Source organism: Taudactylus pleione, unplaced genomic scaffold (assembly GCF_031769625.1).
Source record: "Taudactylus pleione unplaced genomic scaffold, aTauple2 ptg000632l, whole genome shotgun sequence".
NCBI lineage: Eukaryota > Metazoa > Chordata > Amphibia > Anura > Myobatrachidae > Taudactylus > Taudactylus pleione.
Window position 1 is genome coordinate 1,473,689 of NW_028285034.1, and position 144,179 is coordinate 1,617,867.

General features: G+C 46.9%; 1 protein-coding gene across 1 annotated transcript; it reads left to right on the forward strand.

Annotated features, from left to right (window-relative positions):
• The first annotated feature begins 9,951 nt into the window (after nucleotides 1–9,951).
• Nucleotides 9,952–76,660, forward strand: KCNJ8 (potassium inwardly rectifying channel subfamily J member 8). Its single transcript, XM_088454796.1, has 2 exons — nucleotides 9,952–10,304; nucleotides 75,753–76,660. Exons 1-2 carry the CDS (start codon nucleotides 9,952–9,954, stop codon nucleotides 76,651–76,653), a joined length of 1,254 nt encoding a protein of 417 aa, XP_088310922.1. The 3' UTR covers nucleotides 76,654–76,660.
• The last annotated feature ends 67,519 nt before the right edge of the window (nucleotides 76,661–144,179 follow it).

Below are 144,179 nucleotides of genomic sequence, written 5' to 3' on the forward strand. Positions count from 1 at the left end.
GGCTACTGACACATCAAGGACCAATACAGAGGGCATCTGACTGCAGGGACTGGCTACTGATACATCAAGGACCAATACAGAGGGCATCTGACTGCAGGGACTGGCTACTGATACATCAAGGACCAAGACAGAGGACATCTGACTGCAGGGACTGGCTACTGATACAGTACATCAAGGACCAAGACAGAGGGCAATTGACTGCAGGGACTGGCTACTGATACATCAAGGACCAATACAGAGGGCATCTGACTGCAGGGACTGGCTACTGACACATCAAGGTCCAATACAGAGGGTATCTGACTGCAGGGACTGGCTACTGACACATCAAGGACCAATACAGAGGGTATCTGACTGCAGGGACTGGCTACTGACACATCAAGGACCAATACAGAGGGTATCTGACTGCAGGGACTGGCTACTGACACATCAAGGACCAATACAGAGGGCATCTGACTGCAGGGACTGGCTACTGACACATCAAGGACCAATACAGAGGGTATCTGACTGCAGGGACTGGCTACTGATACATTAAGGACCAAGACAGAGGACATCTGACTGCAGGGACTAGCTACTGATACATCAAGGACCAAGGCAGAGGGCATCTCAGGGTTGGGACTGACTGTTTTAAAATCAGGGACCAGATCTACGGACATCTGACTGCAATCAGAGATCTGAAGGACTTATTTCGGTCCTCCTCAGTGGTGGGACCCCAGAATCCCTACAATGTGGCCTTACAGTAAGTTACATCTGTTTCAGAAACTGTTACATTGTGTTACTGCTGTGACTGAGGCTGAGAGCCAGCAATGTGCAGAGAGGGATTTGTCCTGTTACTGTATAATACATATATTAAGCAAAATAAATACTCCTGAAGGCACAGGACAAGGAACAGACACATATTACACTAGTTGTAAATGTATTTCTGACTCTTAAACTAATCTCAGTTATTCATACACTGCAGCATTTATTATAAACTGCATATATTCCAGCCTCTGACCAGTTACACTGCAGCCTCCATCCAGACACTGGTCAGTTACACTGCAGCCTCCACCCAGACACTGGTCAGTTACACCGCAGCCTCCACCCAGACACTGGTCAGTTATACTGCAGCCTCCACCCAGACGCTGATCAGACACCCTACAGCCTCCACAAAGATAATGGTCACTTACACTGCAGCCTCCACAAAGATAATGGTCACTTACACTGCAGCCTCCACCCAGACACTGGTCAGTCACTGCAGCCTCCACAGAGATAATGGTCACTTACACTGCAGCCTCCACCCAGACACTGGTCAGTTACACTGCAGCCTCCACAGAGATAATGGTCACTTACACTGCAGCCTCCACCCAGACACTGGTCAGTTACACTGCAGCCTCCACCCAGACACTGGTCAGTTACACTGCAGCCTCCACACAGACACTGGTCAGTTACACTGCAGCCTCCACCCAGACACTGGTCAATTACAGTGCAGCCTCCGAATAGGCCACTTACCACATACTCTTTAGCTGGCCTTCTAAATACCATACAGCCTCCAGCAGATGCTACTCACCTTGTGGCCTACCCCAAACAATGACCACTTACTGTGCCTTGGTTGGAAAGATGAACTGACATGGCCCAATCTCTGCAGGAAGGGCCAGTGAGCTCTTAGTATTCAGCTGTCTGAGTACTGAGAGGAAGACCCCCCCCAGCTTCCACGTAATGCACATTTGTGATGGGTGATCGATGTCTATATTCCATACATCAGTATAATACCTGAGCCTGCCCAGTGTCTGCCCACCCCAGAATCCATGCTGCTTCTGTACAGTACATAATTGTCATTGTTCTGTCCATTCATACTGCCCCTCAGGGTGACAAGTAACCACATATAGAAAATGCATTAACAAAGGTGGCATAGGGAACACACATCCCTACTGAGAAGTGATAACATTGCCGGATTTGTATTATTACTATTTATTATTATTATTATTATTATTATTATTATTTTTATTATTATTTATTATTATTATTTATTATTATTATTATTATTATTGTTATTATTTATAATTATTATTATTATTGTTATTATTTATTATTATTATTATTATTATTATTATTATTATTATTATATTATTATTATTATTGTTATATTGTTATTATTTATTATTATTATTATTATTATTATTATTAATATATTATTATTATTGTTATTATTTATAATTATTATTATTGTTATTATTATTATTATTATTATTATTATTATTATTATTATCGCAGTTAGCTCTACTTTCTCCCATTTATGGTGTGTGAGGCGCCATGTTGTAGTGCATGCACAATGTATGTGATCACTCCTTTCTACCTACACCCTAATCTACCAAACCACACCCATTTTCTGTCAAAGTCCCACCTATTTCCCTGTAGGTCCCTCCCCTTTCAGAGTTGGAATTGAGAATTGTTACCTGGTAGGTTTGTGTTTGGAAGCTGAAGGTGTCTGCACAGTAACACACAGACTTCAGCTCTCCTGAATGCAATACTAGCTACAGCCAACATAGCACCGGTCTACCAGCCGGGAATTCCCCCCAGACAGTCCGGAAATCATGAGATCTGTCCGGAGGCTGCCTAATCCCGGACGGGTGATGTCCAGAATCCACGGGCTTCTCTGCCACTGAGCCTCCGCTCGCCCCACGGCCCAGCTTTATCCGCCTCCTCTTCTGTATGACTGCGTCTACACTGAGAAAACAGCTCAGATTAAGGGCCTCATTTATCAACAAGTGTTATCATTCAGCCAATCAGCTCCCAGCCATCATCTGTGTGAAAAATGCCAGTTGGCAGCTGGTTGGCTGGAGCACAATGGGAGGTGATTGGCTGGAGCACCATGGGAGCTGATTTGCTGGAGCACCATGAGAGCTGATTGGCTGGAGCACCATGTAACATACGTAGAGAGTTTTATCACTTGTTGTGAATGATAAAACTTGTTGATAAATAAGACCCTTAGACCCCAATAGAGCGCAGACCTGCTCCTCCTGTCATACATGCGCATTGGCGTGCTCCGGCTCTCTGCTCCCTCCGGCAGATTTGTACTTCTCGATGGTAGCGGCACTCCGGGCACTGGCAACCATCTTCATCCAGAGCTTTGTGTCGCAGCTGCTGATTGGCCATAGGGTCCAGCATATAAATATCTTTGCTCTTCATTGTCCCCTTATGTATGTGGGCATAGCCTCCGTTAGTTGGGCTGTTGCATAGTAGAGTCTGTGCAGTAGACGGCCTGAGTACCCGGGCGCCCTGCGGATGCTCTCTTATAGCACAGGTGCAGGACAGTATAGTACTGTATTCATGTATTGTTACTTCTCTCCGCATTACCTGAGCAAAGGAAGAATCACTTCTACATGTTACAGTCATAGACCTGAGTGTTTAGAACCAATTATATACAAATAATAACCCATTCATCTATTTTTCAGGGACATCACATACAGTATGCAAACTAGGCTGTTAAAAATGTGCTGTATATTCTGGTATAATGTCATTCGGGAGGGGTGGTCTGCACGTCCTTCCAGGGCCAGAGGGCTTCTCACCAGCAACAGGTCCTAGGGGCCCATTTATCAAAGTTCCTGTGATATTAGTGCCCATGATCGCATTACAGTATGCGATCATAGCGTCCGGAGCACTTGCAGGGACAGGGACTCCGAAAGTAGCCTGTCCCTGCGATGGGCTCTGAGTGAAGAGACCTATTTTTGTTCCTACAGTATTATTAACCTCAATAACATTAATTTCCATTTATTTATTTATTTTGGCCAATTCACCGCTCACAATATTGTTTTCACCCATATTGGCTATAGGCTGCGGCGAGCTGACTGGCTAAACTAAGCGACAGAGCAGCGGCACAAACACACGGCAGTTTAAAAGAATATAGCAGAACTAGGAAACAGAGTGGCACTGCAGTGGCAGACAGGATGGCAGTTTAATATAAGCTATATGACCAAATAGAATGTTTTCATTAATCTAGACAGCTTAGAGGCCCAAGGGCAGAACAAGGAAATGGAGGTGGAGTATGTAGTGGAAGACAGGTAAAAAAAAACAATGATTGATTGATTGAATAATTAAGAAAATTAAAATAGAGAGACATTAAGCCCAGGTCACTATATTTATATTTAGGCAGGCCCAAGGCAGGAGACCATTGATGAAGTGACTTTCGGCATTAGGCCCGGGTCACTTGGTTTGTGCGGCAAGTAGGCAGGCGCTAGGCCTGAGCCCCCTGTTAGTGACCCTGGGCGTTAGGCCCATGTCACTTGTTAAAGCTAGGCAGGCCCTAAGAATGAGGCCATTAAATAAAGTGACTCTGGCCAGCATACCCAGTTCATGGTGTAATTGGTTAGGTGGGCACAAGACCCATGGCCACTGGTAATAGCAAGGGTATTACAATGAAAATACTTTAGGTTTAAATAATCCGAGCGCTTCACAACTTAGAGGAAAATGTTGCAATGGGTTAATATGGTGTACACCCACAGTACACCACAAAAGTAGACAAGTAAAGACAAAAGTAAACCTTGTGCAAAAACCTCAGTGGGGAATTATTTTCCAACAATGGTCTATTGGAGTAACCATAAAGTCATAAAAACTCCATAAAGTGTTACTGTATCAGTTTCTCCAGGTTTAAATCAGTACCTGCATGTGTCCACTCGCTATCTTCTTTACCAACACTGCAGTACCTCTTGTTCCTCAGAGAAAATAAGGGATACAAGAGAAAGCCTCAAATAGTGTGATAAAGTTTTATCCACCCGCTCAGCTTGGGTCTGGAACAGCTATTCCTCAGATCTCCAGACCCAAGCTGAGCGGGTGGATTATTGAGCCCAGGAGGTACCCTGTAATCACCAATTAATTATGCTTGATGGTGTCTTTATACACCTGGATGTTTGGTACGCAGCCTCAGTATTACTTTAACACATTGTCACTATAATAAAACCTTATTACACTATTTGCAGCTAATTATAGTTTGCAAGGGGGGTGCACCGAACACCCTAACACCGGCCCTGCTCATGGCCACGTCCCTTGCTATGTGATACCACAAATAGTTGAAGTGGGGAGCGGATCTTAGATAACTCCCATTAGGGGAGGGAGGGATATAAATTAGGTAAATATGATGCAGCAATATACATGCACTTGCAGGGCTTACATCATGTGCTGTGCACCAAAGGGGCTGATTCTGAGTGGGGGGCTATTTTCATGTCGGTCATTTTTCTTTGCAACTTTTACTGGTTATGTTGCTTTTTCTTTGTCTCATCTATTACGTTCAGTCCTGTCTTTATATCATCAGCTGTTTATGTTGCCTAGGATACAACATATAGCTGCTGCCTAGGATACGACATATAGCTGCTGCCTGGGATACGACATATAGCTGCTGCCTGGGATATGACATATAGCTGCTGCCTGGGATACGACATATAGCTGCTGCCTGGGATATGACATATAGCTGCTGCCTGGGATATGACATATAGCTGCTGCCTGGGATATGACATATAGCTGCTGCCTGGGATATGACATATACTGTAGCTGCTGCCTGGGATACGACACACAGCTGCTGCCTAGGACACGACATATAGCTGCTGCCTGGGAAATGACATATAGCTGCTGCTTAGGATACGACATATAGCTGCAGCCTGGGATATGACATATAGCTGCTGCCTGGGATATGACATATAGCTGCTGCCTGGGATATGACATATACTGTAGCTGCTGCCTGGGATACGACACACAGCTGCTGCCTAGGACACGACATATAGCTGCTGCCTGGGAAATTACATATAGCTGCTGCCTGGGATACGACACACAGCTGCTGCCTGGGATACGACACACAGCTGCGGCCTGGGATACGACATATAGCTGCAGCCTGGGATACGACATATAGCTGCTGCCTCGGATACGACATATAGCTGCTGCCTGGGATACGACATATAGCTGCTGCCTAGGACACGACATATAGCTGCTGCCTGGGAAATGACATATAGCTGCTGCCAGGGATACGACACACAGCTGCTGCCTGGGATACGACACACAGCTGCTGCCTAGGACACGACATATAGCTGCTGCCTGGGAAATGACATATAGCTGCTGCCTGGGATACGACACACAGCTGCTGCCTGGGATACGACACACAGCTGCGGCCTGGGATACGACATATAGCTGCAGCCTGGGATACGACATATAGCTGCTGCCTCGGATACGACATATAGCTGCTGCCTGGGATACGACACACAGCTGCTGCTTGGGATACGACACACAGCTGCGGCCTGGGATACGACACATAGCTGCTGCCTGGGATACGACATATAGCTGCTGCCTGGGATACGACATAAAGCTGCTGCCTGGGATACGACATATAGCTGCTGCCTGGGATATGACATATAGCTGCTGCCTGGGATATGACATATAGCTGCTGCCTAGGAAACGACACATAGCTGCTGCCTAGGATACAACACATAGCTGCTGCCTAGGATACGACACATAGCTGCTGCGTGGGATACGACATATAGCTGCTGCCTGGGATACGACATATAGTTGCTGCCTAGGATACGACATATAGCTGCTGCCTAGGATATGACATATAGCTGCCTGGGATACGAACATATAGCTGCTGCCTAGGATACGACACATAGCTGCTGCCTAGGATACGACACATAGCTGCTGCCTAGGATACGACATATAGATGCTGCCTGGGATACGACATATGGCTTCTGCCTGGGATACGACACATAGTTGCTGCCTGGGATACGACATATAGCTGCTGCCTGGGATATGACATATAGCTGCTGCCTGGGATATGACATATAGCTGCTGCCTGGGATACGACACACAGCTGCTGCCTAGGATACGACATATAGCTGCTGCCTGGGATATGACAAATAGCTGCTGCCTGGGATATGACATATACTGTAGCTGCTGCCTGGGATACGACACACAGCTGCTGCCTAGGACACGACATATAGCTGCTGCCTGGGAAATGACATATAGCTGCTGCCTGGGATACGACACACAGCTGCTGCCTGGGATACGACACACAGCTGCGGCCTGGGATACGACATATAGCTGCAGCCTGGGATACGACATATAGCTGCTGCCTCGGATACGACATATAGCTGCTGCCTGGGATACGACACACAGCTGCTGCTTGGGATACGACACACAGCTGCGGCCTGGGATACGACATATAGCTGCTGCCTGGGATACGACATATAGCTGCTGCCTGGGATATGACATATAGCTGCTGCCTGGGATATGACATATAGCTGCTGCCTAGGAAACGACACATAGCTGCTGCCTAGGATACAACACATAGCTGCTGCCTAGGATACGACACATAGCTGCTGCCTGGGATACGACATATAGCTGCTGCCTGGGATACGACATATAGTTGCTGCCTAGGATACGACATATAGCTGCTGCCTAGGATATGACATATAGCTGCCTGGGATACGAACATATAGCTGCTGCCTAGGATACGACACATAGCTGCTGCCTAGGATACGACACATAGCTGCTGCCTAGGATACGACATATAGATGCTGCCTGGGATACGACATATGGCTTCTGCCTGGGATACGACACATAGTTGCTGCCTGGGATACGACACACAGCTGCTGCCTAGGATACGACATATAGCTGCTGTCTGGGATACGACATATAGCTGCTGCCTGGGATACGACACACAGCTGCTGCCTAGGATACGACATATAGCTGCTGCCTAGGATACGACACACAGCTGCTGCCTAGGATACGACATATAGACACATAGCGGCTGCCTGGGATACGACATATAGCTGCTGCCTGGGATACGACATATAGCTGCTGCCTGGGATATGACATATAGCTGCTGCCTAGGATACGACACATAGCTGCTGCCTAGGATACGACACATAGCTGCTGCCTAGGATACGACACATAGCTGCTGCCTGGGATACGACATATAGCTGCTGCCTGGGATACGACATATAGTTGCTGCCTGGGATACGACACACAGCTGCTGCCTAGGATACGACATATAGCTGCTGCCTGGGATACGACACACAGCTGCTGCCTGGGATACGACATATAGCTGCTGCCTAGGATACGACACATAGTTGCTGCCTGGGATACGACACACAGCTGCTGCCTATGATACAACATATAGACACATAGCTGCTGCCTGGGATACGACATATAGCTGCTGCCTGGGATACGACATATAGCTGCTGCCTGGGATACGACATATAGCTGCTGCCTGGGATATGACATATAGCTGCTACCTGGGATACGACATATAGCTGCTGCCTAGGATACGACACACAGCTGCTGCCTAGGATACGACACATAGCTGCTGCCTAGGATACGACACATAGCTGCTGCCTGGGATACGACATATAGCTGCTGCCTGGGATACGACATATAGTTGCTGCCTGGGATACGACATATAGCTGCTGCCTGGGATACGACATATAGCTGCTGTCTGGGATACGACATATAGCTGCTGCCTAGGATACGACATATAGCTGCTGCCTAGGATATGACATATAGCTGCCTGGGATACGACACATAGCTGCTGCCTAGGATACGACACATAGCTGCTGCCTAGGATACGACACATAGCTGCTGCCTAGGATACGACACATAGCTGCTGCCTGGGATACGACATATAGCTGCTGCCTGGGATACGACATATAGTTGCTGCCTGGGATACGACACACAGCTGCTGCCTAGGATACGACATATAGCTGCTGCCTGGGATACGACATATAGCTGCTGCCTGGGATACGACACACAGCTGCTGCCTAGGATATGACACACAGCTGCTGCCTGGGATACGACACACAGCTGCTGCCTAGGATACGACATATAGCTGCTGCCTAGGATACGACACACAGCTGCTGCCTAGGATACGACATATAGCTGCTACCTAGGATACGACATATAGCTGCTGCCTAGGATATGACACACAGCTGCTGCCTAGGATACGACATATAGCTGCTGCCTAGGATACGACATATACCTGCTGCCTGTGATATGACATATAGCTGCTGCCTGGGATACGACATATAGCTGCTGCCTGGATACCGTTGTAGAGACCATTGCAGACAGCTGAGCTGTACGGGCGGTATCCTAGAGCAGTGAGGATGAATAACTCTGCCTGATGATGTAGTGTCTGTATACATACAGTATATAATAATGACTCTCTATCAAGCATTCACCCTGTTTGACATTTTACACGCACAGTATTATTCTCCTATATGATGCTATCAGAATGGATATATCCTGGAATTCTTATCACTGATCAACACAAAACACTGCGACTCCACAGCATCAAATGAAAATAAAAACAAACAAAATAAAAAACTTTGGAGCAGTTTATTACATAAGTATTCACCCCAGTTTGCTAACATACGCCTGCAGCCAATTGTCACATATCCTGAGGTCACAGCTCTGTGCGATGTACGTGGGTTTTACTTTTTTATTGGTTTCAAAACATATAACTCCGTCTGTGAGATTTCCCTCATATGGAAAGTGCATTTCATTAAAATAGCTTCATCATGGGGATCAAAGAACAGTCAAAGCAAATGTAAGAAAAAGTAATTGAAAAACAGTAATGATATGAAAGCAGTTTTAAGTCCATCATTCTGTAACTCGGGGACTTGCAGTGGTCATATACCAATAACACGTGTATCATGTATGATGATGGGGAGATTTATCAAAGTTTGGAGAGAGATAAAGTACCATCCGATCAGCTCCTAACTGTCATGATACAGGCTGTGTTTGAAAAATGACAGTTAGGAGCTGATTGGTTGGTACTTTATCTCTATCCAAGATTTGATAAACCTCCTGTATAATCTATACAGGACTGAATGTCACTCTTCTGCTCTCTCTCTCTCTGGTTCCTCAGGTTCGAGTCTCAGATGATAGCGGATCTCATCATAGCCCCTTACTCGCTGGTTATCGGAGTATGAAAGCGGGAACATGCTGGCCAGAAAGAGCATCATACCCGAGGAATATGTCCTGGCCAGGATTGCCGCTGAGAATCTGCGCAAACCAAGGGTCCGTGACCGTCTGCGGAAAGCTCGTTTCGTGGCCAAGAACGGAGCCTGCAATGTGGCGCACAAAAATATCCGGGAACAAGGTCGTTTCCTGCAGGACGTGTTCACCACCCTGGTGGACCTGAAGTGGCGGCACACGCTAGTCATCTTCACCATGTCCTTCCTGTGCAGCTGGCTGCTCTTTGCCATGATGTGGTGGCTGGTGGCATTCGCCCACGGGGACATGGACATCAGGGAGAACTCAAAGAATCAGGAGCCGTGTGTGGCCAACGTCAAGTAAGTTGAGAGGGTGTGTGGGGCACAGTCATGGGTAAATGACTCCAGGCAGTGTGCTCACATGTGTTATATACAGGGGTATAACGCGCACTAACCCATTGTTTTGGCGCAAAGTGCAGAATAAGTGGGTTTCCCCTGCGCGTTAGCCTCGATGTAATATTACATTACCGCTGTTTGCTAAATACAGAAAGGATGATATAACCCCTTTAGTGAGTGCAATGGGTTTATGCATCATTGATAAATGGGGGCCTGACTTATGAATATTACATATGTACATGTCTTCATTTAAAGGGAAATATGATTGGAGCAGTGGTCAGAATTCAGGGGTTGGATTAAGGGGCTAAAATGATCAACGGCCTATTGTGAAAAGTGGTGGACATGTGACCAGTGCCACCTGGGTGTTATCACTGCTGTGGGGGTGTGACCAATGATGCGTGGGTGTGGCCAGTACTGTCTGGGTGTGGTCAGTGCCATGTGAGAGTGATCAGTGCTGTGTTGGTGTGGCCAGTGCCATGTGGGTGTGGTCAGTGCTGTGTGGGTTTAATCAGTGCTGTGTGGGTGTGGCCAGTGCCATGTGGGTGTGGTCAGTGCAGTATGGGTGTGGTCAGTGCCATGTTTGTGTGATCAGTGCTGTGTGGGCATGGCCAGTGCAGTGTGGGTGTGATCAGTGCTGTGTTGGCGTGGCCAGTGAAGTGGGTGTGATTAGTGCTGTGTGGGCATGGCCAGTGCTGTGTGGGTGTGATCAGTGTTGTCTGGGTGTGGCCAGTGCAGTGTGGGCGTGGCCAGTGCTGTGTGGGCGTGGCAAGTGATGTGTGGGCGTGGTCAGTGCAGTGTGGGTGTGATCAGTGTTGTGTGGGTGTGGCCAGTGTAGTGTGGGTGTGATCAGTGTTGTGTGGGTGTGGCCAGTGCAGTGTGGGCTTAATAGCGGGAGGCGAGGCCACACCCCTTAGAAGAAAAAACTTTTTTGCTACGCTGCGCGCTGGTGAGGGATGTGCTGATCGTGCCCCCCATAGGCAGGGGAGACTGCTGCTGCTGCAGCAAATAGTCTCCCACTGCAGTTCAGCGCAACCCAGTGAGGTAAGAGGGAGGGAAGACGGGATCAGACCGGGCCATAGCTGGGCCCCTCCAGGAATTAGTACCCGCTAACCTCCCCTCTCAGCGCCCCTGATTGTGCTGTAGATCCATCCGTCTTATTGTTAGTCTGTCCTAGCCAGCATTACTGTCTCGCAGCACTGAGGTCTTGGGCTCGATTCTCACAAATACCCTATCTCTCTGGAGTTTGCATTTTCTCCCTGTGATTGCAGGGATTTCCAACCACAATCCGTTTACCCAGGTGTTTTTCCTATCTCTTACCCAGAGGCTCCTCCTATCTCTTTATCTTTTACCCAGGGGCTTCTCCTATCTCTTACACAGTGGCTTCTCCTATCTCTTACCCAGGAGCTTCTCCTATCTCTTACCCAGGTGCTTTTCCTATCTCTTACCCAGAGGCTTCTCCTATCTCTTACCCAGAGGATCCTCCTATCTCTTTATCTCTTACCCAGGGGCTTCTCCTATCTCTTACCCAGAGGCTTCTCCTATCTCTTACCCAGGGGCTTCTCCTATCTCTTACCCAGAGGCTTCTCCTATCTCTTATCCAGCGGCTTCTCCTATCTCTTACCCAGAGGATCCTCCTATCTCTTTATCTCTTACCCAGGGGCTACTCCTATCTCTTACACAGAGGCTTGTCCTATCTCTTACCCAGGGGCTTCTCCTATCTCTTACCCAGAGGCTTCTCCTATATCTTACCCAGAGGCTTCTCCTATCTCTTACCCAAAGGCTTCTCCTGTCTCTTACCCAGGAGCTTCTCCTATCTCTTACCCAGGACCTTCTCCTCTCTCTTACCCAGGGACTTCTCCTATCTTTTACCCAGAAGCTTCTCCAATCTCTTACCCAGAGTCTTCTCCTATCTCTAACCCAGAGGCTTCTCCTATCTCTTACCCAGAGGCTTCTCCTATCTTTTATCCAAGAGTTTCTCCTATCTCTTTCCCAGGGGCTCCTCCTATCTCTTACCCAGATGCTTCTCCTATCTCTTACCCAGAGGCGTCTCCTATCTCTTACCCAGGAGCTTCTGCTATCTCTTACCCAGGTGTTTTTCCTATCTCTTACCCAGAGGCTCCTCCTATCTCTTACCCAGGGTCTCCATCTATCTCTTACCCAGAGGCTTCTCCTATCTCTTAACCAGAGACTTCTCCTATCTCTTACCCAGAGGCTCCTCCAATCTCTTACCCAGAGGCTCCATCAATTTCTTACCCAGAGGCATCTCCTATCTCTTCCCCAGAGGCTTCTCCTATCTCTTACCCAGAGGCTTCTCCTATCTCTTACACAGGGTCTCCTCCTATCTCTTCCCCAGATGCTTCTCCTATCTCTTACCCAGAGGCTTCTCCTATCTCTTACCCAGGAGCTTCTCCAATCTATTACCCAGGTGCTTTTCCTATCTCTTACCCAGGGGCTTCTCCTATCTCTTACCCAGGGTCTCCTTCTATTTCTTACCCAGTGGCTTCTCCTATCTCTTAACCAGAGGCGTCTCCTATCTCTTACCCAGTGGCTCCTCCAATCTCTTACCCAGAGGCTCCATCAATCTCTTACCCAGAGGCTTCTCCTATCTCTTACCCAGAGGCTTCTCCTATCTCTTACCCAGAGGCTTCTCCTATCTCTTACCCAGGGGCTCCTTCTATCTCTTACCCAGAGGCTTCTCCTATCTCTTACCCAGGAGCTTATCCTATCTCTTACCCAGGGGCTTCTCCTATCTCTTACCCAGAGGCTACTCCTATCTCTTACCCAGGAGCTTCTCCTATCTCTTACCCAGAGACTTCTCCTGTCTCTTACACAGAGGCTCCTCCTATCTATTACCCAGAGGCTTCTCCTATCTCTTACCCAGAGACTTCTCATATCTCTTACCCACAGGCTCCTCCTATCTCTTACCCACAGGCTCCTCCTATCTCTTACCCCAGAGGCTCCTCCTATCTCTTACCCAGAGGCTCCTCCTATCTCTTACCCAGAGGCTCCTCCTATCTCTTACCCAGAGGCTTCTACTATCTCTTACCCAGGGGCTTCTACTATCTCTTACCCAGAGGCTTCTCCTATCTCTTACCCAGAGGTTTCTCCTATCTCTTACCTAGAGGCTTCTCCTATCTCTTACCCAGGAGCTTCTCCTATCTCTTACCCAGAGGCTTCTCCTATCTCTTAGCCAGAGGTTTCTCCTATCTCTTACCTGGAGGCTTCTCCTATCTCTTACCCAGAGGTTTCTCCTATCTCTTACCCAGAGGATCCTCCTATCTCTTACCCAGAAGTTTCTTCTATCTCTTACCTAGAGGCTTCTCCTATCTCTTACCCAGGGGCTTCTCCTATCTCTTACCTAGAGGCTTCTCCTATCTCTAACCCAGAGGCTTTTCCTATCTCTTACCAGAGGCTTCTCGTATCTCCTACCAGAGGCTTCTCCTATCTCTTACCCAGAGGCTTCTCCTATCTCTTACCCAGAGGCTTCTCCTATCTCTTACCCAGGGGCTTCTACTATCTCTTACCCAGAGGCTCCTCCTATCTCTTACCCAGAGGCTTCTCCAATCTATTACCGAGGGGCTTCAATCTCTTACCCTGGAGATTCTCCTGTCTCTTACCCAGAGGCTTATCCTATCTCTTACCCAAGGGCTTCTCCTATCTCTTACCTAGAGGCTTTTCTTATCTCTTACCCAGAGGCTTTACCTATCTCTTACCCAGAGGCACCTCCTATCTCTTACCCAGGGGCTTCTCCTATCTCTTACCGAGGGGCTTCTATCTCTTACCAAGAGGCTTCTCCTATCTCTTACCCAGGGGCTTCTCCTATCTCTTACCAAACGGCTTCTCCTGTCTCTTACCTTAAGGCTTTTCTTATCTCTTACACAGAGGCTTTTCCTATCTCTTACCCAGATGCTCCTCCTATCTCTTACCCAGGGGCTTCTCCTATCTCTTACCCAGGGGCTTCTACTATCTCTTACCCGGAGGCTCCCCCTATCCCTTACCCAGAGGCTTCTACTATCTCTTACCCAGAGGCTTCTCCTATCTCTTACCAAAGGGCTCCTCCTATCACTTACCCAGAGGCTTCTCCTATCCCTTAACCAGAGGCTTCTCCTATCTCTTACCCAGAGGCTCCTCCTATCTCTTACCTAGAGGCTTCTCCTATCTCTTACCCAGGGGCTTCTCCTATCTCTTACCCAAGGGCTTCTCCTATCTCTTACCCAGAGACTTCTCCTGTCTCTTACCCAGAGACTTCTCCTGTCTCTTACCCAGGGGCTCCTCCTATCTATTACCCAGAGGCTTCTCCTATCTCTTACCCAGAGATTTCTCCTATCTCTTACCCAGAGACTTCTCCTATCTATTACCCAGAGGCATCTCCAATCTCTTACCCAGGAGCTTACCCTATCTCTTACCCAGATGCTTTTCCTATCTCTTACCTAGAGGCTTCTCCTATCTCTTACCCAGAGGCAACTCCTATCTCTTTATCTCTTACCCAGGGGCTTCTCCTATCTCTTACCCAGAGGCTTCTCCTATCTCTTACCATGGGGCTTCTCCTATCTCTTACCCAGAGGCTTCTACTATCTCTTACCCAGAGGCTTCTTCTATCTCTTACCCAGAGGCTTCAATCTCTTACTCAGGAGCTTCTACTATCTCTTACCCAGGGACTTCTCCTATCTCTTACCTAGAAGCTTCTCCTTTCTCTTACCCAGATTCTTCTCCTATCTGTAACCCAGAGGCTTCTCCTATCTCTTACCCAGAGGCTTCTCCTCGCTCTTATCCAAGAGTTTCTCTAAGCTCTTAGCCAGGGGCTCCTCCTATCTCTTACCCAGATGCTTCTCCTATCTCTTACCCAGAGGCTTCTACTATCTCTTACCCAGATGCTTCTCCTATCTCTTACCCAGCGGCTTTCCTATCTCTTACCCAGGGGCTCCTCCTATCTCTTACCCAGAGGCTTCTCCTATCTCTTACCCAGGAGCTTATCTTATCTCTTACCCTGGGGCTTCTCCTATCTCTTACCCATGGTCTCCTTCTATCTCTTACCCAGAGGCTTCTCCTATCTCTTACCCAGAGGCTTCTCCTATCTCTTACCCAGGGGCTCCTTCTATCTCTTACCCAGAGGCTGCTCCTATCTCTTACCCAGGAGCTTATCCTATCTCTTACCCAGGGGCTTCTTCTATTTCTTACCCAGTGGCTTCTCCTATCTCTTAACCAGAGGCGTCTCCTATCTCTTACCCAGAGGCTCCTCCAATCTCTTACCCAGAGGCTCCATCAATCTCTTACCCAGAGGCTTCTCCTATCTCTTACCCAGAGGCTTCTCCTATCTCTTACCCAGAGGCTTCTCCTATCTCTTACCCAGAGGCTTCTCCTATCTCTTACCCAGGGGCTCCTTCTATCTCTTACCCAGAGGCTGCTCCTATCTCTTACCCAGGAGCTTATCCTATCTCTTACCCAGGGGCTTCTCCTATCTCTTACCCAGAGGCAACTCCTATTTCTTACCCAGGGGCTTCTCCTATCTCTTACCCAGAGACTTCTCATATCTCTTACCCACAGGCTCCTCCTATCTCTTACCCACAGGCTCCTCCTATCTCTTACCCCAGAGGCTCCTCCTATCTCTTACCCAGAGGCTCCACCTATCTCTTACCCAGAGGCTTCTCCTATCTCTTACCCAAAGGCTTCTCCTGTCTCTTACCCAGGACCTTCTCCTCTCTCTTACCCAGGGACTTCTCCTATCTCTTACCCTGAAGCTTCTCCAATCTCTTACCCAGAGTCTTCTCCTATCTCTAACCCAGAGGCTTCTCCTATCTCTTACCAAGAGGCTTCTCCTATCTTTTATCCAAGAGTTTCTCCTATCTCTTTCCCAGGGGCTCCTCCTATCTCTTACCCAGATGCTTCTCCTATCTCTTACCCAGAGGAGTCTCCTATCTCTTACCCAGGAGCTTCTGCTATCTCTTACCCAGGTGTTTTTCCTATCTCTTACCCAGAGGCTCCTCCTATCTCTTACCCAGGGTCTCCATCTATCTCTTACCCAGAGGCTTCTCCTATCTATTAACCAGAGACTTCTCCTATCTCTTACCAAGAGGCTCCTCCAATCTCTTACCCAGAGGCTCCATCAATCTCTTACCCAGAGGTATCTCCTATCTCTTCCCCAGAGGCTTCTCCTTTCTCTTACCCAGAGGCTTCTCCTATCTCTTACCCAGGGTCTCCTCCTATCTCTTACCCAGATGCTTCTCCTATCTCTTACCCAGAGGCTTCTCCTATCTCTTACCCAGGAGCTTCTCCAATCTATTACCCAGGTGCTTTTCCTATCTCTTACCCAGAAGCTTCTCCTATCTCTTACCCAGGGTCTCCTTCTATTTCTTACCCAGTGGCTTCTCCTATCTCTTAACCAGAGGCGTCTCCTATCTCTTACCCAGAGGCTCCTCCAATCTCTTACCGAGAGGCTCCATCAATCTCTTACCCAGAGGCTTCTCCTATCTCTTACCCAGAGGCTTCTCCTATCTCTTACCCAGAGGCTTCTCCTATCTCTTACCCAGAGACTTCACCTATCTCTTACCCAAAGGCTTCTCCTGTCTCTTACCCAGGAGCTTCTCCTATCTCTTATCCAGGACCTTCTCCTCTCTCTTACCCAGGGACTTCTCCTATCTCTTACCCTGAAGCTTCTCCAATCTCTTACCCAGAGTCTTCTCCTATCTCTAACCCAGAGGCTTCTCCTATCTCTTACCCAGAGGCTTCTCCTATCTTTTATCCAAGAGTTTCTCCTATCTCTTTCCCAGGGGCTCCTTCTATCTCTTACCCAGAGGCTTCTCCTATCTCTTACCCAGGAGCTTATCCTATCTCTTACCCAGGGGCTTCTCCTATCCCTTACCCAGAGGCTACTCCTATCTCTTACCCAGGAGCTTCTACTATCTCTTACCCAGAGACTTCTCCTGTCTCTTACACAGAGGCTCCTCCTATCTATTACCCAGAGGCTTCTCCTATCTCTTACCCAGAGACTTCTCATATCTCTTACTCACAGGCTCCTCCTATCTCTTACCCACAGGCTCCTCCTATCTCTTACCCCAGAGGCTCCTCCTATCTCTTACCCAGAGGCTCCTCCTATCTCTTACCCAGAGGCTCCTCCTATCTCTTACCCAGAGGCTTCTACTATCTCTTACCCAGGGGCTTCTACTATCTCTTACCCAGAAGCTTCTCCTATCTCTTACCCAGAGGTTTCTCCTATCTCTTACCTAGAGGCTTCTCCTATCTCTTACCCAGGAGCTTCTCCTATCTCTTACCCAGAGGCTTCTCCTATCTCTTACCCAGAGGTTTCTCCTATCTCTTACCTGGAGGCTTCTCCTATCTCTTACCCAGAGGTTTCTCCTATCTCTTACCCAGAGGATCCTCCTATCTCTTACCCAGAAGTTTCTTCTATCTCTTACCTAGAGGCTTCTCCTATCTCTTACCCAGGGGCTTCTCCTATCTCTTACCTAGAGGCTTCTCCTATCTCTAACCCAGAGGCTTTTCCTATCTCTTACCAGAGGCATCTCGTATCTCCTACCAGAGGCTTCTCCTATCTCTTACCCAGAGGCTTCTCCTATCTCTTACCCAGAGGCTTCTCCTATCTCTTACCCAGGGGCTTCTACTATCTCTTACCCAGAGGCTCCTCCAATCTCTTACCCAGAGGCTTCTCCTATCTATTACCCAGGGGCTTCAATCTCTTACCCAGGGGATTCTCCTGTCTCTTACCCAGAGTCTTATCCTATCTCTTACCCAAGGGCTTCTCCTATCTCTTACCTAGAGGCTTTTCTTATCTCTTACCCAGAGGCTTTACCTATCTCTTACCCAGAGGCACCTCCTATCTCTTACCCAGGGGCTTCTCCTATCTCTTACCGAGGGGCTTCTATCTCTTACCCAGAGGCTTCTCCTATCTCTTACCCAGGGGCTTCTCCTATCTCTTACCAAACGGCTACTCCTGTCTCTTACCTAAAGGCTTTTCTTATCTCTTACACAGAGGCTTTTCCTATCTCTTACCCAGAGGCTCCTCCTATCTCTTACCCAGGGGCTTCTCCTATCTCTTACCCAGGGGCTTCTACTATCTTTTACCCGGAGGCTTCCCCTATCCCTTACCCAGAGGCTCCTACTATCTCTTACCCAGAGGCTTCTCCTATCTCTTACCAAAGGGCTCCTCCTATCACTTACCCAGAGGCTTCTCCTATCCCTTAACCAGAGGCTTCTCCTATCTCTTACCCAGAGGCTCCTACTATCTCTTACCTAGAGGCTTCTCCTATCTCTTACCCAGGGGCTTCTCCTATCTCTTACCCAAGGGCTTCTCCTATCTCTTACCCAGAGACTTCTCCTGTCTCTTACCCAGAGACTTCTCCTGTCTCTTACCCAGAGGCTCCTCCTATCTATTACCCAGAGGCTTCTCCTATCTCTTACCCAGAGATTTCTCCTATCTCTTACCCAGAGACTTCTCCTATCTATTACCCAGAGGCTTCTCCTATCTCTTACCCAGGAGCTTACCCTATCTCTTACCCAGATGCTTTTCCTATCTCTTACCTAGAGGCTTCTCCTATCTCTTACCCAGAGACAACTCTTATCTCTTTATCTCTTACCCAGGGGCTTCTACTATCTCTTACCCAGAGGCTTCTCCTATCTCTTACCATGGGGCTTCTCCTATCTCTTACCCAGAGGCTTCTACTATCTCTTACTCAGAGGCTTCTTCTATCTCTTACCCAGAGGCTTCAATCTCTTACTCAGGAGCTTCTACTATCTCTTACCCAGGGACTTCTCCTATCTCTTACCTAGAAGCTTCTCCTTTCTCTTACCCAGATTCTTCTCCTATCTGTAACCCAGAGGCTTCTCCTATCTCTTACCCAGAGGCTTCTCCTCGCTCTTATCCAAGAGTTTCTCCAAGCTCTTAGCCAGGGGCTCCTCCTATCTCTTACCCAGATGCTTCTCCTATCTCTTACCCAGAGGCTTCTACTATCTCTTACCCAGAGACTACTCCTATCTCTTACCCAGAGGCATCTCCTATCTCTTACCCAGAGGCATCTCCTATCTCTTACCCAGGAGCTTCTGCTATCTCTTACCCAGGTGTTTTTCCTATCTCTTACCCAGAGGCTCCTCCTATCTCTTACCCAGGGTCTCCATCTATCTCTTACCCAGAGGCTTCTCCTATCTCTTAACCAGAGACTTCTCCTATCTCTTACCCAGAGGCTCCTCCAATCTCTTACCAAGAGGCTCCATCAATCTCTTACCCAGAGGCTTCTCCTATCTCTTCCCCAGAGGCTTCTCCTATCTCTTACCCAGAGGCTTCTCCTATCTCTTACACAGGGTCTCCTCCTATCTCTTACCCAGATGCTTCTCCTATCTCTTACCCAGAGGCTTCTCCTATCTCTTACCCAGGAGCTTCTCCAATCAATTACCCAGGTGCTTTTCCAATCTCTTACCCAGAGGCTTCTCCTATCTCTTACCCAGGGTCTTCTTCTATTTCTTACCCAGTGGCTTCTCCTATCTCTTAACCAGAGGCGTCTCCTATCTCTTACCCAGAGGCTCCTCCAATCTTTTACCCAGAGGCTCCATCAATCTCTTACCCAGAGGCTTCTCCTATCTCTTACCCAGAGGCTTCTCCTATCTCTTACCCAGAGGCTTCAATCTCTTACTCAGGAGCTTCTACTATCTCTTACCCAGGGACTTCTCCTATCTCTTACCTAGAAGCTTCTCCTTTCTCTTACCCAGATTCTTCTCCTATCTGTAACCCAGAGGCTTCTCCTATCTCTTACCCAGAGGCTTCTCCTCGCTCTTATCCAAGAGTTTCTCCAAGCTCTTAGCCAGGGGCTCCTCCTATCTCTTACCCAGATGCTTCTCCTATCTCTTACCCAGAGGCTTCTACTATCTCTTACCCAGATGCTTCTCCTATCTCTTACCCAGCGGCTTTCCTATCTCTTACCCAGGGGCTCCTCCTATCTCTTACCAAGAGGCTTCTCCTATCTCTTACCCAGGAGCTTATCTTATCTCTTACCCTGGGGCTTCTCCTGTCTCTTACCCATGGTCTCCTTCTATCTCTTACCCAGAGGCTTCTCCTATCTCTTAACCAGAGGATTCTCCTATCTCTTACCCAGAGGCTCCTCCAATCTCTTACCAGAGGCTCCTTCAATCTCTTACCCAGATGCTTCTCCTATCTCTTACCCAGCGGCTTTCCTATCTCTTACCCAGGGGCTCCTCCTATCTCTTACCCAGGTGCTTCTCCTATCTCTTACCCAGGAGCTTATCTTATCTCTTACCCTGGGGCTTCTCCTATCTCTTACCCAGAGACTACTCCTATCTCTTACCCAGAGGCGTCTCCTATCTCTTACCCAGGAGCTTCTGCTATCTCTTACCCAGGTGTTTTTCCTATCTCTTACCCAGAGGCTCCTCCTATCTCTTACCCAGGGTCTCCATCTATCTCTTACCCAGAGGCTTCTCCTATCTCTTAACCAGAGAATTCTCCTATCTCTTACCCAGAGGCTCCTCCAATCTCTTACCAAGAGGCTCCATCAATCTCTTACCCAGAGGCATCTCCTATCTCTTCTCCAGAGGCTTCTCCTATCTCTTACCCAGAGGCTTCTCCTATCTCTTACCCAGGGTCTCCTCCTATCTCTTACCCAGATGCTTCTCCTATCTCTTACCCAGAGGCTTCTCCTATCTCTTACCCAGGGTCTTCTTCTATTTCTTACCCAGTGGCTTCTCCTATCTCTTAACCAGAGGCGTCTCCTATCTCTTACCCAGAGGCTCCTCCAATCTTTTACCCAGAGGCTCCATCAATCTCTTACCCAGAGGCTTCTCCTATCTCTTACCCAGAGGCTTCTCCTATCTCTTTCCCAGAGGCTTCTCCTATCTCTTACCCAGAGGCTTCTCCTATCTCTTACCCAGGGGCTCCTTCTATCTCTTACCCAGAGGCTGCTCCTATCTCTTACCCAGGAGCTTATCCTATCTCTTACCCAGGGGCTTCTCCTATCTCTTACCCAGAGGCAACTCCTATTTCTTACCCAGGGGCTTCTCCTATCTCTTACCCAGGGGCTTCTCCTATCTCTAACCCAGAGGCTTCTCCTATCTCTTACCCAGGGGCTTCTCCTAACTCTTACCCAGAGGCTTCTCCTATCTCTTACCCAGGAGCTTCTCCTATCTCTTACCCAGAGACTTCTCCTGTCTCTCACACAGAGGCTCCTCCTATCTATTACCCAGAGGCTTCTCCTATCTCTTACCCAGAGACTTCTCATATCTCTTACCCACAGGCTCCTCCTATCTCTTACCCACAGGCTCCTCCTATCTCTTACCCCAGAGGCTCCTCCTATCTCTTACCCAGAGGCTCCTCCTATCTCTTACCCAGAGGCTCCTCCTATCTCTTACCCAGAGGCTTCTACTATCTCTTACCCAGGGGCTTCTACTATCTCTTACCCAGAGGCTTCTCCTATCTCTTACCCAGAGGTTTCTCCTATCTCTTACCTAGAGGCTTCTCCTATCTCTTACCCAGGAGCTTCTCCGATCTCTTACCCAGAGGCTTCTCCTTTCTCTTACCCAGAGGTTTGTCCTATCTCTTACCTGGAGGCTTCTCCTATCTCTTACCCAGAGGTTTCTCCTATCTCTTACCCAGAGGATCCTCCTATCTCTTACCCAGAAGTTTCTTCTATCTCTTACCTAGAGTCTTCTCGTATCTCTTACCCAGGGGCTTCTCCTATCTCTTACCTAGAGGCTTCTCCTATCTCTAACCCAGAGGCTTTTCCTATCTCTTACCAGAGGCATCTCGTATCTCCTACCAGAGGCTTCTCCTATCTTTTACCCAGAGGCTTCTCCTATCTCTTACCCAGAGGCTTCTCCTATCTCTTACCCAGGGGCTTCTACTATCTCTTACCCAGAGGCTCCTCCTATCTCTTACCCAGAGGCTTCTCCTATCTATTACCCTGGGGCTTCTATCTCTTACCCAGGGGATTCTCCTGTCTCTTACCCAGAGGCTTCTCCTATCTCTTACCCAAGGGCTTCTCCTATCTCTTACCTAGAGGCTTTTCTTATCTCTTACCCAGAGGCTTTACCTATCTCTTACCCAGAGGCACCTCCTATCTCTTACCAAGGGGCTTCTCCTATCTCTTACCAAGGGGCTTCTATCTCTTACCCAGAGGCTTCTCCTATCTCTTGCCCAGGGGCTTCTCCTATCTCTTACCAAACGGCTTCTCCTGTCTCTTACCTAAAGGCTTTTCTTATCTCTTACACAGAGGCTTTTCCTATCTCTTACCCAGAGGCTCCTCCTATCTCTTACCCAGGGGCTTCTCCTATCTCTTACCCAGGGACTTCTACTATCTCTTACCCAGAGGCTCCCCCTATCCCTTACCCAGATTTTTCTACTATCTCTTACCCAGAGGCTTCTCCTATCTCTTACCAAAGGGCTCCTCCTATCACTTACCAAGAGGCTTCTCCTATCCCTTATCCAGAAGCTTCTCCTATCTCTTACCCAGAGGCTCCTCCTATCTCTTACCCAGAGGCTTCTCCTATCTCTTACCCATGGGCTTCTCCTATCTCTTACCCAAGGGCTTCTCCTATCTCTTACCCAGAGACTTCTCCTGTCTCTTACCCAGAGACTTCTCCTGTCTCTTACCCAGAGGCTCCTCCTATCTATTACCCAGAGGCTTCTCCTATCTCTTACCCAGAGATTTCTCCTATCTCTTACCCAGAGACTTCTCCTATCTATTACCCTGAGGCTTCTCCTATCTCTTACCCAGGAGCTTACCCTATCTCTTACCCAGATGCTTTTCCTATCTCTTACCTAGAGGCATCTCCTATCTCTTACCCAGAGGCAACTCCTATCTCTTTATCTCTTTCCCAGGGGCTTCTCCTATATCTTACCCAGAGGCTTCTCCTATCTCTTACCATGGGGCTTCTCCTATCTCTTACCAAGAGGCTTCTCCTATCTCTTACCCAGAGGCTTCTTCTATCTCTTACCCAGAGGCTTCAATCTCTTACTCAGGAGCTTCTACTATCTCTTACCCAGGGACTTCTCCTATCTCTTACCTAGAAGCTTCTCCTTTCTCTTACCCAGATTCTTCTCCTATCTGTAACCCAGAGGCTTCTCCTATCTCTTACCCAGAGGCTTCTCCTCGCTCTTATCCAAGAGTTTCTCCAAGCTCTTAGCCAGGGGCTCCTCCTATCTCTTACCCAGATGCTTCTCCTATCTCTTACCCAGAGGCTTCTACTATCTCTTACCCAGATGCTTCTCCTATCTCTTACCCAGCGGCTTTCCTATCTCTTACCCAGGGGCTCCTCCTATCTCTTACCCAGAGGCTTCTCCTATCTCTTACCCAGGAGCTTATCTTATCTCTTACCCTGGGGCTTCTCCTGTCTCTTACCCATGGTCTCCTTCTATCTCTTACCCAGAGGCTTCTCCTATCTCTTAACCAGAGGCTTCTCCTATCTCTTACCCAGAGGCTCCTCCAATCTCTTACCAGAGGCTCCTTTAATCTCTTACCCAGATGCTTCTCCTATCTCTTACCCAGCGGCTTTCCTATCTCTTACCCAGGGGCTCCTCCTATCTCTTACCCAGGGGCTTCTCCTATCTCTTACCCAGGAGCTTATCTTATCTCTTACCCTGGGGCTTCTCCTATCTCTTACCCAGAGACTACTCCTATCTCTTACCCAGGAGCTTCTGCTATCTCTTACCCAGGTGTTTTTCCTATCTCTTACCCAGAGGCTCCTCCTATCTCTTACCCAGGGTCTCCATCTATCTCTTACCCAGAGGCTTCTCCTATCTCTTAACCAGAGACTTCTCCTATCTCTTACCCAGAGGCTCCTCCAATCTCTTTCCAAGAGGCTCCATCAATCTCTTACCCAGAGGCATCTCCTATCTCTTCCCCAGAGGCTTCTCCTATCTCTTACCCAGAGGCTTCTCCTATCTCTTACCCAGGGTCTCCTCCTATCTCTTACCCAGATGCTTCTCCTATCTCTTACCCAGAGGCTTCTCCTATCTCTTAACCAGGAGCTTCTCCAATCAATTACCCAGGTGCTTTTCCAATCTCTTACCCAGAGGCTTCTCCTATCTCTTACCCAGGGTCTTCTTCTATTTCTTACCCAGTGGCTTCTCCTATCTCTTAACCAGAGGCGTCTCCTATCTCTTACCCAGAGGCTCCTCCAATCTTTTACCCAGAGGCTCCATCAATCTCTTACCCAGAGGCTTCTCCTATCTCTTACCCAGAGGCTTCTCCTATCTCTTACCCAGAGGCTTCTCCTATCTCTTACCCAGAGGCTTCTCCTATCTCTTACCCAGGGGCTCCTTCTATCTCTTACCCAGAGGCTGCTCCTATCTCTTACCCAGGAGCTTATCCTATCTCTTACCCAGGGGCTTCTCCTTTCTCTTACCCAGAGGCAACTCCTATTTCTTACCCAGGGGCTTCTCCTATCTCTTACCCAGGGGCTTCTCCTATCTCTAACCCAGAGGCTTCTCCTATCTCTTACCCAGGGGCTTCTCCTAACTCTTACCCAGAGGCTTCTCCTATCTCTTACCCAGGAGCATCTCCTATCTCTTACCCAGAGACTTCTCCTGTCTCTTACACAGAGGCTCCTCCTATCTATTACCCAGAGGCTTCTCCTATCTCTTACCCAGAGACTTCTCATATCTCTTACCCACAGGCTCCTCCTATCTCTTACCCACAGGCTCCTCCTATCTCTTACCCAAGAGGCTCCTCCTATCTCTTACCCAGAGGCTCCTCCTATCTCTTACCCAGAGGCTCCTCCTATCTCTTACCCAGAGGCTTCTACTATCTCTTACCCAGGGGCTTCTACTATCTCTTACCCAGAGGCTTCTCCTAACTCTTACCCAGAGGTTTCTCCTATCTCTTACCTAGAGGCTTCTCCTATCTCTTACCCAGGAGCTTCTCCTATCTCTTACCGAGAGGCTTCTCCTTTCTCTTACCCAGAGGTTTGTCCTATCTCTTACCTGGAGGATTCTCCTATCTCTTACCCAGAGGTTTCTCCTATCTCTTACCCAGAGGATCCTCCTATCTCTTACCCAGAAGTTTCTTCTATCTCTTACCTAGAGGCTTCTCGTATCTCTTACCCAGGGGCTTCTCCTATCTCTTACCTAGAGGCTTCTCCTATCTCTAACCCAGAGGCTTTTCCTATCTCTTACCAGAGGCATCTCGTATCTCCTACCAGAGGCTTCTCCTATCTTTTACCCAGAGGCTTCTCCTATCTCTTACCCAGAGGCTTCTCCTATCTCTTACCCAGAGACTACTCCTATCTCTTACCCAGAGGCGTCTCCTATCTCTTACCCAGGAGCTTCTGCTATCTCTTACCCAGGTGTTTTTCCTATCTCTTACCCAGAGGCTCCTCCTATCTCTTACCCAGGGTCTCCATCTATCTCTTACCCAGAGGCTTCTCCTATCTCTTAACCAGAGAATTCTCCTATCTCTTACCCAGAGGCTCCTCCAATCTCTTACCAAGAGGCTCCATCAATCTCTTACCCAGAGGCATCTCCTATCTCTTCTCCAGAGGCTTCTCCTATCTCTTACCCAGAGGCTTCTCCTATCTCTTACCCAGGGTCTCCTCCTATCTCTTACCCAGATGCTTCTCCTATCTCTTACCCAGAGGCTTCTCCTATCTCTTACCCAGGGTCTTCTTCTATTTCTTACCCAGTGGCTTCTCCTATCTCTTAACCAGAGGCGTCTCCTATCTCTTACCCAGAGGCTCCTCCAATCTTTTACCCAGAGGCTCCATCAATCTCTTACCCAGAGGCTTCTCCTATCTCTTACCCAGAGGCTTCTCCTATCTCTTTCCCAGAGGCTTCTCCTATCTCTTACCCAGAGGCTTCTCCTATCTCTTACCCAGGGGCTCCTTCTATCTCTTACCCAGAGGCTGCTCCTATCTCTTACCCAGGAGCTTATCCTATCTCTTACCCAGGGGCTTCTCCTATCTCTTACCCAGAGGCAACTCCTATTTCTTACCCAGGGGCTTCTCCTATCTCTTACCCAGGGGCTTCTCCTATCTCTAACCCAGAGGCTTCTCCTATCTCTTACCCAGGGGCTTCTCCTAACTCTTACCCAGAGGCTTCTCCTATCTCTTACCCAGAGACTTCTCCTGTCTCTTACACAGAGGCTCCTCCTATCTATTACCCAGAGGCTTCTCCTATCTCTTACCCAGAGACTTCTCATATCTCTTACCCACAGGCTCCTCCTATCTCTTACCCACAGGCTCCTCCTATCTCTTACCCCAGAGGCTCCTCCTATCTCTTACCCAGAGGCTCCTCCTATCTCTTACCCAGAGGCTCCTCCTATCTCTTACCCAGAGGCTTCTACTATCTCTTACCCAGGGGCTTCTACTATCTCTTACCCAGAGGCTTCTCCTATCTCTTACCCAGAGGTTTCTCCTATCTCTTACCTAGAGGCTTCTCCTATCTCTTACCCAGGAGCTTCTCCGATCTCTTACCCAGAGGCTTCTCCTATCTCTTACCCAGAGGCTTCTCCTATCTCTTACCCAGAGGCTTCTCCTATCTCTTACCCAGGGGCTTCTACTATCTCTAACCCAGAGGCTCCTCCTATCTCTTACCCAGAGGCTTCTCCTATCTATTACCCTGGGGCTTCTATCTCTTACCCAGGGGATTCTCCTGTCTCTTACCCAGAGGCTTCTCCTATCTCTTACCCAAGGGCTTCTCCTATCTCTTACCTAGAGGCTTTTCTTATCTCTTACCCAGAGGCTTTACCTATCTCTTACCCAGAGGCACCTCCTATCTCTTACCAAGGGGCTTCTCCTATCTCTTACCGTGGGGCTTCTATCTCTTACCCAGAGGCTTCTCCTATCTCTTGCCCAGGGGCTTCTCCTATCTCTTACCAAACGGCTTCTCCTGTCTCTTACATAAAGGCTTTTCTTATCTCTTACACAGAGGCTTTTCCTATCTCTTACCCAGAGGCTCCTCCTATCTCTTACCCAGGGGCTTCTCCTATCTCTTACCCAGGGACTTCTACTATCTCTTACCCAGAGGCTCCCCCTATCCCTTACCCAGATTCTTCTACTATCTCTTACCCAGAGGCTTCTCCTATCTCTTACCAAAGGGCTCCTCCTATCACTTACCAAGAGGCTTCTCCTATCCCTTATCCAGAGGCTTCTCCTATCTCTTACCCAGAGGCTCCTCCTATCTCTTACCCAGAGGCTTCTCCTATCTCTTACCCATGGGCTTCTCCTATCTCTTACCCAAGGGCTTCTCCTATCTCTTACCCAGAGACTTCTCCTGTCTCTTACCCAGAGACTTCTCCTGTCTCTTACCCAGAGGCTCCTCCTATCTATTACCCAGAGGCTTCTCCTATCTCTTACCCAGAGATTTCTCCTATCTCTTACCCAGAGACTTCTCCTATCTATTACCCTGAGGCTTCTCCTATCTCTTACCCAGGAGCTTACCCTATCTCTTACCCAGATGCTTTTCCTATCTCTTACCTAGAGGCATCTCCTATCTCTTACCCAGAGGCAACTCCTATCTCTTTATCTCTTTCCCAGGGGCTTCTCCTATATCTTACCCAGAGGCTTCTCCTATCTCTTACCATGGGGCTTCTCCTATCTCTTACCAAGAGGCTTCTCCTATCTCTTACCCAGAGGCTTCTTCTATCTCTTACCCAGAGGCTTCAATCTCTTACTCAGGAGCTTCTACTATCTCTTACCCAGGGACTTCTCCTATCTCTTACCTAGAAGCTTCTCCTTTCTCTTACCCAGATTCTTCTCCTATCTGTAACCCAGAGGCTTCTCCTATCTCTTACCCAGAGGCTTCTCCTCGCTCTTATCCAAGAGTTTCTCCAAGCTCTTAGCCAGGGGCTCCTCCTATCTCTTACCCAGAGGCTTCTACTATCTCTTACCCAGATGCTTCTCCTATCTCTTACCCAGCGGCTTTCCTATCTCTTACCCAGGGGCTCCTCCTATCTCTTACCCAGAGGCTTCTCCTATCTCTTACCCAGGAGCTTATCTTATCTCTTACCCTGGGGCTTCTCCTGTCTCTTACCCATGGTCTCCTTCTATCTCTTACCCAGAGGCTTCTCCTATCTCTTAACCAGAGGCTTCTCCTATCTCTTACCCAGAGGCTCCTCCAATCTCTTACCAGAGGCTCCTTCAATCTCTTACCCAGATGCTTCTCCTATCTCTTACCCAGCGGCTTTCCTATCTCTTACCCAGGGGCTCCTCCTATCTCTTACCCAGGGGCTTCTCCTATCTCTTACCCAGGAGCTTATCTTATCTCTTACCCTGGGGCTTCTCCTATCTCTTACCCAGAGACTACTCCTATCTCTTACCCAGGAGCTTCTGCTATCTCTTACCCAGGTGTTTTTCCTATCTCTTACCCAGAGGCTCCTCCTATCTCTTACCCAGGGTCTCCATCTATCTCTTACCCAGAGGCTTCTCCTATCTCTTAACCAGAGACTTCTCCTATCTCTTACCCAGAGGCTCCTCCAATCTCTTTCCAAGAGGCTCCATCAATCTCTTACCCAGAGGCATCTCCTATCTCTTCCCCAGAGGCTTCTCCTATCTCTTACCCAGAGGCTTCTCCTATCTCTTACCCAGGGTCTCCTCCTATCTCTTACCCAGATGCTTCTCCTATCTCTTACCCAGAGGCTTCTCCTATCTCTTAACCAGGAGCTTCTCCAATCAATTACCCAGGTGCTTTTCCAATCTCTTACCCAGAGGCTTCTCCTATCTCTTACCCAGGGTCTTCTTCTATTTCTTACCCAGTGGCTTCTCCTATCTCTTAACCAGAGGCGTCTCCTATCTCTTACCCAGAGGCTCCTCCAATCTTTTACCCAGAGGCTCCATCAATCTCTTACCCAGAGGCTTCTCCTATCTCTTACCCAGAGGCTTCTCCTATCTCTTACCCAGAGGCTTCTCCTATCTCTTACCCAGAGGCTTCTCCTATCTCTTACCCAGGGGCTCCTTCTATCTCTTACCCAGAGGCTGCTCCTATCTCTTACCCAGGAGCTTATCCTATCTCTTACCCAGGGGCTTCTCCTTTCTCTTACCCAGAGGCAACTCCTATTTCTTACCCAGGGGCTTCTCCTATCTCTTACCCAGGGGCTTCTCCTATCTCTAACCCAGAGGCTTCTCCTATCTCTTACCCAGGGGCTTCTCCTAACTCTTACCCAGAGGCTTCTCCTATCTCTTACCCAGGAGCTTCTCCTATCTCTTACCCAGAGACTTCTCCTGTCTCTTACACAGAGGCTCCTCCTATCTATTACCCAGAGGCTTCTCCTATCTCTTACCCAGAGACTTCTCATATCTCTTACCCACAGGCTCCTCCTATCTCTTACCCACAGGCTCCTCCTATCTCTTACCCCAGAGGCTCCTCCTATCTCTTACCCAGAGGCTCCTCCTATCTCTTACCCAGAGGCTCCTCCTATCTCTTACCCAGAGGCTTCTACTATCTCTTACCCAGGGGCTTCTACTATCTCTTACCCAGAGGCTTCTCCTAACTCTTACCCAGAGGTATCTCCTATCTCTTACCTAGAGGCTTCTCCTATCTCTTACCCAGGGGCTTCTACTATCTCTTACCCAGAGGCTCCTCCTATCTCTTACCCAGAGGCTTCTCCTATCTATTACCCTGGGGCTTCTATCTCTTACCCAGGGGATTCTCCTGTCTCTTACCCAGAGGCTTCTCCTATCTCTTACCCAACGGCTTCTCCTATCTCTTACCTAGAGGCTTTTCTTATCTCTTACCCAGAGGCTTTACCTATCTCTTACCCAGAGGCACCTCCTATCTCTTACCAAGGGGCTTCTCCTATCTCTTACCGTGGGGCTTCTATCTCTTACCCAGAGGCTTCTCCTATCTCTTGCCCAGGGGCTTCTCCTATCTCTTACCAAACGGCTTCTCCTGTCTCTTACATAAAGGCTTTTCTTATCTCTTACACAGAGGCTTTTCCTATCTCTTACCCAGAGGCTCCTCCTATCTCTTACCCAGGGGCTTCTCCTATCTCTTACCCAGGGACTTCTACTATCTCTTACCCAGAGGCTCCCCCTATCCCTTACCCAGATTCTTCTACTATCTCTTACCCAGAGGCTTCTCCTATCTCTTACCAAAGGGCTCCTCCTATCACTTACCAAGAGGCTTCTCCTATCCCTTATCCAGAGGCTTCTCCTATCTCTTACCCAGAGGCTCCTCCTATCTCTTACCCAGAGGCTTCTCCTATCTCTTACCCATGGGCTTCTCCTATCTCTTACCCAAGGGCTTCTCCTATCTCTTACCCAGAGACTTCTCCTGTCTCTTACCCAGAGACTTCTCCTGTCTCTTACCCAGAGGCTCCTCCTATCTATTACCCAGAGGCTTCTCCTATCTCTTACCCAGAGATTTCTCCTATCTCTTACCCAGAGACTTCTCCTATCTATTACCCTGAGGCTTCTCCTATCTCTTACCCAGGAGCTTACCCTATCTCTTACCCAGATGCTTTTCCTATCTCTTACCTAGAGGCATCTCCTATCTCTTACCCAGAGGCAACTCCTATCTCTTTATCTCTTTCCCAGGGGCTTCTCCTATATCTTACCCAGAGGCTTCTCCTATCTCTTACCATGGGGCTTCTCCTATCTCTTACCAAGAGGCTTCTCCTATCTCTTACCCAGAGGCTTCTTCTATCTCTTACCCAGAGGCTTCAATCTCTTACTCAGGAGCTTCTACTATCTCTTACCCAGGGACTTCTCCTATCTCTTACCTAGAAGCTTCTCCTTTCTCTTACCCAGATTCTTCTCCTATCTGTAACCCAGAGGCTTCTCCTATCTCTTACCCAGAGGCTTCTCCTCGCTCTTATCCAAGAGTTTCTCCAAGCTCTTAGCCAGGGGCTCCTCCTATCTCTTACCCAGATGCTTCTCCTATCTCTTACCCAGAGGCTTCTACTATCTCTTACCCAGATGCTTCTCCTATCTCTTACCCAGCGGCTTTCCTATCTCTTACCCAGGGGCTCCTCCTATCTCTTACCCAGAGGCTTCTCCTATCTCTTACCCAGGAGCTTATCTTATCTCTTACCCTGGGGCTTCTCCTGTCTCTTACCCATGGTCTCCTTCTATCTCTTACCCAGAGGCTTCTCCTATCTCTTAACCAGAGGCTTCTCCTATCTCTTACCCAGAGGCTCCTCCAATCTCTTACCAGAGGCTCCTTCAATCTCTTACCCAGATGCTTCTCCTATCTCTTACCCAGCGGCTTTCCTATCTCTTACCCAGGGGCTCCTCCTATCTCTTACCCAGGGGCTTCTCCTATCTCTTACCCAGGAGCTTATCTTATCTCTTACCCTGGGGCTTCTCCTATCTCTTACCCAGAGACTACTCCTATCTCTTACCCAGGAGCTTCTGCTATCTCTTACCCAGGTGTTTTTCCTATCTCTTACCCAGAGGCTCCTCCTATCTCTTACCCAGGGTCTCCATCTATCTCTTACCCAGAGGCTTCTCCTATCTCTTAACCAGAGACTTCTCCTATCTCTTACCCAGAGGCTCCTCCAATCTCTTTCCAAGAGGCTCCATCAATCTCTTACCCAGAGGCATCTCCTATCTCTTCCCCAGAGGCTTCTCCTATCTCTTACCCAGAGGCTTCTCCTATCTCTTACCCAGGGTCTCCTCCTATCTCTTACCCAGATGCTTCTCCTATCTCTTACCCAGAGGCTTCTCCTATCTCTTAACCAGGAGCTTCTCCAATCAATTACCCAGGTGCTTTTCCAATCTCTTACCCAGAGGCTTCTCCTATCTCTTACCCAGGGTCTTCTTCTATTTCTTACCCAGTGGCTTCTCCTATCTCTTAACCAGAGGCGTCTCCTATCTCTTACCCAGAGGCTCCTCCAATCTTTTACCCAGAGGCTCCATCAATCTCTTACCCAGAGGCTTCTCCTATCTCTTACCCAGAGGCTTCTCCTATCTCTTACCCAGAGGCTTCTCCTATCTCTTACCCAGAGGCTTCTCCTATCTCTTACCCAGGGGCTCCTTCTATCTCTTACCCAGAGGCTGCTCCTATCTCTTACCCAGGAGCTTATCCTATCTCTTACCCAGGGGCTTCTCCTTTCTCTTACCCAGAGGCAACTCCTATTTCTTACCCAGGGGCTTCTCCTATCTCTTACCCAGGGGCTTCTCCTATCTCTAACCCAGAGGCTTCTCCTATCTCTTACCCAGGGGCTTCTCCTAACTCTTACCCAGAGGCTTCTCCTATCTCTTACCCAGGAGCTTCTCCTATCTCTTACCCAGAGACTTCTCCTGTCTCTTACACAGAGGCTCCTCCTATCTATTACCCAGAGGCTTCTCCTATCTCTTACCCAGAGACTTCTCATATCTCTTACCCACAGGCTCCTCCTATCTCTTACCCACAGGCTCCTCCTATCTCTTACCCCAGAGGCTCCTCCTATCTCTTACCCAGAGGCTCCTCCTATCTCTTACCCAGAGGCTCCTCCTATCTCTTACCCAGAGGCTTCTACTATCTCTTACCCAGGGGCTTCTACTATCTCTTACCCAGAGGCTTCTCCTAACTCTTACCCAGAGGTATCTCCTATCTCTTACCTAGAGGCTTCTCCTATCTCTTACCCAGGAGCTTCTCCTATCTCTTACCCAGAGGCTTGTCCTTTCTCTTACCCAGAGGTTTGTCCTATCTCTTACCTGGAGGCTTCTCCTATCTCTTACCCAGAGGTTTCTCCTATCTCTTACCCAGAGGATCCTCCTATCTCTTACCCAGAAGTTTCTTCTATCTCTTACCTAGAGGCTTCTCGTATCTCTTACCCAGGGGCTTCTCCTATCTCTTACCTAGAGGCTTCTCCTATCTCTAACCCAGAGGCTTTTCCTATCTCTTACCAGAGGCATCTCGTATCTCCTATCAGAGGCTTCTCCTATCTTTTACCCAGAGGCTTCTCCTATCTCTTACCCAGAGGCTTCTCCTATCTCTTACCCAGGGGCTTCTACTATCTCTTACCCAGAGGCTCCTCCTATCTCTTACCCAGAGGCTTCTCCTATCTATTACCCTGGGGCTTCTATCTCTTACCCAGGGGATTCTCCTGTCTCTTACCCAGAGGCTTCTCCTATCTCTTACCCAAGGGCTTCTCCTATCTCTTACCTAGAGGCTTTTCTTATCTCTTACCCAGAGGCTTTACCTATCTCTTACCCAGAGGCACCTCCTATCTCTTACCAAGGGGCTTCTCCTATCTCTTACCGAGGGGCTTCTATCTCTTACCCAGAGGCTTCTCCTATCTCTTGCCCAGGGGCTTCTCCTATCTCTTACCAAACGGCTTCTCCTGTCTCTTACCTAAAGGCTTTTCTTATCTCTTACACAGAGGCTTTTCCTATCTCTTACCCAGAGGCTCCTCCTATCTCTTACCCAGGGGCTTCTCCTATCTCTTACCCAGGGACTTCTACTATCTCTTACCCAGAGGCTCCCCCTATCCCTTACCCAGATTCTTCTACTATCTCTTACCCAGAGGCTTCTCCTATCTCTTACCAAAGGGCTCCTCCTATCACTTACCAAGAGGCTTCTCCTATCCCTTATCCAGAGGCTTCTCCTATCTCTTACCCAGAGGCTCCTCCTATCTCTTACCCAGAGGCTTCTCCTATCTCTTACCCATGGGCTTCTCCTATCTCTTACCCAAGGGCTTCTCCTATCTCTTACCCAGAGACTTCTCCTGTCTCTTACCCAGAGACTTCTCCTGTCTCTTACCCAGAGACTTCTCCTATCTATTACCCTGAGGCTTCTCCTATCTCTTACCCAGGAGCTTACCCTATCTCTTACCCAGATGCTTTTCCTATCTCTTACCTAGAGGCATCTCCTATCTCTTACCCAGAGGCAACTCCTATCTCTTTATCTCTTTCCCAGGGGCTTCTCCTATATCTTACCCAGAGGCTTCTCCTATCTCTTACCATGGGGCTTCTCCTATCTCTTACCAAGAGGCTTCTCCTATCTCTTACCCAGAGGCTTCTTCTATCTCTTACCCAGAGGCTTCAATCTCTTACTCAGGAGCTTCTACTATCTCTTACCCAGGGACTTCTCCTATCTCTTACCTAGAAGCTTCTCCTTTCTCTTACCCAGATTCTTCTCCAATCTGTAACCCAGAGGCTTCTCCTATCTCTTACCCAGAGGCTTCTCCTCGCTCTTATCCAAGAGTTTCTCCAAGCTCTTAGCCAGGGGCTCCTCCTATCTCTTACCCAGATGCTTCTCCTATCTCTTACCCAGAGGCTTCTACTATCTCTTACCCAGATGCTTCTCCTATCTCTTACCCAGCGGCTTTCCTATCTCTTACCCAGGGGCTCCTCCTATCTCTTACCCAGAGGCTTCTCCTATCTCTTACCCAGGAGCTTATCTTATCTCTTACCCTGGGGCTTCTCCTGTCTCTTACCCATGGTCTCCTTCTATCTCTTACCCAGAGGCTTCTCCTATCTCTTAACCAGAGGCTTCTCCTATCTCTTACCCAGAGGCTCCTCCAATCTCTTACCAGAGGCTCCTTCAATCTCTTACCCAGATGCTTCTCCTATCTCTTACCCAGCGACTTTCCTATCTCTTACCCAGGGGCTCCTCCTATCTCTTACCCAGGGGCTTCTCCTATCTCTTACCCAGGAGCTTATCTTATCTCTTACCCTGGGGCTTCTCCTATCTCTTACCCAGAGACTACTCCTATCTCTTACCCAGGAGCTTCTGCTATCTCTTACCCAGGTGTTTTTCCTATCTCTTACCCAGAGGCTCCTCCTATCTCTTACCCAGGGTCTCCATCTATCTCTTACCCAGAGGCTTCTCCTATCTCTTAACCAGAGACTTCTCCTATCTCTTACCCAGAGGCTCCTCCAATCTCTTACCAAGAGGCTCCATCAATCTCTTACCCAGAGGCATCTCCTATCTCTTCCCCAGAGGCTTCTCCTATCTCTTACCCAGAGGCTTCTCCTATCTCTTACCCAGGGTCTCCTCCTATCTCTTACCCAGATGCTTCTCCTATCTCTTACCCAGAGGCTTCTCCTATCTCTTAACCAGGAGCTTCTCCAATCAATTACCCAGGTGCTTTTCCAATCTCTTACCCAGAGGCTTCTCCTATCTCTTACCCAGGGTCTTCTTCTATTTCTTACCCAGTGGCTTCTCCTATCTCTTAACCAGAGGCGTCTCCTATCTCTTACCCAGAGGCTCCTCCAATCTTTTACCCAGAGGCTCCATCAATCTCTTACCCAGAGGCTTCTCCTATCTCTTACCCAGAGGCTTCTCCTATCTCTTACCCAGAGGCTTCAATCTCTTACTCAGGAGCTTCTACTATCTCTTACCCAGGGACTTCTCCTATCTCTTACCTAGAAGCTTCTCCTTTCTCTTACCCAGATTCTTCTCCTATCTGTAACCCAGAGGCTTCTCCTATCTCTTACCCAGAGGCTTCTCCTCGCTCTTATCCAAGAGTTTCTCCAAGCTCTTAGCCAGGGGCTCCTCCTATCTCTTACCCAGATGCTTCTCCTATCTCTTACCCAGAGGCTTCTACTATCTCTTACACAGATGCTTCTCCTATCTCTTACCCAGCGGCTTTCCTATCTCTTACCCAGGGGCTCCTCCTATCTCTTACCAAGAGGCTTCTCCTATCTCTTACCCAGGAGCTTATCTTATCTCTTACCCTGGGGCTTCTCCTGTCTCTTACCCATGGTCTCCTTCTATCTCTTACCCAGAGGCTTCTCCTATCTCTTAACCAGAGGATTCTCCTATCTCTTACCCAGAGGCTCCTCCAATCTCTTACCAGAGGCTCCTTCAATCTCTTACCCAGATGCTTCTCCTATCTCTTACCCAGCGGCTTTCCTATCTCTTACCCAGGGGCTCCTCCTATCTCTTACCCAGGGGCTTCTCCTATCTCTTACCCAGGAGCTTATCTTATCTCTTACCCTGGGGCTTCTCCTATCTCTTACCCAGAGACTACTCCTATCTCTTACCCAGAGGCGTCTCCTATCTCTTACCCAGGAGCTTCTGCTATCTCTTACCCAGGTGTTTTTCCTATCTCTTACCCAGAGGCTCCTCCTATCTCTTACCCAGGGTCTCCATCTATCTCTTACCCAGAGGCTTCTCCTATCTCTTAACCAGAGAATTCTCCTATCTCTTACCCAGAGGCTCCTCCAATCTCTTACCAAGAGGCTCCATCAATCTCTTACCCAGAGGCATCTCCTATCTCTTCTCCAGAGGCTTCTCCTATCTCTTACCCAGAGGCTTCTCCTATCTCTTACCCAGGGTCTCCTCCTATCTCTTACCCAGATGCTTCTCCTATCTCTTACCCAGAGGCTTCTCCTATCTCTTACCCAGGGTCTTCTTCTATTTCTTACCCAGTGGCTTCTCCTATCTCTTAACCAGAGGCGTCTCCTATCTCTTACCCAGAGGCTCCTCCAATCTTTTACCCAGAGGCTCCATCAATCTCTTACCCAGAGGCTTCTCCTATCTCTTACCCAGAGGCTTCTCCTATCTCTTTCCCAGAGGCTTCTCCTATCTCTTACCCAGAGGCTTCTCCTATCTCTTACCCAGGGGCTCCTTCTATCTCTTACCCAGAGGCTGCTCCTATCTCTTACCCAGGAGCTTATCCTATCTCTTACCCAGGGGCTTCTCCTATCTCTTACCCAGAGGCAACTCCTATTTCTTACCCAGGGGCTTCTCCTATCTCTTACCCAGGGGCTTCTCCTATCTCTAACCCAGAGGCTTCTCCTATCTCTTACCCAGGGGCTTCTCCTAACTCTTACCCAGAGGCTTCTCCTATCTCTTACCCAGGAGCTTCTCCTATCTCTTACCCAGAGACTTCTCCTGTCTCTTACACAGAGGCTCCTCCTATCTATTACCCAGAGGCTTCTCCTATCTCTTACCCAGAGACTTCTCATATCTCTTACCCACAGGCTCCTCCTATCTCTTACCCACAGGCTCCTCCTATCTCTTACCCCAGAGGCTCCTCCTATCTCTTACCCAGAGGCTCCTCCTATCTCTTACCCAGAGGCTCCTCCTATCTCTTACCCAGAGGCTTCTACTATCTCTTACCCAGGGGCTTCTACTATCTCTTACCCAGAGGCTTCTCCTATCTCTTACCCAGAGGTTTCTCCTATCTCTTACCTAGAGGCTTCTCCTATCTCTTACCCAGGAGCTTCTCCGATCTCTTACCCAGAGGCTTCTCCTTTCTCTTACCAGAGGTTTGTCCTATCTCTTACCTGGAGGCTTCTCCTATCTCTTACCCAGAGGTTTCTCCTATCTCTTACCCAGAGGATCCTCCTATCTCTTACCCAGAAGTTTCTTCTATCTCTTACCTAGAGTCTTCTCGTATCTCTTACCCAGGGGCTTCTCTATCTCTTACCTAGAGGCTTCTCCTATCTCTAACCCAGAGCTTTTCCTATCTCTTACCAGAGGCATCTCGTATCTCCTACCAGAGGCTTCTCCTATCTTTTACCCAGAGGCTTCTCCTATCTCTTACCCAGAGGCTTCTCCTATCTCTTACCCAGGGGCTTCTACTATCTCTTACCCAGAGGCTCCTCCTATCTCTTACCCAGAGGCTTCACCTATCTATTACCCTGGGGCTTCTATCTCTTACCCAGGGGATTCTCCTGTCTCTTACCCAGAGGCTTCTCCTATCTCTTACCCAAGGGCTTCTCCTATCTCTTACCTAGAGGCTTTTCTTATCTCTTACCCAGAGGCTTTACCTATCTCTTACCCAGAGGCACCTCCTATCTCTTACCAAGGGGCTTCTCCTATCTCTTACCAAGGGGCTTCTATCTCTTACCCAGAGGCTTCTCCTATCTCTTGCCAGGGGCTTCTCCTATCTCTTACCAAACGGCTTCTCCTGTCTCTTACCTAAAGGCTTTTCTTATCTCTTACACAGAGGCTTTTCCTATCTCTTACCCAGAGGCTCCTCCTATCTCTTACCCAGGGACTTCTACTATCTCTTACCCAGAGGCTCCCCCTATCCCTTACCCAGATTTTTCTACTATCTCTTACCCAGAGGCTTCTCCTATCTCTTACCAAAGGGCTCCTCCTATCACTTACCAAGAGGCTTCTCCTATCCCTTATCCAGAAGCTTCTCCTATCTCTTACCCAGAGGCTCCTCCTATCTCTTACCCAGAGGCTTCTCCTATCTCTTACCCATGGGCTTCTCCTATCTCTTACCCAAGGGCTTCTCCTATCTCTTACCCAGAGACTTCTCCTGTCTCTTACCCAGAGACTTCTCCTGTCTCTTACCCAGAGGCTCCTCCTATCTATTACCCAGAGGCTTCTCCTATCTCTTACCCAGAGATTTCTCCTATCTCTTACCCAGAGACTTCTCCTATCTATTACCCTGAGGCTTCTCCTATCTCTTACCCAGGAGCTTACCCTATCTCTTACCCAGATGCTTTTCCTATCTCTTACCTAGAGGCATCTCCTATCTCTTACCCAGAGGCAACTCTATCTCTTTATCTCTTTCCCAGGGGCTTCTCCTATATCTTACCCAGAGGCTTCTCCTATCTCTTACCATGGGGCTTCTCCTATCTCTTACCAAGAGGCTTCTCCTATCTCTTACCCAGAGGCTTCTTCTATCTCTTACCCAGAGGCTTCAATCTCTTACTCAGGAGCTTCTACTATCTCTTACCCAGGGACTTCTCCTATCTCTTACCTAGAAGCTTCTCCTTTCTCTTACCCAGATTCTTCTCCTATCTGTAACCCAGAGGCTTCTCCTATCTCTTACCCAGAGGCTTCTCCTCGCTCTTATCCAAGAGTTTCTCCAAGCTCTTAGCCAGGGGCTCCTCCTATCTCTTACCCAGATGCTTCTCCTATCTCTTACCCAGAGGCTTCTACTATCTCTTACCCAGATGCTTCTCCTATCTCTTACCCAGCGGCTTTCCTATCTCTTACCCAGGGCTCCTCCTATCTCTTACCCAGAGGGCTTCTCCTATCTCTTACCCAGGAGCTTATTCTTATCTCTTACCCTGGGGCTTCTCCTGTCTCTTACCCATGGTCTCCTTCTATCTCTTACCCAGAGGCTTCTCCTATCTCTTAACCAGAGGCTTCTCCTATCTCTTACCCAGAGGCTCCTCCAATCTCTTACCAGAGGCTCCTTTAATCTCTTACCCAGATGCTTCTCCTATCTCTTACCCAGCGGCTTTCCTATCTCTTACCCAGGGGCTCCTCCTATCTCTTACCCAGGGGCTTCTCCTATCTCTTACCCAGGAGCTTATCTTATCTCTTACCCTAGGGCTTCTCCTATCTCTTACCCAGAGACTACTCCTATCTCTTACCCAGGAGCTTCTGCTATCTCTTACCCAGGTGTTTTTCCTATCTCTTACCCAGAGGCTCCTCCTATCTCTTACCCAGGGTCTCCATCTATCTCTTACCCAGAGGCTTCTCCTATCTCTTAACCAGAGACTTCTCCTATCTCTTACCCAGAGGCTCCTCCAATCTCTTTCCAAGAGGCTCCATCAATCTCTTACCCAGAGGCATCTCCTATCTCTTCCCCAGAGGCTTCTCCTATCTCTTACCCAGAGGCTTCTCCTATCTCTTACCCAGGGTCTCCTCCTATCTCTTACCCAGATGCTTCTCCTATCTCTTACCCAGAGGCTTCTCCTATCTCTTAACCAGGAGCTTCTCCAATCAATTACCCAGGTGCTTTTCCAATCTCTTACCCAGAGGCTTCTCCTATCTCTTACCCAGGGTCTTCTTCTATTTCTTACCCAGTGGCTTCTCCTATCTCTTAACCAGAGGCGTCTCCTATCTCTTACCCAGAGGCTCCTCCAATCTTTTACCCAGAGGCTCCATCAATCTCTTACCCAGAGGCTTCTCCTATCTCTTACCCAGAGGCTTCTCCTATCTCTTACCCAGAGGCTTCTCCTATCTCTTACCCAGAGGCTTCTCCTATCTCTTACCCAGGGGCTCCTTCTATCTCTTACCCAGAGGCTGCTCCTATCTCTTACCCAGGAGCTTATCCTATCTCTTACCCAGGGGCTTCTCCTTTCTCTTACCCAGAGGCAACTCCTATTTCTTACCCAGGGGCTTCTCCTATCTCTTACCCAGGGGCTTCTCCTATCTCTAACCCAGAGGCTTCTCCTATCTCTTACCCAGGGGCTTCTCCTAACTCTTACCCAGAGGCTTCTCCTATCTCTTACCCAGGAGCTTCTCCTATCTCTTACCCAGAGGCTTCTCCTTTCTCTTACCCAGAGGTTTGTCCTATCTCTTACCTGGAGGCTTCTCCTATCTCTTACCCAGAGGTTTCTCCTATCTCTTACCCAGAGGATCCTCCTATCTCTTACCCAGAAGTTTCTTCTATCTCTTACCTAGAGGCTTCTCGTATCTCTTACCCAGGGGCTTCTCCTATCTCTTACCTAGAGGCTTCTCCTATCTCTAACCCAGAGGCTTTTCCTATCTCTTACCAGAGGCATCTCGTATCTCCTACCAGAGGCTTCTCCTATCTTTTACCCAGAGGCTTCTCCTATCTCTTACCCAGAGGCTTCTCCTATCTCTTACCCAGAGACTACTCCTATCTCTTACCCAGAGGCGTCTCCTATCTCTTACCCAGGAGCTTCTGCTATCTCTTACCCAGGTGTTTTTCCTATCTCTTACCCAGAGGCTCCTCCTATCTCTTACCCAGGGTCTCCATCTATCTCTTACCCAGAGGCTTCTCCTATCTCTTAACCAGAGAATTCTCCTATCTCTTACCCAGAGGCTCCTCCAATCTCTTACCAAGAGGCTCCATCAATCTCTTACCCAGAGGCATCTCCTATCTCTTCTCCAGAGGCTTCTCCTATCTCTTACCCAGAGGCTTCTCCTATCTCTTACCCAGGGTCTCCTCCTATCTCTTACCCAGATGCTTCTCCTATCTCTTACCCAGAGGCTTCTCCTATCTCTTACCCAGGGTCTTCTTCTATTTCTTACCCAGTGGCTTCTCCTATCTCTTAACCAGAGGCGTCTCCTATCTCTTACCCAGAGGCTCCTCCAATCTTTTACCCAGAGGCTCCATCAATCTCTTACCCAGAGGCTTCTCCTATCTCTTACCCAGAGGCTTCTCCTATCTCTTTCCCAGAGGCTTCTCCTATCTCTTACCCAGAGGCTTCTCCTATCTCTTACCCAGGGGCTCCTTCTATCTCTTACCCAGAGGCTGCTCCTATCTCTTACCCAGGAGCTTATCCTATCTCTTACCCAGGGGCTTCTCCTATCTCTTACCCAGAGGCAACTCCTATTTCTTACCCAGGGGCTTCTCCTATCTCTTACCCAGGGGCTTCTCCTATCTCTAACCCAGAGGCTTCTCCTATCTCTTACCCAGGGGCTTCTCCTAACTCTTACCCAGAGGCTTCTCCTAACTCTTACCCAGGAGCTTCTCCTATCTCTTACCCAGAGACTTCTCCTGTCTCTTACACAGAGGCTCCTCCTATCTATTACCCAGAGGCTTCTCCTATCTCTTACCCAGAGACTTCTCATATCTCTTACCCACAGGCTCCTCCTATCTCTTTCCCACAGGCTCCTCCTATCTCTTACCCCAGAGGCTCCTCCTATCTCTTACCCAGAGGCTCCTCCTATCTCTTACCCAGAGGCTCCTCCTATCTCTTACCCAGAGGCTTCTACTATCTCTTACCCAGGGGCTTCTACTATCTCTTACCCAGAGGCTTCTCCTATCTCTTACCCAGAGGTTTCTCCTATCTCTTACCTAGAGGCTTCTCCTATCTCTTACCCAGGAGCTTCTCCGATCTCTTACCCAGAGGCTTCTCCTTTCTCTTACCCAGAGGTTTGTCCTATCTCTTACCTGGAGGCTTCTCCTATCTCTTACCCAGAGGTTTCTCCTATCTCTTACCCAGAGGATCCTCCTATCTCTTACCCAGAAGTTTCTTCTATCTCTTACCTAGAGTCTTCTCGTATCTCTTACCCAGGGGCTTCTCCTATCTCTTACCTAGAGGCTTCTCCTATCTCTAACCCAGAGGCTTTTCCTATCTCTTACCAGAGGCATCTCGTATCTCCTACCAGAGGCTTCTCCTATCTTTTACCCAGAGGCTTCTCCTATCTCTTACCCAGAGGCTTCTCCTATCTCTTACCCAGGGGCTTCTACTATCTCTTACCCAGAGGCTCCTCCTATCTCTTACCCAGAGGCTTCTCCTATCTATTACCCTGGGGCTTCTATCTCTTACCCAGGGGATTCTCCTGTCTCTTACCCAGAGGCTTCTCCTATCTCTTACCCAAGGGCTTCTCCTATCTCTTACCTAGAGGCTTTTCTTATCTCTTACCCAGAGGCTTTACCTATCTCTTACCCAGAGGCACCTCCTATCTCTTACCAAGGGGCTTCTCCTATCTCTTACCGTGGGGCTTCTATCTCTTACCCAGAGGCTTCTCCTATCTCTTGCCCAGGGGCTTCTCCTATCTCTTACCAAACGGCTTCTCCTGTCTCTTACATAAAGGCTTTTCTTATCTCTTACACAGAGGCTTTTCCTATCTCTTACCCAGAGGCTCCTCCTATCTCTTACCCAGGGGCTTCTCCTATCTCTTACCCAGGGACTTCTACTATCTCTTACCCAGAGGCTCCCCCTATCCCTTACCCAGATTCTTCTACTATCTCTTACCCAGAGGCTTCTCCTATCTCTTACCAAAGGGCTCCTCCTATCACTTACCAAGAGGCTTCTCCTATCCCTTATCCAGAGGCTTCTCCTATCTCTTACCCAGAGGCTCCTCCTATCTCTTACCCAGAGGCTTCTCCTATCTCTTACCCATGGGCTTCTCCTATCTCTTACCCAAGGGCTTCTCCTATCTCTTACCCAGAGACTTCTCCTGTCTCTTACCCAGAGACTTCTCCTGTCTCTTACCCAGAGGCTCCTCCTATCTATTACCCAGAGGCTTCTCCTATCTCTTACCCAGAGATTTCTCCTATCTCTTACCCAGAGACTTCTCCTATCTATTACCCTGAGGCTTCTCCTATCTCTTACCCAGGAGCTTACCCTATCTCTTACCCAGATGCTTTTCCTATCTCTTACCTAGAGGCATCTCCTATCTCTTACCCAGAGGCAACTCCTATCTCTTTATCTCTTTCCCAGGGGCTTTTCCTATATCTTACCCAGAGGCTTCTCCTATCTCTTACCATGGGGCTTCTCCTATCTCTTACCAAGAGGCTTCTCCTATCTCTTACCCAGAGGCTTCTTCTATCTCTTACCCAGAGGCTTCAATCTCTTACTCAGGAGCTTCTACTATCTCTTACCCAGGGACTTCTCCTATCTCTTACCTAGAAGCTTCTCCTTTCTCTTACCCAGATTCTTCTCCTATCTGTAACCCAGAGGCTTCTCCTATCTCTTACCCAGAGGCTTCTCCTCGCTCTTATCCAAGAGTTTCTCCAAGCTCTTAGCCAGGGGCTCCTCCTATCTCTTACCCAGATGCTTCTCCTATCTCTTACCCAGAGGCTTCTACTATCTCTTACCCAGATGCTTCTCCTATCTCTTACCCAGCGGCTTTCCTATCTCTTACCCAGGGGCTCCTCCTATCTCTTACCCAGAGGCTTCTCCTATCTCTTACCCAGGAGCTTATCTTATCTCTTACCCTGGGGCTTCTCCTGTCTCTTACCCATGGTCTCCTTCTATCTCTTACCCAGAGGCTTCTCCTATCTCTTAACCAGAGGCTTCTCCTATCTCTTACCCAGAGGCTCCTCCAATCTCTTACCAGAGGCTCCTTCAATCTCTTACCCAGATGCTTCTCCTATCTCTTACCCAGCGGCTTTCCTATCTCTTACCCAGGGGCTCCTCCTATCTCTTACCCAGGGGCTTCTCCTATCTCTTACCCAGGAGCTTATCTTATCTCTTACCCTGGGGCTTCTCCTATCTCTTACCCAGAGACTACTCCTATCTCTTACCCAGGAGCTTCTGCTATCTCTTACCCAGGTGTTTTTCCTATCTCTTACCCAGAGGCTCCTCCTATCTCTTACCCAGGGTCTCCATCTATCTCTTACCCAGAGGCTTCTCCTATCTCTTAACCAGAGACTTCTCCTATCTCTTACCCAGAGGCTCCTCCAATCTCTTTCCAAGAGGCTCCATCAATCTCTTACCCAGAGGCATCTCCTATCTCTTCCCCAGAGGCTTCTCCTATCTCTTACCCAGAGGCTTCTCCTATCTCTTACCCAGGGTCTCCTCCTATCTCTTACCCAGATGCTTCTCCTATCTCTTACCCAGAGGCTTCTCCTATCTCTTAACCAGGAGCTTCTCCAATCAATTACCCAGGTGCTTTTCCAATCTCTTACCCAGAGGCTTCTCCTATCTCTTACCCAGGGTCTTCTTCTATTTCTTACCCAGTGGCTTCTCCTATCTCTTAACCAGAGGCGTCTCCTATCTCTTACCCAGAGGCTCCTCCAATCTTTTACCCAGAGGCTCCATCAATCTCTTACCCAGAGGCTTCTCCTATCTCTTACCCAGAGGCTTCTCCTATCTCTTACCCAGAGGCTTCTCCTATCTCTTACCCAGAGGCTTCTCCTATCTCTTACCCAGGGGCTCCTTCTATCTCTTACCCAGAGGCTGCTCCTATCTCTTACCCAGGAGCTTATCCTATCTCTTACCCAGGGGCTTCTCCTTTCTCTTACCCAGAGGCAACTCCTATTTCTTACCCAGGGGCTTCTCCTATCTCTTACCCAGGGGCTTCTCCTATCTCTAACCCAGAGGCTTCTCCTATCTCTTACCCAGGGGCTTCTCCTAACTCTTACCCAGAGGCTTCTCCTATCTCTTACCCAGGAGCTTCTCCTATCTCTTACCCAGAGACTTCTCCTGTCTCTTACACAGAGGCTCCTCCTATCTATTACCCAGAGGCTTCTCCTATCTCTTACCCAGAGACTTCTCATATCTCTTACCCACAGGCTCCTCCTATCTCTTACCCACAGGCTCCTCCTATCTCTTACCCCAGAGGCTCCTCCTATCTCTTACCCAGAGGCTCCTCCTATCTCTTACCCAGAGGCTCCTCCTATCTCTTACCCAGAGGCTTCTACTATCTCTTACCCAGGGGCTTCTACTATCTCTTACCCAGAGGCTTCTCCTAACTCTTACCCAGAGGTATCTCCTATCTCTTACCTAGAGGCTTCTCCTATCTCTTACCCAGGAGCTTCTCCTATCTCTTACCCAGAGGCTTCTCCTTTCTCTTACCCAGAGGTTTGTCCTATCTCTTACCTGGAGGCTTCTCCTATCTCTTACCCAGAGGTTTCTCCTATCTCTTACCCAGAGGATCCTCCTATCTCTTACCCAGAAGTTTCTTCTATCTCTTACCTAGAGGCTTCTCGTATCTCTTACCCAGGGGCTTCTCCTATCTCTTACCTAGAGGCTTCTCCTATCTCTAACCCAGAGGCTTTTCCTATCTCTTACCAGAGGCATCTCGTATCTCCTACCAGAGGCTTCTCCTATCTTTTACCCAGAGGCTTCTCCTATCTCTTACCCAGAGGCTTCTCCTATCTCTTACCCAGGGGCTTCTACTATCTCTTACCCAGAGGCTCCTCCTATCTCTTACCCAGAGGCTTCTCCTATCTATTACCCTGGGGCTTCTATCTCTTACCCAGGGGATTCTCCTGTCTCTTACCCAGAGGCTTCTCCTATCTCTTACCCAAGGGCTTCTCCTATCTCTTACCTAGAGGCTTTTCTTATCTCTTACCCAGAGGCTTTACCTATCTCTTACCCAGAGGCACCTCCTATCTCTTACCAAGGGGCTTCTCCTATCTCTTACCGAGGGGCTTCTATCTCTTACCCAGAGGCTTCTCCTATCTCTTGCCCAGGGGCTTCTCCTATCTCTTACCAAACGGCTTCTCCTGTCTCTTACCTAAAGGCTTTTCTTATCTCTTACACAGAGGCTTTTCCTATCTCTTACCCAGAGGCTCCTCCTATCTCTTACCCAGGGGCTTCTCCTATCTCTTACCCAGGGACTTCTACTATCTCTTACCCAGAGGCTCCCCCTATCCCTTACCCAGATTCTTCTACTATCTCTTACCCAGAGGCTTCTCCTATCTCTTACCAAAGGGCTCCTCCTATCACTTACCAAGAGGCTTCTCCTATCCCTTATCCAGAGGCTTCTCCTATCTCTTACCCAGAGGCTCCTCCTATCTCTTACCCAGAGGCTTCTCCTATCTCTTACCCATGGGCTTCTCCTATCTCTTACCCAAGGGCTTCTCCTATCTCTTACCCAGAGACTTCTCCTGTCTCTTACCCAGAGACTTCTCCTGTCTCTTACCCAGAGGCTCCTCCTATCTATTACCCAGAGGCTTCTCCTATCTCTTACCCAGAGATTTCTCCTATCTCTTACCCAGAGACTTCTCCTATCTATTACCCTGAGGCTTCTCCTATCTCTTACCCAGGAGCTTACCCTATCTCTTACCCAGATGCTTTTCCTATCTCTTACCTAGAGGCATCTCCTATCTCTTACCCAGAGGCAACTCCTATCTCTTTATCTCTTTCCCAGGGGCTTCTCCTATCTCTTACCCAGAGGCTTCTCCTATCTCTTACCATGGGGCTTCTCCTATCTCTTACCAAGAGGCTTCTCCTATCTCTTACCCAGAGGCTTCTTCTATCTCTTACCCAGAGGCTTCAATCTCTTACTCAGGAGCTTCTACTATCTCTTACCCAGGGACTTCTCCTATCTCTTACTTAGAAGTTTCTCCTTTCTCTTACCCAGATTCTTCTCCTATCTGTAACCCAGAGGCTTCTCCTATCTCTTACCCAGAGGCTTCTCCTCGCTCTTATCCAAGAGTTTCTCCTATCTCTTAGCTAGGGGCTGCTCCTATCTCTTACCCAGATGCTTCTCCTATCTCTTACTCAGAGGCTTCTACTATCTCTTAAACAGGAGCTTCTCCTATCTCTTACCCAGGTGCTTTTCCTATCTCCTACCCAGAGGCTCCTCCTATCTCTTACCCAGGGTCTCCTTCTATCTCTTAAACAGAGGCTTCTCCTATCTCTTAACAAGAGGCTTCTCCTATCTCTTACCCAGAGGCTCCTACAATCTCTTACCAGAGGCTCCTTCAATCTTTTACCCAGATGCTTCTCCTATCTCTTACCCAGCGGCTTTCCTATCTCTTACCCAGGGGCTACTCCTATCTCTTACCCAGAGGCTTCTCCTATCTCTTACCCAGAAGCTTATCCTATCTCTTACCCTGGGGCTTCTCCTATCTCTTACCCAGAGACTACTCCTATCTCTTACCCAGAGGATCCTCCTGTCGCTTACCCAGAGGCTCCTCAAGTCTCTTACCCAGAGGTTTCTCCTATCTCTTTCCCAGGAGCATATCCTATCTCTTACCCAGGGGATTCTCCTGTCTCTTACCCAGAGGCTTCTCCTTTATCCTACCAGAGGCTCCTCCTATCTCTTACCCAAAGGCTTCTCTTTTCTCTTACCCAGGGGCTTCTCCTATCTCTTACCAAGAGGCTTCTCCTATCTCTTAACCAGAGGCTTCTCCTATCTCTTACCCAGAGGCTCCTCCTGTCTCTTATCCAGAGGCTCCTCCTGTCTCTTACCCAGAGACTTCTCCTGTCTCTTACCCAGAGACTTCTCCTGTCTCTTACCCAGAGGCTCCTCCTATCTATTACCCAGAGGATTCTCCTATCTCTTACCCAGAGGCTTCTCCTATCTCTTACCCAGAGACTTCACCTATCTTTTAGCCAGAGATTTTTCATATCTCTTACCCAGAGGCTCCTCTTATCTCTTACCCAGGGGCTCCTCCTATCTCTTACCCAGAGGCTTCTCCTATCTCTTACCCAGGAGTTTATCCTATCTCTTACCCAGAGGCTTCTCCTATCTCTTACCCAGAGGTCTCTCCTATCTCTTACCTAGAGGCTTCTCCTATCTCTTACCCAGAGGTTTTTCCTATCTCTTACCCAGAGGATCCTCCTATCTCTTACCCAGAAGTTTCTTCTGTCTCTTACCTAGAGGCTTCTCCTACCTCTTACCCAGAGGCTTCTCCTATCTCTAAAACAGAGCCTTTTACTATCTCTTACCAGAGGCTTCTCCTATCTTCTACCAGAGGCTTCTCCTATCTCTTACCCAGGTTCTCCTCCTATCTCTTACCCAGATTCTTCTCCTATCTCTTACCCAGAGGCTTCTCCTATCTCTTACCCAGGAGCTTCTCCTATCTATTACCCAGGTGCTTTTCCTATCTCTTTCCCAGAGGCTTCTCCTATCTCTTACCCAGGGTCTCCTTCTATTTCTTACGCAGAGGCTTCTCCTATCTCTTAACCAGAGGCATCTCCTATCTCTTACCCAGAGGCTTCTCCAATCTCTTACCCAGAGGCTCCATCAATCTCTTACACAGAGGCTTCTCTTATCTCTTACCCAGAGGCTTCTCCTATCTCTTACCCAGAGGCTTCTCCTATCTCTTACCCAGGGGCTCCTCCTATCTCTTACCCAGAGCCTTCTCCTATCTCTTACCCAGGAGCTTATCCTATCTCTTACCCAGGGCTTCTCTTATCTCTTACCCAGAGGCTACTCCTATCTCTTACCCAGGGGCTTCTCCTATCTCTTACCCAGGGGCTTCTCCTTTCTCTTACCCAGGGGCTTCTCCTATCTCTTACCCAGAGGCTTCTCCTATCACTTACCCAGGAGCTTCTCCTATCTCTTACCCAGAGGCTTCTCCTATCTCTTACCCAGAGGTTTCTCCTATCTCTTACCTGGAGGCTTCTCCTATCTCTTACCCAGAGGTTTCTCCTTTCTCTTACCCAGAGGATCCTCCTATCTCTTACCCAGAAGTTTCTTCTATCTGTTACCTAGAGGCTTCTCCTATCCATTAACCAGAGGCTTCTCCTATCTCATACCCAGAGGCTCCTCCTATCTCTTACCCAGAGGCTTCTACTATCTCTTACCCAGGGGCTTCTACTATCTCTTACCCAGAGGTTTCTCCTATCTCTTACCTAGAGGCTTCTCCTATCTCTTACCCAGGAGCTTCTCCTATCTCTTACCCAGAGGCTTCTCCTTTCTCTTACCCAGAGGTTTGTCCTATCTCTTACCTGGAGGCTTCTCCTATCTCTTACCCAGAGGTTTCTCCTATCTCTTACCCAGAGGATCCTCCTATCTCTTACCCAGAAGTTTCTTCTATCTCTTACCTAGAGGCTTCTCGTATCTCTTACCCAGGGGCTTCTCCTATCTCTTACCTAGAGGCTTCTCATATCTCTAACCCAGAGGCTTTTCCTATCTCTTACCAGAGGCATCTCGTATCTCCTACCAGAGGCTTCTCCTATCTTTTACCCAGAGGCTTCTCCTATCTCTTACCCAGAGGCTTCTCCTATCTCATACCCAGGGGCTTCTACTATCTCTTACCCAGAGGCTCCTCCTATCTCTTACCCAGAGGCTTCTCCTATCTATTACCCTGGGGCTTCTATCTCTTACCCAGGGGATTCTCCTGTCTCTTACCCAGAGGCTTCTCCTATCTCTTACCCAAGGGCTTCTCCTATCTCTTACCTAGAGGCTTTTCTTATCTCTTACCCAGAGGCTTTACCTATCTCTTACCCAGAGGCACCTCCTATCTCTTACCAAGGGGCATCTCCTATCTCTTACCGAGGGGCTTCTATCTCTTACCCAGAGGCTTCTCCTATATCTTGCCCAGGGGCTTCTCCTATCTCTTACCAAACGGCTTCTCCTGTCTCTTACCTAAAGGCTTTTCTTATCTCTTACACAGAGGCTTTTCCTATCTCTTACCCAGAGGCTCCTCCTATCTCTTACCCAGGGGCTTCTCCTATCTCTTACCCAGGGACTTCTACTATCTCTTACCCAGAGGCTCCCCCTATCCCTTACCCAGATTCTTCTACTATCTCTTACCCAGAGGCTTCTCCTATCTCTTACCAAAGGGCTCCTCCTATCACTTACCAAGAGGCTTCTCCTATCCCTTATCCAGAGGCTTCTCCTATCTCTTACCCAGAGGCTCCTCCTATCTCTTACCCAGAGGCTTCTCCTATCTCTTACCCATGGGCTTCTCCTATCTCTTACCCAAGGGCTTCTCCTATCTCTTACCCAGAGACTTCTCCTGTCTCTTACCCAGAGACTTCTCCTGTCTCTTACCCAGAGGCTCCTCCTATCTATTACCCAGAGGCTTCTCCTATCTCTTACCCAGAGATTTCTCCTATCTCTTACCCAGAGACTTCTCCTATCTATTACCCTGAGGCTTCTCCTATCTCTTACCCAGGAGCTTACCCTATCTCTTACCCAGATGCTTTTCCTATCTCTTACCTAGAGGCATCTCCTATCTCTTACCCAGAGGCAACTCCTATCTCTTTATCTCTTTCCCAGGGGCTTCTCCTATCTCTTACCCAGAGGCTTCTCCTATCTCTTACCATGGGGCTTCTCCTATCTCTTACCAAGAGGCTTCTCCTATCTCTTACTCAGAGGCTTCTTCTATCTCTTACCCAGAGGCTTCAATCTCTTACTCAGGAGCTTCTACTATCTCTTACCCAGGGACTTCTCCTATCTCTTACTTAGAAGTTTCTCCTTTCTCTTACCCAGATTCTTCTCCTATCTGTAACCCAGAGGCTTCTCCTATCTCTTACCCAGAGGCTTCTCCTCGCTCTTATCCAAGAGTTTCTCCTATCTCTTAGCTAGGGGCTGCTCCTATCTCTTACCCAGATGCTTCTCCTATCTCTTACTCAGAGGCTTCTACTATCTCTTAAACAGGAGCTTCTCCTATCTCTTACCCAGGTGCTTTTCCTATCTCCTACCCAGAGGCTCCTCCTATCTCTTACCCAGGGTCTCCTTCTATCTCTTAAACAGAGGCTTCTCCTATCTCTTAACAAGAGGCTTCTCCTATCTCTTACCCAGAGGCTCCTACAATCTCTTACCAGAGGCTCCTTCAATCTCTTACCCAGATGCTTCTCCTATCTCTTACCCAGCGGCTTTCCTATCTCTTACCCAGGGGCTACTCCTATCTCTTACCCAGAGGCTTCTCCTATCTCTTACCCAGGAGCTTATCCTATCTCTTACCCTGGGGCTTCTCCTATCTCTTACCCAGAGACTACTCCTATCTCTTACCCAGAGGATCCTCCTGTCGCTTACCCAGAGGCTCCTCCTGTCTCTTACCCAGAGGTTTCTCCTATCTCTTTCCCAGGAGCATATCCTATCTCTTACCCAGGGGATTCTCCTGTCTCTTACCCAGAGGCTTCTCCTTTATCCTACCAGAGGCTCCTCCTATCTCTTACCCAAAGGCTTCTCTTTTCTCTTACCCAGGGGCTTCTCCTATCTCTTACCAAGAGGCTTCTTCTATCTCTTAACCAGAGGCTTCTCCTATCTCTTACCCAGAGGCTCCTCCTGTCTCTTATCCAGAGGCTCCTCCTGTCTCTTACCCAGAGACTTCTCCTGTCTCTTACCCAGAGACTTCTCCTGTCTCTTACCCAGAGGCTCCTCCTATCTATTACCCAGAGGATTCTCCTATCTCTTACCCAGAGGCTTCTCCTATCTCTTACCCAGAGACTTCACCTATCTTTTAGCCAGAGATTTTTCATATCTCTTACCCAGAGGCTCCTCCTATCTCTTACCCAGGGGCTCCTCCTATCTCTTACCCAGAGGCTTCTCCTATCTCTTACCCAGGAGTTTATCCTATCTCTTACCCAGAGGCTTCTCCTATCTCTTACCCAGAGGTCTCTCCTATCTCTTAGCTAGAGGCTTCTCCTATCTCTTACCCAGAGGTTTTTCCTATCTCTTACCCAGAGGATCCTCCTATCTCTTACCCAGAAGTTTCTTCTGTCTCTTACCTAGAGGCTTCTCCTACCTCTTACCCAGAGGCTTCTCCTATCTCTAAAACAGAGCCTTTTACTATCTCTTACCAGAGGCTTCTCCTATCTTCTACCAGAGGCTTCTCCTATCTCTTACCCAGGTTCTCCTCCTATCTCTTACCCAGATTCTTCTCCTATCTCTTACCCAGAGGCTTCTCCTATCTCTTACCCAGGAGCTTCTCCTATCTATTACCCAGGTGCTTTTCCTATCTCTTTCCCAGAGGCTTCTCCTATCTCTTACCCAGGGTCTCCTTCTATTTCTTACCCAGAGGCTTCTCCTATCTCTTAACCAGAGGCATCTCCTATCTCTTACCCAGAGGCTTCTCCAATCTCTTACCCAGAGGCTCCATCAATCTCTTACACAGAGGCTTCTCCTATCTCTTACCCAGAGGCTTCTCCTATCTCTTACCCAGAGGCTTCTCCTATCTCTTACCCAGGGGCTCCTCCTATCTCTTACCCAGAGCCTTCTCCTATCTCTTACCCAGGAGCTTATCCTATCTCTTACCCAGGGCTTCTCTTATCTCTTACCCAGAGGCTACTCCTATCTCTTACCCAGGGGCTTCTCCTATCTCTTACCCAGGGGCTTCTCCTTTCTCTTACCCAGGGGCTTCTCCTATCTCTTACCCAGAGGCTTCTCCTATCACTTACCCAGGAGCTTCTCCTATCTCTTACCCAGAGGCTTCTCCTATCTCTTACCCAGAGGTTTCTCCTATCTCTTACCTGGAGGCTTCTCCTATCTCTTACCCAGAGGTTTCTCCTTTCTCTTACCCAGAGGATCCTCCTATCTCTTACCCAGAAGTTTCTTCTCTCTGTTACCTAGAGGCTTCTCCTATCCATTAACCAGAGGCTTCTCCTATCTCATACCCAGAGGCTCCTCCTTTCTCTTACCTAGAGGCTTCTCCTATCTCTTACCAAGGGGCTTCTCCTATCTCTTACCCAAGGGCTTCTCCTATCTCTTACCCAGAGACTTCTCCTGTCTCTTACCCAGAGACTTCTCCTGTCTCTTACCCAGAGGCTCCTCCTATCTCTTACCCAGGGGCTTCTCCTATCTCTTACCCAAGGGCTTCTCCTTTCTCTTACCCAGAGGCTTCTCCTATCTCTTACCCAGGGGCTTCTCCTATCTCTTACCCAGGAGTTTACCCTATCTCTTACCCAGATGCTTTTCCTATCTCTTACCTAGAGGCTTCTCCTATCTCTTACCCAGAGGCAACTCCTATCTCTTTATCTCTTACCCAGGGGCTTCTCCTATCTCTTACCAAGAGGCTTCTCCTATCTCTTACCCAGGGGCTTCTACTATCTCTTACCCAGAGGCTTCTCCTATCTCTTACCAAGAGGCTTCTCCTATCTCTTACCCAGAGGCTTCAATCTCTTACTCAGGAGCTTCTCCTATCTCTTACCCAGGGACTTCTCCTATCTTTTACCTATAAGCTTCTCCTATCTCTTACCCAGATTCTTCTCCTATCTGTAACCCAGAGGCTTCTCCTATCTCTAACCCAGAGGCTTCTCCTCGCTCTTATCCAAGAGTTTCTCCTATCTCTTAGCCAGGGGCTCCTCCTATCTCTTACCCAGATGCTTCTCCTATCTCTTACCCAGAGGCTTCTACTATCTCTTAAACAGGAGCTTCTCCTATCTCTTACCCAGGTGCTTTTCCTATCTCTTACCCAGAGGCTCCTCCTATCTCTTACCCAGGGTCTCCTTCTATCTCTTACCCAGAGGCTTCTCCTATCTCTTAACCAGAGGCTTCTCCTATCTCTTACCCAGAGGCTCCTCCAATCTCTTACCCAGAGGCTCCTTCAATCTCTTACCCAGAGGCTTCTCCTATCTCTTACCCAGAGGCTTCTCCTATCTCTTACCCAGGGGCTCCTCCTATCTCTTACCCAGAGGCTTCTCCTATCTCTTACCCAGGAGCTTCTCCTATCTCTTACCCAGGAGTTTACCCTATCTCTTACCCAGATGCTTTTCCTATCTCTTACCTAGAGGCTTCTCCTATCTCTTACCCAGAGGCAACTCCTATCTCTTTATCTCTTACCCAGGGGCTTCTCCTATCTCTTACCAAGAGGCTTCTCCTATCTCTTACCCAGGGGCTTCTACTATCTCTTACCCAGAGGCTTCTCCTATCTCTTACCAAGAGGCTTCTCCTATCTTTTACCCAGAGGCTTCAATCTATTACTCAGGAGCTTCTCCTATCTCTTACCCAGGGACTTCTCCTATCTTTTACCTATAAGCTTCTCCTATCTCTTACCCAGATTCTTCTCCTATCTGTAACCCAGAGGCTTCTCCTATCTCTAACCCAGAGGCTTCTCCTCGCTCTTATCCAAGAGTTTCTCCTATCTCTTAGCCAGGGGCTCCTCCTATCTCTTACCCAGATGCTTCTCCTATCTCTTACCCAGAGGCTTCTACTATCTCTTAAACAGGAGCATCTCCTATCTCTTACCCAGGTGCTTTTCCTATCTCTTACCCAGAGGCTCCTCCTATCTCTTACCCAGGGTCTCCTTCTATCTCTTACCCAGAGGCTTCTCCTATCTCTTAACCAGAGGCTTCTCCTATCTCTTACCCAGAGGCTCCTCCAATCTCTTACCCAGAGGCTCCTTCAATCTCTTACCCAGAGGCTTCTCCTATCTCTTACCCAGAGGCTTCTCCTATCTCTTACCCAGGGGCTCCTCCTATCTCTTACCCAGAGGCTTCTCCTATCTCTTACCCAGGAGCTTATCCTATCTCTTACCCAGGGGCTTCTCCTATCTCTTACCCATAGACTATTCCTATCTCTTACCCAGAGGCTCCTCCTGTTGCTTACCCAGAGGCTCCTCCTGTCTCTTACCCAGAGGCTTCTCCTATCTCTTTCCCAGGAGCATATCCTTTCTCTTACCCAGGGGCTTCTCCTATCTCTTACCCAGAGGCTTCACCTTTTTCCTACCAGAGGCTCCTCCCATCTCTTACCCAAAGGCTTCTCTTTTCTCTTACCCAGGGGCTTCTCCTATCTCTTACCAAGAGGCTTCTCCTATCTCTTAACCAGAGGCTTCTCCTATCTCTTACCCAGAGGCTCCTCCTGTCTCTTACCCAGAGGCTCCTCCTGTCTCTTACTCAGAGACTTCTCCTGTCTCTTACCCAGAGACTTCTCCTGTCTCTTACCCAGAGGCTCCTCCTATCTATTACCCAGAGGCTTCTCCTATCTCTTACCCAGAGGCTTCTCCTATCTCTTACCCAGAGACTTATCCTATCTTTTACCCAGAGATTTTTCCTTTCTCTTACCCACAGGCTTCTCCTATCTCTTACCCCAGAGGCTCCTCCTATCTCTTACCCAGATGCTTCTCCTATCTCTTACCCAGAGGCTTCTACTATCTCTTAAACAGGAGCTTCTCCTATCTCTTACCCAGGTGCTTTTCCTATCTCTTACCCAGAGGCTCCTCCTATCTCTTACCCAGGGTCTCCTTCTATCTCTTACCCAGAGGCTTCTCCTATCTCTTAACCAGAGGCTTCTCCTATCTCTTACCCAGAGGCTCCTCCAATCTCTTACCCAGAGGCTCCTTCAATCTCTTACCCAGAGGCTTCTCCTATCTCTTACCCAGAGGCTTCTCCTATCTCTTACCCAGGGGCTCCTCCTATCTCTTACCCAGAGGCTTCTCCTATCTCTTACCCAGGAGCTTCTCCTATCTCTTACCCAGGAGTTTACCCTATCTCTTACCCAGATGCTTTTCCTATCTCTTACCTAGAGGCTTCTCCTATCTCTTACCCAGAGGCAACTCCTATCTCTTTATCTCTTACCCAGGGGCTTCTCCTATCTCTTACCAAGAGGCTTCTCCTATCTCTTACCCAGGGGCTTCTACTATCTCTTACCCAGAGGCTTCTCCTATCTCTTACCAAGAGGCTTCTCCTATCTCTTACCCAGAGGCTTCAATCTCTTACTCAGGAGCTTCTCCTATCTCTTACCCAGGGACTTCTCCTATCTTTTACCTATAAGCTTCTCCTATCTCTTACCCAGATTCTTCTCCTATCTGTAACCCAGAGGCTTCTCCTATCTCTAACCCAGAGGCTTCTCCTCGCTCTTATCCAAGAGTTTCTCCTATCTCTTAGCCAGGGGCTCCTCCTATCTCTTACCCAGATGCTTCTCCTATCTCTTACCCAGAGGCTTCTACTATCTCTTAAACAGGAGCTTCTCCTATCTCTTACCCAGGTGCTTTTCCTATCTCTTACCCAGAGGCTCCTCCTATCTCTTACCCAGGGTCTCCTTCTATCTCTTACCCAGAGGCTTTTCCTATCTCTTAACCAGAGGCTTCTCCTATCTCTTACCCAGAGGCTCCTCCAATCTCTTACCCAGAGGCTCCTTCAATCTCTTACCCAGAGTCTTCTCCTATCTCTTACCCAGAGGCTTCTACTATCTCTTACCCAGGGGCTCCTCCTATCTCTTACCCAGAGGCTTCTCCTATCTCTTACCCAGGAGCTTATCCTATCTCTTACCCAGGGGCTTCTCCTATCTCTTACCCATAGACTATTCCTATCTCTTACCCAGAGGCTCCTCCTGTTGCTTACCCAGAGGCTCCTCCTGTCTCTTACCCAGAGGCTTCTCCTATCTCTTTCCCAGGAGCATATCCTTTCTCTTACCCAGGGGCTTCTCCTATCTCTTACCCAGAGGCTTCACCTTTTTCCTACCAGAGGCTCCTCCCATCTCTTACCCAAAGGCTTCTCTTTTCTCTTACCCAGGGGCTTCTCCTATCTCTTACCAAGAGGCTTCTCCTATCTCTTAACCAGAGGCTTCTACTATCTCTTACCCAGAGGCTCCTCCTGTCTCTTACCTAGAGGCTCCTCCTGTCTCTTACTCAGAGACTTCTCCTGTCTCTTACCCAGAGACTTCTCCTGTCTCTTACCCAGAGGCTCCTCCTATCTATTACCCAGAGGCTTCTCCTATCTCTTACCCAGAGGCTTCTCCTATCTCTTACCCAGAGAATTATCCTATCTTTTACCCAGAGATTTTTCCTTTCTCTTACCCACAGGCTTCTCCTATCTCTTACCCCAGAGGCTCCTCCTATCTCTTACCCAGAGGCTCCTCCTATCTCTTACCCAGAGGCTTCTCCTATCTCTTACCCAAAGGCTTCTCCTGTCTCTTACCCAGGAGCTTCTCCTATCTCTTACCCAGGACCTTCTCCTCTCTCTTACCCAGGGACTTCTCCTATCTCTTACCCTGAAGCTTCTCCAATCTCTTACCCAGAGTCTTCTCCTATCTCTAACCCAGAGGCTTCTCCTATCTCTTACCAAGAGGCTTCTCCTATCTTTTATCCAAGAGTTTCTCCTATCTCTTTCCCAGGGGCTCCTCCTATCTCTTACCCAGATGCTTCTCCTATCTCTTACCCAGAGGAGTCTCCTATCTCTTACCCAGGAGCTTCTGCTATCTCTTACCCAGGTGTTTTTCCTATCTCTTACCCAGAGGCTCCTCCTATCTCTTACCCAGGGTCTCCATCTATCTCTTACCCAGAGGCTTCTCCTATCTATTAACCATAGACTTCTCCTATCTCTTACCCAGAGGCTCCTCCAATCTCTTACCCAGAGGCTCCATCAATCTCTTACCCAGAGGTATCTCCTATCTCTTCCCCAGAGGCTTCTCCTTTCTCTTACCCAGAGGCTTCTCCTATCTCTTACCCAGGGTCTCCTCCTATCTCTTACCCAGATGCTTCTCCTATCTCTTACCCAGAGGCTTCTCCTATCTCTTACCCAGGAGCTTCTCCAATCTATTACCCAGGTGCTTTTCCTATCTCTTACCCAGAAGCTTCTCCTATCTCTTACCCAGGGTCTCCTTCTATTTCTTACCCAGTGGCTTCTCCTATCTCTTAACCAGAGGCGTCTCCTATCTCTTACCCAGAGGCTCCTCCAATCTCTTACCGAGATGCTCCATCAATCTCTTACCCAGAGGCTTCTCCTATCTCTTACCCAGAGGCTTCTCCTATCTCTTACCCAGAGACTTCACCTATCTCTTACCCAAAGGCTTCTCCTGTCTCTTACCCAGGAGCTTCTCCTATCTCTTACCCAGGACCTTCTCCTCTCTCTTACCCAGGGACTTCTCCTATCTCTTACCCTGAAGCTTCTCCAATCTCTTACCCAGAGTCTTCTCCTATCTCTAACCCAGAGGCTTCTCCTATCTCTTACCCAGAGGCTTCTCCTATCTTTTATCCAAGAGTTTCTCCTATCTCTTTCCCAGGGGCTCCTTCTATCTCTTACCCAGAGGCTTCTCCTATCTCTTACCCAGGAGCTTATCCTATCTCTTACCCAGGGGCTTCTCCTATCCCTTACCCAGAGGCTACTCCTATCTCTTACCCAGGAGCTTCTACTATCTCTTACCCAGAGACTTCTCCTGTCTCTTACACAGAGGCTCCTCCTATCTATTACCCAGAGGCTTCTCCTATCTCTTACCCACAGGCTCCTCCTATCTATTACCCACAGGCTCCTCCTATCTCTTACCCACAGGCTCCTCCTATCTCTTACCCCAGAGGCTCCTCCTATCTCTTACCCAGAGGCTCCTCCTATCTCTTACCCAGAGGCTCCTCCTATCTCTTACCCAGAGGCTTCTACTATCTCTTACCCAGGGGCTTCTACTATCTCTTACCCAGAGGTTTCTCCTATCTCTTACCTAGAGGCTTCTCCTATCTCTTACCCAGGAGCTTCTCCTATCTCTTACCCAGAGGCTTCTCCTATCTCTTACCCAGAGGTTTCTCCTATCTCTTACCTGGAGGCTTCTCCTATCTCTTACCCAGAGGTTTCTCCTATCTCTTACCCAGAGGATCCTCCTATCTCTTACCCAGAAGTTTCTTCTATCTCTTACCTAGAGGCTTCTCCTATCTCTTACCCAGGGGCTTCTCCTATCTCTTACCTAGAGGCTTCTCCTATCTCTAACCCAGAGGCTTTTCCTATCTCTTACCAGAGGCATCTCGTATCTCCTACCAGAGGCTTCTCCTATCTCTTACCCAGAGGCTTCTCCTATCTCTTACCCAGAGGCTTCTCCTATCTCTTACCCAGGGGCTTCTACTATCTCTTACCCAGAGGCTCCTCCAATCTCTTACCCAGAGGCTTCTCCTATCTATTACCCAGGCGCTTCAATCTCTTACCCAGGGGATTCTCCTGTCTCTTACCCAGAGTCTTATCCTATCTCTTACCCAAGGGCTTCTCCTATCTCTTACCTAGAGGCTTTTCTTATCTCTTACCCAGAGGCTTTACCTATCTCTTACCCAGAGGCACCTCCTATCTCTTACCCAGGGGCTTCTCCTATCTCTTACCGAGGGGCTTCTATCTCTTACCCAGAGGCTTCTCCTATCTCTTACCCAGGGGCTTCTCCTATCTCTTACCAAACGGCTACTCCTGTCTCTTACCTAAAGGCTTTTCTTATCTCTTACACAGAGGCTTTTCCTATCTCTTACCCAGAGGCTCCTCCTATCTCTTACCCAGGGGCTTCTCCTATCTCTTACCCAGGGGCTTCTACTATCTCTTACCTGGAGGCTTCCCCTATCCCTTACCCAGAGGCTCCTACTATCTCTTACCCAGAGGCTTCTCCTATCTCTTACCAAAGGGCTCCTCCTATCACTTACCCAGAGGCTTCTCCTATCCTTTAACCAGAGGCTTCTCCTATCTCTTACCCAGAGGCTCCTACTATCTCTTACCTAGAGGCTTCTCCTATCTCTTACCCAGGGGCTTCTCCTATCTCTTACCCAAGGGCTTCTCCTATCTCTTACCCAGAGACTTCTCCTGTCTCTTACCCAGAGACTTCTCCTGTCTCTTACCCAGAGGCTCCTCCTATCTATTACCCAGAGGCTTCTCCTATCTCTTACCCAGAGATTTCTCCTATCTCTTTCCCAGAGACTTCTCCTATCTATTACCCAGAGGCTTCTCCTATCTCTTACCCAGGAGCTTATCCTATCTCTTACCCAGGGGCTTCTCCTATCTCTTACCCATAGACTATTCCTATCTCTTACCCAGAGGCTCCTCCTGTTGCTTACCCAGAGGCTCCTCCTGTCCCTTACCCAGAGGCTTCTCCTCTCTCTTTCCCAGGAGCATATCCTTTCTCTTACCCAGGGGCTTCTCCTATCTCTTACCCAGAGGCTTCACCTTTTTCCTACCAGAGGCTCCTCCCATCTCTTACCCAAAGGCTTCTCTTTTCTCTTACCCAGGGGCTTCTCCTATCTCTTACCAAGAGGCTTCTCCTATCTCTTAACCAGAGGCTTCTCCTATCTCTTACCCAGAGGCTCCTCCTGTCTCTTACCCAGAGGCTCCTCCTGTCTCTTACTCAGAGACTTCTCCTGTCTCTTACCCAGAGACTTCTCCTGTCTCTTACCCAGAGGCTCCTCCTATCTATTACCCAGAGGCTTCTCCTATCTCTTACCCAGAGGCTTCTCCTATCTCTTACCCAGAGACTTATCATATCTTTTACCCAGAGATTTTTCCTTTCTCTTACCCACAGGCTTCTCCTATCTCTTACCCCAGAGGCTCCTCCTATCTCTTACCCAGAGGCTTCTCCTATCTCTTACCCAGGGGCTCCTCCTATCTCTTACCCAGAGGCTTCTGCTATCTCTTACCCAGGAGCTTATCCTATCTCTTACCCAGAGGCTCCTCCTATCTCTTACCCAGAGGTTTCTCCTATCTCTTACCTAGAGGCTTCTCCTATCTCTTACCCAGAGGTTTTTTTCCTATCTCTTACCAAGAGGATCCTCCTATCTCTTACCCTGAAGTTTCTTCTATCTCTTACCAAGAGGCTTCTCCTATCTCTTACGCAGAGGCTTCTCCTATCTCTAACCCAGAGGCTTCTCCTAACTCTTACCAGAGGCTTCTCCTATCTCCTACCAGAGGCTTCACCTATCTCTTACCCAGAGACCTCTCCTATCTCTTACCCAGAGGCTTCTCCTTTCTCTTACCCAGGGGCTTCTACAATCTCTTACCCAGAGGCTCCTTCTATCTCTTTCCCAGAGGCTACTCCTATCTACTACCCATAGGCTTTTATCTCTTACCCATGGGCTTCTCCTGTCTCTTACCTAGAGGCTTCTCCTATCTCTTACCCAAGGGCTTCTCCTATCTCTTATTTAGAGGCTTTTCTTATCTCTTACCCAGAGGCTTTTCCTATCTCTTACCCAGAGCCTCCTCCTATCTCTTACCCAGGGGCTTCTCCTATCTCTTACCCAGGCGCTTCTATCTCTTACCCAGAGGTTTCTCCTGTCTCTTACCCAGAGGCTTCTCCTATCTCTAACCCAAGGGCTTCTCCTATCTCTTACCTAGAGGCTTTTCTTATCTCTTACCCAGAGGCTTTTCCTATCACTTACCCAGAGGCTCCTCCTATCTCTTACAAAGGTGCTTCTCCTATCTTTTACCCAGGGGCTTCTATCACTTACCCAGAGGTTTCTCCTGTCTCTTACCCAGGGGCTTCTCCTATCTCTTAACAATGGGCTTCTCCTGTCTCTTACCTAAAGGCTTTTCTTATCTCTTACCCAGAGGCTTCTCCTATCTCTTACCCAGGGTCTCCTCCTATCTCTTACCCAGATGCTTCTCCTATCTCTTACCCAGAGGCTTCTCCTATCTCTTACCCAGGAGCTTCTCCAATCAATTACCCAGGTGCTTTTCCTATCTCTTACCCAGAGGCTTCTCCTATCTCTTACCCAGGGTCTTCTTCTATTTCTTCCCCAGTGGCTTCTCCTATCTCTTAACCAGAGGCGTCTCCTATCTCTTACCCAGAGGCTCCTCCAATCTCTTACCCAGAGGCTCCATCAATCTCTTACCCAGAGGCTTCTCCTATCTCTTACCCAGAGGCTTCTCCTATCTCTTACCCAGAGGCTTCTCCTATCTCTTACCCAGAGGCTTCTCCTATCTCTTACCCAGGGGCTCCTTCTATCTCTTACCCAGAGGCTGCTCCTATCTCTTACCCAGGAGCTTATCCTATCTCTTACCCAGGGGCTTCTCCTATCTCTTACCCAGGGGCTTCTCCTATCTCTTACCCAGAGGCAACTCCTATTTCTTACCCAAGGGCTTCTCCTATCGCTTACCCAGGGGCTTCTCCTATCTCTAACCCAGAGGCTTCTCCTATCTCTTACCCAGGGGCTTCTCCTATCTCTTACCCAGAGGCGTCTCCTATCTCTTACCCAGGAGCTTCTCCTATCTCTTACCCAGAGACTTCTCCTGTCTCTTACACAGAGGCTCCTCCTATCTATTACCCAGAGGCTTCTTCTATCTCTTACCCAGAGACTTCTCATATCTCTTACCCACAGGCTCCTCCTATCTCTTACCCACAGGCTCCTCCTATCTCTTACCCCAGAGGCTCCTCCTATCTCTTACCCAGAGGCTCCTCCTATCTCTTACCCAGAGGCTCCTCCTATCTCTTACCCAGAGGCTTCTACTATCTCTTACCCAGGGGCTTCTACTATCTCTTACCCAGAGGTTTCTCCTATCTCTTACCTAGAGGCTTCTCCTATCTCTTACCCAGGAGCTTCTCCTATCTCTTACCCAGAGGCTTCTCCTATCTCTTACCCAGAGGTTTGTCCTATCTCTTACCTGGAGGCTTCTCCTATCTCTTACCCAGAGGTTCCTCCTATCTCTTACCCAGAGGATCCTCCTATCTCTTACCCAGAAGTTTCTTCTATCTCTTACCTAGAGGCTTCTCGTATCTCTTACCCAGGGGCTTCTCCTATCTCTTACCTAGAGGCTTCTCCTATCTCTAACCCAGAGGCTTTTCCTATCTCTTACCAGAGGCATCTCGTATCTCCTACCAGAGGCTTCTCCTATTTCTTCCCCAGAGGCTTCTCCTATCTCTTACCCAGAGGCTTCTCCTATCTCTTACCCAGGGGCTTCTCCTATCTCTTACCCAGAGGCTCCTCCTATCTCTTACCCAGAGGCTTCTCCTATCTATTACCCAGGGGCTTCTATCTCTTACCCAGGGGATTCTCCTGTCTCTTACCCAGAGGCTTCTCCTATCTCTTACCCAAGGGCTTCTCCTATCTCTTACCTAGAGGCTTTTCTTATCTTTTACCCAGAGGCTTTACCTATCTCTTACCCAGAGGCACCTCCTATCTCTTACCAAGGGGCTTCTCCTATCTCTTACCGAGGGGCTTCTATCTCTTACCCAGAGGCTTCTCCTATCTCTTGCCCAGGGGCTTCTCCTATCTCTTACCAAATGGCTTCTCCTGTCTCTTACCTAAAGGCTTTTCTTATCTCTTACACAGAGGCTTTTCCTATCTCTTACCCAGAGGCTCCTCCTATCTCTTACCCAGGGGCTTCTCCTATCTCTTACCCAGGGGCTTCTACTATCTCTTACCCAGAGGCTCCCCCTATCCCTTACCCAGATTCTTCTATTATCTCTTACCCAGAGGCTTCTCCTATCTCTTACCAAAGGGCTCCTCCTATCACTTACCCAGAGGCTTCTCCTATCCCTTAACCAGAGGCTTCTCCTATCTCTTACCCAGAGTCTCCTCCTATCTCTTACCCAGAGGCTTCTCCTATCTCTTACCCATGGGCTTCTCCTATCTCTTACCCAAGGGCTTCTCCTATCTCTTACCCAGAGACTTCTCCTGTCTCTTACCCAGAGACTTCTCCTATCTATTACCCAGAGGCTTCTCCTATCTCTTACCCAGAGTCTCCTCCTATCTCTTACCCAGAGGCTTCTCCTATCTCTTACCCATGGGCTTCTCCTATCTATTACCCAGAGGCTTCTCCTATCTCTTACCCAGAGATTTCTCCTATCTCTTACCCAGAGACTTCTCCTATCTATTACCCAGAGGCTTCTCCTATCTCTTACCCAGGAGCTTACCCTATCTCTTACCCAGATGCTTTTCCTATCTCTTACATAGAGGAATCTCCTATCTCTTACCAAGAGGCAACTCCTATCTCTTTATCTCTTACCCAGGGGCTTCTCCTATCTCTTACCCAGAGGCTTCTCCTATCTCTTACCATGGGGCTTCTCCTATCTCTTACCCAGAGGCTTCTCCTATCTCTTACCCAGAGGCTTCTTCTATCTCTTACCCAGAGGCTTCAATCTCTTACTCAGTAGCTTCTACTATCTCTTACCCAGGGACTTCTCCTATCTCTTACTTAGAAGCTTCTCCTTTCTCTTACCCAGATTCTTCTCCTATCTGTAACCCAGAGGCTTCTCCTATCTCTTACCCAGAGGCTTCTCCTCGCTCTTATCCAAGAGTTTCTCCTATCTCTTAGCCAGGGGCTCCTCCTATCTCTTTCCCAGATGCTTCTCCTATCTCTTACTCAGAGGATTCTACTATCTCTTAAACAGGAGCTTCTCCTATCTCTTACCCAGGTGCTTTTCCTATCTCTTACCCAGAGGCTCCTCCTATCTCTTACCCAGGGTCTCCTTCTATCTCTTACACAGAGGCTTCTCCTATCTCTTAACCAGAGGCTTCTGCTATCTCTTACCCAGAGGCTCCTCCAATCTCTTACCCAGAGGCTCCTTCAATCTCTTACCCAGATACTTCTCCTATCTCTTACCCAGCGGCTTTCCTATCTCTTACCCAGGGGCTCCTCCTATCTCTTACCCAGAGGCTTCTCCTATCTCTTACCCAGGAGCTTATCCTATCTCTTACCCTGGGGCTTCTCCTATCTCTTACCCAGAGACTACTCCTATCTCTTACCCAGAGGCTCCTCCTGTCTCTTACCCAGAGGTTTCTCCTATCTCTTTCCCAGAAGCATATCCTATCTCTTACCCAGGGGATTCTCCTGTCTCTTACCCAGAGGCTTCTCCTTTCTCCTACCAGAGGCTCCTCCTATCTCTTACCCAAAGGCTTCTCTTTTCTCTTACCCAGGGGCTTCTCCTATCTCTTACCAACAGGCTTCTCCTATCTCTTAACCAGAGGCTTCTCCTATCTCTTACCCAGAGGCTCCTCCTGTCTCTTACCCAGAGGCACCTCCTGTCTCTTACCCAGAGACTTCTCCTGTCTCTTACCCAGAGACTTCTCCTGTCTCTTACCCAGAGGCTCCTCCTATCTATTACCCAGAGGATTCTCCTATCTCTTACCCAGAGGCTTCTCCTATCTCTTACCCAGAGACTTCACCTATCTTTTAGCCAGAGATTTTTCTTATCTCTTACCCAGAGGCTCCTCCTATCTCTTACCCAGGGGCTCCTCCTATCTCTTACCCAGAGGCTTCTCCTATCTCTTACCCAGGAGTTTATCCTATCTCTTACCCAGAGGCTTCTCCTATCTCTTACCCAGAGGTCTCTCCTATCTCTTACCTAGAGGCTTCTCCTATCTCTTACCCAGAGGTTTTTCCTATCTCTTACCCAGAGGATCCTCCTATCTCTTTCCCAGAAGTTTCTTCTATCACTTACCTAGAGGCTTCTCCTACCTCTTACCCAGAGGCTTCTCCTATCTCTAAAACAGAGCCTTTTCCTATCTCTTATCAGAGGCTTCTCCTATCTTCTACCAGAGGCTTCTACTATCTCTTATCCAGGGTCTCCTCCTATCTCTTACCCAGAGGCTTCTCAAATCTCTTACCCAGGTTCTCCTCCTATCTCTTACCCAGATTCTTCTCCTATCTCTTACCCTGAGGCTTCTCCTATCTCTTACCCAGGAGCTTCTCCTATCTATTACCCAGGTGCTTTTCCTATCTCTTAACCAGAGGCTTCTCCTATCTCTTACCCAGGGTCTCCTTCAATTTCTTACCGAGAGGCTTCTCCTATCTCTTAACCAGAGGCATCTCCTATCTCTTACCCAGAGGCTCCTCAAATCTCTTACCCAGAGGCTCCATCAATCTCTTACACAGAGGCTTCTCCTATCTCTTACCCAGAGGCTTCTCCTATCTCTTACCCAGAGGCTTCTCCTATCTCTTACCCAGGGGCTCCTCCTATCTCTTACCCAGAGCCTTCTCCTATCTCTTACCCAGGAGCTTATACTATCTCTTACCCAGGGGCTTCTCTTATCTCTTACCCAGAGGCTACTCCTATCTCTTACCCAGGGGCTTCTCCTATCTCTTACCCAGGGGCTTCTCCTTTCTCTTACCCAGAGGCTTCTCCTATCTCTTACCCAGGGGCTTCTCCTATCTCTTACCCAGAGGCTTCTCCTATCACTTACCCAGGAGCTTCTCCTATCTCTTACCCAGAGGCTTCTCCTATCTCTTACCCAGGGGCTTCTCCTATCTCTTACCCAGAGGCTTCTCCTATCACTTACCCAGGAGCTTCTCCTATCTCTTACCCAGAGGCTTCTCCTATCTCTTACCCAGAGGTTTCTCCTATCTCTTACCTGGAGGCTTCTCCTATATCTTACCCAGAGGTTTCTCCTTTCTCTTACCCAGAGGATCCTCCTATCTCTTACCCAGAAGTTTCTTCTATCTCTTACCTAGAGGCTTCTCCTATCCATTAACCAGAGGCTTCTCCTATCTCATACCCAGAGGCTCCTCCTTTCTCTTACTTAGAGGCTTCTCCTATCTCTTACCAAGGGGCTTCTCCTATCTCTTACCCAACGGCTTCTCCTATCTCTTACCCAGAGACTTCTCCTGTCTCTTACCCAGAGACTTCTTCTGTCTCTTACCCAGAGGCTCCTCCTATCTCTTACCCAAGGGCTTCTCCTATCTCTTACCCAGGGGCTTCTCCTTTCTCTTACCCAGAGGCTTCTCCTATCTCTTACCCAGGGGCTTCTTCTATCTCTTACCCAGGAGTTTACCCTATCTCTTACCCAGATGCTTTTCCTATCTCTTACCTAGAGGCTTCTCCTATCTCTTACCCAGAGGCAACTCCTATCTCTTTATCTCTTACCCAGGGGCTTCTCCTATCTCTTACCAAGAGGCTTCTCCTATCTCTTACCCAGGGGCTCCTCCTATCTCTTACGCAGAGGCTTCTCCTATCTCTTACCCAGAGGCTTCTCCTATCTCTTACCCAGAGGCTTCAATCTCTTACTCAGGAGCTTCTCCTATCTCTTACCCAGGGACTTCTCCTATCTTTTACCTATAAGCTTCTCCTATCTCTTACCCAGATTCTTCTCCTATCTGTAACCCAGAGGCTTCTCCTATCTCTAACTCAGAGGCTTCTCCTCGCTCTTATCCAAGAGTTTCTCCTATCTCTTAGCCAGGGGCTCCTCCTATCTCTTACCCAGATGCTTCTCCTATCTCTTACCCAGAGGCTTCTACTATCTCTTAAACAGGAGCTTCTCCTATCTCTTACCCAGGTGCTTTTCCTATCTCTTACCCAGAGGCTTCTCCTATCTCTTACCCAGAGGTTTTTCCTATCTCTTACCCAGAGGATCCTCCTATCTCTTTCCCAGAAGTTTCTTCTATCACTTACCTAGAGGCTTCTCCTACCTCTTACCCAGAGGCTTCTCCTATCTCTAAAACAGAGCCTTTTCCTATCTCTTATCAGAGGCTTCTCCTATCTTCTACCAGAGGCTTCTACTATCTCTTATCCAGGGTCTCCTCCTATCTCTTACCCAGAGGCTTCTCAAATCTCTTACCCAGGTTCTCCTCCTATCTCTTACCCAGATTCTTCTCCTATCTCTTACCCCGAGGCTTCTCCTATCTCTTACCCAGGAGCTTCTCCTATCTATTACCCAGGTGCTTTTCCTATCTCTTAACCAGAGGCTTCTCCTCTCTTACCCAGGGTCTCCTTCAATTTCTTACCGAGAGGCTTCTCCTATCTCTTAACCAGAGGCATCTCCTATCTCTTACCCAGAGGCTCCTCCAATCTCTTACCCAGAGGCTCCATCAATCTCTTACACAGAGGCTTCTCCTATCTCTTACCCAGAGGCTTCTCCTATCTCTTACCCAGAGGCTTCTCCTATCTCTTACCCAGGGGCTCCTCCTATCTCTTACCCAGAGCCTTCTCCTATCTCTTACCCAGGAGCTTATACTATCTCTTACCCAGGGGCTTCTCTTATCTCTTACCCAGAGGCTACTCCTATCTCTTACCCAGGGGCTTCTCCTATCTCTTACCCAGGGGCTTCTCCTTTCTCTTACCCAGAGGCTTCTCCTATCTCTTACCCAGGGGCTTCTCCTATCTCTTACCCAGAGGCTTCTCCTATCACTTACCCAGGAGCTTCTCCTATCTCTTACCCAGAGGCTTCTCCTATCTCTTACCCAGGGGCTTCTCCTATCTCTTACCCAGAGGCTTCTCCTATCACTTACACAGGAGCTTCTCTTATCTCTTACCCAGAGGCTTCTCCTATCTCTTACCCAGAGGTTTCTCCTATCTCTTACCTGGAGGCTTCTCCTATCTCTTACCCAGAGGTTTCTCCTTTCTCTTACCCAGAGGATCCTCCTATCTCTTACCCAGAAGTTTCTTCTATCTCTTACCTAGAGGCTTCTCCTATCCATTAACCAGAGGCTTCTCCTATCTCATACCCAGAGGCTCCTCCTTTCTCTTACTTAGAGGCTTCTCCTATCTCTTACCAAGGGGCTTCTCCTATCTCTTACCCAACGGCTTCTCCTATCTCTTACCCAGAGACTTCTCCTGTCTCTTACCCAGAGACTTCTTCTGTCTCTTACCCAGAGGCTCCTCCTATCTCTTACCCAGGGCCTTCTCCTATCTCTTACCCAGGGGCTTCTCCTTTCTCTTAACCAGAGGCTTCTCCTATCTCTTACCCAGGGGCTTCTCCTATCTCTTACCCTGGAGTTTACCCTATCTCTTACCCAGATGCTTTTCCTATCTCTTACCTAGAGGCTTCTCCTATCTCTTACCCAGAGGCAACTCCTATCTCTTTATCTCTTACCCAGGGGCTTCTCCTATCTCTTACCAAGAGGCTTCTCCTATCTCTTACCCAGGGGCTCCTCCTATCTCTTACCCAGAGGCTTCTCCTATCTCTTACCCAGAGGCTTCTCCTATCTCTTACCCAGAGGCTTCAATCTCTTACTCAGGAGCTTCTCCTATCTCTTACCCAGGGACTTCTCCTATCTTTTACCTATAAGCTTCTCCTATCTCTTACCCAGATTCTTCTCCTATCTGTAACCCAGAGGCTTCTCCTATCTCTAACCCAGAGGCTTCTCCTCGCTCTTATCCAAGAGTTTCTCCTATCTCTTAGCCAGGGGCTCCTCCTATCTCTTACCCAGATACTTCTCCTATCTCTTATCCAGAGGCTTCTACTATCTCTTAAACAGGAGCTTCTCCTATCTCTTACCCAGGTGCTTTTCCTATCTCTTACCCAGAGGCTCCTCCTATCTCTTACTCAGGGTCTCCTTCTATCTCTTACCCAGAGGCTTCTCCCTTCTCTTAACCAGAGACTTCTCCTATCTCTTACCCAGAGGCTCCTCCAATCTCTTACCCAGAGGCTCCTTCAATCTCTTACCCAGAGGCTTCTCCTATCTATTACCCAGAGGCTTCTCCTATCTCTTACCCAGGGGTTCCTCCGATCTCTTACCCAGAGGCTTCTCCTATCTCTTACCCAGGAGCTTATCCTATCTCTTACCCAGGGGCTTCTCCTATCTCTTACCCATAGACTATTCCTATCTCTTACCCAGAGGCTCCTCTTGTTGCTTACCCAGAGGCTTCTCCTGTCTCTTACCCAGAGGCTTCACCTTTTTCCTACCAGAGGCTCCTCCTATCTCTTACCCAAAGGCTTCTATTTTCTCTTACCCACGTGCTTCTCCTATCTCTTACCAAGAGGCTTCTCCTATCTCTTAACCAGAGGCTTCTCCTATCTCTTACCCAGAGGCTCCTCCTGTCTCTTACACAGAGGCTCCTCCTGTCTCTTACTCAGAGACTTCTCCTGTCTCTTACCCAGAGACTTCTCCTGTCTCTTACCCAGAGGCTCCTCCTATCTATTACCCAGAGGCTTCTCCTATCTCTTACCCAGAGGCTTCTCCTATCTCTTACCCAGAGACTTATCCTATCTTTTACCCAGAGATTTTTCCTATCTCTTACCTACAGGCTTCTCCTATCTCTTACCCCAGAGGCTCCTCCTATCTCTTACCCAGAGGCTTCTTGAATCTCTTACCCAGGGGCTCCTCCTATCTCTTACCCAGAGGCTTCTCCTATCTCTTACCCAGGAGCTTATCCTATCTCTTACCCAGAGGCTCCTCCTATCTCTTACCCAGAGGTTTCTCCTATCTCTTACCTAGAGGCTTCTCCTATCTCTTACCCAGAGGTTTTTTTCCTATCTCTTACCCAGAGGATCCTCCTATCTCTTACCCTGAAGTTTATTCTATCTCTTACCTAGAGGCTTCTCCTATCTCTTACGCAGAGGCTTCTCCTATCTCTAACCCAGAGGCTTCTCCTAACTCTTACCAGAGGCTTCTCCTATCTCCTACCAGAGGCTTCACCTATCTCTTACCCAGAGACCTCTCCTATCTCTTACCCAGAGGCTTCTCCTATCTCTTACCCAGGGGCTTCTACAATCTCTTACCCAGAGGCTCCTTCTATCTCTTTCCCAGAGGCTACTCCTATCTATTACCCATAGGCTTTTATCTCTTACCCATGGGCTTCTCCTGTCTCTTACCTAGAGGCTTCTCCTATCTCTTACCCAAGGGCTTCTCCTATCTCTCATTTAGAGGCTTTTCTTATCTCTTACCCAGAGGCTTTTCCTATCTCTTACCCAGAGGCTCCTCCTATCTCTTACCCAGGGGCTTCTCCTGTCTCTTACCCAGGCGCTTCTATCTCTTACCCAGAGGTTTCTCCTGTCTCTTACCCAGAGGCTTCTCCTATCTCTTACCCAAGGGCTTCTCCTATCTCTTACCTAGAGGCTTTTCTTATCTCTTACCCAGAGGCTTTTCCTATCTCTTACCCAGAGGCTCCTCCTATCTCTTTCAAAGGTGCTTCTCCTATCTTTTACCCAGGGGCTTCTATCTCTTACCCAGAGGTTTCTCCTGTCTCTTACCCAGGGGCTTCTCCTATCTCTTACCAATGGGCTTCTCCTGTCTCTTACCTAAAGGCTTTTCTTATCTCTTACACAGAGGCTTTTCCTGTCTCTTACCCAGAGGCTCCTCCTATCTCTTAGCCAGGGGCTTCTCCTATCTCTTGCCCAGGGGCTTCTCCTATCTCTTACCCAGAGGCTCTCCCTATCTCTTACCCAGAGGCTTCTCCTATCTCTTACCCAGAGGCTTCTCCTATCTCTTCCCAAAGGGCTCCTCCTATCACTAATCCAGAGGCTTCTCCTATCTCTTACCCAGGGTCTCCTCCTATCTCTTACCCAGAGGCTCCTCCTATCTCTTACCCAGGGGCTCCTCCTATCTCTTACCCAGAGGCTTCTCCTATCTCTTACCCAGGAGCTTATCCTATCTCTCACCCAGAGGCTTCTCCTATCTCTTACCCAGAGGTTTCTCCTATCTCTTACCTAGAGGCTTCTCCTATCTCTTACCCAGAGGTTTTTCCTATCTCTTACCCAGAGGATCCTCCTATCTCTTACCCAGAAGTTTCTGCAATCTCTTACCTAGAGGCTTCTCCTATCTCTTACCCAGGGGCTTCTCCTATCTCTTACTAGAGGCTTCTCTTATCTCTAACCCAGAGGCTTCTCCTATCTCTTACCAGAGGCTTCTCCTATCTCCTACCAGAGGCTTCTCCTATCTCCTACCAGAGGCTTCTCCTATCTCTTACCCAGATTCTTCTGCTATCTCTTACCCAGGGGCTTCTACTATCTCTTACCCAGAGGCTCCTCCTATCTCTTAACCAGAGGCTTCTCCTATCTCTTACCCAGGGGCTTCTATCTCTTACCCAGGGGCTTCTCCTGTCTCTTACCCTGAGGCTTCTCCTATCTCTTACCTAGAAGCTTTTCTTATCTCTTACTCAGAGGCTTTTCCTATCTCTGACCCAGAGGCTCCTTCTATCTCTTACCCAGGGGCTTCTCCTATCTCTTACCCAGGGGCTTATCCTATCTCTTACCCAGGGGCTTCTCGTATTTCTTACCCAGAGGCTCCTCCTATCTCTTACCCAGGGGCTTCTCCTATCTCTTACCCAGAGGCTCCTCCTATCTCTTACCCAGAGACTTCTCCTATCTCCTATGAGGCCCACATTTAGCAGAGAAAGTGCACGTAAAAGTATAGCAGTTTATTAATATATTTTGCTAGGCAAGCACAAATAGAACAATATCACGTTAAGAATTAGCCTGTAAAAGTGACTGATTCGGGATAATGTAAGTTACAGACATGAGTCTGATTTTGTAGCCTGCGGAAGTCACATGTATAATACTGTCTAAGGGTCAGGAGTGCAAATGCTACAATACTCTGTATCTGCTGATTAGATACAATCTCTGGTACAGTGTATCTAACGTGCGTTACTGAGCGGATTTCTAATATGGTGGGAGACAACGGATGCTGTACTCTGTGAATGTCGGGCACCCTGAAGTGATCTTTCTTGTTTGCTTTTGCAAACGCAGTCGGCATCATTCTAACACCAGACAATTTATTTACCCTCAGGGGGACAATGGACGTTGGTCACGTCCAGCCTACGTCCAGAATTACTGCCTATGGACCGCCTAGTTCTGCATTATGCCATTGGCTGTAGTCAGTGGCGCGCTATATGTTAATGAGAGGGAGGAGACATATTCAGTGAGGGTCACTTTTGGGGGACTAAGATGAGATCTTTGCAAAAAGTAATTGTTTTATATTCACAGTTAAACAGATACTTACCAGGTGTTTTAAATATACCAACAGGGTTTATACATATTATTAATTGTAATAATAAGCATTCAAAAATGTTAATATGGCGTAGTACAAATCTGCGCGTCATGTATAGAATTCTTGTTCTTGTGTTAGCGTGATTGCTCCTATGTTCCCCAGGACCCGATGGGTCATACAGTCCGGAGGACACATTGCGTCTCATTCAGAGATGGAGGATAATACGATCGCAGCTGCAATTAAGTACGCAACGCAGCTGCGAATATATGCTAATGTCTGCAAAGATCACTCGAACTGCCTACTTGCCTGCGTGCGACGACACTTACCCGTGCAAATATCGGTAACCTCAACGCACATCGGCAGCCATCTTACTCTTGCGCCAGGTCTGACGTGTCGCAGACTTGGGAGCTCTTCTGACACGCACAGCTGCATATGCACTCGCAGTGGCTAATTTATGCACGCCCATGTAACGTCATTTAAACAGACAGGCGGCCCAGCGTTTCTCAGATCCCATGTGTCTGTGTTCGCATCATGACATCACGCCCATGACGGCACATGTTGCACGCACCTAGTTACGGCCCTGAGCTTCACCTCTAGGCGTCATTGTGTTGTTGTGGGCGGGGACTTACAATTTTACCCAGTAGGCATCGTGAACTACAGCCGGCCATGACTGTGCTCTACTTTCTGTGATAAAACATTTGTAGGTGCTGTTACAGTAATATTGGGCTGTGACTGTGCTCAGTGGCCTTCCTACCTGTTTTCACATCTGGTGCGGGTAGGGGTGGATGGGCTGATACCGCACCCTGGCAAGAAAGGGGGCGTGACCTTGCAGTGGGGGCGTGTTCTCACAGTCCGAACCCACGGGGAAGGGGGGCTCCCCTGGAGGTGCAGGCTGCCCCCGGAGATCAGTGTATTTGCAGTGCCGGCTCCCTCACTGTGTCAGGAGCAGAGTGCTGGACATAATGCTACAATGCCGCACCCGACTCCTGCCACTGAGGGGAGTATGCACCTTGGTGTCACCCCTCAACGGGTGATTCCCGGGTGCATCCCACACCCCACTTGTGACGAGACTGGCTGCGCTGATTGAGGATGGGGCCTGGGGAGATAACTGGAGGACTAGCGCCAAAGCCTTATTTCTCCCTATTTTTTTCTCTTGGATTCTCATCAGTTGTGTTATATTTATTTCATATGTCATATTTGTGTAGCGTGTAAGCATTGGCAGCTAGATACATTGTGTGCTTACTGTAGGTACATTGGACCTCATTCAGAGGCGGTCGTTAGATGCAAGCGGTCGCACTGAATCAGGGCGGCCGCTTGCATCCTGAATGGTCACCTCCTTGTCGATCATTAAGCTGTGGGTTACCACCCACAGCTTAATGGCCGACCAGGTTGATGGTCGCGATGGTGATCACCATCGCGACCATCCGGGCTTACGACCAGACCCTAGGGTAGGGTCTGGGCACTCGAAAGCCCCAGGGAGCTTTCTGCTCTGATGGAGCAGGAAGCTCGCCACTGACATCACTGATGATGTCAGTGCGGCCGCCCACAAAACGGTAGGCGTTCGTAAAGGAACACCTCCGTTTTGGAAACCACCCCCCAGACCACCTACCAAACGGGGGCAGCTGTCGATCAACATCGACAGCCGCCCCTTTGGTAGCGAGCTCCAGAGCGACAGAGTTTCTCTGTCGCTCCGGGGCTTGCGCACGCGCAGTGCGGCCGCTGCGCGTGAACAGGCCAAACCATCGCGCCGGTTACGAGCACATCGGCGCTCGCGATTGACTCTGAGGGCCTCATTCAGAGGCGGTGGGAGGATGCAAGCGGTCGCTCAGAAACTGGGCGGCCACTTGTATCCTGACCGCCCGCCTCTGTTGCGGTCGTTAGGCTGTGGGTTAACACCCACAGCTCTAACGACCGCTCGGGTGATGGTCGCAATGGTCAGAGACCATCGCTACCATCGGGGCTTACGACAAGACCCTAGGGTAGGGTCTCACTTGTCGTAAGCCCCGGAGAGCTTCTGGCTCTGTCAGAGCCGGAAGCTCTCCACTGACATCACTAGTGATGTCAGTGGGGCCTCCCCAAAATGGCAGGCGTTCCCATGGGAATGCCCCCGTTTGGGCTGCCACCCCCCTGGCCTGCCTTCCAAATGGGCCGAGCTGTCAATCAACATCGACAGCTCGTCCCCTTTGGATCGAGACCCGCTACGACTGGCGCTGTCGATCGTAGCGGGTCTCATGCATGCGCACGACGGCGCCGGCGCCGTCGTGCGCATGCTCTGTGGGGGACCATCGACCCGGTCCGAGCGCATCGGCTCTAACGACCGGGTCTGAATGACCCCCTGAATGAGGTCCATTGTGTGCTTTCTGTAGGAGCATTGGCCCTGATTCAGAGCCGGACGCTCTGACCAGAGCGCTCGCTCTGAATCAGGGCCCACCTCCATAAATATGGAGCGTCCTCCTGGACGCTCGTATAGCTGTGGGTCACCACCCACAGCATATACGAGCGTGCATGATGATGGTCGCGATGGTCTTGACCATCGCGTCCATCGCCACTGCGAGCAGAAGCCTGCGGTTGAGTTTCTCAACCGCAAGGCCAGGAGTGATTTTGGCTCTATCAGAGCCAAAATCACTCCCACTGACATCACTAGTGATGTCAGTGGGGCCGGCTTCTGACGGTAGGCGTTCCCTTGGGAACGCCTCCGTCTGGCAGGCACGCCCCTGGCACGCCCACCAAAGGGGGCATGCTGTCAATCAACATCGACAGCACGGCCCCTTTTATGAGACACTACGAGCGAAGGAAAGTCCTTCGCTCGTCGCGTCTCGCGCATGCGCATGACGGAGCTCCCTCCGTCGTGCGCATGCGCAGTGCAGACCATCGACCCACTTGCGAGCGGACAGCCGCTCGCGAGTGGGTCTGAATCAGGGCCATTGTGTGCTTACTGTGTAAGTTGTGTAAACTTAACTTAGTTGAAAGTAGCTGATAACATCTCTTCCAGGTGGATGATATATGCTGGTCTCTTTGCTTAGTGGAAAAACTCTACGATGACCCTTAAGTCAGGGGGCAGCATCCAGTTACTGTTAACTCCGCATTTCTAGCTCACTATAATATCGTCGTGCGCATGCCAAGTGGGCAAACATCGACCTGGTTACGAGCGCTCAGCGCTCGCGACCGGGTCTGAATCAGGCCCTGAGTGAGATACATAGTTCTTTAAGTATAACATTCTCCAATATACTTCCTTTGTATTGTGACATCTGCTATGGGCCATGTGTGATTAGACATCCTATTTGTATGCTTTGTAGCAATTCACACTTTCTTTTGCCCTCACAGGTCATTCACAGCCGCCTTCCTCTTCTCCATCGAGGTGCAAGTCACCATCGGATTCGGGGGGCGAATGATGACAGAACAGTGCCCCCTGGCCATAACTCTCCTCATCATGCAAAACATTGTGGGCCTAATTGTGAATGCCGTCATGCTGGGCTGTATCTTCATGAAAACAGCCCAGTCCCACCGCCGAGCAGAGACCTTGATCTTCAGCCGCCACGCAGTCATCACCGTGAGGAACGGGAAACTTTGTCTCATGTTTCGGGTTGGGGACCTGCGTAAGAGCATGATCATTAGCGCCTCTGTCAGGATACAGGTGATCAGGAAAACCATCACTCCAGAAGGAGAAGTCATTCCTAGTCATCAAATTGACGTTCCAGTGGACAACCCGATTGAGAGCAACAATATATTTCTGGTGGCCCCGTTAATTATTTCTCATGTAATAGACAGGAGAAGTCCACTTTATGACATTTCTGCGTCAGACCTGTCCAGTCAAGACCTGGAGGTTATTGTTTTATTAGAGGGAGTTGTGGAGACCACAGGAATCACAACTCAAGCTCGGACCTCCTACATCACGGAGGAGATCCTATGGGGACACCGCTTTGTGTCCGTTGTCTCGGAGGAAGAAGGGGTATACTCAGTGGATTACTCCAAGTTCGGCAATACAATTAAAGTGGCCACGCCATACTGCAGCGCCCGGGAGCTAGACGAGAAGCCGTCCATCCTGATCCAAACTCTGCAGAAGAGTGAGTTGTCTCATCAGAACTCGCTGCGGAAGCGCAATTCCATGCGCAGAAACAACTCCATGCGGAGGACCAATTCCATGAGACGGAACAACTCCGGACTCATCATGCCCAAAGTCCAATTCATGGATCCAGAACAGAACAAAGGCACGGCGGAAACATGACAGACAATTTCCATGGACCTAGACTTTCCATTTGTAGAAATTTGTTACCAGTATTTATTGCCTTGTATACAAAACCTACTGTGTCTTCCAGAATTAGCTCATTTCTACCCCTGAGCACAATAAAACGTTTGCCCCAGAGCTTCCATGTCCATCATCCTTGTACATTTATAATGTATTCTCCATTCTGAGACCTCTGTGTGTACGTCTGTATCTCCCATCACACGTGACCACTCTTAATACTCTTTTCTCTGGTGGAAATGATGTAAGAACCTGGAGGTGACCCAACAGTTCGCAGCTTAGCAAATGACTCCCGATGTTCTGCATTTTTGGCTGCGGATCCTTATTTCTGGTCCCCAGGTGCCACCAAGAGTTCATTGCTTTTCTCAGTTTTAGAAAGATATACATGTATGGAAACAGGGCCGGTGCAAGGTTTCTCGGCACCCTAGGCAAAACCTCAGCCTACTGAAACCACCACCACAAATACCCACTTTCCAGCCCCTGGGGTGAGGAGGTGGCATCTTAGAAGTTCTTCAGCTGTCTCCTGCATTTAGTACAACAGTCATGTCTCTCTCAGAGACATCCTTAATATTGTGATAGGCAGACTCTGTGATACCCCCAGATCCTGGAGCCCTAGGCAGCTGCCTAAAGCTGCCTAATGGAAGAGCCGGCCCTGTGTGGAAATAGGACATCGTGGAAATGTTGTTAATATTATTCATTGCATCTCCCATAGAAGTTGCTCAACTTATTAATGAGCCTAGTGTAAAGTACCATGATGCATAATGTAAGAGATGGACTGATAACCTTCACCAATATATGCGTATAACGTTCCTTAGAACCCCTCCCTCCCAAGTCCCGCCATTTTCAGATGCAGTGCAAGTGTTAAAATCCCATCCTCACACAGCGCGTTCTCTTCATGGGCTTCTGCAGAGCGATCTCGCAGACATAGGCTGCGCTACCAGGCACAGTACTCTCTGTGTATGGCCCTTAGTCATCATTTATGTCTTAAATGAATCATGAGAGTGAGGGGACAGCAGGACTGTTTGTATTGAATGTGTCATGTTGTGTTTGTGGAAGTTTCTGTTACATTGCATCGAAATTTACATGAAAATTGGCTTTTCTGAAAAAGCGCAACTAGATGCGACCCATAGATGGTGTAAGATGAGAACATTCATGACAGTGCAACCTCCCTCAAATGTGCCTTCTGTACCAATTTGTCCCCTTAACCCTTTTAAAGCTAAGGATGAGTCTCACTCATCCTCAGCAGTGCACAGGATTCAGAGGAGGAAGAAAACACTAATCATAACGCACAAGAAGGGTCAGAATATTCTTCCTCTACTATTGGCTGGGGTCAGTAACATTATTATCACTATAATTATACCCAAAATGATGTCATAGCAGCCGGGCACACCCCTGGCACTAGGGGAACAAAGCTCGGCAGATACTGTGTGGTGATAACCTGTGATGCAATAAAGCAACTGCCCCGCAGCAAATACAAACTAGCCGATGAACAGTACATGGAAATTTACGTAAAAGTAAAACGGAAATTTGGCGCAATTTTTATAAACATCTTTGATAATCGTTTGATAATCCGGATTATGTACATTTTATCCAAACGTTTATCTGGCAGGTGTATGATTCCTCCTGCAGTGTTACCACCTTCTGCGCAGCAGTTTTGTAAGATAAAAAGTCACGAGAAAAATACAAGGTATTTATTGACATTTACACATATATATCTAGCGCCAAATTATTGTGCGGCACTTTACAAAACATTAATAAAACGAGACTAATAATAGACAGTGACTGGTTCGGAGATGGACACACTGCAGATGTCGGCCATAGCGGGGCGTTTGTTTGCTACTGCGCAAGTGTTTAAAGTCGCACCGCGCATGCGTCCCAAATGTGTCCATGTAGAGTGGCAGTTGCGATTTCAGACACATAGTGGGCGTTCCAGCACGTACCGCAGTGGCCTGTCTTATGGGGGCGTGTTATGGGAGTGTCAGGGGCGTGGTCGAATAGGAAATCCTGTGGGCCTAAGGGGTTTTGGGTGCCTCGAAGGTGGCCAGGGGGTCTGGTCAGTGCTGAAACAGTTAATTAAATTCTAAGTTATAATAACAAACCAGTTGTTTCTCAGCCAGGGAAACTTTTTCCACTGCTGCCCGTTTAGATTAGCGTTTAATCGTCGCTGTAACTCATTTCAGTGAGGTGTAAGCAGATATTATCATTCATTACCTTTATTCGTCTCTAAATCCAGTAACTGAGCTGGAGGATTGTAACAGATCTTATAAACTTCAGGCATCTCTCCATTATAGGAGCTACGCTGTAATAAAGGTATTTTCCTGGGAGCCGCACAGGGCGGCACAGTCCCTGGACACGGATACATTGTCCTCATTCCCCAATACATAAAATAAAGAATATTCTGATGGTCTCTCGGTCAGGAAGGACAGACGTGAGATCTCAGCTGAGACTGAGCACAGAATTCCTTATAAGGGAAACTCAGGGGAGTCTGTAAGAACTGGCTCATTACAGGTCATTACCCGACTCCCACTTCTCCCCGACACACGGAAACCTAAACTCCTTTCCCGTCAGAGGGGGGCGCTGTTATTCTTGTGCCCATAGTAACTACAGAGACCGGCGTCACGGCATATGTATAATGGGTGCAGGGTGTGCGGTGTACATGGGGTATAGGCAGCGGCATATGTATAATGGGAGCAGGGTGTGCGGTGTACATGGGGTATAGGCAGCGGCATATGTATAATGGGTGCAGGGTGTGCGGTGTACATGGGGTATAGGCAGCGGCATATGTATAATGGGTGCAGGGTGTGCAGTGTACATGGGGTATAGGCAGCGGCATATGTATAATGGGTGCAGGGTGTGCGGTGTAAAAGGGGTAGAAGCAGCGGCATATGTATAATGGGTGCAGGGTGTGCGGTGTACATGGGGTATAGGCAGCGGCATATGTATAATGGGTGCAGGGTGTGCGGTGCACATGGGGTATAGGCAGCGGCATATGTATAATGGGTGCAGGGTGTGCGGTGTACATGGGGTATAGGCAGCGGCATATGTATAATGGGTGCAGGGTGTGTGGTGTACATGGGGTAGAAGCAGCGGCATATATATAATGGGTGCAGGGTGTGCGGTGTACATGGGGTAGAAGCAGCGGCATATGTATAATGGGTGCAGGGTGTGCGGTGTACATGGGGTATAGGCAGCGGCATATGTATAATGGGTGCAGGGTGTGCAGTGTACATGGGGTATAGGCAGCGGCATATGTATAATGGGTGCAGGGTGTGCGGTGTACATGGGGTATAGGCAGCGGCATATGTATAATGGGTGCAGGGTGTGGGTTGTACATGGGGTAGAAGCAGCGGCATATGTATAATGGGTGCAGGGTGTGCGGTGTACATGGGGTATAGGCAGCGGCATATGTATAATGGGTCCAGGGTGTGCGGTGTACTTGGGGTATAGGCAGCGGCATATGTATAATGGGTGCAGGGTGCCCGGTGTACATGGGGTATAGGCAGCGGCATATGTATAATGGGTGCAGGGTGTGCGGTGTACATGGGGTATAGGCAGCGGCATATGTATAATGGGTGCAGGGTGGGCGGTGTACATGGGGTATAGGCAGCGGTGTACATGGGGTATAGGCAGCGGCATATGTATAAGGGGTGCAGGGTGTGCGGTGTACATGGGGTATAGGCAGCGGCATATGTATAATGGGTGCAGGGTGTGCGGTGTACATGGGGTATAGGCAGCGGCATATGTGTAATGGGTGCAGGGTGTGCGGTGTACATGGGGTATAGGCAGCGGCATATGTATAATGGGTGCAGGGTGTGCGGTGTACATGAGGTATAGGCAGCGGCATATGTATTATGGGTGCAGGGTGTGCGGTGTACATGGGGTATAGGCAGCGGCATATGTATAATGGGTGCAGGGTGTGCGGTGTACATGGGGTATAGGCAGCGGCATATGTATAATGGGTGCAGGGCGTGCGGTGTGCATGGGCTATAGGCAGCGGCATATGTATAATAGGTGCAGGGTGTGCGGTGTGCATGGGGTATAGGCAGCGGCATATGTATAATGGGTGCAGGGTGTGCGGTGTACATGGGGTATAGGCAGCGGCATATGTATAATGGGTGCAGGGTGTGCGGTGTACTTGGGGTATAGGCAGCGGCATATGTATAATGGGTGCAGGGCGTGCGGTGTGCATGGGGTATAGGCAGCGGCATATGTATAATAGGTGCAGGGTGTGCGGTGTACATGGGGTATAGGCAGCGGCATATGTATAATGGGTGCAGAGTGTGCGGTGTACATGGGGTATAGGCAGCGGCATATGTATAAAGGGTGCAGGGTGTGCGGTGTACATGGGGTATAGGCAGCGGCATATGTGTAATGGGTGCAGGGTGTGCGGTGTACATGGGGTATAAGCAGCGGCATATGTATAATGGGTGCAGGGCGTGCGGTATACATGGGGTATAGGCAGCGGCATATGTGTAATGGGTGCTGGGTGTGCGATGTACATGGGGTATAGGCAGAGGCATATGTATAATAGGTGCAGGTTGTGCGGTGTACATGGGGTATAGGCAGCGGCATATGTATAATGGGTGCAGGGTGTGCGGCGTACATGGGGTATAGGCAGCGGCATATGTGTAATGGGTGCAGGGTGTGCGGTGTACATGGGGTATAGGCAGCGGCATATGTGTAATGGGTGCAGGGTGTGCGATGTACATGGGGTAGAAGCAGCGGCATATGTATAATGGGTGCAGGGTGTGCTGTGTACATGGGGTATAGGCAGCGGTATATGTATAATGGGTGCAGGGTGTGCGGTGTACATGGGGTATAGGCAGCGGCATATGTATAATGGGTGCAGGGTGTGCGGTGTACATGGGGTATAGGCAGTGGCATATGTATTATGGGTGTAGGGTCTGCGGTGTACATGAGGAATAGGCAGGGGCATATGTATAATGGGTGCAGGGTGTGCGGTGTACATGAGGTATAGGCAGCGGCATATGTATAATGTGTGCAGGGTGTGCGGTGTACATGGGGTATAGGCAGTGGCATATGTGTAATGGGTGCAGGGTGTGCGGTGTACATGGGGTATTGGCAGTGGCATATGTATAATGGGTGCAGAGTGTGCGGTGTACATGGGGTATCAGCAGCGGCATATGTATAATTGGTGCAGGGTGTGCGGTGTACAAGGGATATAGGCGTCGGCATATGTATAATGGGTGCAGGGTGTGCGGGGGTACATAGGGTATAGGCAGCGGCATATGTATAATGGGTGCAGGGTGCGCGGTGTACATGGGGTATAGGCAGCGGCATATGTATAATGGGTGCAAGGTGTGCGGTGTACATGGGGTATAGGCAGCGGCATATGTATAATGGGTGCAGGGTGTGCAGTGTACATGGGGTATAGGCAGCGGCATATGTGTAATGGGTGCAGGGTGTGCGGTGTACATGGTGTATAGGCAGCGGCATATGTATAATGGGTGCAGGGTGTGCGGTGTACATGGGGTATAGGCTGTGGCATATGTATAATGGGAGCAGGGTGTGCGGTGTACATGGGGTAGAAGCAGCGGCATATGTGTAATGGGTGCAGGGTGTGCGATGTACATGGGGTATAGGCAGCGGCATATGTATAATGGGTGCAGGGTGTGCGATGTACATGGGGTAGAAGCAGCGGCATATGTATAATGGGTGCAGGGCGTGCGGTGTACATGGGGTATAGGCAGCGGCATATGTGTAATGGGTGCAGGGTGTGCGGTGTGCATGGGGCATAGGCAGCGGCATATGTATAATGGGTGCAGGGCGTGCGGTGTACATGGGGTATAGGCAGCGGCATATGTGTAATGGGTGCAGGGTGTGCGGTGTGCATGGGGCATAGGCAGCGGCATATGTATAATAGGTGCAGGGTGTGCGGTGTACATGGGGTATAGGCAACGGCATATGTATAATGGGTGCAGGGTGTGCGGTGTACATGGGGTATAGGCAGTGGCATATGTATAATGGGTGCAGGGTGTGCGATGTACATGGGGTATAGGCAGCGGCATATGTATAATGGGTGCAGGGTGTGCAGTGTACATGGGGTAGAAGCAGCAAAATATGTGTAATGGGTGCAGGGTGTGCGAAGTACATGGGGTATAGGCAGCGGCATATGTATAATGGGTGCAGGGTGTGCGATGTACATGGGGTAGAAGCAGCGGCATATGTGTAATGGGTGCAGGGTGTGCGATGTACATGGGGTAGAAGCAGCGGCATATGTATAATGGGTGCAGGGCGTGCGGTGTACATGGGGTATAGGCAGCGGCATATGTATAATGGGTGCAGGGTGTGCGGTGTACATGGGGTAGAAGCAGCGGCATATGTGTAATGGGTGCAGGGTGTGCGGTGTACATGGGGTATAGGCAGCGGCATATGTATAATGGGTGCAGGGTGTGCGGTGTACATGGGGTATAGGCAGCGGCATATGTGTAATGGGTGCAGGGTGTGCGATGTACATGGGGTAGAAGCAGCGGCATATGTATAATGGGTGCAGGGCGTGCGGTGTACATGGGGTATAGGCAGCGGCATATGTATAATGGGTGCAGGGTGTGCGATGTAAATGGGGTAGAAGCAGCGGCATATGTATAATGGGTGCAGGGTGTGCGGTGTACATGGGGTATAGGCAGCGGCATATGTATAATGGGTCCAGGGTGTGCGGTGTACTTGGGGTATAGGCAGCGGCATATGTATAATGGGTGCAGGGTGCCCGGTGTACATGGGGTATAGGCAGCGGCATATGTATAATGGGTGCAGGGTGTGCGGTGTACATGGGGTATAGGCAGCGGCATATGTATAATGGGTGCAGGGTGTGCGTTGTACATGGGGTATAGGCAGCGGTGTACATGGGGTATAGGCAGCGGCATATGTATAAGGGGTGCAGGGTGTGCGGTGTACATGGGGTATAGGCAGCGGCATATGTATAATGGGTGCAGGGTGTGCGGTGTACATGGGGTATAGGCAGCGGCATATGTGTAATGGGTGCAGGGTGTGCGGTGTACATGGGGTATAGGCAGCGGCATATGTATAATGGGTGCAGGGTGTGCGGTGTACATGAGGTATAGGCAGCGGCATATGTATAATGGGTGCAGGGTGTGCGGTGTACATGGGGTATAGGCAGCGGCATATGTATAATGGGTGCAGGGTGTGCGGTGTACATGGGGTATAGGCAGCGGCATATGTATAATGGGTGCAGGGCGTGCGGTGTGCATGGGCTATAGGCAGCGGCATATGTATAATAGGTGCAGGGTGTGCGGTGTGCATGGGGTATAGGCAGCGGCATATGTATAATGGGTGCAGGGTGTGCGGTGTACATGGGGTATAGGCAGCGGCATATGTATAATGGGTGCAGGGTGTGCGGTGTACATGGGGTATAGGCAGCGACATATGTATAATGGGTGCAGGGCGTGCGGTGTGCATGGGGTATAGGCAGCGGCATATGTATAATAGGTGCAGGGTGTGCGGAGTACATGGGGTATAGGCAGCGGCATATGTATAATGGGTGCAGAGTGTGCGGTGTACATGGGGTATAGGCAGCGGCATATGTATAAAGGGTGCAGGGTGTGCGGTGTACATGGGGTATAGGCAGAGGCATATGTGTAATGGGTGCAGGGTATGCGGTGTACATGGGGTACAGGCAGCGGTATATGTATAATGGGTGCAGGGTGAGCAGGGTGTACATGGGGTATATGCAGCGGCATATGTATAATGGGTGCAGGGTGTGCGGTGTACCTGGTGTATAGGCAGCGGCATATGTATAATGGGTGCAGGGTGTGCGTTGTACATGGGGTATAGGCAGCGGCATATGTATAATGGGAGCAGGGTGTGCGGTGTACATGGGGTATAGGCAGCGGCATATGTATAATGGGAGCAGGGTGTGCAGGGTGTACATGGGGTAGAGGCAGCGGCATATGTATAAAGGGTGCAGGGTGTGCGTTGTACATGGGGAAGAAGCAGCGGCATATGTGTAATGGGTGCAGGGTGTGCGATGTACATGGGGTATAGGCAGCGGCATATGTATAATGGGTGCAGGGTGTGCGATGTACATGGGTAGAAGCAGCGGCATATGTATAATGGGTGCAGGGTGTGCAGTGTACATGGGGTATAGGCAGCGGCATATGTATAATGGGTGCAGGGTGTGCGGTGTACTTGGGGTATAGGCAGCGGCATATGTATAATGGGTGCAGGGTGTGCGGTGTACATGGGATATAGGCAGCGGCATATGTATAATGGGTGCAGGGTGTGCGGTGTAAATGGGGTAGAAGCAGCGGCATATGTATAATGGGTGCAGGGTGTGCGGTGTACATGGGGTATAGGCAGCGGCATATGTATAATGGGTCCAGGGTGTGCGGTGTACTTGGGGTATAGGCAGCGGCATATGTATAATGGGTGCAGGGTGCCCGGTGTACATGGGGTATAGGCAGCGGCATATGTATAATGGGTGCAGGGTGTGCGGTGTACATGGGGTATAGGCAGCGGCATATGTATAATGGGTGCAGGGTGTGCGGTGTACATGGGGTATAGGCAGCGGTGTACATGGGGTATAGGCAGCGGCATATGTATAAGGGGTGCAGGGTGTGCGGTGTACATGGGGTATAGGCAGCGGCATATGTATAATGGGTGCAGGGTGTGCGGTGTACATGGGGTATAGGCAGCTGCATATGTGTAATGGGTGCAGGGTGTGCGGTGTACATGGGGTATAGGCAGCGGCATATGTATAATGGGTGCAGGGTGTGCGGTGTACATGAGGTATAGGCAGCGGCATATGTATAATGGGTGCAGGGTATGCGGTGTACATGGGGTATAGGCAGCGGCATATGTATAATGGGTGCAGGGTGTGCGGTGTACATGGGGTATAGGCAGCGGCATATGTATAATGGGTGCAGGGCGTGCGGTGTGCATGGGCTATAGGCAGCGGCATATGTATAATAGGTGCAGGGTGTGCGGTGTGCATGGGGTATAATCAGCGGCATATGTATAATGGGTGCAGGGTGTGCGGTGTACATGGGGTATAGGCAGCGGCATATGTATAATGGGTGCAGGGTGTGCGGTGTACATGGGGTATAGGCAGCGGCATATGTATAATGGGTGCAGGGCGTGCGGTGTGCATGGGGTATAGGCAGCGGCATATGTATAATAGGTGCAGGGTGTGCGGAGTACATGGGGTATAGGCAGCGGCATATGTATAATGGGTGCAGAGTGTGCGGTGTACATGGGGTATAGGCAGCGGCATATGTATAAAGGGTGCAGGGTGTGCGGTGTACATGAGGTATAGGCAGCGGCATATGTGTAATGGGTGCAGGGTGTGCGGTGTACATGGGGTACAGGCAGCGGTATATGTATAATGGGTGCAGGGTATGCGGTGTACATGGGGTATAGGCAGCGGTATATGTATAATGGGTGCAGGGTGAGCAGGGTGTACATGGGGTATAGGCAGCGGCATATGTATAATGGGTGCAGGGTGTGCGTTGTACATGGAGTATAGGCAGCGGCATATGTATAATGGGAGCAGGGTGTGCGGTGTACATGGGGTATAGGCAGCGGCATATGTATAATGGGAGCAGGGTGTGCAGGGTGTACATGGGGTAGAGGCAGCGGCATATGTATAAAGGGTGCAGGGTGTGCGTTGTACATGGGGAAGAAGCAGCGGCATATGTGTAATGGGTGCAGGGTGTGCGATGTACATGGGGTATAGGCAGCGGCATATGTATAATGGGTGCAGGGTGTGCGATGTACATGGGTAGAAGCAGCGGCATATGTATAATGGGTGCAGGGTGTGCAGTGTACATGGGGTATAGGCAGCGGCATATGTATAATGGGAGCAGGGTGTGCGGTGTACATGGGGTATAGGCAGTGGCATATATATAATGGGAGCAGGGTGTGCAGGGTGTACATGGGGTATAGGCAGCGGCATATGTATAATGGGTGCAGGGTGTGCGGTGTACCTGGTGTATAGGCAGCGGCATACGTATAATTGGTGCAGGGTGTGCGGTGTACATGGGGTATAAGCAGCGGCATATGTATAATGGGTGCAGGGCGTGCGGTGTACATGGGGTATAGGCAGCGGCATATGTGTAATGGGTGCTGGGTGTGCGATGTACATGGGGTATAGGCAGAGGCATATGTATAATAGGTGCAGGTTGTGCGGTGTACATGGGGTATAGGCAGCGGCATATGTATAATGGGTGCAGGGTGTGCGGCGTACATGGGGTATAGGCAGCGGCATATGTGTAATGGGTGCAGGGTGTGCGGTGTACATGGGGTATAGGCAGCGGCATTTGTGTAATGGGTGCAGGGTGTGCGATGTACATGGGGTAGAAGCAGCGGCATATGTATAATGGGTGCAGGGTGTGCGGTGTACATGGGGTATAGGCCGCGGTATATGTATAATGGGTGCAGGGTGTGCGGTGTACATGGGGTAAAGGCAGCGGCATATGTATAATGGGTGCAGGGTGTGCGGTGTACATGGGGTATAGGCAGTGGCATATGTATAATGGGTGTAGGGTCTGCGGTGTACATGAGGAATAGGCAGCGGCATATGTATAATGGGTGCAGGGTGTGCGGTGTACATGAGGTATAGGCAGCGGCATATGTATAATGTGTGCAGGGTGTGCGGTGTACATGGGGTATAGGCAGTGGCATATGTGTAATGGGTGCAGGGTGTGCGGTGTACATGGGGTATTGGCAGTGGCATATGTATAATGGGTGCAGGGTGTGCGGTGTACATGGGGTATCAGCAGCGGCATATGTATAATTGGTGCAGGGTGTGCGGTGTACAAGGGGTATAGGCGGCGGCATATGTATAATGGGTGCAGGGTGTGCGGGGTACATAGGGTATAGGCAGCGGCATATGTATAATGGGTGCAGGGTGCGCGGTGTACATGGGGTATAGGCAGCGGCATATGTATAATGGGTGCAGGGTGTGCAGTGTACATGGGGTATAGGCAGCGGCATATGTATAATGGGTGCAGGGTGTGCGGTGTACATGGGGTATAGGCAGTGGCATATGTATAATGGGTGCAGGGCGTGCGGTGTACATGGGGTATAGGCAGCGGCATATGTATAATGGGTGCAGGGTGTGCGGTGTACATGGGGTAGAAGCAGCGGCATATGTGTAATGGGTGCAGGGTGTGCGGTTTACATGGGGTATAGGCAGCGGCATATGTATAATGGGTGCAGGGTGTGCGGTGTACATGGGGTATAGGCAGCGGCATATGTGTAATGGGTGCAGGGTGTGCGGTGTGCATGGGGCATAGGCAGCGGCATATGTATTATAGGTGCAGGGTGTGCGGTGTACATGGGGTATAGGCAACGGCATATGTATAATGGGTGCAGGGTGTGCGGTGTACATGGGGTATAGGCAGTGGCATATGTATAATGGGTGCAGGGTGTGCGATGTACATGGGGTATAGGCAGCGGCATATGTATAATGGGTGCAGGGTGTGCGGTGTACATGGGGTAGAAGCAGCGGCATATGTATAATGGGTGCAGGGCGTGCGGTGTACATGGGGTATAGGCAGCGGCATATGTGTAATGGGTGCAGGGTGTGCGGTGTGCATGGGGCATAGGCAGCGGCATATGTATTATAGGTGCAGGGTGTGCGGTGTACATGGGGTATAGGCAACGGCATATGTATAATGGGTGCAGGGTGTGCGGTGTACATGGGGTATAGGCAGTGGCATATGTATAATGGGTGCAGGGTGTGCGATGTACATGGGGTATAGGCAGCGGCATATGTATAATGGGTGCAGGGTGTGCAGTGTACATGGGGTAGAAGCAGCAAAATATGTGTAATGGGTGCAGGGTGTGCGAAGTACATGGGGTATAGGCAGCGGCATATGTATAATGGGTGCAGGGTGTGCGATGTACATGGGGTAGAAGCAGCGGCATATGTGTAATGGGTGCAGGGTGTGCGATGTACATGGGGTAGAAGCAGCGGCATATGTATAATGGGTGCAGGGCGTGCGGTGTACATGGGGTATAGGCAGCGGCATATGTATAATGGGTGCAGGGTGTGCGGTGTACATGGGGTAGAAGCAGCGGCATATGTGTAATGGGTGCAGGGTGTGCGGTTTACATGGGGTAGAAGCAGCGGCATATGTATAATGGGTGCAGGGCGTGCGGTGTACATGGGGTATAGGCAGCTGCATATGTATAATAGGTGCAGGGTGTGCGGTGTACATGGGGTATAGGCAGCGGCATATGTATAATGGGTGCAGGGTGTGCGGCGTACATGGGATATAGGCAGCGGCATATATATAATGGGTGCAGGGTGTGCGGTGTACATGGGGTATAGGCAGCGGCATATGTGTAATGGGTGCAGGGTGTGCGATGTACATGGGGTAGAAGCAGCGGCATATGTATAATGGGTGCAGGGCGTGCGGTGTACATGGGGTATAGGCAGCGGCATATGTATAATGGGTGCAGGGTGTGCGGTGTACATGGGGTATAGGCAGCAGCATATGTATAATCGGTGCAGGGTGTGCGGAGTACATGGGGTATAGGCAGCGGCATATGTATAATAGGTGCAGGGTGTGCGGTGTACATGGGGTATAGGCAGCGGCATATGTATAATGGGTGCAGAGTGTGCGGTGTACATGGGGTATAGGCAGCGGCATATGTATAATGGGTGCAGGGTGTACGATGTACATGGGGTATAGGCAGCGGCATATGTATAATGGGTGCAGGGTGTGCAGTGTACATGGGGTGGAAGCAGCAGAATATGTGTAATGGGTGCAGGGTGTGCGATGTACATGAGGTATAGGCAGCGGCATATGTATAATGGGTGCAGGGTGTGCGATGTACATGGGGTAGAAGCAGCGGCATATGTGTAATGGGTGCAGGGTGTGCGATGTACATGGGGTAGAAGCAGCGGCATATGTATAATGGGTGCAGGGCGTGCGGTGTACATGGGGTATAGGCAGCGGCATATGTATAATGGGTCCAGGGTGTGCGGTGTACATGGGGTAGAAGCAGCGGCATATGTGTAATGGGTGCAGGGTGTGCGGTGTACATGGGGTATAGGCAGCGGCATATGTATAATGGGTGCAGGGTGTGCGGTGTACATGGGGTATAGGCAGCGGCATATGTGTAATGGGTGCAGGGTGTGCGATGTACATGGGGTAGAAACAGCAGCATATGTATAATGGGTGCAGGGCGTGCGGTGTACATGGGGTATAGGCAGCGGCATATATATAATGGGTGCAGGGTGTGCGGTGTACATGGGGTATAGGCAGCAGCATATGTATAATGGGTGCAGGGTGTGCGGCGTACATGGGATATAGGCAGCGGCATATATATAATGGGTGCAGGGTGTGCGGTGTACATGGGGTACAGGCAGCAGCATATGTATAATGGGTGCAGGGTGTGCGGAGTACATGGGGTATAGGCAGCGGCATATGTATAATGGTTGCAGGGTGTGCGGAGTACATGGGGTATAGGCAGCGGCATATGTATAATGGGTGTAGGGTGTGCGGTGTACATGGGGTATAGGCAGCGGCATATGTATATATAATGGGTGCAGGGTGTGCGGTGTACATGGGGTATAGGCAGCGGCATATGTATAATGGGAGCAGGGTGTGCGGTGTACATGGGGTAGAAGCAGCGGCATATGTGTAATGGGTGCAGGGTGTGCGATGTACATGGGGTATAGGCAGCGGCATATGTATAATGGGTGCAGGGTGTGCGATGTACATGGGGTAGAAGCAGCGGCATATGTATAATGGGTGCAGGGCGTGCGGTGTACATGGGGTATAGGCAGCGGCATATGTGTAATGGGTGCAGGGTGTGCGGTGTGCATGGGGCATAGGCAGCGGCATATGTATAATCGGTGCAGGGTGTGCGGTGTACATGGGGTATAGGCAACGGCATATGTATAATGGGTGCAGGGTGTGCGGTGTACATGGGGTATAGGCAGTGGCATATGTATAATGGGTGCAGGGTGTGCGATGTACATGGGGTATAGGCAGCGGCATATGTATAATGGGTGCAGGGTGTGCAGTGTACATGGGGTAGAAGCAGCAAAATATGTGTAATGGGTGCAGGGTGTGCGAAGTACATGGGGTATAGGCAGCGGCATATGTATAATGGGTGCAGGGTGTGCGATGTACATGGGGTAGAAGCAGCGGCATATGTGTAATGGGTGCAGGGTGTGCGATGTACATGGGGTAGAAGCAGCGGCATATGTATAATGGGTGCAGGGCGTGCGGTGTACATGGGGTATAGGCAGCGGCATATGTATAATGGGTGCAGGGTGTGCGGTGTACATGGGGTAGAAGCAGCGGCATATGTGTAATGGGTGCAGGGTGTGCGGTGTACATGGGGTATAGGCAGCGGCATATGTATAATGGGTGCAGGGTGTGCGGTGTACATGGGGTATAGGCAGCGGCATATGTGTAATGGGTGCAGGGTGTGCGATGTACATGGGGTAGAAGCAGCGGCATATGTATAATGGGTGCAGGGCGTGCGGTGTACATGGGGTATAGGCAGCGGCATATGTATAATGGGTGCAGGGTGTGCGGTGTACATGGGGTATAGGCAGCGGCATATGTATAATGGGTGCAGGGTGTGCGGTGTACATGGGATATAGGCAGCGGCATATGTATAATGGGTGCAGGGTGTGCGGTGTAAATGGGGTAGAAGCAGCGGCATATGTATAATGGGTGCAGGGTGTGCGGTGTACATGGGGTATAGGCAGCTGCATATGTATAATAGGTGCAGGGTGTGCGGTGTACATTGGGTATAGGCAGCGGCATATGTATAATGGGTGCAGGGTGTGCGGCGTACATGGGATATAGGCAGCGGCATATATATAATGGGTGCAGGGTGTGCGGTGTACATGGGGTATAGGCAGCGGCATATGTGTAATGGGTGCAGGGTGTGCGATGTACATGGGGTAGAAGCAGCGGCATATGTATAATGGGTGCAGGGCGTGCGGTGTACATGGGGTATAGGCAGCGGCATATGTATAATGGGTGCAGGGTGTGCGGTGTACATGGGGTATAGGCAGCAGCATATGTATAATGGGTGCAGGGTGTGCGGAGTACATGGGGTATAGGCAGCGGCATATGTATAATAGGTGCAGGGTGTGCGGTGTACATGGGGTATAGGCAGCGGCATATGTATAATGGGTGCAGAGTGTGCGGTGTACATGGGGTATAGGCAGCGGCATATGTATAATGGGTGCAGGGTGTACGATGTACATGGGGTATAGGCAGCGGCATATGTATAATGGGTGCAGGGTGTGCAGTGTACATGGGGTGGAAGCAGCAGAATATGTGTAATGGGTGCAGGGTGTGCGATGTACATGGGGTATAGGCAGCGGCATATGTATAATGGGTGCAGGGTGTGCGATGTACATGGTGTAGAAGCAGCGGCATATGTGTAATGGGTGCAGGGTGTGTGATGTACATGGGGTAGAAGCAGCGGCATATGTATAATGGGTGCAGGGCGTGCGGTGTACATGGGGTATAGGCAGCGGCATATGTATAATGGGTCCAGGGTGTGCGGTGTACATGGGGTAGAAGCAGCGGCATATGTGTAATGGGTGCAGGGTGTGCGGTGTACATGGGGTATAGGCAGCGGCATATGTATAATGGGTGTAGGGTGTGCGGTGTACATGGGGTATAGGCAGCGGCGTATGTGTAATGGGTGCAGGGTGTGCGATGTACATGGGGTAGAAGCAGCAGCATATGTATAATGGGTGCAGGGCGTGCGGTGTACATGGGGTATAGGCAGCGGCATATATATAATGGGTGCAGGGTGTGCGGTGTACATGGGGTATAGGCAGCAGCATATGTATAATGGGTGCAGGGTGTGCGGCGTACATGGGATATAGGCAGCGGCATATATATAATGGGTGCAGGGTGTGCGGTGTACATGGGGTACAGGCAGCAGCATATGTATAATGGGTGCAGGGTGTGCGGAGTACATGGGGTATAGGCAGCGGCATATGTATAATGGTTGCAGGGTGTGCGGAGTACATGGGGTATAGGCAGCGGCATATGTATAATGGGTGTAGGGTGTGCGGTGTACATGGGGTATAGGCAGCGGCATATGTATATATAATGGGTGCAGGGTGTGCGGTGTACATGGGGTATAGGCAGCGGCATATGTATAATGGGTGCAGGGTGCCCGGGGTACATGGGATATAGGCAGAGGCATATCTATAATGGGTGTAGGGTGTGCAGTGTACATGGGGTATAGGCAGCAGCATATGTATAATGGGTGCAGGGTGTGCGGTGTGCATGGGGTATAGGCAGCGGCATATGTATAATGGGAGCAAGGTGTGCAGTGTACATGGGGTATAGGCAGCGGCAAATGTATAATGGGTGCAGGGTGTGCGGTGTACATGGGATATAGGCAGCGGCATATGTATAATGGGTGCAGGGTGTGCGATGTACATGGGGTATAGGCAGCGGCATATGTATAATGGTGCAGGGTGTGCGGTGTACATTGGGTATAGGCAGCGGCATTTGTATAATGGGTGCAGGGTGTGCGGTGTACATGGGATATAGGCAGCGGCATATGTATAATGGGTGCAGGGTGTGCGATGTACATGGGGTAGAAGCAGAGGCATATGTATAATGGGTGCAGGGTGTGCAGTGTACATGGGGTATAGGCAGCGGCATATGTATAATGGGTGCAGGGTGTGCGGCGTACATGGGATATAGGCAGCGGCATATATATAATGGGTGCAGGGTGTGCGGTGTACATGGGGTACAGGCAGCAGCATATGTATAATGGGTGCAGGGTGTGCGGAGTACATGGGGTATAGGCAGCGGCATATGTATAATGGTTGCAGGGTGTGCGGAGTACATGGGGTATAGGCAGCGGCATATGTATAATGGGTGTAGGGTGTGCGGGGTACATGGGGTATAGGCAGCGGCATATGTATAATGGGTGCAGGGTGTGCGGTGTACATGGGGTATAGGCAGCGGCATATGTATAATGGGAGCAGGGTGTGCGGTGTACATGGGGTAGAAGCAGCGGCATATGTGTAATGGGTGCAGGGTGTGCGATGTACATGGGGTATAGGCAGCGGCATATGTATAATGGGTGCAGTGTGTGCGATGTACATGGGGTAGAAGCAGCGGCATATGTATAATGGGTGCAGGGCGTGCGGTGTACATGGGGTATAGGCAGCGGCATATGTGTAATGGGTGCAGGGTGTGCGGTGTACATGGGGTATAGGCAGCGGCATATGTATAATGGGTGCAGGGTGTGCGATGTACATGGGGTAGAAGCAGCGGCATATGTATAATAATATAACGGAGGTTAGGAATAGAGCCGACGGCACATAAACTTCTAGTCAGGGATAGAGGGGTTAATAAAGTTAAAAATGTTTGTTTACAGTTATAGGCAGATGCGATAGGACGTTGGGTTAGGGGCGGAGTTAGTGAGAGGGTGTAGAGAATCTACTGTGGTAAAATCTGCCTCTTTTGAATTGATCTGCGACCAGGGAAGTACAGTTCCTTATTAGCAGATCTGTCTGTTGGGATAATCGTTTGTACATCCCTACTTTCTTTTTCCCTACTTTATATCTTTCCCTACTCTCTTCTCCATACTCTCCCTATATCTACACTCTTTTTTCTTATCTAACTTTTCTTTCTCTTTCTTTGTTCTATCCCTTGCCGTGCATTAGCACTATGAGCCGCCCCCAGCGCGCGCGCTCGGTACCCGCCCGTCTGTCAGACGGTGTCGGGCCCGGCGCGCTTTATCCCCCTCAGGTCCTACCCTCCCGGCGTTCGGGAGGGTCAGGTACAGCGGCCCCCTTCTCTGGCGACGCTGCGGTCCCGTGCACGCGGACGTGGCGGTCCCGCAAAACGCCGCAGTTGCTGCCTCCGCCTGCCCCTGGTTCCCCGCTGGTCGCCAGTACTAGTGCGACGGGGGACCAGGGCAGGCGGGGATCGGCGGCCGGGCATAATACAGCGCCCGCGCATGTAGCGGGTGCGCGCTCCGGCCGTTCACGCGGCCAGCAGCGGGCAGTTACACCGCCCGGCCCTTCTCCCCCAATGGCCGCTCAGAGTGAGCCGGCTGAAGTCCGGGGGGAAGGGCGGCGGAAGCGGCCACATAAGCGTGCAGGCCGGATGCCTGTCATGGCGCCGGCTTGCACGCAGGCCAATATTCCTACAGGCGGGGGGCGGAGATGAAGGGGGCGGAGCCAACGCCTGCATAGTGACAGGCAGGTTAATCCGCCCCCTCTTCTGCTGCCTTCTGTTCATAATGATGCAGACATGGGGTCCCCCATGTCTGCAGTTGCCAGCTCCTCCAGGCCTACGGGGGTGGCAGCTGCTCAGGCGTCTGCTATGCCTGCAGGGCCTGCGACACCAGGGAGTGCTCCGTTGCTGGATGCTGGTGCCATAGCCGGACTGCTGGTGTCTGTGGTGGGTGCACTGACACCGCTTTTGACCCAGCAGCCTGGAAACACTGACACTGGAGGCCCTTCTGCGTTGGCGGCGTCCGCCGTGCAGACGCAGCTTGGCCCTCTGGTGCAGCAACTAGGCAGGATTTGCGGTCTTTCCTTCGCTCCCATGCTCGCAGCTCCTTTCGTTTCTTTCTCTCCCTCTGCCATCTCCCTTCCTCAGCCCACTCAGGCTACGGACACAGACAATGCGCACGATGCCGCCTCAGTCTCTTCTTTTACAGACGACAGTCTGGAGGAGTTAACAGTGGTCGCAGCCCCGACCAGAAGTGCGACGGCGGAAGTCGGAGCTAACGCAGGCGCTGGAGTTACCAATGCCCTTGCCAGTGCTTCTGGTGAGTGTGACAGTACATCTGACTGCGGGTCTACTTCCATTTCCTCCTCCTCTTCAAGCGATAGTTCGCAGAAGGCTAGGCGTAAAAGGGCAAGGAGGTCTCGCAGACGTCGCTCACGTCGTCATAGGCATTCTAGCGAATGGTCCTCTGGCAGTAGTACCAGTGTAGATCGCGGAGCAGGTCCGGAGGATGTTGTACACTGCGCTAATACAGCTGTCACTCGAGGTATGCGTACCAGGGTTAAGCAGCGGATCAAAAAAGGGCGCTACGTAGATATGTTCACCCTTACAGCTACGGCGAAGAAAGCTGCTGCGACCGCAAAGACAAAAGGGGGTATTGGTCTGGAGGCCTTTAAGTCTTACACGAATTGGCTATCTGGGTTCTGCGTGTTCTCAACTTGCTATCTAAAAACCAGGCCTTCCGAGTACCTTAATGTTATACGATATTTACACCTGATACATGGCCTATTCAAGGCCTCACGCAGTACGGCGTGGCGCCAATACGACGAAGAGTTTCGTCGGAAGCAAGATCGGGTTAAGGTCATGGAATTGGGTTGTAAAGATGTTGAAGTGTGGATGGAGGTGACACAGCCTACACGCGTCCTTGCTGATCAGTCCCCTGGGCGGCCAGTTCAACCCTCGTCCCCCTCGGCACCAAGGACAGCCAATGGAGGGCAAAACAAGCGGAAGTGTTACGCATACAACAATGGGAATTGTACCCTTGGTAACAGGTGTCGCTTTCGACACCAGTGCCTCCGCTGCGGTGCGGCACACCCCAGTAAGGACTGCTCCCGCGGTCCAGGAGAAGCTCAGGCCTCCTCTGCAGTACCCTCTGCCAAACGGTCAGGGGCCGGGACTTCAAAGTAAAGCGTTGACCCCCATTCATCTAGATGCCATGGCAAAATGGTTAGACTGGTATCCTGTGCGGGACGCCGCCGCCTTTTTGCGTAAGGGTTTTGCAGAAGGAATTTCGCTTCCAATAATACGGCCTGTCAGTTCCGGGTCCCCTAGGAATTTACGCTCGGCCTGCGATTTACCTCACGTACTAAAGGATAAGGTTATGAAGGAGGTAGGGCTGGGTCGCATGATTGGACCTTTCCCGCAGCCTCCGATACCCGATCTGGTCCTTTCCCCTGTGGGTGTTGTCCCCAAGAAGGCCCCCGGGAGTTACCGTTTAATTCAGCACCTGTCACATCCGTCAGGCACGTCGGTTAACGACGCCATAGATGTTGAGGTCTGCCGCGTACAGTACCAGTCATTCGAATCTGCGTTAGCCTTGGTTCGCGCAGCGGGTCCGGGTTCTTTCATGGCGAAAGTGGACATTGAGTCCGCCTTCAGATTGTTGCCCCTGCATCCTGAATCATTTCGTTTCATGGGGTTTCGGTTGACGGATGGCTATTACCTGGACAAATGTCTTCCGATGGGTTGTTCTATTTCCTGCGCGTTCTTCGAGCGTTTCAGTTCCTTTCTCCATTGGTGTGTCGCGGTGGGGTCTGGGGAGACGAGCATAGCCCATTACTTGGATGACTTCTTGTGCGTAGGTCCAGCTGGCTCGCGTCGCTGCAATCGTCTCCTTTTTTCATTGCAAGCACTCTTCTCGGAATTTGGAGTACCTATTGCGCAAGATAAAACTGAGGGCCCAGCCACTAAGCTGGTTTTCTTGGGTATTGAAATTGATACCTTGGAGGGTCTTTGCCGGCTGCCGCCGGACAAGATTCGTCGCTTGCAGGATGCTATCCTCCTAGCGTTGGCAGGAGGAAAGGTAACTCTTCGTCAAGGTCAATCCCTGCTCGGGCTGTTTAACTTCGCGTGTCGAGTTATCCCGATGGGGAAGATTTTCTGTCGGAAGCTACAGAGGGCTTTGGTAGGGCTGCGTCACCCGCACCATTTTCTGCGACTGTCGTCTGAGCTAAAGCTGGACCTGGCGGTTTGGGACGTTTTTTTTTTTTTGGTCGATTTTAATGGAGTGCGTGTCTGGCCTGCGGATCCTCAGCCTAATGCTTGCCTGCAGCTCTTCACGGATGCTGCTGGATCATCAGGTTTCGGATCTTTTTTGGGAGGAGATTGGTGTTTTTCAGTTTGGCCGGCGGAATGGGTGCAGGCAGGATTGACCAAGAACTTGCTCCTACTGGAGCTGTTTCCCATAGTGGTGGCATTAGAGCTATGGTGTCAGCGGTTGCGCGACCGTTCCATAGTTTTTTGGTGCGATAACCTGGGGGTAGTACATGCGATCAATAACCAAAGATCGTCATCGCTGCCAGTGTTGCGGCTTCTTGCTTGGCTGGTTCTGCGCGCTTTGCAGTTTAACATATTGTTGACAGCTCGTCATGTGCCGGGTACTGATAATTCCATTGCTGATGCGCTCTCCAGACAGGATTGGCGACGATTCCGCGAATTGGCCCCGTACGCGGCATTAAAAGGTGAGCTTTGTCCATTTCATTGCTGGCAGATCATCAAACCAGAATGGAAGATCTCGCACGTCGGTCCGTGGCCCCACGGACGTTGACGGCCTACCAGACATCTTGGCAACAGTGGGAGAAGTTTTTGCAAGGGCGGAGTTCGTCAGGTAAATCTCGTGATACTAATATGGTTGCTTTTGTTTGTTTCTTGTTCGATTCCGGCAGGTCGCGGGCTTATGTTGCCCAGAGGCTTGCTGGGATTTCGTTCTTTTTGCGCCTAGCGGGGCGGAGGGACATAACTAAGGGTTTTTTAATACAAAGGGCCCTTAGGGGTTGGTCTCGCGTCAGGCCTGCCGCGGATGACCGACGTCGTCCTATTGGTCCTGATTTGTTAGCGCGTCTAGGTGAAAGTTTGACGGGCATTTGTTCTTCGCAATTCGAGGTTCTGTTATTCCGACTCGCTTTTGCGATGGCCTTTCATGGGGCGTTTCGCATCAGCGAGCTGGTAGAGTCTTCGCGCCGCGCTCAGCCCCCTCTGCTTCGTTGTCACATTTTGCTGCGTGATACGCTGCTGTGCCGTATTCGGCGTTCCAAGACCGATCAGATGGGTAGAGGTCGCTGGGTGTCCCTGAAGTCCTGTCCTGATGACGGGATTTGTCCGGTTCACTTAGCCTCCCAATATACTCTTTGCAGGCCAATGCGGCCGGGGGCTTGGCTTATGCACGAGGACGGACGTCCTTTGACTAAATTCCAATTTAGATCGGTCTTCCATCGCTGCATACGGCACCTCGGGCTTTCCCCTTCGGATTACGGCACCCATTCTTTTAGAATAGGTGCCGCCACTTTTGCGGCCTCCTCGGGTCTTTCTTCACAGGAGATCCAGGCTCTCGGAAGATGGAAGTCCAATGCTTACAGAAGTTATGTTCGTCTGGAACCATAAATTGTTATACTTTATTCGTTTGGACTTGAGTGCCTTGGCCAACTCGCTGCCTTTCCGGTGGGGGTCCCGAGAGATTTCGCCCTGTTTTTTGCCCTGCTTTGGACATTGATCGTTTAGCTTAAAATAATATTAATGTGAACGAATGAAATATAGAAAAGATCCAGCAGGTTTTTTGTAGGTTTTCACCTCGGGTCAAGTCTTCCTCCCCCCCTCCCCCCCTCCCACTCCTCCTTCGTGATTTACATGTTGCATATATACTTATCTATTATATTTCTGTATATTTGCAGGTTTCCAGGACGCTAGGCCCATTTGGTTGATTGGTCACTCTTTTATTTTTTGGGCCGGGCAGTCGCGCTTTGCTGAAGATGCCTCCGTGTTCCCACGTTGGGAGAGTGTTAGGTGGTTGGGGCAGAGGGGCATGCTGTGGGAAGCTTTGTTGCGCAACTTGCACAGGGCAGTAGCTGAATTTGGTCCCCCTTTAGTGTTAATTATCCATCTCGGGGGCAACGATTTGGGTCAGCAAACGTCCTTAGAGTTGCGCCATGCGATTGTTCGTGACTTGAGAGAGGTGGTTCGGTTATTGCCTAACTGCCTTTTGGTGTGGTCCCCTATCATCGCCAGGCTTTCCTGGCGCTATTGCTATAATAGTGTGGTTTTGGACAGGTCCAGGAGGAAGGTTAACAAATGGGTGGCTAGGCACGTGCTGGAAATGGGAGGGCTAGTGGTGCACCATCCTTTAATTCGGATTCAGGATGCCCACCTTTTCCGCAGGGATGGAGTTCATCTTACTGAGGAGGGTAATTTTTTGTTTCTAGAAGATATTTTTGCAGTTTTTAAGGGTTTGGTTGGTTAGCATGGTGGCGGGCTGCTTCTCTCCTGAGAGCCGCTGTGGCGGGAAAGACCGGCAATATTGAAGTGTCCATCTTGCAGCAGTAATAGCGGTGCGCACCCCTTCAATGCACTGATAGGCTGATTTCACCCTATTGGGGTCAGCGGCACCTCTCGACCGAGCAGGATGAATGGTGCATTGGCATGGGTGTTGGGGCCGCATCACTTGCTCTGAAAGGGATAGTTGGCCCTTTGCAAGTTTTTAAGATCACCCTACCCTTGTCTGGGATAGTTGGCCCTCACAAGTTGTGATTTACTTCCGGCCTAAGACAAGCGGACGCGGGTTAGTTGCCGTTCTTTCTCCTGCCACCATGTCTACCTTTGTAACCAAATAAAGCTGACCAATTAATTTAAACGGCATAACTTGGTCTCCTGTGTTTATTTTAGTTAAGTTTAGTTTAAGTTTATGGGTCACATCTATCATCTGACGATAGAAAGTTTAATGTATAATGGGTGCAGGGTGTGCGGTGTACATGGGGTATAGTCAGCGGCATATGTATAATGGGTGCAGAGTGTGCGGTGTACATGGGGTATAGTCAGCGGCATATGTATAATGGGTGCAGGGTGTGCGGTGTACATGGGGTATAGGCAGCAGCATATGTATAATGGGTGCAGCGTGTGCAGTGTACATGGGGTATAGGCAGCGGCATATGTATAATGGGTGCAGGGTGTGCAGTGTATGTGGGATACAGGCAGCGGCATATGTATAATGGGTGCAGGGTGTGCGATGTACATGGGGTATAGGCAGCGGCATATGTATAATGGGTGTAGGGTGTGCGGTGTACATGGGGTATAGGCAGCGGCATATGTATAATGGGTGCAGGGTGTGCAGTGTACATGGGGTATAGGCAGCGGCATATGTATAATGGGTGCAGGGTGTGCGGTGTACATGGGGTATAGGCAGCGGCATATGTGTAATGGGTGCGGGGTGTGCGGTGTACATGGGGTATAGGCAGCGGCATATGTATAACGTGTGCGGGGTGTGCGGTGTACATGGGGTATTGGCAGCGGCATATGTATAACGGGTGCTAGGTGTGCGGTGTACATGGGGTATAGGCAGCGGCATATATATAATGGGTGCGTGGTGTGTGGTGTACATGGGGTATAGGCAGCGGCATATTTATAATGGGTGCATGGTGTGCGGTACACATGGGGTATAGGCAGCGGCATATGTATAATGGGTGCAGGGTGTGCGGTATACATGGGGTTAAGGCAGCAGCATTTGTATAATGGGTGCAGGGTGTGCTTTGTACATAGGGTATAGGCAGCGGCATATGTACAATGGGTGCTGGGTGTGCGGTGTACATGGGGTATAGGCAGCGGCATATGTGTAATGGGTGCAGGGTGTGCGGTGTACATGGGATATAGGCAGCACCATATGTATAATGGGTGCAGGGTGTGCGGTGTACATGGGGTATAGGCAGCCGCATATGTATAATGGGTGCAGGGTGTGTGGTGTACATGGGGTATAGGCAGCGGCATATGTATAATGGGTGCAGGGTGTGCGGTGTACATGGGGTAAAGGCAGCGGTATATGTGTAATGTGTGCTGGGTGTGCGGTGTACATGGGGTATAGGCAGCGGCATATGTGTAATGGGTGCAGGGTGTGCGGTGTACATGGGGTATAGGCCGCGGCATATATATAACGGGTGCAGGGTGTTCGGTGTACATGGGGTATAGGTAGCGGATACATTACATGAACTGTACATCTAGGCCAGTGAAGGAACGTTCCGCACATGATAACTATGGGGCATAATGTGCACTGGGGCACTTGTGTTGATGATGTCTGTACTACTGTGATAAATACAGATACATTACATGAACTGTACATCTAGGGCAGTGACGGAACGTTACACATATGATAACTGTGGGGCATAGTGTGCACTGGGGCACTTGTTTTTATTATGTTTGCACTACTGTGATAAATACAGATACATTACATGAACTGTACATCTAGGGCAGTGACGGAACGTTACGCACATGATAACTATGGGGTATAATGTGCACTGGGGCACTTGTGTTGATGATGTCTGTACTACTGTGATAAATACCGATACATTACATGAACTGTACATCTAGGGCAGTGACAGAACGTTACACACATGATGACTATGGGGTATAATGTGCACTGTGGCACTTTTGCTGATGCTGTCTGTACTACTGTGATAAATACAGATACATTACATGAACTGTACATCTAGGGAAGTGACGGAACGTTACACACATAATAACTATGGGGCATAATGTGCACTGGGGCACTTGTGTTTATGATGTCTGGACTATTGTGATAAATACAGATACATTACATGAACTGTACATCTAGGGCAGTGACGGCACGTTACACACAAGATAACTATGGGGCATAATATGCACTGGGGCACTTGTGTTAATGCTGTCTGTACTACTGTGATAAATACAGATATATTACATGAACTGTACATCTAGGGCAGTGACGGAACGTTACCCACATGATAACTATGGGGCATAATGTGCACTGGGGCACTTGTGTTTATGATGTCTGTACTACTGTGATAAATAGAGGGACATTACATGAGCTGTACATCTAGGGCAGTGACGGAACGTTACACACATGATAACTATGGGGCATAATGTGCACTGGGGCACTTGTGTTGATGTCTGTACTACTGTGATAAATACAGATACATTACATGAACTGTACATCTAGAGCAGTGATGGATCGTTACACACATGATAACTATGGGGCATAATGTGCACTGGGGCACTTGTGTTTATGATGTCTGGACTACTGTGATAAATACAGATACATTACATGAACTATACATCGAGGGTAGTGTTGGAACGTTACACACATGATAACTATGGGGCATAATGTACACTTGGGCACTTGTGTTTATGATGTCTGTACTACTGTGATAAATACAGATACATTACATGAACCATACATCTAGGGCAGTGACGGAAAATTACACATATGATAACTATTGGGCATAATGTGCACTGGGGCACTTGTGTTTATGATGTCTGTACTACTGTGATAAATAGAGATACATTACATGAACTGTACATCTAGGGCAGTGACGGAACATTACCCACATGATAACTATGGGGCATAATGTGCACTGAGGCACTTGTGTTTATGATGTCTGTACTATTGTGATAAATACAGATATATTACATGAGCTATACATCTAGGGCAGTGATGGATCGTTACACACATGATAACTATGGGGCATAATGTGCACTGGGGCACTTGTGTTTATGATGTCTGGACTACTGTGATAAATACAGATACATTACATGAACTATACATCGAGGGTAGTGATGGAACGTTACACACATGATAACTGCGGGGCATAATGTGCACTGGGGCACTTGTGTTTATGATGTTTGTACTACTGTGATAAATAGAGGGACATTACATGAACTGTACATCTAGGGCAGTGACGGAATGTTACACACATGATAACTATGGGGCATAATGTGCACTGGGGCACAAGTGTTGATGTCTGTACTACTGTGATAAATACAGATACATTACATGAACTGTACATCTAGGGCAGAGATGGATCGTTACATACATGATAACTATGGAGCATAATGTGCACTGGGGCACTTGTGTTTATGATGTCTGGACTACTGTGATAAATACAGATACATTTCATGAACTATACATCGAGGGTAGTGATGGAACGTTACACACATGATAACTATGGGGCATAATGTACACTTGGGCACTTGTGTTTATGATGTCTGTACTACTGTGATAAATACAGATACATTACATGAACCATACATCTAGGGCAGTGACGGAACATTACACATATGATAACTATTGGGCATAATGTGCACTGGGGCACTTGTGTTTATGATGTCTGTACTACTGTGATAAATACAGATACATTACATGAACTGTACATCTAGGGCAGTGACGGAACATTACCCACATGATAACTATGGGGCATAATGTGCACTGGGGCACTTGTGTTTATGATGTCTGTACTATTGTGATAAATACAGATACATTACATGAGCTATACATCTAGGGCAGTGACGGAACGTTACACACATGATAACAATGGGGTATAATGTGCACTGGGGCACTTGTGTTTATGATATCTGTACTACTGTGATAAATAGAGGGACATTACATGAGCTGTACATCTAGGGCAGTGACGGAACGTTACACACATGATAACTATGGGGCATAATGTGCACTGGGGCACATTTGCTGATGCTGTCTGTACTACTGTGATAAATACTGATACATTACATGAACTGTACATCTAGGGCAGTGACGGAACGTTACCCACATGATAAATATGGGGCATAATGTGCACTGGGGTACTTGTGCTGATGTCTGTACTACTGTGATAAATACAGATACATTACATGAACTGTACATCTAGAGCAGTGACGGAACGTTACACACATGATAACAATGGGGTATAATGTGCACTGGGGCACTTGTGTTTATGATATCTGTACTACTGTGATAAATAGAGGGACATTACATGAGCTGTACATCTAGGGCAGTGACGGAACGTTACACACATGATAACTATGGGGCATAATGTGCACTGGGGCACTTTTGCTGATGCTGTCTGTACTACTGTGATAAATACAGATATATTACATGAACTGTACATCTAGGGCAGTGACGGAACGTTACACAAATGATAACTATGGGGCATAATGTGCACTGGGGCACTTGTGTTTATGATATCTGTAATATTGTGATAAATACAGATACATTACATGAACTGTACATCTAGGGCAGTGATGAAACGTTACACACATGATAACTATGGGGCATAATGTGCACTGGGGCACTTATGTTGATGCTGTCTGTACTACTGTGATAAATACAGATACATTACATGAACTGTACATCTAGGGCAGTGATGGATCGTTACACACATGATAACTATGGGGCATAATGAGCACTGGGGCACTTATGCTGATGCTGTCTGTACTACTGTGATAAATACAGATACATTACATGAACTGTACATCTAGGGCAGTAACGGAACGTTACCCACATGATAACAATGGGGCATAATGTGAACTGTGGCACTTGTGTTTATGATGTCTGTACTTTAGTGATAAATACAGATACATTACATGAACTATACATCTAGGGCAGTGACGGAATGTTACACACATGATAACTATGGGGCATATTGTGCACTGGGGCACTTGTGTTTATGATGTCTGTACTACCGTGATAAATATAGATACATTACATGAACTGTACATCTAGGGCAGTGACGAAACGTTACACACATGATAACTATGGGGCATAATGTACACTGGGGCACTTGTGTTGATGCTGTCTTTACTACTGTGATAAATACAAATACATTACATGAACTGTACATCTAGGGCAGTGACGGAATGTTACACACATGATAACTATGGGGCATAATGTGCACTGGTGCACTTGTGTTTATGATGTCTGTACTACTGTGATAAATACAGATACATTACATGAACTGTACATCTAGGGCAGTGACAGAACGTTACACACATGAGAACTATGGGGCATAATGTGCACTGGGGCACTTTTGCTGATGCTGTCTGTACTACTGTGATAAATACAGATACATTACATGAACTGTACTTCTAGGGCAGTGACGGAACGTTACACACATGATAACTATGAGGCATAATGTGCACTGGGGCACTTGTGTTTATGATGTCTGGACTATTGTGATAAATACAGATACATTACATGAACTGTACATCTAGGGCAGTGACGGAACGTTACACACATGATAACTATGGGGCATAATGTGCACTGTGGCACTTGTGTTTATGATGTCTGTACTACTGTGATAAATAGAGGGACATTACATGAACTGTACATCTAGGGCAGTGACGGAACGTTACACATATGATATCTATGGGGCATAATGTGCACTGGGGCACTTGTGTTGATGTCTGTACTAATGTGATAAATACAGATACATTACATGAACTGTACATCTAGGGCAGTGATGGATCGTTACACACATGATAACTATGGGGCATAATGTGCACTGGGGCACTTGTGTTTATGATGTCTGGACTACTGTGATAAATACAGATACATTACATGAACTATACATCGAGGGTAGTGATGGAACGTTACACACATGATAACTATGGGGCATAATGTACACTTGGGCACTTGTGTTTATGATGTCTGTACTACTGTGATAAATACAGATACATTACATGAACCATACATCTAGGGCAGTGACGGAACATTACACATATGATAACTATTGGGCATAATGTGCACTGGGGCACTTGTGTTTATGATGTTTGTACTACTGTGATAAATACAGATACATTACATGAACTGTACATCTAGGGCAGTGACGGAACATTACCCACATGATAACTATGGGGCATAATGTGCACTGGGGCACTTGTGTTGATGTCTGTACTACTGTGATAAATACAGATACATTACATGAACTGTACATCTAGAGCAGTGATGGAACGTTAGACACATGATAACAATGGGGTATAATGTGCACTGGGGCACTTGTGTTTATGATATCTGTACTACTGTGATAAATAGAGGGACATTACATGAGCTGTACAACTAGGGCAGTGACGGAACGTTACACACATGATAACTATGGGGCATAATGTGCACTGGGGCACTTTTGCTGATGCTGTCTGTACTACTGTGATAAATACTGATACATTACATGAACTGTACATCTAGGGCAGTGACGGAACGTTACCCACATGATAAATATGGGGCATAATGTGCACTGGGGTACTTGTGCTGATGTCTGTACTACTGTGATAAATACAGATACATTACATGAACTGTACATCTAGGGCAGTGACAGAACGTTACACAATTGATAACTATGGGGCATAATGTGCACTGGGGCACTTGTGTTTATGATATCTGTACTATTGTGATAAATACAGATACATTACATGAACTGTAAATCTAGGGCAGTGATGAAACGTTACACACATGATAACTATGGGGCATAATGTGCACTGGGGCACTTATGTTGATGCTGTCTGTACTACTGTGATAAATACAGATACATTACATGAACTGTACATCTAGAGCAGTGATGGATCGTTACACACATGATAACTATGGGGCATAATGAGCACTGGGGCACTTATGCTGATGCTGTCTGTACTACTGTGATAAATACAGATACATTACATGAACTGTACATCTAGGGCAGTAACGGAACGTTACCCACATGATAACAATGGGGCATAATGTGAACTGTGGCACTTGTGTTTATGATGTCTGTATTTTAGTGATAAATACAGAAACATTACATGAACTATACATCTAGGGCAGTGACGGAATGTTACACACATGATAACTATGGGGCATATTGTGCACTGGGGCACTTGTGTTTATGATGTCTGTACTACCGTGATAAATATAGATACATTACATGAACTGTACATCTAGGGCAGTGACGAAACGTTACACACATGATAACTATGGGGCATAATGTACACTGGGGCACTTGTGTTGATGCTGTCTTTACTACTGTGATAAATACAAATACATTACATGAACTGTACATCTAGGGCAGTGACGGAATGTTCCACACATGATAACTATGGGGCATAATGTGCACTGGTGCACTTGTGTTTATGATGTCTGTACTACTGTGATAAATACAGATACATTACATGAACTGTACATCTAGAGCAGTGACAGAACATTACACACATGAGAACTATGGGGCATAATGTGCACTGGGGCCCTTTTGCTGATGCTGTCTGTACTACTGTGATAAATACAGATACATTACATGAACTGTACATCTAGGGCAGTGACAGAACGTTACACACATGATAACTATGGGGCATAATGTGCACTGGGGCACTTGTGTTTATGATGTCTGGACTATTGTGATAAATACAGATACATTACTTGAACTGTACATCTAGGGCAGTGACGGAACGTTACACACATGATAACTATGGGGCATAATGTGCACTGTGGCACTTGTGTTTATGATGTCTGTACTACTGTGATAAATAGAGGGACATTAAATGAACTGTACATCTAGGGCAGTGATGGAACGTTACACATATGATATCTATGGGGCATAATGTGCACTGGGGCACTTGTGTTGATGTCTGTACTAATGTGATAAATACAGATACATTACATGAACTGTACATCTAGGGCAGTGATGGATCGTTACACACATGATAACTATGGGGCATAATGTGCACTGGGGCACTTGTGTTTATGATGTCTGGACTACTGTGATAAATACAGATACATTACATGAACTATACATCGAGGGTAGTGATGGAACGTTACACACATGATAACTATGGGGCATAATGTACACTTGGGCACTTGTGTTTATGATGTCTGTACTACTGTGATAAATACAGATACATTACATGAACCATACATCTAGGGCAGTGACGGAACATTACACATATGATAACTATTGGGCATAATGTGCACTGGGGCACTTGTGTTTATGATGTCTGTACTACTGTGATAAATACAGATACATTTCATTAATTGTACATCTAGGGCAGTGACGGAACGTTACCCACATGATAACTATGGGGCATAATGTGCACTGGGGCACTTGTGTTTATGATGTCTGTACTATTGTGATAAATACAGATACATTACATGAGCTATACATCTAGGGCAGTGATGGAACGTTACACACATGATAACTATTGGGGATAATGTGCACTGGGGCACTTGTGTTTATGATATCTGTACTACTGTGATAAATAGAGGGACATTACATGAACTGTACATCTAGGTCAGTGACTGAACGTTACACACATGATAACTATGGGGCATAATGTGCACTGGGGCACTTATGCTGATGCTGTCTGTACTACTGTGATAAATACAGATAGATTACATGAACTGTACATCTAGGGCAGTGACGGAACGTTACCCACATGATAACTATGGGGCATAATGTGCACTGGGGTACTTGTGCTGATGTCTGTACTACTTTGAAAAATACAGATACATTACATGAACTGTACATATAGGGCAGTGACAGAACATTACACACATGATAACTATGGGGTGTAATGTGCACTGGGGCACTTGTGTTTATGATATCTGTACTATTGTGATAAATACAGATACATTACATGAACTGTACATCTAGGGCAGTGACGAAACGTTACACACATGATAACTATGGGGCATAATGTGCACTGGGGCACTTGTGTTGATGCTGTCTGTACTACTGTGATAAATACAGATACATTACATGAACTGTACATCTAGGGCAGTGATGGATCGTTACACACATGATAACTATGGGGCATAATGAGCACTGGGGCACTTGTGCTGATGCTGTCTGTACTACTGTGATAAATACAGATACATTACATGAACTGTACATCTAGGGCAGTAACGGACCGTTACCCACATGATAACTATGGGGCATAATGTGAACTGGGGCACTTGTGTTTATGATGTCTGGACTACTGGGATAAATACAGATATATTACATGAACTGTACATCTAGGGTAGTGACGGAACATTACACACATGATAACTATGGGGCATAATGTCCACTGGGGCACTTGTGTTTATGATTTCTGGACTACTGTGATAAATACAGATACATTACATGAACTGTACATCTAGGGCAGTGACGGAACATTACACACATGATAACTATGGGGCATAATGTGCACTGGGGCACTTGTGTTTATGATGTCTGGACTATTGTGATAAATACAGATACATTACTTGAACTGTACATCTAGGGCAGTGACGGAACGTTACACACATGATAACTATGGGGCATAATGTGCACTGTGGCACTTGTGTTTATGATGTCTGTACTACTGTGATAAATAGAGGGACATTAAATGAACTGTACATCTAGGGCAGTGATGGAACGTTACACATATGATATCTATGGGGCATAATGTGCACTGGGGCACTTGTGTTGATGTCTGTACTAATGTGATAAATACAGATACATTACATGAACTGTACATCTAGGGCAGTGATGGATCGTTACACACATGATAACTATGGGGCATAATGTGCACTGGGGCACTTGTGTTTATGATGTCTGGACTACTGTGATAAATACAGATACATTACATGAACTATACATCGAGGGTAGTGATGGAACGTTACACACATGATAACTATGGGGCATAATGTACACTTGGGCACTTGTGTTTATGATGTCTGTACTACTGTGATAAATACAGATACATTACATGAACCATACATCTAGGGCAGTGACGGAACATTACAGATATGATAACTATTGGGCATAATGTGCACTGGGGCACTTGTGTTTATGATGTCTGTACTACTGTGATAAATACAGATACATTTCATTAATTGTACATCTAGGGCAGTGACGGAACGTTACCCACATGATAACTATGGGGCATAATGTGCACTGGGGCACTTGTGTTTATGATGTCTGTACTATTGTGATAAATACAGATACATTACATGAGCTATACATCTAGGGCAGTGATGGAACGTTACACACATGATAACTATTGGGGATAATGTGCACTGGGGCACTTGTGTTTATGATATCTGTACTACTGTGATAAATAGAGGGACATTACATGAACTGTACATCTAGGTCAGTGACTGAACGTTACACACATGATAACTATGGGGCATAATGTGCACTGGGGCACTTTTGCTGATGCTGTCTGTACTACTGTGATAAATACAGATAGATTACATGAACTGTACATCTAGGGCAGTGACGGAACGTTACCCACATGATAACTATGGGGCATAATGTGCACTGGGGTACTTGTGCTGATGTCTGTACTACTTTGAAAAATACAGATACATTACATGAACTGTACATATAGGGCAGTGACAGAACATTACACACATGATAACTATGGGGTGTAATGTGCACTGGGGCACTTGTGTTTATGATATCTGTACTATTGTGATAAATACAGATACATTACATGAACTGTACATCTAGGGCAGTGACGAAACGTTACACACATGATAACTATGGGGCATAATGTGCACTGGGGCACTTGTGTTGATGCTGTCTGTACTACTGTGATAAATACAGATACATTACATGAACTGTACATCTAGGGCAGTGATGGATCGTTACACACATGATAACTATGGGGCATAATGAGCACTGGGGCACTTGTGCTGATGCTGTCTGTACTACTGTGATAAATACAGATACATTACATGAACTGTACATCTAGGGCAGTAACGGACCGTTACCCACATGATAACTATGGGGCATAATGTGAACTGGGGCACTTGTGTTTATGATGTCTGGACTACTGGGATAAATACAGATATATTACATGAACTGTACATCTAGGGTAGTGACGGAACATTACACACATGATAACTATGGGGCATAATGTCCACTGGGGCACTTGTGTTTATGATTTCTGGACTACTGTGATAAATACAGATACATTACATGAACTGTACATCTAGGGCAGTGACGGAACATTACACACATGATAACTATGGGGCATAATGTGCACTGGGGCACTTGTGTTGATGATGTCTATACTATTGTGATAAATACAGATACATTACATGAACTGTACATCTAGGGCAGTGATGGATCGTTACACATATGATAACTATGGGGCATAATGTGCACTGGGGCACTTGTGTTTATGATGTCTGGACTACTGTGATAAATACAGATACATTACATGAACTATACATCGAGGGTAGTGATGGAACGTTACACACATGATAACTATGGGGCATAATGTACACTTGGGCACTTGGGTTTATGATGTCTGTACTACTGTGATAAATACAGATACATTACATGAACCATACATCTAGGGCAGTGACGGAACATTACACATATGATAACTATTGGGCTTAATGTGCACTGGGGCACTTGTGTTTATGATGTCTGTACTACTGTGATAAATACAGATACATTACATGAACTGTACATCTAGGGCAGTGACGGAACGTTACCCACATGATAACTATGGGGCATAATGTGCACTGGGGCACTTGTGTTTATGATGTCTGTACTATTATGATAAATACAGATACATTACATGAGCTATACATCTAGGGCAGTGATGGAACGTTACACACATGATAACTATTGGGGATAATGTGCACTGGGGCACTTGTGTTTATGATATCTGTACTACTGTGATAAATAGAGGGACATTACATGAACTGTACATCTAGGTCAGTGACTGAACGTTACACACATGATAACTATGGGGCATAATGTGCACTGGGGCACTTTTGCTGATGCTGTCTGTACTACTGTGATAAATACAGATAGATTACATGAACTGTACATCTAGGGCAGTGACGGAACGTTACCCACATGATAACTATGGGGCATAATGTGCACTGGGGTACTTGTGCTGATGTCTGTACTACTTTGAAAAATACAGATACATTACATGAACTGTACATATAGGGCAGTGACAGAACATTACACACATGATAACTATGGGGTGTAATGTGCACTGGGGCACTTGTGTTTATGATATCTGTACTATTGTGATAAATACAGATACATTACATGAACTGTACATCTAGGGCAGTGACGAAACGTTACACACATGATAACTATGGGGCATAATGTGCACTGGGGCACTTGTGTTGATGCTGTCTGTACTACTGTGATAAATACAGATACATTACATGAACTGTACATCTAGGGCAGTGATGGATCGTTACACACATGATAACTATGGGGCATAATGAGCACTGGGGCACTTGTGCTGATGCTGTCTGTACTACTGTGATAAATACAGATACATTACATGAACTGTACATCTAGGGCAGTAACGGACCGTTACCCACATGATAACTATGGGGCATAATGTGAACTGGGGCACTTGTGTTTATGATGTCTGGACTACTGGGATAAATACAGATATATTACATGAACTGTACATCTAGGGTAGTGACGGAACATTACACACATGATAACTATGGGGCATAATGTCCACTGGGGCACTTGTGTTTATGATTTCTGGACTACTGTGATAAATACAGATACATTACATGAACTGTACATCTAGGGCAGTGACGGAACATTACACACATGATAACTATGGGGCATAATGTGCACTGGGGCACTTGTGTTGATGATGTCTATACTATTGTGATAAATACAGATACATTACATGAACTGTACATCTAGGGCAGTGATGGATCGTTACACATATGATAACTATGGGGCATAATGTGCACTGGGGCACTTGTGTTTATGATGTCTGGACTACTGTGATAAATACAGATACATTACATGAACTATACATCGAGGGTAGTGATGGAACGTTACACACATGATAACTATGGGGCATAATGTACACTTGGGCACTTGGGTTTATGATGTCTGTACTACTGTGATAAATACAGATACATTACATGAACCATACATCTAGGGCAGTGACGGAACATAACACATATGATAACTATTGGGCTTAATGTGCACTGGGGCACTTGTGTTTATGATGTCTGTACTACTGTGATAAATACAGATACATTACATGAACTGTACATCTAGGGCAGTGACGGAACGTTACCCACATGATAACTATGGGGCATAATGTGCACTGGGGCACTTGTGTTTATGATGTCTGTACTATTATGATAAATACAGATACATTACATGAGCTATACATCTAGGGCAGTGATGGAACGTTACACACATGATAACTATGGGGGATAATGTGCACTGGGGCACTTGTGTTTATGATATCTGTACTACTGTGATAAATAGAGGGAGATTACATGAACTGTACATCTAGGGCAGTGACTGAACGTTACACACATGATAACTATGGGGCATAATGTGCACTGGGGCACTTTTGCTGATGCTGTCTGTACTACTGTGATAAATACAGATACATTACATGAACTGTACATCTAGGGCAGTGACGGAACGTTACCCACATGATAACTATAGGGCATAATGTGCACTGGGGTACTTGTGCTGATGTCTGTACTACTGTGAAAAATACAGATACATTACATGGACTGTACATATAGGGCAGTGACAGAACATTACACACATGATAACTATGGGGCATAATGTGCACTGGGGCACTTGTGTTTATGATATCTGTACTATTGTGATAAATACAGATACATTACATGAACTGTACATCTAGGGCAGTGACGAAACGTTACACACATGGTAACTATGGGGCATAATGTGCACTGGGGCACTTGTGTTGATGCTGTCTGTACTACTGTGATAAATACAGATACATTACATGAACTGTACATCTAGGGCAGTGATGGATCGTTACACACATGATAACTATGGGGCATAATGAGCACTGGGGCACTTGTGCTGATGCTGACTGTACTACTGTGATAAATACAGATACATTATATGAACTGTACATCTAGGGCAGTAACGGAACGTTACCCACATGATAACTATGGGGCATAATGTTAACTGGGGCACTTGTGTTTATGATGTCTGTACTACTGTGATAAATACAGATACATTACATGAACTGTACATCTAGGGCAGTGACGGAACTTTACACACATGATAACTATGGGGCATAATGTGCACTGGGGCACTTGTGTTTATGATGTCTGGACTACTGGTATAAATACAGATATATTACATGAACTGTACATCTAGGGTAGTGACGGAACGTTACACACATGATAACTATGGGGCATAATGTGCACTGGGGCACTTGTGTTTATGATTTCTGGACTACTGTGATAAATACAGATACATTACAAGAACTGTACATCTAGGGCAGTGACGGAACATTACACACATGATAACTATGGGGCATAATGTGCACAGGGGCACTTGTGTTGATGATGTCTATACTATTGTGATAAATACAGATACATTACATGAACTATACATCTTGGGCAGTGACAGAACGTTACACACATGATAACTATGGGGCATAATGTGCACTGGGGTACTTGTGCTGATGTCTGTACTACTGTGATAAATACAATTACATTACATGAACTGTACATCTAGGGCAGTGACAGAACGTTACACACATGATAACTATGGGGAATAGTGTGCACTGGGGCACTTGTGCTGATGCTGTCGGTACTACTGTGATAAATACAGATACATTACATGAACTATACATCTAGGGCAGTGACAGAACGTTACACACATGATAACTATGGGGAATAAATGTGCACTATGGCACTTGTGTTTATGATGTCTGTACTACTGTGATAAATACAGATACATTACATGAACCATACATCTAGGGCAGTGACGGAACATTACACATATGATAACTATTGGGCTTAATGTGCACTGGGGCACTTGTGTTTATGATGTCTGTACTACTGTGATAAATACAGATACATTACATGAACTGTACATCTAGGGCAGTGACGGAACGTTACCCACATGATAACTATGGGGCATAATGTGCACTGGGGCACTTGTGTTTATGATGTCTGTACTATTATGATAAATACAGATACATTACATGAGCTATACATCTAGGGCAGTGATGGAACGTTACACACATGATAACTATGGGGGATAATGTGCACTGGGGCACTTGTGTTTATGATATCTGTACTACTGTGATAAATAGAGGGAGATTACATGAACTGTACATCTAGGGCAGTGACTGAACGTTACACACATGATAACTATGGGGCATAATGTGCACTGGGGCACTTTTGCTGATGCTGTCTGTACTACTGTGATAAATACAGATACATTACATGAACTGTACATCTAGGGCAGTGACGGAACGTTACCCACATGATAACTATAGGGCATAATGTGCACTGGGGTACTTGTGCTGATGTCTGTACTACTGTGAAAAATACAGATACATTACATGGACTGTACATATAGGGCAGTGACAGAACATTACACACATGATAACTATGGGGCATAATGTGCACTGGGGCACTTGTGTTTATGATATCTGTACTTTTGTGATAAATACAGATACATTACATGAACTGTACATCTAGGGCAGTGACGAAACGTTACACACATGGTAACTATGGGGCATAATGTGCACTGGGGCACTTGTGTTGATGCTGTCTGTACTACTGTGATAAATACAGATACATTACATGAACTGTACATCTAGGGCAGTGATGGATCGTTACACACATGATAACTATGGGGCATAATGAGCACTGGGGCACTTGTGCTGATGCTGTCTGTACTACTGTGATAAATACAGATACATTATATGAACTGTACATCTAGGGCAGTAACGGAACGTTACCCACATGATAACTATGGGGCATAATGTTAACTGGGGCACTTGTGTTTATGATGTCTGTACTACTGTGATAAATACAGATACATTACATGAACTGTACATCTAGGGCAGTGACGGAACTTTACACACATGATAACTATGGGGCATAATGTGCACTGGGGCACTTGTGTTTATGATGTCTGGACTACTGGGATAAATACAGATATATTACATGAACTGTACATCTAGGGTAGTGACGGAACGTTACACACACGATAACTATGGGGCATAATGTACACTTGGGCACTTGTGTTTATGATGTCTGTACTACTGTGATAAATACAGATACATTACATGAACCATACATCTAGGGCAGTGACGGAACATTACACATATGATAACTTTTGGGCTTAATGTGCACTGGGGCACTTGTGTTTATGATGTCTGTACTACTGTGATAAATACAGATACATTACATGAACTGTACATCTAGGGCAGTGACGGAACGTTACCCACATGATAACTATTGGGCATAATGTGCACTGGGGCACTTGTGTTTATGATGTCTGTACTATTATGATAAATACAGATACATTACATGAGCTATACATCTAGGGCAGTGATGGAATGTTACACACATGATAACTATGGGGGATAATGTGCACTGGGGCACTTGTGTTTATGATATCTGTACTACTGTGATAAATAGAGGGAGATTACATGAACTGTACATCTAGGGCAGTGACTGAACGTTACACACATGATAACTATGGGGCATAATGTGCACTGGGGCACTTTTGCTGATGCTGTCTGTACTACTGTGATAAATACAGATACATTACATGAACTGTACATCTAGGGCAGTGACGGAACGTTACCCACATGATAACTATAGGGCATAATGTGCACTGGGGTACTTGTGCTGATGTCTGTACTACTGTGAAAAATACAGATACATTACATGGACTGTACATATAGGGCAGTGACAGAACATTACACACATGATAACTATGGGGCATAATGTGCACTGGGGCACTTGTGTTTATGATATCTGTACTTTTGTGATAAATACAGATACATTACATGAACTGTACATCTAGGGCAGTGACGAAACGTTACACACATGGTAACTATGGGGCATAATGTGCACTGGGGCACTTGTGTTGATGCTGTCTGTACTACTGTGATAAATACAGATACATTACATGAACTGTACATCTAGGGCAGTGATGGATCGTTACACACATGATAACTATGGGGCATAATGAGCACTGGGGCACTTGTGCTGATGCTGTCTGTACTACTGTGATAAATACAGATACATTATATGAACTGTACATCTAGGGCAGTAACGGAACGTTACCCACATGATAACTATGGGGCATAATGTTAACTGGGGCACTTGTGTTTATGATGTCTGTACTACTGTGATAAATACAGATACATTACATGAACTGTACATCTAGGGCAGTGACGGAACTTTACACACATGATAACTATGGGGCATAATGTGCACTGGGGCACTTGTGTTTATGATGTCTGGACTACTGGGATAAATACAGATATATTACATGAACTGTACATCTAGGGTAGTGACGGAACGTTACACACATGATAACTATGGGGCATAATGTGCACTGGGGCACTTGTGTTTATGATTTCTGGACTACTGTGATAAATACAGATACATTACAAGAACTGTACATCTAGGGCAGTGACGGAACATTACACACATGATAACTATGGGGCATAATGTGCACAGGGGCACTTGTGTTGATGATGTCTATACTATTGTGATAAATACAGATACATTACATGAACTATACATCTTGGGCAGTGACAGAACGTTACACACATGATAACTATGGGGCATAATGTGCACTGGGGTACTTGTGCTGATGTCTGTACTACTGTGATAAATACAATTACATTACATGAACTGTACATCTAGGGCAGTGACAGAACGTTACACACATGATAACTATGGGGAATAGTGTGCACTGGGGCACTTGTGCTGATGCTGTCGGTACTACTGTGATAAATACAGATACATTACATGAACTATACATCTAGGGCAGTGACAGAACGTTACACACATGATAACTATGGGGAATAAATGTGCACTATGGCACTTGTGTTTATGATGTCTGTACTACTGTGATAAATGCAGATACATTACATGAACTGTACATCTAGGGCAGTGACGGAACGTTACCCACATGATAACTATGGGGCATAATGTGCACTGGGGTACTTGTGCTGATGTCTGTACAACTGTGATAAATACAGATACATTACATGAACTGTGCATCTAGGGCAGTGACGGAACGTTACACACATGATAACTATGGGGAATAATGTGCACTGGGGCACTTGTGTTTATGATGTCTGGACTACTGGGATAAATACAGATACATTACATGAACTGTACATCTAGGGTAGTGACGGAACGTTGCACACATGATAACTATGGGGCATAATGTGCACTGGGGCACTTGTGTTTATGATGTCTGGACTACTGGGATAAATACAGATACATTACATGAACTGTACATCTAGGGTAGTGACGGAACGTTACACACATGATAACTATGGGGCATAATGTGCACTGGGGCACTTGTGTTTATGATGTCTGGACTACTGGGATAAATACAGATACATTACATGAACTGTACATCTAGGGCAGTGACGGAACTTTACACACATGATAACTATGGGGCATAATGTGCACGGGGGCACTTGTGTTTATGATGTCTGGACTACTGGGATAAATACAGATACATTACATGAACTGTACATCTAGGGTAGTGACGGAACGTTAAACACATGAAAACTATGGGGCATAATGTGCACTGGGGCACTTGTGTTTATGATGTCTGGACTACTGTGATAAATACAGATACATTACATGAACTGTACATCTAAGGCAGTGACGGAACATTACAGACATGATAACTATGGGGCATAATGTGCACTGGGGCACTTGTGTTGATGATGTCTATACTATTGTGATAAATACAGATACATTACATTAACTATACATCTAGGGCAGTGACAGAACGTTACCCACATGATAACTATGGGGCATAATGTGCACTGGGGTACTTGTGCTGATGTCTGTACTACTGTGATAAATTCAGATACATTACATGAACTGTACATCTAGGGCAGTGACGGAACGTACACACATGATAACTATGGGGAATAATGTGCACTGGGGCACTTGTGCTGATGCTGTCGGTACTACTGTGATAAATACAGATACATTACATGAACTATACATCTAGGGCAGTGACAGAACGTTACACACATGATAACTATGGGGAATATTGTGCACTGGGGCACTTGTGTTTATGATGTCTGTACTACTGTGATAAATGCAGATACATTACATGAACTGTACATCTAGGGCAGCGACGGAACGTTACCCACATGATAACTATGGGGCATAATGTGCACTGGGGTACTTGTGCTGATGTCTGTACAACTGTGATAAATACAGATACATTACATGAACTGTACATCTAGGGCAGTGACAGAACGTTACACATATCATAACTATGGGGAATAATGTGCACTGGGGCACTTGTGTTTATGATGTCTGTACTACTGTGATAAATGCAGATACATTACATGAACTGTACATCTAGTGCAGTGATGGATCGTTACACACATGATAACTATGGGGCATAATGTGCACTGGGGCACTTGTGCTGATGATGTCTGTACTACTGTGATAAATACAGATACATTACATGAACTGTACATATAGGGCAGTGACAGAACGTTACACACATGATAACTATGGGGCATAATGTGCACTGGGGCACTTGTGTTGATGATGTCTATACTATTGTGATAAATACAGATACATTACATGAACTGTACATCTAGGGCAGTGATGGATCGTTACACACATGATAACTATGGGGCATAATGTGCACTGGGGCACTTGTGTTTATGATGTCTGGACTACTGTGATAAATACAGATACATTACATGAACTATACATCGAGGGTAGTGATGGAACGTTACAAACATGATGACTATGGGGCATAATGTACACTTGGGCACTTGTGTTTATGATGTCTGTACTACTGTGATAAATACAGATACATTACATGAACCATACATCTAGGGCAGTGACGGAACATTACACATATGATAACTATTGGGCTTAATGTGCACTGGGGCACTTGTGTTTATGATGTCTGTACTACTGTGATAAATACAGATACATTACATGAACTGTACATCTAGGGCAGTGACGGAACGTTACCCACATGATAACTATGGGGCATAATGTGCACTGGGGCACTTGTGTTTATGATGTCTGTACTATTATGATAAATAAAGATACATTACATGAGCTATACATCTAGGGCAGTGATGGAACGTTACACACATGATAACTATGGGGGATAATGTGCACTGGGGCACTTGTGTTTATGATATCTGTACTACTGTGATAAATAGAGGGAGATTACATGAACTGTACATCTAGGGCAGTGACTGAATGTTACACACATGATAACAATGGGGCATAATGTGCACTGGGGCACTTGTGCTGATGCTGTCTGTACTACTGTGATAAATACAGATACATTACATGAACTGTACATCTAGGGCAGTGACGGAACGTTACCCACATGATAACTATGGGGCATAATGTGCACTGGGGTACTTGTGCTGATGTCTGTACTACTGTGAAAAATACAGATACATTACATGGACTGTACATATAGGGCAGTGACAGAACATTACACAGATGATAACTATGGGGCATAATGTGCACTGGGGCACTTGTGTTTATGATATCTGTACTATTGTGATAAATACAGATACATTACATGAACTGTACATCTAGGGCAGTGACGAAACGTTACACACATGGTAACTATGGGGCATAATGTGCACTGGGGCACTTGTGTTGATGCTGTCTGTACTACTGTGATAAATACAGATACATTACATGAACTGTACATCTAGGGCAGTGATGGATCGTTACACACATGATAACTATGGGGCATAATGAGCACTGGGGCACTTGTGCTGATGCTGTCTGTACTACTGTGATAAATACAGATACATTATATGAACTGTACATCTAGGGCAGTAACGGAACGTTACCCACATGATAACTATGGGGCATAATGTTAACTGGGGCACTTGTGTTTATGATGTCTGTACTACTGTGATAAATACAGATACATTACATGAACTGTACATCTAGGGCAGTGACGGAACTTTACACACATGATAACTATGGGGCATAATGTGCACTGGGGCACTTGTGTTTATGATGTCTGGACTACTGGGATAAATACAGATATATTACATGAACTGTACATCTAGGGTAGTGACGGAACGTTACACACATGATAACTATGGGGCATAATGTGCACTGGGGCACTTGTGTTTATGATTTCTGGACTACTGTGATAAATACAGATACATTACAAGAACTGTACATCTAGGGCAGTGACGGAACATTACACACATGATAACTATGGGGCATAATGTGCACAGGGGCACTTGTGTTGATGATGTCTATACTATTGTGATAAATACAGATACATTACATGAACTATACATCTTGGGCAGTGACAGAACGTTACACACATGATAACTATGGGGCATAATGTGCACTGGGGTACTTGTGCTGATGTCTGTACTACTGTGATAAATACAATTACATTACATGAACTGTACATCTAGGGCAGTGACAGAACGTTACACACATGATAACTATGGGGAATAGTGTGCACTGGGGCACTTGTGCTGATGCTGTCGGTACTACTGTGATAAATACAGATACATTACATGAACTATACATCTAGGGCAGTGACAGAACGTTACACACATGATAACTATGGGGAATAAATGTGCACTATGGCACTTGTGTTTATGATGTCTGTACTACTGTGATAAATGCAGATACATTACATGAACTGTACATCTAGGGCAGTGACAGAACGTTACACACATGATAACTATGGGGAATAGTGTGCACTGGGGCACTTGTGCTGATGCTGTCGGTACTACTGTGATAAATGCAGATACATTACATGAACTGTACATCTAGGGCAGTGACGGAACGTTACCCACATGATAACTATGGGGCATAATGTGCACTGGGGTACTTGTGCTGATGTCTGTACAACTGTGATAAATACAGATACATTACATGAACTGTGCATCTAGGGCAGTGACGGAACGTTACACACATGATAACTATGGGGAATAATGTGCACTGGGGCACTTGTGTTTATGATGTCTGGACTACTGGGATAAATACAGATACATTACATGAACTGTACATCTAGGGTAGTGACGGAACGTTGCACACATGATAACTATGGGGCATAATGTGCACTGGGGCACTTGTGTTTATGATGTCTGGACTACTGGGATAAATACAGATACATTACATGAACTGTACATCTAGGGTAGTGACGGAACGTTAAACACATGAAAACTATGGGGCATAATGTGCACTGGGGTACTTGTGCTGATGTCTGCACTACTGTGATAAATTCAGATACATTACATGAACTGTACATCTAGGGCAGTGACGGAACATTACACACATGATAACTATGGGGAATAATGTGCACTGGGGCACTTGTGCTGATGCTGTCGGTACTACTGTGATAAATACAGATACATTACATGAACTATACATCTAGGGCAGTGACAGAACGTTACACACATGATAACTATGGGGAATATTGTGCACTGGGGCACTTGTGTTTATGATGTCTGTACTACTGTGATAAATGCAGATACATTACATGAACTGTACATCTAGGGCAGTGACGGAACGTTACCCACATGATAACTATGGGGCATAATGTGCACTGGGGTACTTGTGCTGATGTCTGTACAACTGTGATAAATACAGATACATTACATGAACTGTACATCTAGGGCAGTGACAGAACGTTACACACATCATAACTATGGGGAATAATGTGCACTGGGGCACTTGTGTTTATGATGTCTGTACTACTGTGATAAATGCAGATACATTACATGAACTGTACATCTAGGGCAGTGATGGATCGTTACACACATGATAACTATGGGGCATAATGTGCACTGGGGCACTTGTGCTGATGATGTCTGTACTACTGTGATAAATACAGATACATTACATGAACTGTACATATAGGGCAGTGACAGAACGTTACACACATGATAACTATGGGGCATAATGTGCACTGGGTCACTTGTGTTTATGATGTCTGGACTATTGTGATAAATACAGATACATTACATGAACTGTACATCTAGGGCAGTGACGGAACGTTACACACATGATAACTATGGGGCATAATGTGCACTGGGGCACTTGTGTTTATGATGTCTGTACTACTGTGATAAATAGAGGGACATTACATGAACTGTACATCTAGGGCAGTGACGGAACGTTACACATATGATATCTATGGGGCATAATGAGCACTGGGGCACTTGTGTTGATGTCTGTACTAATGTGATAAATACAGATACATTACATGAACTGTACATCTAGGGCAGTGATGGATCGTTACACACATGATAACTATGGGGCATAATGTGCACTGGGGCACTTGTGTTTATGATGTCTGGACTACTGTGATAAATACAGATACATTACATGAACTATACATCGAGGGTAGTGATGGAACGTTACACACATGATAACTATGGGGCATAATGTACACTTGGGCACTTGTGTTTATGATGTCTGTACTACTGTGATAAATACAGATACATTACATGAACCATACATCTAGGGCAGTGACGGAACATTACACATATGATAACTATTGGGCATAATGTGCACTGGGGCACTTGTGTTTATGATATCTGTACTACTGTGATAAATAGAGGGACATTACATGAACTGTACATCTAGGGCAGTGACTGAACGTTACACACATGATAACTATGGGGCATAATGTGCACTGGGGTACTTGTGCTGATGTCTGTACTACTGTGAAAAATACAGATACATTACATGAACTGTACATATAGGGCAGTGACAGAACATTACACACATGATAACTATGGGGCATAATGTGCACTGGGGCACTTGTGTTTATGATATCTGTACTATTGTGATAAATACAGATACATTACATGAACTGTACATCTAGGGTAGTGACGAAACATTACACACATGATAACTATGGGGCATAATGTGCACTGGGGCACTTGTGTTGATGCTGTCTGTACTACTGTGATAAATACAGATACATTACATGAACTGTACATCTAGGGCAGTGATGGATCGTTACACACATGATAACTATGGGGCATAATGAGCACTGGGGCACTTGTGCTGATGCTGTCTGTACTACTGTGATAAATACAGATACATTACATGAACTGTACATCTAGGGCAGTAACGGAACGTTACCCACATGATAACTATGGGGCATAATGTGAACTGGGGCACTTGTGTTTATGATGTCTCTACTACTGTGATAAATACAGATACATTACATGAACTGTACATCTAGGGCAGTGACGGAACTTTACACACATGATAACTATGGGGCATAATGTGCACTGGGGCACTTGTGTTTATGATGTCTGGACTACTGGGATAAATACAGATATATTACATGAACTGTACATCTAGGGTAGTGACGGAACGTTACACACATGATAACTATGGGGCATAATGTCCACTGGGGCACTTGTGTTTATGATTTCTGGACTACTGTGATAAATACAGATACATTACATGAACTGTACATCTAGGGCAGTGACGGAACATTACACACATGATAACTATGGGGCATAATGTGCACTGGGGCACTTGTGTTGATGGTCTACACTATTGTGATAAATACAGATACATTACATGAACTGTACATCTAGGGCAGTGATGGATCGTTACACACATGATAACTATGGGGCATAATGTGCACTGGGGCACTTGTGTTTATGATGTCTGGACTACTGTGATAAATACAGATACATTACATGAACTATACATCGAGGGTAGTGATGGAACGTTACACACATGATAACTATGGGGCATAATGTACACTTGGGCACTTGTGTTTATGATGTCTGTACTACTGTGATAAATACAGATACATTACATGAACCATACATCTAGGGCAGTGACGGAACATTACACATATGATAACTATTGGGCATAATGTGCACTGGGGCACTTGTGTTTATGATGTCTGTACTACTGTGATAAATACAGATACATTACATGAACTGTACATCTAGGGCAGTGACGGAACGTTACCCACATGATAACTATGGGGCATAATGTGCACTGGGGCACTTGTGTTTATGATGTCTGTACTATTATGATAAATACAGATACATTACATAAGCTATACATCTAGGGCAGTGATGGAACGTTACACACATGATAACTATGGGGGATAATGTGCACTGGGGCACTTGTGTTTATGATATCTGTACTACTGTGATAAATAGAGGGACATTACATGAACTGTACATCTAGGGCAGTGACTGAACGTTACACACATGATAACTATGGGGCATAATGTGCACTGGGGCACTTTTGCTGATGCTGTCTGTACTACTGTGATAAATACAGATACATTACATGAACTGTACATCTAGGGCAGTGACGGAACGTTACCCACATGATAACTATGGGGCATAATGTGCACTGGGGTACTTGTGCTGATGTCTGTACTACTGTGAAAAATACAGATACATTGCATGGACTGTACATATAGGGCAGTGACAGAACATTACACACATGATAACTATGGGGCATAATGTGCACTGGGGCACTTGTGTTTATGATGTCTGGACTACTGGGATAAATACAGATATATTACATGAACTGTACATCTAGGGTAGTGAAGGAACGTTACACACATGATAACTATGGGGCATATTGTGCACTGGGGCACTTGTGTTTATGATTTCTGGACTACTGTGATAAATACAGATACATTACATGAACTGTACATCTAGGGCAGTGACGGAACATTACACACATGATAACTATGGGGCATAGTGTGCACAGGGGCACTTGTGTTGATGATGTCTATACTATTGTGATAACTACAGATACATTACATGAACTATACATCTTGGGCAGTGACGGAACGTTACCCACATGATAACTATGGGGCATAATGTGCACTGGGGTTCTTGTGCTGATGTCTGTACAACTGTGATAAATACAGATACATTACATGAACTGTGCATCTAGGGCAGTGACGGAACGTTACACACATGATAACTATGGGGAATAATGTGCACTGGGGCACTTGTGTTTATGATGTCTGGACTACTGGGATAAATACAGATACATTACATGAACTGTACATCTAGGGTAGTGACGGAACGTTAAACAAATGATAACTATGGGGCATAATGTGCACTGGGGCACTTGTGTTTATGATGTCTGGACTACTGGGATAAATACAGATACATTACATGAACTGTACATCTAGGGTAGTGACGGAACGTTACACACATGATAACTATGGGAATAATGTGCACTGGGGCACTTGTGTTTATGATGTCTGGACTACTGGGATAAATACAGATACATTACATGAACTGTACATCTAGGGCAGTGACGGAACTTTACACACATGATAACTATGGGGCATAATGTGCACGGGGGCACTTGTGTTTATGATGTCTGGACTACTGGGATAAATACAGATACATTACATGAACTGTACATCTAGAGCAGTGACAGAACATTACACACATGAGAACTATGGGGCATAATGTGCACTGGGGCCCTTTTGCTGATGCTGTCTGTACTACTGTGATAAATACAGATACATTACATGAACTGTACATCTAGGGCAGTGACGGAACGTTACACACATGATAACTATGGGGCATAATGTGCACTGGGGCACTTGTGTTTATGATGTCTGGACTATTGTGATAAATACAGATACATTACTTGAACTGTACATCTAGGGCAGTGACGGAACGTTACACACATGATAACTATGGGGCATAATGTGCACTGTGGCACTTGTGTTTATGATGTCTGTACTACTGTGATAAATAGAGGGACATTAAATGAACTGTACATCTAGGGCAGTGATGGAACGTTACACATATGATATCTATGGGGCATAATGTGCACTGGGGCACTTGTGTTGATGTCTGTACTAATGTGATAAATACAGATACATTACATGAACTGTACATCTAGGGCAGTGATGGATCGTTACACACATGATAACTATGGGGCATAATGTGCACTGGGGCACTTGTGTTTATGATGTCTGGACTACTGTGATAAATACAGATACATTACATGAACTATACATCGAGGGTAGTGATGGAACGTTACACACATGATAACTATGGGGCATAATGTACACTTGGGCACTTGTGTTTATGATGTCTGTACTACTGTGATAAATACAGATACATTACATGAACCATACATCTAGGGCAGTGACGGAACATTACACATATGATAACTATTGGGCATAATGTGCACTGGGGCACTTGTGTTTATGATGTCTGTACTACTGTGATAAATACAGATACATTACATTAATTGTACATCTAGGGCAGTGACGGAACATTACCCACATGATAACTATGGGGCATAATGTGCACTGGGGCACTTGTGTTTATGATGTCTGTACTATTGTGATAAATACAGATACATTAAATGAGCTATACATCTAGGGCAGTGATGGAACGTTACACACATGATAACTATTGGGGATAATGTGCACTGGGGCACTTGTGTTTATGATATCTGTACTACTGTGATAAATAGAGGGACATTACATGAACTGTACATCTAGGTCAGTGACTGAACGTTACACACATGATAACTATGGGGCATAATGTGCACTGGGGCACTTTTGCTGATGCTGTCTGTACTACTGTGATAAATACAGATACATTACATGAACTGTACATCTAGGGCAGTGACGGAACGTTACACACATGATAACTATGGGGCATAATGTGCACTGGGGTACTTGTGCTGATGTCTGTACTACTGTGAAAAATACAGATACATTACATGAACTGTACATATAGGGCAGTGACAGAACATTACACACATGATAACTATGGCACGTAATGTGCACTAGGGCACTTGTGTTTATGATATCTGTACTATTGTGATAAATACAGATACATTACATGAACTGTACATCTAGGGCAGTGACGAAACGTTACACACATGATAACTATGGGGCATAATGTGCACTGGGGCACTTGTGTTGATGCTGTCTGTACTACTGTGATAAATAAAGATACATTACATGAACTGTACATCTAGGGCAGTGATGGATCGTTACACACATGATAACTATGGGGCATAATGAGCACTGGGGCACTTGTGCTGATGCTGTCTGTACTACTGTGATAAATACAGATACATTACATGAACTGTACATCTAGGGCAGTAACGGACCGTTACCCACATGATAACTATGGGGCATAATGTGAACTGGGGCACTTGTGTTTATGATGTCTGGACTACTGGGATAAATTCAGATATATTACATGAACTGTACATCTAGGGTAGTGACGGAACGTTACACACATGATAACTATGGGGCATAATGTCCACTGGGGCACTTGTGTTTATGATTTCTGGACTACTGTGATAAATACAGATACATTACATGAACTGTACATCTAGGGCAGTGACGGAACATTACACACATGATAACTATGGGGCATAATGTGCACTGGGGCACTTGTGATGATGATGTCTATACTATTGTGATAAATACAGATACATTACATGAACTGTACATCTAGGGCAGTGATGGATCGTTACACACATGATAACTATGGGGCATAATGTGCACAGGGGCACTTGTGCTGATGATGTCTATACTATTGTGATAAATACAGATACATTACATGAACTATACATCTTGGGCAGTGACGGAACTTTACACACATGATAACTATGGGGCATAATGTGCACTGGGGCACTTGTGTTTATGATGTCTGGACTACTGGGATAAAAACAGATATATTACATGAACTGTACATCTAGGGTAGTGACGGAACGTTACACACATGATAACTATTGGGGATAATGTGCACTGGGGCACTTGTGTTTATGATATCTGTACTACTGTGATAAATAGAGGGACATTACATGAACTGTACATCTAGGTCAGTGACTGAATGTTACACACATGATAACTATGGGGCATAATGTGCACTGGGGCACTTTTGCTGATGCTGTCTGTACTACTGTGATAAATACAGATACATTACATGAACTGTACATCTAGGGCAGTGACGGAACGTTACACACATGATAACTATGGGGCATAATGTCCACTGGGGCACTTGTGTTTATGATTTCTGGACTACTGTGATAAATACAGATACATTACATGAACTGTACATCTAGGGCAGTGACGGAACATTACACACATGATAACTATGGGGCATAATGTGCACTGGGGCACTTGTGTTGATGATGTCTATACTATTGTGATAAATACAGATACATTACATGAACTGTACATCTAGGGCAGTGATGGATCGTTACACACATGATAACTATGTGGCATAATGTGCACTGGGGCACTTGTGTTTATGATGTCTGGACTACTGTGATAAATACAGATACATTACATGAACTATACATCGAGGGTAGTGATGGAACGTTACACACATGATAACTATGGGGCATAATGTACACTTGGGCACTTGTGTTTATGATGTCTGTACTACTGTGATAAACACAGATACATTACATGAACCATACATCTAGGGCAGTGACGGAACATTACACATATGATAACTATTGGGCTTAATGTGCACTGGGGCACTTGTGTTTATGATGTCTGTACTACTGTGATAAATACAGATACATTACATGAACTGTACATCTAGGGCAGTGACGGAACGTTACCCACATGATAACTATGGGGCATAATGTGCACTGGGGCACTTGTGTTTATGATGTCTGTACTATTATGATAAATACAGATACATTACATGAGCTATACATCTAGGGCAGTGATGGAACGTTACACACATGATAACTATGGGGGATAATGTGCACTGGGGCACTTGTGTTTATGATATCTGTACTACTGTGATAAATAGAGGGACATTACATGAACTGTACATCTAGGGCAGTGACTGAACGTTACACACATGATAACTATGGGGCATAATGTGCACTGGGGCACTTTTGCTGATGCTGTCTGTACTACTGTGATAAATACAGATACATTACATGAACTGTACATCTAGGGCAGTGACGGAACGTTACCCACATGATAACTATGGGGCATAATGTGCACTGGGGTACTTGTGCTGATGTCTGTACTACTGTGAAAAATACAGATACATTACATGGACTGTACATATAGGGCAGTGACAGAACATTACACACATGATAACTATGGGGCATAATGTGCACTGGGGCACTTGTGTTTATGATATATGTACTATTGTGATAAATACAGATACATTACATGAACTGTACATCTAGGGCAGTGACGAAACGTTACACACATGGTAACTATGGGGCATAATGTGCACTGGGGCACTTGTGTTGATGCTGTCTGTACTACTGTGATAAATACAGATACATTACATGAACTGTACATCTAGGGCAGTGACAGAACGTTACACACATGATAACTATGGGGCATAATGTGCACTGGGGCACTTGTGTTTATGATGTCTGGACTATTGTGATAAATACAGATACATTACATGAACTGTACATCTAGGGCAGTGACGGAACTTTACACACATGATAACTATGGGGCATAATGTGCACTTGGGCACTTGTGTTTATGATGTCTGGACTACTGGGATAAATACAGATATATTACATGAACTGTACATCTAGGGTAGTGACGGAACGTTACACACATGATAACTATGGGGCATAATATGCACTGGGGCACTTGTGTTTATGATTTCTGGACTACTGTGATAAATACAGATACATTACAAGAACTGTACATCTAGGGCAGTGACGGAACATTACACACATGATAACTATGGGGCATAATGTGCACAGGGGCACTTGTGTTGATGATGTCTATACTATTGTGATAAATACAGATACATTACATGAACTATACATCTTGGGCAGTGACAGAACGTTACACACATGATAACTATGGGGCATAATGTGCACTGGGGTACTTGTGCTGATGTCTGTACTACTGTGATAAATACAATTACATTACATGAACTGTACATCTAGGGCAGTGACGGAACGTTACACACATGATAACTATGGGGAATAGTGTGCACTGGGGCACTTGTGCTGATGCTGTCGGTACTACTGTGATAAATACAGATACATTACATGAACTATACATCTAGGGCAGTGACAGAACATTACACACATGATAACTATGGGGAATAAATGTGCACTATGGCACTTGTGTTTATGATGTCTGTACTACTATGATAAATGCAGATACATTACATGAACTGTACATCTAGGGCAGTGACGGAACGTTACCCACATGATAACTATGGGGCATAATGTGCACTGGGGTACTTGTGCTGATGTCTGTACAACTGTGATAAATACAGATACATTACATGAACTGTGCATCTAGGGCAGTGACGGAACGTTACACACATGATAACTATGGGGAATAATGTGCACTGGGGCACTTGTGTTTATGATGTCTGGACTACTGGGATAAATACAGATACATTACATGAACTGTACATCTAGGGTAGTGACGGAACTTTGCACACATGATAACTATGGGGCATAATGTGCACTGGGGCATTTGTGTTTATGATGTCTGGACTATTGTGATAAATACAGATACATTACATGAACTGTACATCTAGGGCAGTGACGGAACTTTACACACATGATAACTATGGGGCATAATGTACACTTGGGCACTTGTGTTTATGATGTCTGGACTACTGGGATAAATACAGATATATTACATGAACTGTACATCTAGGGTAGTGACGGAACGTTACACACATGATAACTATATGGCATAATATGCACTGGGGCACTTGTGTTTATGATTTCTGGACTACTGTGATAAATACAGATACATTACAAGAACTGTACATCTAGGGCAGTGACGGAACATTACACACATGATAACTATGGGGCATAATGTGCACAGGGGCACTTGTGTTGATGATGTCTATACTATTGTGATAAATACAGATACATTACATGAACTATACATCTTGGGCAGTGACAGAACGTTACACACATGATAACTATGGGGCATAATGTGCACTGGGGTACTTGTGCTGATGTCTGTACTACTGTGATAAATACAATTACATTACATGAACTGTACATCTAGGGCAGTGACGGAACGTTACACACATGATAACTATGGGGAATAGTGTGCACTGGGGCACTTGTGCTGATGCTGTCGGTACTACTGTGATAAATACAGATACATTACATGAACTATACATCTAGGGCAGTGACAGAACGTTACACACATGATAACTATGGGGAATAAATGTGCACTATGGCACTTGTGTTTATGATGTCTGTACTACTGTGATAAATGCAGATACATTACATGAACTGTACATCTAGGGTAGTGACGGAACTTTGCACACATGATAACTATGGGGCATAATGTGCACTGGGGCACTTGTGTTTATGATGTCTGGACTACTGGGATAAATACAGATACATTACATGAACTGTACATCTAGGGTAGTGACGGAACGTTACACACATGATAACTATGGGGCATAATGTGCACTGGGGCACTTGTGTTTATGATGTCTGGACTACTGGGATAAATACAGATACATTACATGAACTGTACATCTAGGGCAGTGATGGAACTTTACACACATGATAACTATGGGGCATAATGTGCACGGGGGCACTTGTGTTTATGATGTCTGGACTACTGGGATAAATACAGATACATTACATGAACTGTACATCTAGGGTAGTGACGGAACGTTAAACACATGAAAACTATGGGGCATAATGTGCACTGGGGCACTTGTGTTTATGATGTCTGGACTACTGTGATAAATACAGATACATTACATGAACTGTACATCTAAGGCAGTGACGGAACATTACAGACATGATAACTATGGGGCATAATGTGCACTGGGGCACTTGTGTTGATGATGTCTATACTATTGTGATAAATACAGATACATTACATGAACTATACATCTAGGGCAGTGACAGAACGTTACCCACATGATAACTATGGGGCATAATGTGCACTGGGGTACTTGTGCTGATGTCTGTACTACTGTGATAAATTCAGATACATTACATGAACTGTACATCTAGGGCAGTGACGGAACGTTACCCACATGATAACTATGGGGCATAATGTGCACTGGGGCACTTGTGTTTATGATGTCTGTACTATTATGATAAATACAGATACATTACATAAGCTATACATCTAGGGCAGTGATGGAACGTTACACACATGATAACTATGGGGGATAATGTGCACTGGGGCACTTGTGTTTATGATATCTGTACTACTGTGATAAATAGAGGGACATTACATGAACTGTACATCTAGGGCAGTGACTGAACGTTACACACATGATAACTATGGGGCATAATGTGCACTGGGGCACTTTTGCTGATGCTGTCTGTACTACTGTGATAAATACAGATACATTACATGAACTGTACATCTAGGGCAGTGACGGAACGTTACCCACATGATAACTATGGGGCATAATGTGCACTGGGGTACTTGTGCTGATGTCTGTACTACTGTGAAAAATACAGATACATTGCATGGACTGTACATATAGGGCAGTGACAGAACATTACACACATGATAACTATGGGGCATAATGTGCACTGGGGCACTTGTGTTTATGATGTCTGGACTACTGGGATAAATACAGATATATTACAAGAACTGTACATCTAGGGTAGTGAAGGAACGTTACACACATGATAACTATGGGGCATATTGTGCACTGGGGCACTTGTGTTTATGATTTCTGGACTACTGTGATAAATACAGATACATTACATGAACTGTACATCTAGGGCAGTGACGGAACATTACACACATGATAACTATGGGGCATAATGTGCACAGGGGCACTTGTGTTGATGATGTCTATACTATTGTGATAACTACAGATACATTACATGAACTATACATCTTGGGCAGTGACGGAACGTTACCCACATGATAACTATGGGGCATAATGTGCACTGGGGTTCTTGTGCTGATGTCTGTACAACTGTGATAAATACAGATACATTACATGAACTGTGCATCTAGGGCAGTGACGGAACGTTACACACATGATAACTATGGGGAATAATGTGCACTGGGGCACTTGTGTTTATGATGTCTGGACTACTGGGATAAATACAGATACATTACATGAACTGTACATCTAGGGTAGTGACGGAACGTTAAACACATGATAACTATGGGGCATAATGTGCACTGGGGCACTTGTGTTTATGATGTCTGGACTACTGGGATAAATACAGATACATTACATGAACTGTACATCTAGGGTAGTGACGGAACGTTACACACATGATAACTATGGGAATAATGTGCACTGGGGCACTTGTGTTTATGATGTCTGGACTACTGGGATAAATACAGATACATTACATGAACTGTACATCTAGGGCAGTGACGGAACTTTACACACATGATAACTATGGGGCATAATGTGCACGGGGGCACTTGTGTTTATGATGTCTGGACCACTGGGATAAATACAGATACATTACATGAACTGTACATCTAGAGCAGTGACAGAACATTACACACATGAGAACTATGGGGCATAATGTGCACTGGGGCCCTTTTGCTGATGCTGTCTGTACTACTGTGATAAATACAGATACATTACATGAACTGTACATCTAGGGCAGTGACGGAACGTTACACACATGATAACTATGGGGCATAATGTGCACTGGGGCACTTGTGTTTATGATGTCTGGACTATTGTGATAAATACAGATACATTACTTGAACTGTACATCTAGGGCAGTGACGGAACGTTACACACATGATAACTATGGGGCATAATGTGCACTGTGGCACTTGTGTTTATGATGTCTGTACTACTGTGATAAATAGAGGGACATTAAATGAACTGTACATCTAGGGCAGTGATGGAACGTTACACATATGATATCTATGGGGCATAATGTGCACTGGGGCACTTGTGTTGATGTCTGTACTAATGTGATAAATACAGATACATTACATGAACTGTACATCTAGGGCAGTGATGGATCGTTACACACATGATAACTATGGGGCATAATGTGCACTGGGGCACTTGTGTTTATGATGTCTGGACTACTGGGATAAATACAGATACATTACATGAACTGTACATCGAGGGTAGTGATGGAACGTTACACACATGATAACTATGGGGCATAATGTACACTTGGGCACTTGTGTTTATGATGTCTGTACTACTGTGATAAATACAGATACATTACATGAACCATACATCTAGGGCAGTGACGGAACATTACACATATGATAACTATTGGGCATAATGTGCACTGGGGCACTTGTGTTTATGATGTCTGTACTACTGTGATAAATACAGATACATTACATTAATTGTACATCTAGGGCAGTGACGGAACGTTACCCACATGATAACTATGGGGCATAATGTGCACTGGGGCACTTGTGTTTATGATGTCTGTACTATTGTGATAAATACAGATACATTACATGAGCTATACATCTAGGGCAGTGATGGAACGTTACACACATGATAACTATTGGGGATAATGTGCACTGGGGCACTTGTGTTTATGATATCTGTACTACTGTGATAAATAGAGGGACATTACATGAACTGTACATCTAGGTCAGTGACTGAACGTTACACACATGATAACTATGGGGCATAATGTGCACTGGGGCACTTTTGCTGATGCTGTCTGTACTACTGTGATAAATACAGATACATTACATGAACTGTACATCTAGGGCAGTGACGGAACGTTACACACATGATAACTATGGGGCATAATGTGCACTGGGGTACTTGTGCTGATGTCTGTACTACTGTGAAAAATACAGATACATTACATGAACTGTACATATAGGGCAGTGACAGAACATTACACACATGATAACTATGGCGCGTAATGTGCACTAGGGCACTTGTGTTTATGATATCTGTACTATTGTGATAAATACAGATACATTACATGAACTGTACATCTAGGGCAGTGACGAAACGTTACACACATGATAACTATGGGGCATAATGTGCACTGGGGCACTTGTGTTGATGCTGTCTGTACTACTGTGATAAATAAAGATACATTACATGAACTGTACATCTAGGGCAGTGATGGATCGTTACACACATGATAACTATGGGGCATAATGAGCACTGGGGCACTTGTGCTGATGCTGTCTGTACTACTGTGATAAAAACAGATACATTACATGAACTGTACATCTAGGGCAGTAACGGACCGTTACCCACATGATAACTATGGGGCATAATGTGAACTGGGGCACTTGTGTTTATGATGTCTGGACTACTGGGATAAATACAGATATATTACATGAACTGTACATCTAGGGTAGTGACGGAACGTTACACACATGATAACTATGGGGCATAATGTCCACTGGGGCACTTGTGTTTATGATTTCTGGACTACTGTGATAAATACAGATACATTACATGAACTGTACATCTAGGGCAGTGACGGAACATTACACACATGATAACTATGGGGCATAATGTGCACTGGGGCACTTGTGATGATGATGTCTATACTATTGTGATAAATACAGATACATTACATGAACTGTACATCTAGGGCAGTGATGGATCGTTACACACATGATAACTATGGGGCATAATGTGCACAGGGGCACTTGTGCTGATGATGTCTAAACTATTGTGATAAATACAGATACATTACATGAACTATACATCTTGGGCAGTGACGGAACTTTACACACATGATAACTATGGGGCATAATGTGCACTGGGGCACTTGTGTTTATGATGTCTGGACTACTGGGATAAAAACAGATATATTACATGAACTGTACATCTAGGGTAGTGACGGAACGTTACACACATGATAACTATGGGGCATATTGTGCACTGGGGCACTTGTGTTTATGATTTCTGGACTACTGTGATAAATACAGATACATTACATGAACTGTACATCTAGGGCAGTGACGGAACATTACACACATGATAACTATGGGGCATAATGTGCACAGGGGCACTTGTGTTGATGATGTCTATACTATTGTGATAACTACAGATACATTACATGAACTATACATCTTGGGCAGTGACGGAACGTTACCCACATGATAACTATGGGGCATAATGTGCACTGGGGTTCTTGTGCTGATGTCTGTACAACTGTGATAAATACAGATACATTACATGAACTGTGCATCTAGGGCAGTGACGGAACGTTACACACATGATAACTATGGGGAATAATGTGCACTGGGGCAATTGTGTTTATGATGTCTGGACTACTGGGATAAATACAGATACATTACATGAACTATACATCGAGGGTAGTGATGGAACGTTACACACATGATAACTATGGGGCATAATGTACACTTGGGCACTTGTGTTTATGATGTCTGTACTACTGTGATAAACACAGATACATTACATGAACCATACATCTAGGGCAGTGACGGAACATTACACATATGATAACTATTGGGCTTAATGTGCACTGGGGCACTTGTGTTTATGATGTCTGTACTACTGTGATAAATACAGATACATTACATGAACTGTACATCTAGGGCAGTGACGGAACGTTACCCACATGATAACTATGGGGCATAATGTGCACTAGGGCACTTGTGTTTATGATGTCTGTACTATTATGATAAATACAGATACATTACATGAGCTATACATCTAGGGCAGTGATGGAACGTTACACACATGATAACTATGGGGGATAATGTGCACTGGGGCACTTGTGTTTATGATATCTGTACTACTGTGATAAATAGAGGGACATTACATGAACTGTACATCTAGGGCAGTGACTGAACGTTACACACATGATAACTATGGGGCATAATGTGCACTGGGGCACTTTTGCTGATGCTGTCTGTACTACTGTGATAAATACAGATACATTACATGAACTGTACATCTAGGGCAGTGACGGAACGTTACCCACATGATAACTATGGGGCATAATGTGCACTGGGGTACTTGTGCTGATGTCTGTACTACTGTGAAAAATACAGATACATTACATGGACTGTACATATAGGGCAGTGACAGAACATTACACACATGATAACTATGGGGCATAATGTGCACTGGGGCACTTGTGTTTATGATATATGTACTATTGTGATAAATACAGATACATTACATGAACTGTACATCTAGGGCAGTGACGAAACGTTACACACATGGTAACTATGGGGCATAATGTGCACTGGGGCACTTGTGTTGATGCTGTCTGTACTACTGTGATAAATACAGATACATTACATGAACTGTACATCTAGGGCAGTGACAGAACGTTACACACATGATAACTATGGGGCATAATGTGCACTGGGGCACTTGTGTTTATGATGTCTGGACTATTGTGATAAATACAGATACATTACATGAACTGTACATCTAGGGCAGTGACGGAACTTTACACACATGATAACTATGGGGCATAATGTGCACTTGGGCACTTGTGTTTATGATGTCTGGACTACTGGGATAAATACAGATATATTACATGAACTGTACATCTAGGGTAGTGACGGAACGTTACACACATGATAACTATGGGGCATAATATGCACTGGGGCACTTGTGTTTATGATTTCTGGACTACTGTGATAAATACAGATACATTACAAGAACTGTACATCTAGGGCAGTGACGGAACATTACACACATGATAACTATGGGGCATAATGTGCACAGGGGCACTTGTGTTGATGATGTCTATACTATTGTGATAAATACAGATACATTACATGAACTATACATCTTGGGCAGTGACAGAACGTTACACACATGATAACTATGGGGCATAATGTGCACTGGGGTACTTGTGCTGATGTCTGTACTACTGTGATAAATACAATTACATTACATGAACTGTACATCTAGGGCAGTGACGGAACGTTACACACATGATAACTATGGGGAATAGTGTGCACTGGGGCACTTGTGCTGATGCTGTCGGTACTACTGTGATAAATACAGATACATTACATGAACTATACATCTAGGGCAGTGACAGAACGTTACACACATGATAACTATGGGGAATAAATGTGCACTATGGCACTTGTGTTTATGATGTCTGTACTACTATGATAAATGCAGATACATTACATGAACTGTACATCTAGGGCAGTGACGGAACGTTACCCACATGATAACTATGGGGCATAATGTGCACTGGGGTACTTGTGCTGATGTCTGTACAACTGTGATAAATACAGATACATTACATGAACTGTGCATCTAGGGCAGTGACGGAACGTTACACACATGATAACTATGGGGAATAATGTGCACTGGGGCACTTGTGTTTATGATGTCTGGACTACTGGGATAAATACAGATACATTACATGAACTGTACATCTAGGGTAGTGACGGAACTTTGCACACATGATAACTATGGGGCATAATGTGCACTGGGGCACTTGTGTTTATGATGTCTGGACTATTGTGATAAATACAGATACATTACATGAACTGTACATCTAGGGCAGTGACGGAACTTTACACACATGATAACTATGGGGCATAATGTACACTTGGGCACTTGTGTTTATGATGTCTGGACTACTGGGATAAATACAGATATATTACATGAACTGTACATCTAGGGTAGTGACGGAACGTTACACACATGATAACTATGGGGCATAATATGCACTGGGGCACTTGTGTTTATGATTTCTGGACTACTGTGATAAATACAGATACATTACAAGAACTGTACATCTAGGGCAGTGACGGAACATTACACACATGATAACTATGGGGCATAATGTGCACAGGGGCACTTGTGTTGATGATGTCTATACTATTGTGATAAATACAGATACATTACATGAACTATACATCTTGGGCAGTGACAGAACGTTACACACATGATAACTATGGGGCATAATGTGCACTGGGGTACTTGTGCTGATGTCTGTACTACTGTGATAAATACAATTACATTACATGAACTGTACATCTAGGGCAGTGACGGAACGTTACACACATGATAACTATGGGGAATAGTGTGCACTGGGGCACTTGTGCTGATGCTGTCGGTACTACTGTGATAAATACAGATACATTACATGAACTATACATCTAGGGCAGTGACAGAACGTTACACACATGATAACTATGGGGAATAAATGTGCACTATGGCACTTGTGTTTATGATGTCTGTACTACTGTGATAAATGCAGATACATTACATGAACTGTACATCTAGGGCAGTGACGGAACGTTACCCACATGATAACTATGGGGCATAATGTGCACTGGGGTACTTGTGCTGATGTCTGTACAACTGTGATAAATACAGATACATTACATGAACTGTGCATCTAGGGCAGTGACGGAACGTTACACACATGATAACTATGGGGAATAATGTGCACTGGGGCACTTGTGTTTATGATGTCTGGACTACTGGGATAAATACAGATACATTACATGAACTGTACATCTAGGGTAGTGACGGAACTTTGCACACATGATAACTATGGGGCATAATGTGCACTGGGGCACTTGTGTTTATGATGTCTGGACTACTGGGATAAATACAGATACATTACATGAACTGTACATCTAGGGTAGTGACGGAACGTTACACACATGATAACTATGGGGCATAATGTGCACTGGGGCACTTGTGTTTATGATGTCTGGACTACTGGGATAAATACAGATACATTACATGAACTGTACATCTAGGGCAGTGATGGAACTTTACACACATGATAACTATGGGGCATAATGTGCACGGGGGCACTTGTGTTTATGATGTCTGGACTACTGGGATAAATACAGATACATTACATGAACTGTACATCTAGGGTAGTGACGGAACGTTAAACACATGAAAACTATGGGGCATAATGTGCACTGGGGCACTTGTGTTTATGATGTCTGGACTACTGTGATAAATACAGATACATTACATGAACTGTACATCTAAGGCAGTGACGGAACATTACAGACATGATAACTATGGGGCATAATGTGCACTGGGGCACTTGTGTTGATGATGTCTATACTATTGTGATAAATACAGATACATTACATGAACTATACATCTAGGGCAGTGACAGAACGTTACCCACATGATAACTATGGGGCATAATGTGCACTGGGGTACTTGTGCTGATGTCTGTACTACTGTGATAAATTCAGATACATTACATGAACTGTACATCTAGGGCAGTGACGGAACGTTACCCACATGATAACTATGGGGCATAATGTGCACTGGGGCACTTGTGTTTATGATGTCTGTACTATTATGATAAATACAGATACATTACATAAGCTATACATCTAGGGCAGTGATGGAACGTTACACACATGATAACTATGGGGGATAATGTGCACTGGGGCACTTGTGTTTATGATATCTGTACTACTGTGATAAATAGAGGGACATTACATGAACTGTACATCTAGGGCAGTGACTGAACGTTACACACATGATAACTATGGGGCATAATGTGCACTGGGGCACTTTTGCTGATGCTGTCTGTACTACTGTGATAAATACAGATACATTACATGAACTGTACATCTAGGGCAGTGACGGAACGTTACCCACATGATAACTATGGGGCATAATGTGCACTGGGGTACTTGTGCTGATGTCTGTACTACTGTGAAAAATACAGATACATTGCATGGACTGTACATATAGGGCAGTGACAGAACATTACACACATGATAACTATGGGGCATAATGTGCACTGGGGCACTTGTGTTTATGATGTCTGGACTACTGGGATAAATACAGATATATTACAAGAACTGTACATCTAGGGTAGTGAAGGAACGTTACACACATGATAACTATGGGGCATATTGTGCACTGGGGCACTTGTGTTTATGATTTCTGGACTACTGTGATAAATACAGATACATTACATGAACTGTACATCTAGGGCAGTGACGGAACATTACACACATGATAACTATGGGGCATAATGTGCACAGGGGCACTTGTGTTGATGATGTCTATACTATTGTGATAACTACAGATACATTACATGAACTATACATCTTGGGCAGTGACGGAACGTTACCCACATGATAACTATGGGGCATAATGTGCACTGGGGTTCTTGTGCTGATGTCTGTACAACTGTGATAAATACAGATACATTACATGAACTGTGCATCTAGGGCAGTGACGGAACGTTACACACATGATAACTATGGGGAATAATGTGCACTGGGGCACTTGTGTTTATGATGTCTGGACTACTGGGATAAATACAGATACATTACATGAACTGTACATCTAGGGTAGTGACGGAACGTTAAACACATGATAACTATGGGGCATAATGTGCACTGGGGCACTTGTGTTTATGATGTCTGGACTACTGGGATAAATACAGATACATTACATGAACTGTACATCTAGGGTAGTGACGGAACGTTACACACATGATAACTATGGGAATAATGTGCACTGGGGCACTTGTGTTTATGATGTCTGGACTACTGGGATAAATACAGATACATTACATGAACTGTACATCTAGGGCAGTGACGGAACTTTACACACATGATAACTATGGGGCATAATGTGCACGGGGGCACTTGTGTTTATGATGTCTGGACTACTGGGATAAATACAGATACATTACATGAACTGTACATCTAGAGCAGTGACAGAACATTACACACATGAGAACTATGGGGCATAATGTGCACTGGGGCCCTTTTGCTGATGCTGTCTGTACTACTGTGATAAATACAGATACATTACATGAACTGTACATCTAGGGCAGTGACGGAACGTTACACACATGATAACTATGGGGCATAATGTGCACTGGGGCACTTGTGTTTATGATGTCTGGACTATTGTGATAAATACAGATACATTACTTGAACTGTACATCTAGGGCAGTGACGGAACGTTACACACATGATAACTATGGGGCATAATGTGCACTGTGGCACTTGTGTTTATGATGTCTGTACTACTGTGATAAATAGAGGGACATTAAATGAACTGTACATCTAGGGCAGTGATGGAACGTTACACATATGATATCTATGGGGCATAATGTGCACTGGGGCACTTGTGTTGATGTCTGTACTAATGTGATAAATACAGATACATTACATGAACTATACATCTAGGGCAGTGATGGATCGTTACACACATGATAACTATGGGGCATAATGTGCACTGGGGCACTTGTGTTTATGATGTCTGGACTACTGGGATAAATACAGATACATTACATGAACTGTACATCGAGGGTAGTGATGGAACGTTACACACATGATAACTATGGGGCATAATGTACACTTGGGCACTTGTGTTTATGATGTCTGTACTACTGTGATAAATACAGATACATTACATGAACCATACATCTAGGGCAGTGACGGAACATTACACATATGATAACTATTGGGCATAATGTGCACTGGGGCACTTGTGTTTATGATGTCTGTACTACTGTGATAAATACAGATACATTACATTAATTGTACATCTAGGGCAGTGACGGAACGTTACCCACATGATAACTATGGGGCATAATGTGCACTGGGGCACTTGTGTTTATGATGTCTGTACTATTGTGATAAATACAGATACATTACATGAGCTATACATCTAGGGCAGTGATGGAACGTTACACACATGATAACTATTGGGGATAATGTGCACTGGGGCACTTGTGTTTATGATATCTGTACTACTGTGATAAATAGAGGGACATTACATGAACTGTACATCTAGGTCAGTGACTGAACGTTACACACATGATAACTATGGGGCATAATGTGCACTGGGGCACTTTTGCTGATGCTGTCTGTACTACTGTGATAAATACAGATACATTACATGAACTGTACATCTAGGGCAGTGACGGAACGTTACACACATGATAACTATGGGGCATAATGTGCACTGGGGTACTTGTGCTGATGTCTGTACTACTGTGAAAAATACAGATACATTACATGAACTGTACATATAGGGCAGTGACAGAACATTACACACATGATAACTATGGCGCGTAATGTGCACTAGGGCACTTGTGTTTATGATATCTGTACTATTGTGATAAATACAGATACATTACATGAACTGTACATCTAG

Bases quoted from the DNA above. Each gene is read 5' to 3' on its own strand.
- KCNJ8 (XM_088454796.1), top strand. From the start codon at position 9,952: ATGCTGGCCAGAAAGAGCATCATACCCGAGGAATATGTCCTGGCCAGG. The intron at 10,305-75,752 runs GTAAGTTGAGAG...TTGCCCTCACAG, and splicing joins CCGTGTGTGGCCAACGTCAA to GTCATTCACAGCCGCCTTCC.